Here is a 118065-nt window from a genome sequence, read left to right as displayed (position 1 = left end):
GAAAAAGAACCTAGAGACGTAAGACGCTACATATGCAGGGTGAGTCAGAAATATGGTTTAAAATATTTGAAGACGTGATTTTAGACCTAAAAATAAGAAAGAAATGTTATATAAAGGAAGGTCCGGAAACGCCTCCATTACTGAGTAATGGCTGGGCGAAAGATTCTGCTTTGTTTTCAGTTTACCTGGTGAAATGTAGTGATTCTGAAATCTTTTATTCTTACTTTTTAACTCAAATAAGGTGGATTATATGGAAACCACCTGAAAAATCAAATAAAACCACTCTAGAGGTTGTAGTGGGAACCAGTTTTTGAGAAAAAGTATAAAATTTGCCAAAAATCTAATAACAAAAATACCGTCTTAAAATGTTTGATGTCCAATAACATTGTCAAATGACCAATAAACAAATTGTTTTTCCTAATACAGATTGTAGAGAATTTAAATTCTGAAAACAACCATAATAAGCAAAGTTAGCTAAATGTGTAAAAAAAAGTTATGAAATTGATTCCTCACGTATTACACTACACAGGAAACTTTTGCTGTTTGATATAAGGAATGAGTATCTGATCGGTAACAGCTGGTAATAATTAGTCATTTAAACAACAGCTGTTTATACATTTTTAAATAATAAATAATCAGCTGGGCATTTTATTATTAAATAACATTTGTCACCCCATTGTTGAACAAAAACAACAAACTGTAAAGATACTGTGTGTTTGTGTTAAGTATTTTAACCAGTTATTTTCATTCATTTTACTAGTGATTTTGTGTTGAGTGTTTCATTTATTAAAAATGGAAGGTAATATTCATGTGTATTCAAACTCATCAATTATTAGAATTATCAGGACATGCATTTAATGTATGGTTTGGGATGCTGCAATAATACTGCAGCAAGATGTCTGTATCAAGATAACTTTCCTAGCCGCAGATGTCCAAGAGCAAGATGTTTTGCCACTATTCATCAACGCCTATCTGAAACAGGTTCTTTGAAGTCTTCGGAGCATAGTAATGCAGGCATCGCCCGATCATGTAGGACTGTTAAATTAGAAGAGTTGGTTCTTAATGAAATTTCTGATTATCCTGAAAAGAACACTAGAGAATTGTCACTACAGTTCAATGTCAGCCAATCTAGTATTCAGAGAATACTACACGAGTATCAGTTAAACCCATACCACTTCCCAGCATGTTCAAACTCTTTTGCCACAAGACTACGCTCCCCGTGTTGATTTTTTGTCGATGGCTTCTGGGAAAATATGCTGATCCTAAACATTTTAAATACAATTTTGTTTACCGATGAGGCTCACTTCACAAGAACAGCTATCATTAACTTCCATAACAACCACACTTGGGCAGACAGAAATCCTTATGCTATCAAACCTAATCGCCCACAGCATCAGTTTTCAGTAAATGTTTGGGCTGGAATCTTAACAAATCATTTAGTCATATTCGTGCATCCTCCCAGGCTTAATGGCTTGTTGTACTTGAACTTTTTAAGAGAAGAATCTAGCTAACCTGCTTGATGATGTACCTCTGCATTTGCGCCAAAAACATGAGGTTTATACATGACGGGACACCTGCGCACTACTCTCTGGGCTGTTCATCGACACCTAAATGAGAGTTTCACAAACCAATGGATAGGCCGAGGTGGAGCAGTTCATGGCCAGCAAGATCACCGGACTTAAATCCTTTGGACCTTTGGGGACGTTTAATAACATTAGTTTACTCTTTCCCAATAGATACCATTGAAGAACTCCGATTAAACATGTCTAAAGGAATAGAAAACCATTAAGCAGACACCTGGAGTTTTTTGAACGGGTCCGAAACTCGACGAGAAGACGCCTGAACGCGTGCATTTTTGAGCATCATCTTTAATCTTCCGGCGATTTTACATATCTTTATTATATTTAAAAATAAAATTTTTGAACTAAAAATATGTTATTAGTGTTTTTACCAGCTGTTACCAATCAAATACTCATTCCTTATTATGAAAACAGCAAATGTTTCCTGTGTAGTGTTAATGCGTGAGGAGTCAATTTCATAACTTTTTTTTACACATTTAGCTAACTTTGCTTATTATTGTGGTTTTCAGAATTAAATTCTCTACAATCTGTATTAGTAAAAAAAATTGTTTAATGGTCATTTACCAATGTTATTGGACATCAAACATTTAAGACGGTATTTTTGTTTATTAGATTTTTGGCAAATTTTATATTTTTTTCTTAAAAACTGTTCACACTAGAACCTCTAGAGTGGTTTTATTTCATTTTTCAGGTGATATTCCCTATAAATCCACCTATTTTAGTTAAAAAGTAAGAACAAAACATTTCAGAATCACTAAATTTCACCAGGTGAACTGAAAACAAAGCAGAATCTTTCGCCAATCATTACTCAGTATTGGAGCGTTTCCGGACCTATCTTTATATAACGTTTTTTTTCTTGTTTTTAGCTCTACAATCACGTCTTAAAATATTTTACCATATTTCTGACTCACTCTGTATAATCTAGGTCTCGGTCCAAAGAAGAAACTTTATTGACTTTGCGCTTAAAAGAGCACAAATAATGCATAATGTTTAATTATTTTTACTTTTACCTTGTTAGTAACCATAATGACTACAAGAACATTACAGAATAAATAAATTTGTGAATAAACTGAATAGAATCTTTTGAAATTTGCGATAATTTACCAACAAATATGATGAAGTGACTTTGTTGGATTGACCACTAAGACTCGTCACGATCTGTCATGTCCTTCTATATTCCGTTATCTACGGTTATCTCATAGTTAGTTTACTACTAACCTAACATTTTAATACAAACAACTTAATATTTTAAAATTATAAGTATTACAAATTAAATTTCTAAAACAGTTCTCCTACACAAATTATAAGATATTGAATTTCATTATTAAAACCCAGTTAGTAATAGAAACCAAATAATGGCATATATCGGCTAAACTGTAAAGTATTCGAAGATATCGGTATAACCCGGTAATCGCTAATCTAGCTCCTAAATACTATATCAGTACTTTTTTCTGGACATATAAAAAGGGAGTTTAGCGAAATAGCAAAATGTTCTCTAAAATAGTGCATAGATTTTTAACGCTACAAATTTAATGAAAGACAGAATCTAATAAGTAACTAAATTATGGTTCCAACGACGCAAACGATTGCATGTTGAAGTTAAATAATGTAGTTAAAATTGTCATACAGTTTAGTATAAGGGCTCAATGTTTTCTAAACCTAAGATTGATCAGATATGTAAATTTGGAATAATATACTTGAAATGAATACAACGAAGCAATTAATTAAAATTAAATTATTCTGAAATTGTTTAACATTTGCAGTATCGCTTAAGTAAGTATATGACCCATAAATAATCAATTAGATTTCCATCATTCATAAAAGATACATTTTAATTAGAACATTTTAGAAATAATCTTACGCTATTCTAGGTAGTGTATTTCGCAAAGTCTTGAGGCTTGAGTCTTGTGAGGTAGGATTGTCAGTGAAATCTGTGTTAACGCTTCAATTAGCCAGGCAATTCCTGTTAAAACTGATGTAAAAGTATGCTTTAAGATTCGCCTTTTCGCCAGCTCCCTTTTTATTTTTTGTATCCATTTATAAAGATGTTATCAAAGCCATCACGTATAATAATAAAAAAATTGTTACAAAGAATGAATGACTAAGTCGTGATAAGCTGTTACAAAACTGGGTTATCTTCTTTAGATCAAACTTCTACTTTGATTCCTTTATGTTATTGAGTGTTAATCAAAGACTGTTGTTTTAGAGGGTGTATGACAGTCAGTGCAAAATCCAATACCACCTCCATTATCTGCTGCTACTGCACCCCTTTGACGGCGGACCCTCCTCGATGCCTGCGCTTAATGTCCTCCCCTGCACTGCACCCCACACGTGCCTCACTCCTGAGTCTGGGGAGCATATTGATTTGCCGACAATGCAAGAGGTGGAGAGCCTGGCATCTCTAGGGGTCCACTCGGGTATTTTATTCATATTCCGGCTTTCCTAATAAACTAACTCACTTGATTCAATGCCTGAATCATTTGTGACTAAATGTTTTAAAGAACGGCTTTATGGGATGAAATTACCGCTGAATATTATTCTCAACCTGGTACACTATCGTGGTTATTATCATAAGGGCTACAAGGACAAAGATGCTTGAAATCGAGACTAACATCTAGGTTTTCCTGATCAAACCGTGTAGAAGGATTGCTTACACAATTATATTTTTGTCATGTTTCGGTCTCACCGTGGTGAGACATCTATGTTGACAATGATAACGTTCCTAAACGCATACGTTTAAGAACTAAAACACTTTAAATCGTTTCGTTAATACCTATAGTCTGTTTTCAATATCCAACCCTAAAGGTTTTGGTATATTGTACTCGTTCATTGACAATCTCTACATGGTTATCCTACGAATAACGTGCGAACGAGGCTTCCTACTAAAATCCGGCATGCACGACCATACTAGTATCTCTTGTAATGTCGATGTAATATGCGAACTTTTATCAAACTTGGCAATATTGACATTGTATCGCAGTTTGATTTTAAGTATAGACAAAGTTTTCAAACCACAAAGACATTTGGTATTCTGACCCGAAAAGTTATAAATATTTCCATAGAATATTACTGATCCAGAGAACACTTATAGACTGACTGCAACAGCTAGGGATGGAAAGAAGGTTGTTATTTACAAAATACAAAGAAGTCACAATTTTTTAAAAATTGTATTGTTTTGATGCTTTATAGCTTACAGCTTCATTTGCAATGAAATATTATGAGTAATTAGAATTAGGAGATCATTTATACCATTTAAGTTATGAAGGGCACATATCACCTTTACTTTTATAGGAACAAAGGACAAATGTTTTTGAAGCTACAGTACATTGATTTCCATCATTATTACTCATTAATATCTATGTGAGGCAATAGTGAAAGATTTTTGTACCTAGTTATGAGAATTCGTTTTAAAAGAACCTCCTAATACAAGTTTGTAAGGGGAGAGAAATGAACTAAAGTATCCACTAATATTTATTTCATTTTCGCTTTTCGACTACTACGCTGGTTTTATTCATACGTACATAAAGATTTGACTGAAGGGAATCACTATAAGAGATCCGAGTCTGGATTCGTGATTGATTGTATCTCAATGTATCTCATATTACAAGCCTTTGGTATAAAGTCTTGTAATTTCAATAGAAACAAAAGAATACTTTTGTCATATAGCTCATGTGTTATTTAAAGTCAAAATATCCGTTTGAAAGCACTACACTCTCAGCTCTAGTGAATGTGTTTTTTTCAGACCGTGTGAAAAACATTGTTCAGAAGTAGTATTTTAGTATACATATACTGTACGACGTAAATTGTATATTCTAACGTTTAATTATTTGTATACTAAAGGTCATGATGAATGGAAAGGACATGACACACGTAATATATTACTGAAGAATATATTATATAGTATATTGAATAAAGTTGTTAACCTGAAATAATGGATTCACATCTCACATATGATCAATGATTACTTCTCAGCTGTCAACGTAAACACTATGGCAACTAAGTAGGGTTAACACTATCCGAGAAATATGGTCGCGTTGTTTAAATTCTAGTGTTGATTCGTCCATAACCTAATTCCACTAACATAACAGAAAAACAGAATCCAAAACCGTAAGTTGTCATGTTATTGATTTTTTATGTAATTATAGTTTTATTAATTTATTTGTAGTTGACTTTATAAATTATTTATTGCATCACATATAAAAATTACAATGTATATATGCTATACAATACTACATGAGTTTGACTACTTCCTGGTTTAGTTGAACAAAATAATAAACTGAGATTACTTTCATTGGTAATTAAAACTATTCCCCCGGAAGACAGTTAATAAACGTGGAAATGTTGATAGGTTTTATTGACAGTTTAGGACAAAATTCAGTGGTTAACAATTTCTGCCCACACGACCAGGCAATATGTTTTTTATATCAGCCGGCTCGCTGAGACAATTCTTACGCGCGTGAACTTTTCTTCTAATATTAGTTTGTATTTAAGCAAGCAATATCGAAAACTTCATACATAAGGTAAAAAGGGATAAAGTTCGTGAAAGTGTTCTTTACACTATTCTCTACAATTAGTTCTGCAATAAGTAAATTCTTTAAATATTAATAAATAAATAAATTACTCTATTTTAGAAATAAGCACATTTAATAACGTACTTCTTACACTACCTTTACATCATAGTTGTTTGGTGTAAAGAGAATTATGTAGCCTAAAGTGAGAGATAGTGATTCCAAATATTTCTGGAGTTTGTATTTTTGTTCCTTACTTTTTACTGGAAGTAAACGTATTTATAGGTAATATTCATTTACATACTTAACTAATTTAACCAGTCACTCGAAACGTATACGTCAACAAAAGAGAAGATATTGTTGCAAAACTCGAAGTGATCTACTTTTTGTAACTTAAGTATAACAAAGTACTTTTACTTACACCGTTGCTGAATGCTGATTACGTTTACTCTGCAGGCTTTTTGTTGGATGTATTATAAATTGATTGTATTATCATTGTAAATAAGTAAAGCAGGCTTTTACAGCAGGTTCATTTCTTTGATGTTTAGGTATTTAATGTTAAAAGATTACAATAGTTTTAGTGTGCATTGTTGAGACTGAATATTATAACACTTTCATTTTTGTGCAACTGTTACATCCAGATCCGGGTTATTTCCTGCTGTTATTCCCAATTAGTCAGCCTATATACAATTAGTGCATCCTCAGCGCAACGCAGCACGGTAGGGGGGGGGCGAAGGCTACAGTTACCGAGATATGAGAGCTGCCTTGTTACCTAGCCAAGGCCGGGTTGTATAACACATCCTTGTCTGGACCAACTCATGGGTGAAGTAGCCATGAGGCGATGGGGGAGGCAGGATCCTATTTAGAATTAAAGGACCCTTGGCCTGAAAGTGTAGTGAGCGCTGTCGCTACTGTACATCCTGCGTGAACTACTTGGGGATCTCAGGGGACATAGTAAAAGATGAGTTCTTCGAGGGAAAACGTTGTAATTATTAGAGAGTAACTTCCTTCAATTACAAAAATCATACTTAGATAAATAGTTAGCGCATTCAAGCCCTAAAATGTGATTAAGCATTGATAAAAGTGTTTTTATCCCAGTTGCCACAGATTCTTCATTTCATGGACAAATACAAACACAACGTTAAAAGAAAATATGTGTGCCCATAAACTAGTTTTACTGTAAGTTTAAAGTTTCTAACAATCGTGCAGCTGTATGCTTCTCATTTATTATATTATGGCCATAACACAAGTGAAGTTTTCTGTACTGATTGGAGTATATTTATTGGAAGAAGGCCCACGTTTTTGTTTTATTGGTTGGCAGAATCCTTCAATAGAGTTACGGTATGTATCATTAAAAATAGGTATAAGAATTTTGTGCTACACTTTTAATTTAGGGACTTGTTCATTAGTCTGTATTTAGACGTGCTTGACGCGGTAACTATGTCTTGGAATCACAAACACAAGTTAGATTTTCTGTAACAAATTTTACAGTTTAAATGTGAATGTGAAATTGGGATGTGAACTTTTACTGTACTGATTCTTATACTCAGCTTGTGAATTTGTCAAGTGTTATTTGCTTAGCTCTCAGGAGAACCTTCTTGATTTTAAATCTACTGGTCGGAAGCTATGACTAATGAAAACTTAATTAGGTCTATTGAAGAGTGGGCGCCTTACTAAAAATTGGTTAAATACTTATTATTTAATAAACCTTGATAAAAATTGATTGTCTTAATGGAAAGTAATAGACTCGTTATTTATGAATAATCCAACTCATAACCTATGATGTGTTATTAAATTAATACGCATAACAACTTCAAAATGTTGTCAAATTACGCCTAGAATAATTATGAACCGAGAGTTAAAATAGATGGGTTGTAACTAAGGCATCAACATTACTCGCAGCCATCATTATGTCTTCTGTCAAAACAAAATCACTCCCCTACTTATTCTTCAATTTTAAACCATTTCCCCCCGGATATAAAAGCTGTGAAACGGATGCATTAAATAGCTTTCGCCTCGTGTTGATGTCGTAGTTGGAGTGGACATGGTTCTGGCAGCTGGTGCGTCAAGGATCATTATTCTGGGTAACGTTGTGTGAAAGAAGAGGGTGGTCAGTTCTCTTGGTGGGGAACATTACATGGTGATGTTCCTGGTACAAGGCCAGGTGCCGTTATTGATTGGGTGGTCTCTTATGTTGAAAGTATTTCTTACACATTACACTTCACTTTGCGATAGTAATAATATTGCTCATAACCAATAGGATTTTACACTATATTTTTATTTTAACATGTACACATTTTAGCTTGACAAGAAATTGTAGTTGTATCCCTTTATTTGAATATTGAAGAAAATCAGAGATAAATACATTGGTAATAATACTAACAGTGTCAAATTTCGAGAAAGGACTAGTTCAGATTCTGAAACAAAACTTAACTTCCCTCCAATCTGACCTCCAGCAGTCGCAACTTGCCATTGGTTATACTGGACTAGTCGAGTTGTTGACATTTATCAGCTGATTGTCCACAGCCGGTTGGCAACACTGGAGGTCTCTGTTGTGGGCTGGTTGGTAGCACGTCAGCTGGGCAAGGCTGTACAGAAAGGCTGTAGAAAGTCACAGAAACCAGATAAATCCGGTTAGTCAGCTGTTGGCAACTAGCGCGATAGTCGACTCCCGGCTCCGACATTGCACAAGTATTGCGCACAATATCTCTCCACCGTGCGCACTTTCCGATATCGCGAAATGCTACCAGTTCGTGGGCTACGCCTTACACGGTCCAATGCCAGCACGGACGAGTGACCGTCTCTGTCCCTGATAAACACTAGTATCCTGGTAACCTAGTCCTAGTGATACACCTCTTGTCCTTCTTCCTGCTAACTGTATTAGTACAAATGTAATACAGTTTAAATTAGGCCTACAGTATAATATAGACCGGAGGACTATACAAAAATAAATACTATAGTAACATCACTCTGCAAATAAAGCAAGTGAATCTCGCGAAGATTCTGAAGAACATTACACGCTACACTCAATGTGGATACAGCATTGAAATGCACAGCCGCCACATAACTAACACTTTACACTATATAGTTGACTTGACAACAGGTTTAGAGAGACCCTGTAACATAAACGCATTACCTATGTATTTGTATTGTATCAAACTTAACTAGTAAGTAGTAGGTATATTGTATAGAAATGTTCTTATTCCAATCACATAACACTGACTGGTGAATACGATGACTGCCGTAATTTTTCATTTCTCCTTGGATCAGTTGGTTTGGCAGTCTCTTGAAATTTCAAGATGGCGACCATTCGCATTCATACAAAATTTCTCTTTTAAATATTTTACAAAATAATGTTACTTTTAGAAAGTTTCATCATTTGCAACAAACTCAACACTTTTTTATATTATATTTTTATACATATTATAATTTTTTTGTTGGCATCCAGTGTCTTAAAGCAATAACGTAGCTAGGAAAAACTGGGGGGGGGGTTCCATACAATTCATATTTTTCCATAGTGTGCAGAGAGTAAGGCCCCATTTTGTCCCTTAAAAAGTTCTTTACCCGTTTCTTTGTTCAGATCGATCTTTAAACAGTACATGTCAGTAGTACTGAATTATTTAAATAATAATAGTTTACTGAAAATTTGGGAAGGGGGGCTGGGCCCCTTTGGACTCCCTCGCTGGTTACGCCATTGTCTTAAAAGTGATAATAAATAAGTTAATTGACCTCGTAGAACAAAATGGAAAGGCGTCTTAAGATTTTCCGTTCGGTTACAGCTTCTGATTTAGGTATGGGATTTTTTTTAACTCTTAAAGCCAGGTGGTTGCCGTATAACGTTTTGGGAAGCATATTGGGACATAACAATAACATCGAATCGGTACAAGGAAACATTGATGTAGATGGGACTTGGCTTTGGAAAGTGGTGGGGGTGGGGGTGAGAGTATAAATATTATTGAAGAACATACCATGCCAAATACGTAATTTGACATACGTAATCTAAATTAGAATGAATTAGATATGTTTTATTAATAGTAAAACATTTAACTGCTGTACTTTGAAATAAGTTGGGATAGTGTTAGAAAAATATATTTTAGAGCTGTCTATCCACCTCACTCATCCCCCCGCAATTGTTACATCACTGCAAGGAGGTGAATACGTTTACAGAGATAATTTCTAAATCGTTGCACAATCCTCATATTTAGAAACCACTATGTGCTTATTGCTATTTAAATTTTTTAGATGCTGGTGTTTCTACATGTTTCAAATTGTACGAGTATATTAAAATGGTGACTAATAAAGAATCACTACATCATCAATTGTGTCCAGATCTGTACACAATTTTGTACCCATCTACAGTTAGAAATTTCGAGACGACAGCCACTTACGAAATCAACCTTTCTTCAGGCTGTGCCAGAAATGCTATTGCTATATTTTCAGATTGAATGTTGGAGTGTTTTTATTATAGATCCAAATTCCCTAGCACACAAACTTAAACCGATAGCATTATTTAATTTTGCCACTTATTTTGACTTACTCTTCGGGTCAACTACCAATTTAAATTTAATTTCAATCTGTACAATATTCAAAATTACCAACACATCCATCTGAATATACGAATATATGGATGTAATTGATTGTTGCTAACCGCGGCATTCTGTCGCCACAGTTCACTGCCGGCCAAGGTTGACGGTGCCCTACAAGGAAACTTGATTCTAACTTGAACCCCAGCATCCGCGTGCATGCCGTTAACCGCTCTGCCCCTGACTCACCCGCCGTCTTGGCGGGAAGCGATTCTGTCACAGACGCTTGTGGTAGCCAGGGCTTTGTTCTTTACAGTTGCTTCTCTGGGATATTACTCCTAGTTAAAATTTTATGTATATAGAGTTATTTTACAATTATTTCCTAGAAAAAGGATACAAATTTATGGAAACAACCGTCACTTGAACGATGCCTTGTAATAGAATATATAGGATTGTGTAGACTGTAGATAAAAAATAATTTCCAACAATATTAGAAATCCGATATTGAGGCTCAACTAAGTCTTCTTAATTCCATGTTATATTATTTTACCATTGTTGCAGAAGAAATTGTTCTTTCTGAGCAAAGATGGTAATTGAAAGTGCCATATAAAGCGGCGGATCTTAGTCAATCTTGACAAATGAGTTATCAATAGATTAATGTCATAAAACGCCAAAAAGTAATTATTCTTGTAAAATTATAACACAGTTAGCCTTTTTGTATGTTCCACTAAATAGTCTTTAAATGAACCGGTTTTTAATTTTGGAAAATATTGATTTGTTTTGAAATTTTCCCACTTGTTATAAAGCTGTTGGAAAAACTTCAGAAATGTATGTATAATGGTTTCTGCGTGCAAATACACGAAAAACAAAAATATTGCATATATGAATAACTGCAGACTTTCGGACGATATCAATATATTAGATTTGATTTTTACCCAGAACCAGTGCCTTAAAATATTAGTAAGACGTTTTCAATTCAAACACTCTGTATAGTGAGCATACGTATTTATTTTGGTTTTGTTATACGAAAGCTAGTAAGAATATTTTATCTAGAATTTCAGTGGCAGTGGAAAGCAAAACAACCGAATAAAGTACTCTCTTTTAATTATAAAATATGTCTACTTTGGAAATAGAAACTTAATTAATAAAGTTAGATATATAAACTAAATTAATAATAACTTTGTTGTAGAAGGAAGCCATTTTTCTGTTCGTTTTGTCTGCTCAACATAAACTAATTTCCAAGAACATAAATGTAAAAAACAGTAAAAATGGTGGGAATTGAAAACTTTTCATGGGAAAGTTGCTGGCGCACACAATGCCAATCCTTTTTAATTCCATCAACTCCTTACACGTGGAGTTGTGGGCGAATTATCTAAACCTTCTCAGGTCTATTGGGCATTTTTATTGAATGCAGATTATAAATTACAATAGCCTACTACTTCACACATTTATCTTAAATATTGTATAAGGATGAGTTTGTGTTGTTAAAAGTATAAGAAGACGACCATAGAAGTTTAGTTAGAAACAATAGAGCGAAAGGCATCATCCGTGATGAAATATAATTATGTAAGCCAGTCCTTCACTCGAGGTCTGCAAACCAATTAATTTGGATGACCCTGAGGTCTTAACGGCTTCTGTTCTTTCTTTTGGACGAGTCCCGATCGCTGAGTACAGTCGATGCCTTGTGAGAAGGGCACAGACGGGTGTGACGTCAGCAACGGTCCAGACGCACGATAGACACGAAGAGGTCGTCCCTGTCCCTGAATGACGCAAGTTGCAGCATCGAGCTGAGCAGACTGTCGGGTTATACATATAGCGTCTGTAGATAATCTTGAGGAACTGGGTTGTGGTGAACCTTCACGACTTTCTGCGGTCTGTGAGACCAGGGGAAGTTCCATTGAAGACTCACCTGTACAGTTAAATTAGTTGCGCTTTGACTTGGTTAGAAGTCACATTTAGTTACATTTTGGCGGTGTACGAGTATTGAATTGGATCTATCAATTGCAATCTATTTACTGTGTAGCTGGGTTAAATTCCTAAGTACCTTACCACTCCCAAAGAGAAACCGGATAAGTGGATGCCTCTTAATTCGTTACATTAAGCGTAAACTCTAGCCAAGTGGTAAAGTGGAAGCGGTACTATTGGAAGTGGAGCTTTCACGTCTCTGCGATTATTCCCCTGCCAAGTCGTCTCCCTGGTAGCGTGTCAGACTGAGAAACCGAAGGATCATCAGTTAGGTCCTGTCGCTGTGCTGGGGCATCGATACTTTCTCTAGAAACAAGCTAAAGACATTGGAACAAGCAAGGAAAAAAATATTGTTCAAGTTCACAAGCACTTAATTTGCATTCAGCTTGAGGACTACACTCCTGTGAGGCAAGACTATGCGACAATAGATCCTGGTTGATACAGGAAAGTGCTGCAGTAGGGCAGTAAACACGGGTATTGAGATGTGATAATTGGTAGTTCGCTTAGCTCGGAGTCGCGTGACGTCACATCACGACTGTCACAGTCACGGTTGGCCTCCCATCGCGTGAGTCAGCTCTCCTTTCGTCCGTCGCACCGCGCCGCGCCGCTTCGGTCCTTCCAGTAACTGGATAGGTCCTAGGCTTTTGCTGGCTGATGCGATCAACGTGTGAAAGGAGACACCTAATTTTTTTGGGACTGTATAACCAAACAAGTTTGTGGATAAATGTTTCCGTTCTGATTTCGGATGTATTCCTTCCACATATTCTATGGAAGATATAGCCTACGTATACTGCATAAACAGGATGTAACAAAAAGGTTGGGCTGGATACGTATTTTCAAATTTTATGTGTGATTTTAAGCCAAAACTGAAGAAAATATTTTCCGTATTTCCACTTCGTTTAGCCGTTAGCCGCCATTTTGTATTTTTACATTAACAAATTATTATCTCTAAAACTTGTAAAGCTAAAGAAACAAAATTTAATTTAATAGGTAAGATGGAAATTATTAAAAATAATTGTGTTATTTTCTTTAATATTAACTAAATGGTGTCTGTTCAAAATTTATTGTTATAGTCAAATAACAAAAAATCCAGTATAGTTATAAAAATTGTACTTGATACCAACTATTTGGAGAATTTTATTGCAACTCCAACGGTACTAGTTTCAACGGAATCCGTCAAGGCATAAGCGAGCATGACCACTTTAAGGTACGCTTGCACAAGTAAAGCCAGAAGCAACAAACAATTTGTCTCCTGATAGGCATTAGCTATACTACATCAATATTATTGATAATTTACAAGGTACCAACTATTTGGAAAATGTTATTACAATTCGAACAGTACTTATTTCAACGAAGTCCGTCAATGCATAACCTAGCTCGACCACTTTAAAGATAGCTACTCTTGTAGAAGAAGCTAGGAGCAACAAACAAACTGATAACAAACTCTCAACTATCAGTTTGGCGCTCCTTGCTTGAGCAAGCATATATTTAAAAATGGTCGTGCTCGCTTATGCCTTGACGGATTCCGTTGAAACTAGTACCGTTGAAATTACAATAACGTTATCTAAATAGTTTGTGTATAGTTCATTTCTTATAGCTATACTGTTTTTTTTGTTATTTACCTTTAAAAAGTTTCAACAAACGCCATTTTGTTAATATTGAATAAAATAAGACAATTATTTCTTTTTATTTTCCTTTCACCTATTCAAAACTACGAATCAAATTTGGTTTCTTTAACTTTATTAGTTTTAGAGATAGTAAGTAATTTGTTAATAAAAAACAAAAATGGCGGCTTTCGGCTAAACGAAGTGGAAATTGGAAAAACGTTATTATTTATTTTTAGTTTAGAATCACACAGAGAATTTGAAAATACATAGCCAGCCCAACCTTTTTGTTACATTATGTTTATTGTGATGAGGTGGTAAAACTGTTTAGGTACTCTGCACATAATCCATCTTAAAAACCTGCCATGTATCTTAATTAACTCTCTTAACTAACCTTACATTGTATGGCAAAGTAGTTAAATACTTATCAATCAACTCTCTACTAAATTCCTTAGATTTGCTTTTGATTAATTCGGCTGAGATAACTGCTTAATACTCGAATTATTTGCCCTCATTCCAATTGAAAGACGTTTTATAAAATTTGTTGTGTCCATTCTCAGCGAAAATACTTAAAAGGTAAACTAAGTAATTTAGTAGAGTTGATTGATAAGAATAAAAATTTGTATATACATTAAAATCGTAGAATATAAGATTAGTACTAAGAGTGAACCCTGAGAAATAACAAAGTATGATTTTGTCATCACGATTATTCAGATTACGCGTGTATACATTATATTGAGTCAGTTATCTCAGTGACACTTAGTTTTGGAGCTAATGTCTGCTAATTGTAATAATTGATCATTATGGAAAGGAGGTAAACTGAGTGGCGGTACCAGCCGCCGAGTTTGAAAATGCAACGGTTCTTGTGCCAGAGTGGGAAGTGTGTGGGCCCGCGCGCCAATCCTCTGTTAGTCTTTAGTTCTGCGGAGTGGACGGAGTGCAAAATTTCTCGCGAATCTTTTGCCGAATTGCGCCATTGTTGGATACCTTTGGAGTACGATTGGTAAATTACACTATTCTATTTTAGTGAAGTATTGGCTTTTGTCTGCAAATTCGGGATAAATAACTTGTTAAATCTCTTATAAATCTGAATATTTAAAATAAAAATTGTGTGTATTATATATATATGACTTATTTAAATTGGTTTCTAGCTTATTAGTTTTTTGTTACGAATTTTAGTGTGTTATCACTACCTGCCTTATGCACAGAACATTTATTGACGTATTATACTTGCTCTTAAATATGACGTTTATTGTTATATGAAAGTTATTGACTGAGTTATTGTCCAATCGAGATACCGGAAAAATTTCATCTCTGTCTGTCTGTATGTACTATATCTCCAAAACGAAATGACCTATAGCATAAAGGTTTGAAATTTAGCATAAAGCATAATTTAATTTGGAGAAACATTGAGTTTGATGATGGAGGCTGAGCGTTGTCGAATCTTTTTACATTGGTCTTATGGGTAACTATGATGACAATGAGAAAATAACAGCACTAATAAATTTGTAAACCAATTGAGTACAACCATGTGAGATCTTAACATGTAGCATATTAACACATGTGACACATTTAGCCTACTCATCTCAACTCCTTTTGATGATTATGTATAGAATATTTATTATTCATAGAGTAAAAAAGAAAAAAAAACAATATAGAGTGGAAAATCAACCTTAAAAGTTGGTGACAAAATGTTTGTGTTGTAGTAGTACCTTCCCTAGCTCACCGGAGCTTTTATTATTTTAACACTGCTATGAAACCGAACTCAGTAGTAAAAATGTGATTGTATCATATGGCTAGATATGTCGAGAAAGATTTCGCCAATTAGCTTTAAATTTCTATGTAGACTCCATTTCTACATAAACATAAACAAGAATGATGTCTATGATGGTGATTGTCTAAAAATGGCGTTTGGATGAGCGTCTTGAAAGCCTATTACTCAGTAGGTTGACATACTTTTGTTAAGGATGTACTTGTTCTGTATGATTATCTACATGTAACTCCTTTGTAAACGTTATGCAGTACAGTGTACTCGTATGTACAAGCTTCCGAGCTCTGTATACTTTTATTCTCCTATGTTTAGGTCTTCAGTCTACGAATTGTATCAGTTCTTCTCTCTCATCACTGCAACACGGATCACTCCAAAAGATAGTTTCGTTACAACTGTTGTGTAATTCATTAATTTTTGTGCTTCTTACAATACGTAAGCCTACTGGATTGATGTGCTCGCTCGCTTTTTTCTCGCCTAACATATAATAACTCTGTTTTCACTCAGCCACAATGTCAACCATACCAGTTGAGAGGCGAAGCTCTAAACCATTTTGGAACATAAATGTATATTTATATGTTATTCCAATATTCGTACTAAGTTCATACAAAATTTTGTTTCAGTTGGCTCAGAAGATATTTCTATAAAGGACACACAAACAAGTCCAAACTTTCAAGTTTATAATATTATTAGAATTTTTGAAACATGATAGAGTAACGAAATACAGCAAACTTTATTTGAAACTTAATTTTAAATTTATCCACTGATGTATATATCAAATATCTTTTATACTTCGGTTCGGCTTCTTATTTCTGTGACTGGGCTCTCAGTCTTTTAAACTATCGCAACATCAACTTCTAAGTTGGTTAATTCTATAAATCATATGTAAGATTGCACGATTACGTATAATATAAGTAACGATTTTATTTATAAAGTATGTGAATTATCACACTTATTTTAAAAGTAAAACATTTAGACAAGTATTTTTTATCTATCTACTTTTTAGGTTTTAGCGTTTGGTTTATATCTGCAGTGTCATCCCTCTCCCGTAAATTCGAGTTTAGCGTTTCCCTCTTTACTGCAGTAGGCGCTGCTGAACTCGATCGTTCCTACACTTAAAAAATTACAATTGTGTAATGAGTTTTGTTGAGACAGGTACAAACGTTTATCTCTATTACTTGGTTCATGAGTGTTTTTGAGATCGGTGTGTACAGTTACTCTACCACCACACCTTGTCAAATGGCGTCTCCAATCACAGTTTCATAAATCTAACTAACTCGTAGCTTTCAATGAATGTGGAAAGAAACCGAGCCACTGCTGACACACGTCACAGATATCACAAACTGACGTCATCACCTCCAGCGGTGTCTCACTCTTAGGAGGAAGTGGGTCACATCTGAGTGTTTGACAGTGGCTGGGTGAATGGGGGAGCGCGCGCCACTCAAAACACGCACAATTAACGAGCGCAATTACGAGACACGAGAGACGGTCGCGTCTAAAGAGCGGCCAAGCCTTGCGAAAGCGCAGCGCGCGGTCGTGCGTTATTCTGGGACTGGGACGCGCTACGGAACAGGCACGTTTTGATCTGGTATTGATTTGTCCTGATAGCTAATGGCATTGTTGTTCGGTACTTGACATCCACGACTCGAGTGTTTGTGAAATAAAAACGTCGTGGAGTTGCCTTACTCGTGTTGCGAAATATTTTGGAGTGGGTGATGGGAGTTTACATACAATTATTGAACATTTGAGAATGGCATAAGCAAAGCCATGTCACTAAACCAACAGAGTTAACCTAAATATATATTATATAACTTAGTAAATCCCCAGAAATAGGCTAAATTTAAAATTTCGGCTGTGATATTTTCGTAAGAACAGAAAAGTCATAGCATCCTGAAGGGTTAATAAAGAAAGATTGTGTAAATAAACCACAATTTAAAAAACAAGTGTGATAAGAGTGTGTGTCTGTGTAAGAGTTTGTGTGTGATATCTTTGTTTAATAGGCCATTCATTATATCGCTTACCCTAAGTTGAAGAAAATTTAATATGTTCACATGTTCATTTACTCGTACATTTTGAACATACAAGTACACACAATGTGTGGAACCTTTTTAATCCAATAAACTCTGAAATCGTTCAGAATTTTAAAAGCCCAATAGTTATATTTACATTTAATTTATAAGCTACCTTTTTGTTTGAAATATATTTCGTCCAGTGTGGTTCGGATGGGTCTTGAAACAAGTTCTAAACCAGTATCAGTAAAACTGAATAAATGGTATAATTTTTCTGTCTATTCTACAAGATGATATGAATAAAATTCTTGAAAATATTTAGGAGTTGTGTGTAGACAGTTTTTGGAATGTTATAAATACATTAGAAATACTTGTTTCGATATAAAGAATAATTTGCGCATCTATCATGATATAGAGTAGGCCTATATCTGTCGAAAACTGACACCCTTTAAACCAAACAACCAGTCAATACTGGTCTTTGACAACTACTACAATAATGTAAAACCTTGTCATTACAGTGATGATTAATAATATTTATTATAACTTTGTGGTTTTATTATTACTATTTTTAGCTGTTCTTAATTTTTCTCTGTAAATAAAATGAAAATCTTCATATTATTTAAATAATTTAAACATTACTTGTACGGTATAAAGTGCAAATTGTTAGAAGGTCTGTACAAAAATACAAACTTATTGAAAGTGTACGTAAAGATTATTATTGCTATATGGCAGCAGCGTCACATAAAAGGGCAGCCCAATCTATGCCAATAAATCTCCGAACTAGCAATATACATCAACATGATGAGCTTTCAATAATTGCTTAAATTCCGAAACTGCAATATTTTCAGTTCAGGCGGAAATTGCCTTTTGAAAGTACAATTTAAGATACAGTTACATCCTGTTTTATCATTATTGCAGCGATTGTTGCACTTGTATATGTGTCTACGCCCTCCGATACACGTGATCTGGGGAGATACGTCAAGCCGCTGTCACTGCGTCGAAATGTAGATTAAAATAATTCCTTCACACGTCAAATTTGACAACATTGTTATCATTTGATGGCACATTTTATCTGCAAATTGTACATATAAACCGTTCTGTATCTTCGAAACAGACACTCTTCTATCTGTATCGGTTTCGATAGTGGAGCGGCCCTCCCTACATTGACCAACAGGACAGCCAAGGCTAGGTTACAACAGGACCATTGTCGTGAGGGAGCGCGAACTGTAGAGTGTTGAGTGTTGAGTGTAGAGTGGCTAGCGAGAGCGCAGCGACCAGTGTGTTGTGCTACGCTACAGTACAGCTACAGTCAGTACGCTGTAGGAGCTGTAACTGTGAGTGCTAACCGTGCAGTGTTGTGCGTGCGTGCGGGTGGCGTAGAAGCACAGTGCGCGGCTGGATACGCTTCCTTTGTTACTTCATGTGTGAGTATTGAATGTCCAAAAATTGTTAGCAAAGTTTTACTTACGCGTAATGACAGTGTTACTTTTACTGTTGTGTAATGTTTTGTTTTGACCAGTTTACTAACTGTTTCCTGAGTTTTTTCCGTTTCTGTCAGAAGCGTAGTTTAATTAGAAAATGAACAATAAAGTTCGATCATATTTATTAAAAACTTGTTGGCGGAGCTTATTTGTGTAACGGATTTTTGTTAGTTCACAATTGTTGCTTTTATTTATTTTCTGCTCAAATCCTCTCTCACCTTCATATCAGATCTGAAAATTTCTAGATAAAAAATAAATCACAGTAAGTATTATTTAGTCGATAAAAAATCTTAAACCGGATGATATTGTGCCTCCTTACCCTACAGTTAATTTTTTTTAAATTCATTATGTTTTAACTGTCTTAAAGAAAAATACAGAAGGCTGAAATAATAGACAGCAATTAGCAGACGCTACCAATGTTTCTAAAGTTATATCAAAATTCCATATTAATATTAAGTGTACCAAAATCAATAATTTTACCGCAAAACAAATGATTGAATACTGAAAGAATGCAAATAAGTAAATATAGATGGTTAAAAATAATTTCGCTTAAATTTATATTTAATAATATATTTCTTAAACTACACCAACAGTCAAATGCACAAAGAACAGATAATTAAATTAGATTTTTTAATGGTTTTTAACTTTTTGGTTGCTATTACATTAGTGTTGATAGCAAAGATTTATGAAAGTGTTTATTAAAACAACACCTTATTGCAAATCACTCTCTAAAGCTAACTACTAGGTACACCCCCCTCCACTCGATTTATAAACTCCCTACCAAGATGAAATTACATTTTATTTTGAAATGTATGTAATAAAAATAACCTTAAAACATCCAATTATGTATTTGATGAAGAATAGCCTATATTATTTTAGGACCCGAAAATCTAAAACTGAAACACTAGAAAACGTCGAATGATCGAAATACAACATATTGATCAAACAACCTCCCCAGTCCTGATTTTCTAACAGCACATCATAATGATAAAATTCAGGGAAGGGCCTTTAAAACTACCCATATCCAACAATTCTAAGATGGATAATACATCGTATATCGATCTACTGCCAGCTGAGTAATTAGAGATACAAGACGATGCGACATTGTCAAAAAACAAAACGAAATCATTTTTAATACTAATTAATTTACTACAGTTAACTGATAATTTTAATTGAGTTATTTTATAGACAATGAATGTAAGAAAATGGGGTGAGATATACTAGGCACTGTGACGACTGATAGTACCAATCTCGAGGTACATACTCGTATGAGTTGTAAAGATGTCGGCAGTAGAAACTCTAGATAACTCTAGCACTGATCCAGATAAGTGAGATGATAACATTTTAGTTAAGTTCTGCTAAAGTACTGTTTGATTCATATTTTAGTAAAACACTTTTGTCTGGATTTAAATAATCGGAGTAAGAAGAGCGGTCTCTAATCGTAGTGGCAACTCTAATTAACCCACATTATTCTGCTGGTACATATATAGGACATCCTGGTATCGCGTCTTTAGTTATGGTAACAATACTATACAGGTAGGTATGAGGTAATGGCCTACCTAGAGGTAAATGACCTTGTTGTGTTTAGGCAAAACAAGAAAGATTTTTTAAATTTCATAATCATTGTTGTAGCCGGATGGTTTCAGCATATGACTGTGGCTTTAGATCGCTTGCCATCACAGGCTGGAGTCGAGTTTCTCCATCGGTTCCCTAAGGGTTTTTATACAGTCGGATAGTTTAAACCAGTGTAAAGCTCTTCTGAAGCGCCTACCGGTGTCGAATACGTTTTATTCCGTCGAAGAGATCATGGCTGACTGCTGGGAGAATCAGAATGAAAATTTAAATAAAAATTAATTAGTTAGAGCCCCGAGTGTCATGTTGAATGAATGTTGGCGTGGATGGGCAAGAGGTGTATGTTTGAATGAGTAATGTAAGTATGAATGTGTATAGTAGGGAGTTTAATTAATAAAATAAAACTGACTTTTGCAATGCAATGTTTTATTGTCAAAATTAAATAAAAGAATTATTATTATTATTCTTTCGAAAGAGGTGATCGGTTTCACCCTACGAAAGCAATAAGTAATGTAAATGTAACGCACTCGCTATCTGCCAAATATTCCTGGTCTGAGTTTTAGAATGTCAAAAGTTGACAGGCTGGTGGTAGCGGTAACTGGTGGTAGTGGGGGAAGGAGTGAGGAACTGGTAGTGACGTAGCGCTGTAACTCGCCTCGAGCCTCGCTGTCTGTCAAAATGATGCGGAGCCAAAAATTAATTATGAGGTGGAAACAGTGAGGTGAAAGGGAGAGGAAGGATCGGCGATCCGATGGCATGGCATGTGTTCAATGGACCTCTGTCGGCCACAAGTCGCAGCTCCAGGCGTGCCATAATAGCTCATTTCACAACGCCGATTACCTTCTATCATTGTGTTGTATAATGCCGAGAAGCGGATAATGCGCTGAGTGCCAGACCTGCCCGCTCTTCCTGGCTAATAAATTCATTGGACCTACAATCTTTGATGGCGCTAAGTCACTGCCTCCAGGAGCTCAACTTGTGTAATGTGGTCCCTCGGGCTTCTAATACAAGTGGATTTTAGATTTCAATAGTATGATCACATTCCGCTACATGGTTGAGGAATTTGTTAATGCCAATGACAAAATACTTCCTCAATTTAGTGTACGGAAAATCCATCCATTAGGAAAGCTATCATAATTGTTTCCAGATAAAGAATAGTCTGTCCTTCATTTCGTAATGCTTGTAGATACCCATAATGGACTTTTTAAGTCAACGTAATCTTAAAAATTCGGTTTAAAATGTTTAAAACGAATAAATCCTAACATTAAATTGAGGTTAAGTGGTAGAGAGGACTTTATAGTCCTAACTTCGTCTCTAACAAAGAAATTTGTCATTTCATTTCATTTTGTCATTTATTGGATCTGAAGCACCGATGGTACGAACGTATACAACCTTCAGCTATGTTATATGGTATGAATTTAATTGCGTTATCTATCACAAACAATGATTAAATGAAAAAGGTCCATTTAATTCGTACAGTCTCGTGGCGAGTTCTGCGGAACAAGATTCTACAGGGCCTGTCCACGTCACTTGTTTCACGTAAGCAAATAAAACGTGTACCAACGCTTGTCATAACCATTATTTGTCGTCTTTCTCTGTTTATAGTTTACTCGTTGTTATCTGTTACTCGAAACAATATCTAAATGACAAAGTATTCTTAATTAAACCATTACCAATTCCTTTGCTAATTGAAAACGTTTGTAGAATATTAGAGTTTGTAAGCAAGAAACTATATTTCATTGAATTAAGCCGTACTTGATGTGTTGTAGTCCACTGAATAACTAATTATAATAAATCGATACAACAGAGTACTATCTCAGAATCCGTCAGAACGTAACGTAACGAATGTCGTACCAACCAATCCAATAAAGTAACTTCGTTACTTGTTTTAGTACGGTGTTATAATAATATGATAAAATGCCATTTGATTATACCCAGATTGATTATAAATTTGTTTACCCTCCAATTTGCTCGTTACCATCATGTTTAATCTTAAGGCAAATTTAAAAATGTTAGAATGTTGTAGGTATCTTTAATTGTGACCTCTTCACCCCAAAATCAATAGAGTTCCTCCTTGGGTCAAGAAGAACAAATGTACCAAATTTTAATACTCTAGATATTTCGATCAAGACATACTTCACGGGGGGACAGACAACAACAGGATTTAAGAAGGCCTCGTTAGGGCCTAATGTATAACTCATCAAAGTGTGCATTATAATAAATATTGTATGATGTATAATGACCTCAGCGTTTTGGTAAGGCTGTCATTGTCCAACCGGAAGGTCATGGATTCGATTCTCTAGAAGGTCTTAAAAACTTTCAAATGGGCTTGGAACGTTTTCCATAAACACGTTTAATATACAGACTTCAAATACAGCTGTTGTATAGAAAAGACCCTTAAAAAAATACAAAATATTAGTAAAATCACAACATTTAGAATTTCTGCAATGTTCTTTCCTCTTTTAGATAATATGAAAGTATTTCTACACTTTTTTGTTTGACACAATAAGCAATGTACTAACTTAGGAACAATATTTCCAATTCGTAATTATTTCCCAAACTCAGTTGGTACCACTGACGCAGTCAGAACAAGAGCTTTCCGTGCCGAGGTCCAGCCTTACGTAAGGACACTGTGCGCGTAGATTGAACACACGGACCGTGATGGCATCCGACTACAGATTCGGCACGCACTCCACTCATATACTACTTTCTAAACAGGGAAACAAGACGAGGACGGCCCTCTTGTATTTCCGCGGGTGACAACCTGTTGCCTTCGTGGTCAACTGAGATATGTCAAAAAGTTTAACGCTGGCCCTTCTGTCAAATCCTTGAAATCTTGGGAGTTAACAATGAAGGTAACAAGTTAGGCAACTAGATCTTTCTTCATGATAGGAGGATCTAATAATTGCGTGTAAGTTCCAACTACAAAAACTTCATTATCTTTATAAACGGTGTTTTCAAAGTGCTTTAATTGCAATGGATAATCGTATATGTAATTTGATAAAATCTCGTACTATAGAGCTCCTTCACAACTGTATATCTTCTCTCGTGGAAAGCTCCTCTTAAAAACAGATCGATTAGATCTCATAATATTAAATGCTTTTTGTGTTATATAACATTAAAGCTATTGTAATTTACACACATACATCAACGTAGACTCAATGGGTGCATGTGGTACATCAAGGTGGACGGTATTATTTGTGCCCAAGCTGTTCTGTTCATTGAAACAAATAAATAAAGCATGTCATACATCTCACCAAAGTATGATCAGGTTAAGATGGAGTGACCAAACTGCAATGGGTTATTTTGTCGTAAATTTCAAGGGTACAGTTCTTTTAATGCAACCTCCCTAGAGACAGCCCCTATCAAATTTCTGACCACTCTAGTCAACCTGTTCGAATTTTCGATCTGCTTTATTGAGTGCATAGACGATAAATATTTTATGTAATATAGTCAGATTTGAAGTAATGTACATTGCATGTAGGGGATTTTGAGCAAAACTGTACATAGTATTATCGAAATTTAATTTGGTTTGCTCCACAAGAGTATGTATTAAATGTTTTTCGGGAATTTCATATGCATAAACATTGCTATAACATAAATAAATAACGTCTTATTTTGAAGCTTTTTTCAACATATAGTTGTTAAAAAAATCGTCATACAAAATATACATATATACTCCAAGTGTCAAGGCTAAGACTAAACAAAATATATTTCTACACAAATTACACTTTAAAATAGTCATGCTGCAAATGCACCCTAAGTTTATTTTTAAAAGAGGCATGACCGAGAGTGCTTTGAATTGTTATGGGATTTCATTGCAAATCTGGGGAGAAATATAAGAAAAAGTATTTCTTCCCACCTCGAGTCTAACCTTGGATACCTCTAGCATGTTGCCCTGTCGTGGGCAACGTTCTCTAATCTCCGAACGAGTCTGCAGCATGTTCTTCAAATAAGGTGGTGTACAAGACAGCAAAGACCAGAAATTAACTTGCTGCACTAGAAAATGTATTAACATAGAGCACGTGGCCGTAGCGGGTAATGGCACTTCTTATTGTCTTTGTGCATTTTATAATGAATAGTTATGGGTTTGGCCGTGAACACAATGCAATGTGTGAAAGAAAGGTAGAAGGATAATTTGCAAGACAAACGAGCGACAGGTTACACGCTGGTGGTTGGTGTAATAGTCGTCCAAGGCCGAGGGGGCTGCTACTACTGCTGCCGTACTGTACCGTAACTGCTGTACCAAAGTCAGCTAGCTGCATGGAAATGCATTCTGTTTCAACGCTCTACCCCCCCCCCCCATAAGCTATTAATGTTTTGTTTGTAAAGTTCACTTCTACTTTCAAAAAGTTCACACGAAGGAGAGCCAATGGAGATGTTATAGACTGGATTTTAAAACATTGAATAATTAGATCATACACGAGTACTGTAAGCACAGGAGTTTTGCTGACATATATATATTTCTGTGAGATAACTGCCTCGCTGCTAAACATGAACGGTGTTAAAAAATGAATTAATGATTCTTTATTAAGGATCCGACAGGTTAAAATTATATCATTGTCTGTGTAATAACTATTGTCAGAGAGGTCCTAGAGATTTGAAACGCCGTAGAAGGTATCTATTGGTTCAAGGAAGCGCTCAACTACAATTTTAAGTTCAAAAGATCAAAGGACAGTCCATCTGTCTATTTGTCCGTCTAAGAAAAATTCGTTCGTTATGTTCTTTTGGGTCCTTAGGAACTCTTTGTACTGGTTGATTTAGCTACGATAGTATTTGCGATTTAATTATTAATAAACGGATATTAAAATTCGTCAGGTGGTGATAAACTGATAAACCTCAATACATACTTTGTCCAAGCAACCTGATATTCAAATTAATCAACCACAAAATATAATTTGACCAAGCAATCAGATATTCAAATTGATCAGGTGTTAATAAACTGATACACCTCAATCGTTGTACAAGCATTAAATAATATTGAGGTATATGATGTATTTTAGTCCTCTTGCCACATTTACTGATTATAGTATAACATTGCAAGTACATAATAAAATTAGTTTCACATTCAACTAATTGTTTATTGGAGATGCGTTCCTTTAAGTATTTGGTACTGTTCTACAGTATCGCTCTGCTGTACGATTCCTTGAGTGAATAAAAAAAATATAAGGAGTCACGAAAAGTACATTTAAATTGTATAAAACAACTTTTAGTGTGTTAGAGAAGTTATATATCTCCGTATTTGGGCCATTTGGGATATTACCAATGTCCAGTCTAGCTGTTTCCATTACAATGTGAATTGCAATGGCTGAGTAAAAATTGTGTACATTTACTTAGCTATCTTGTAAATTTATATATTTGTAAATAAACCTTGAGAAAGAATCTATCTCAATTTTATTCATTCAGAAATTTGCACCAAAAATGGAAGCGACGCGTTTCGAACTAAGGAAGTGAAGAAGCATTTATTGGGAATGGGTAAGAATTATAATAAAAACTATCAATTCATGACTGCCCGATAGCAAAGGTTTACTGGCTTTTGTTTGTTTCAAAGAAAGCGGTTCACTTTCAATTATAACAAACTGTATTTTACTGTTTTACAGATACATACACGTCATACATAAATACGTACAAGTATACAGGTGAACGTATAACTTTGTGTGAAGTCTAAAATACAAACAATGGACTTTTATTGATTTATATTCAATAAAATGTTTAATGATTGATTGAATGGAAATGCCAAGGAAAACCTTCTACGAAGTAATGTGTTTGTTCATTTATCGCTTCACGGCTATTCGCTTTGTCGATATGTCACGTTCCAAGATGTTTGCTTTTGATCACAGTTCTTATCTTGAGTATTTGGAGAACTGATAAAATCGACTGTTTCTTGTGCGCGTCACGACCAAGTTAAGACGCAGTTGACAGTAAAGGACGGGCAGTGCGCGTTGAGCACATCTGACATTGAGATAACCACTTCGCAATTCCTAGCAACAACAGTGGAGGCCGCATGCTAGGCGAGAACTCTCCAGTACAAGGCCGAACCTCATTTATTTAGTTCCAGTATCATTTAATTCGCTTTAAATCTTCTGTTAACGTTTCTCTGTGGTGATGTAAAGGATTTTGTACAGAAATGCAATGCAATAATTCTCAGTAAGATTATTTTTCTGGAATTTATAATTTTATCCAGGTTTGGCTTTTTGTATTTAATAAGAGACCTCCACACGGGGTTTTCTTGTTCTCAGCACAAGAAGCTGGGAATTGTTTCATTTCACTCACTCGTGAGGCCTCCGGAGGATATTCAGAATTGGTAAGGTTGGGAGTAGGGGCTGTCTCCTGTTGAGATCCACGAGGAGGGATAACGGGCACTACAGAATATCTGTCATATAACTTTGGAAGGGTAGGACAGGTCTGTACCAGCCTCTCCAGTCAAAACGGGCATGGTGTGCCGCTCTTGGATACCCATAGAGTTGCCCAGATTTAAGTGACAAGTATTTGGTTTTGCTTTTCCTGTACCCATTGGAGGTTCAACTGGAAGGTATAAATTAGCCAGAAGTGAACCCTCCTAAGGAAACCCCACATAGTTAGTCACAAGCTATTAATAACTGAAATAAATCACTACCAATTTTATTAAAATAAGATACCATCATTAACATTTGTTTTCAACGAAACGTCTTAAATACGTGTATAAAGAAAATGTACATTTTAAATTAATTAATGGTGCCTTACAACTATTTAGTAGCACACGTACATTTTTATTTATACGTTTTAGGTAAATTTCGTAGAAATATGCCTATGGCAATCGCCCTCATGACTGCAATCTCTTTGTTGTTAAAAGAGAAACAAGAAATATTCAATTATGATTATGATAATTCCTTAAAAGAACATCAGAGGCTGCTTCACGGGACATTCCTGTCTCGCTGTGCTTGTGTGCGCTCTGTTTTCGTTTTTGAAAGTATACATTTATAGCCTAGGAATGAAATCATTATCATCTCTCTCATCACTGCAACACGGCCCACTGCATAAAGTGGGTTTCTTAGCCATCGAAAAATTGCAGTTATTGCGTGATGTATTAATTGTTATGTACTGACTTGCTGTACTCCTTCGTTTTATGTAAATTTCCTAAAAATCTTCCTATTGCAATCGTCCTTATGACGAAATTATTTGGGGTTTTTCCAATCATGACCTCCGGAATCCAAATCCACCATAAGCTAAAAGTGTATATGTATGTATGTAATTATAATATAAATGTGTGTATGTATGGGTTTATGTAATATACCACGATAACTGCCGTAGTTTTTCAAATATTCGAACTAAACTTGGGATAAAGATAGTACTTGCACATTGCAATAAGTTCTGTAATCAGTCTTAACCAATATCAACTTTAAAGATGGCGTCAATTGGCATTTCAACAAAAATCGTATATTGACTATTAACATAGGCCCAAGAAAATGTATTAAAAGAATAGATAATTATAAACAACTTGTATTTTTTCACTTTTTTATATCCCTTAAGGTTTCAAGGTAGCAGCCATTCAGAGTTTAGAAAAGGAATGGTTACATACAAATTATTATGTAGTACAGGGAAACAAAAAGCGTTTTAGAATTCTGAAGCCATTTACAATAATGTATGTCGTTACTTGTTTTTGTTATCTCGTAAGATTTTCAGATAACGACGTACTAAGTCTTAAGTAGTATACAACATTGTGAGAATAATTGTGAACACAATAAGTAGCTAGTTCGTAATAGATTCAGACTAAACATGGACTTGGTCGAGTTTGTTAGCCAGTCTTAACCAGTAAAACGTTTCAAGACAGCGGTCATTCGCATTTGGGAAAATATTTAGCGAGGGTAATTCATAACGTAAATAATAGTAGACACTTCATGAAATTGTCAAGCAATTTGAAGCACCCTTTAATATTACTTTTTTATGATTATAAGTTTCAAGATGGTGGCAGTTTATAGTTATGGAGGTATACAATTGAACCGTTATAAGTGAATATGTTTAGAAACATAATTTCGGATTAATCGTAACTAAATCAAGTTCACGTTTTTACAAAGAAATATAAATGGTTATGGCAATTTTTGTATTGCGAGACTTCAATATTATGGAGTTTCTAAGTGGTTGAAGTGTTACGATCATATTAACATGGCAAAATTGAGAGTTTCTATATCCCGTAAGTGTTGTGCAAATTACACACCGCAACTAAAACGGCATCTTCGGTTTGACATTTAGAGATGATGGCTAAATGTGAAATTTACCGGGGGATATTGAAAACCGTAAACACGTAAGATGAACGTTAAAAAGCGCTTCTTTAGTGGTAAAATACTTTTCTGCAGAACGGTGCATAGTTCATGCCACACTAAGACTCCACTGCGATAGACATCGTAAAGAATATTATATGGAACGATCACACTTGTATCCAAGTTATGATCTGTTGAGAACAATAATTGTGTAAATGTCACGAATCTGTAACTGTATAAGAACGGGGCTATTGTAACTGTAGAGTAAGAGCCATGGCGTGTCGCGTGACTGAGTAGGGGCGGTGCTCTGGCAGACAAATGGCTAATGTCATATTGCCCTTTGTCCGCCTACTCCATGCTAGTTACAGAACGCCGCGGCCGCTCGTAGTTACGAGTATATAATGTCATAAAAGTATTACAACACGAACTTGAATATTAATTCTTTGTTTGAAGGTTATTTTTGACGATGGAACGATTGTGAAGGAAACAGGATTTTTCCGGACATTTGCCATCGTTCAGTGAAACAAGAAAACAGTAACACTACGTTGAATATTAACATATCTGCGTTTTAAATCTGTATTACAACTCGCATTAAAGGAATTAAAATTAATTTAATTATAGGGTGTCATAGTTTAATATTTTAAAATTACAGTTAAATTGTCCTTTACTGAGTTGTTAGATAGGTTGATCATAAATAAAAATATGAAATAAAAGTGATCATGCTATGATTAACAATATAATTTTGCATTTTTAGCATCGGTAGTAACTGGCTGTATATTGATGGATGATCTTCTTCCTTCATTGTCCCAAGTTGTGATAAGCAGTCCCTCTTACATAGCTGTTACAGGTACGAGCTCTCGTAGTAATCATTTATCCAGCAATGAAAGTTTTCGTGGCTTCCTCATACAAAATTAGCCGTGATTTTCCTAGCTTCTGAGATATGAAATAAATCATATAAAGTTCGGCAGTACACTTTTAGGAGTGTCTTATTAGTGCTTTGCTTCGTGTATATCCGTTTTCAAAATACAGCAGTATTATATTATTGGTTTGGTGGGAAACGATGTCGATAGTGGCAAATAGGCAACATTCTATTCCAGGAGCTGAGAAGAACCAATTTGTACTGTATAAGCACACAACATGAAATCGATAGAGTAGTTTGCCCTAGGAAAAAAGAAATCGATCGCTAGAGAGGTACCAAACGGGTTACAAGTACGAAACTATATTTCAATAAACTAATTAGGTTATAAAGAATCAAATTCGGTTTGTTAAAATTAATTTCCTGTCTAAGGTATTTCCAGTATTATTGTGGTGTTTGCCTTGTGCTCTGATCAAGAAAATGTATCAACGAAAACCAATTTCGATCACAAAGCGTCTTATTTCGGCTCTTTTCATTTACCTTCGATAACCAAACTCGATTACCTTATGTGCAGACATTTACGGCTTTTTGAGGTGGTTTTTATAACAACGTTTAATAGTATTTTCATTGTATTAGATAGTTTATTGATCATTGGTGTAATCTAAATTTGAAATTAGGCAATAACTTCTTCTATGCAATCTGCATTACATTACTGATCAAGCACGTTACAATAATTTTAAATGTAAACAAATGTTTCTGCCTCTTTGATGAATTTCACCTGAAAGTATTAACAGCTGTTTAAGGGTGCGCCTGAATTAGCACCCCCTGGACATAGCACCCCTCGCTACTGACGTCATTTTGACGTCACGAAAGGGGGTGCTAAATCAAGCACAGTGGCCGTGTCCAGGCCCTGAATAAGCACCCCCTTCGAATACGGGGGTACCTAATTCAGCGCCTTGACCGTGTTCATGTGCTGATTTAAGCACCCCCTTCGAATAGGGGGTCCTAATTCAGCGCCTTGACCGTGTTCATGTGCTGATTTAGCACCCCCCCTTGAATCTGGGGGCTGCTAAATCAGCGCCGTATTGATGAGATGAATAATTACCCAAAAGAATAGAATAATAAACGTTTAACCATATTGTGATTTATTTCTCAATAAAATAAAATAAAATTATATATATAAATATATATATAATAATTTAAATATATTGCAATGAGTATATTTACTGCATTGCTGTGGTTTACTTAATATTTCAAAAACAAACAGTTCATTACCAATTGTAAAAATAGTATGCATCAAATATACTTTAAGTAAAAACTAGGTTATAGGCATTCAAATACAGGTTTATTTTAAAAGTAAATTTAATTTGAAATCATGGTACGAACAATGCAGAGGAACTGATACTGCTTAAATCCGGCATGTGTAATAAATATACATGGTCATAGATTATATCAACTTATTAACCACTTTAAAAACAATTATTTATTTATTTCAATTTTTTCGAATACCAATCAAAAGCGGGAAAATTCAGAACCGTAAAGTTTGTAAATTTTGCGACGGCTAAGAGCCAATTATTTTTTTTAAGGACGCATCATAAACTGAATTATACTATTTAAACTGAATAGTAATAATTCAAATACACTTGACAAACAATTTAAATATTATTTTATATCTACAAGAATCAATATCATTTCAGTTATATCCATATCAGTTTAGTTCAAAATATAATAATAAAAAAAAAACGTTGAAAACAATGTTAAAACGCGTAGCAATAAATATACTACCGTATTTTTCAAAAGCGTTATTGCTTAGGTCAAAACATACATTTATATACTGAGTATTATGGATCTACATTGCTTAATTTCCCCTCTGTCGGTTAGTGTGCGTTTTTTTTTGTTGTTGTTAAAAATGGAATATCTTGGAAAATCTGAGAGGAAAATAATATTTAATCCTAACCAAGTCTTGGTCAAAATTTCATGGCGGCTAAAAATATATTATGATGTTATCTTTAATACTTTCAAAATAGTGGCTATTAAAATATTTTTAACCTTTTAACTTCTTAAAATCTGCAATTATTTTAAAATATTGCAAGAAAATGAATTTGATAGGGTTCTATCACAAAATCTAATGACCAAATATATAAAATATATGCACAGATTTTCTGTAACAAAACACTGTCGACATTGAGTTTCTCAGCGAGTAGGTCACAATACAAAAATCGAGTAAACGGCAGCTCTAGACTATCTTATGCCAATTGTGCTCACATCTTAGTCCCTTTATTTAAAGTACAGGAAATACATTAATATCTGTTGCCAAGCTACTTTTTTGTCTAATAAATTAAAAAACTACTAGAGATATTGCAAAATTTATCAACAATGAACGCCTTTATGAACAATGAAGGACAAAAAAACAAACGTCTTAATTAACAATAATAAACTGTTTGTATTTATCATAAAGCTTAAATTTATTCACAATATATGTAAAAAAAAAACTAAATAAAGTAACTAGGTTATCTGTTATATATTAAGAATAATAAACAACAAGAAAAATCGTACAGTAATATTCAGACAATAATGCTTTTATAGATGACAAAATCAAAGATAAGCGGTTTTTATTTGAAATACATCTGATTGTCGCTTGACTAAATTTTCGTAAATAAATATGTCCCTAAAAACAACAGATATTTAAATAAATTCATTAAAGATCTAATATATGATTCAATTCTATCCTTAGATAGGCCTGAAACATGAATTTAAAATGTTTTGCATAATAAATGACAAAAATAAAAAAATAGGGAGAAGATACTCTAAAGCTGATGTTAATTTATTTTCATATTTTGTTTGAAATATAATTTCAGTAATTGGATTTGTGATACAATCCACGATCAGATTTTATTCTTCTATAAACCTGCTGGATTTTAAGACATTCAAATTTAATCAGATTTAATGGCCGCCATTTCGAAAGTATTAATGAATATTTTTTATAACTGTCTTTATTACCAAAATATTTTATCCAAATTAGGTAGGATTTTGTTTATTCGTTTTAAGATATTAAAATCGAATTTGTCTATAAAAAACACACAGACTGACGGAATAGGAAACTAAGTACCAAAGATCTATTTTCATATTCTGAAATGCGTCTGCCATGACCTGAGCAGTTGCGGTATATAGACTTGTCCTAAGAATTACAGGACACTCTGTACATAAAATTATTATAGAGAGTGTTCCACAATCTCTACCAATATTTTCAGACATTATTCATGAACAAAAGACAAAAACAATCATATTCACCTTTCTAAAACTCAATACTTACGCTAATAGCCACAATTTTGTTTTGTTTTTGTCTTTTTTTACTTTACTATTTATATTTGATGGATTGTTTTAGGTTAAAATTTTGTATATACGTTTATAACCTTAAGGAAAATCAAAAATTTAAATTTCTTACAAGCTTTATTTTCAAAATAGTGATTTCTAAAAGATCTTTAAGCGTAAATATCTTAAAAGCGATATATGGTAAAAAAAGATCTAAATTATTACACAATTTAATAAAAAATCTAACGAAACCAAGTTTTAAAAATTGGTTGTGAAATAAGGGAGATAGTTTTGTTTTTTTAAAACCAATTACCAAACAATATCCACCTTTATTATATGACTGAATGTGGGCTGCAACAATCAGCTGTTTTGATTTTAGCTGCTCTAATCAAGTGATTTTAACATTACATATGCTGAACTGTGGTCATAATATTATTAATGATTTCTAAACAAAGTTTCTTTTGATTGAGACGTCAGAAAAAAAACACTCTAATACATGTTGATTACCTAGACCAAAAATTAAAAATGTCTTTGTAGTTTATTAAAATGTCTATTTAATATTTTGTTTTTAAATGGAAGACCTCAGACCTACTTTTGGCTTGTAAATTTATACGGAGTTTGTAGATATGCTGTATATATGTAGATATGTTTGTATATATTTGTGTATATGTTTGAATTACGTTGTTAAACGTAGATGCTTAAATGTACCAGTAAATATTGCTATTTGTTGCGTTGTTAAGTTTGTTTCTAACCGAGGTTTGAAGATTTTGTTCTACCCGGAAAATAAAACATTAAAAAACATAAAAGTTTACTGTATACAAAATGAAATATTATGTATATTTTTATAGTATTTTTTATTATTAATGAAGTAATATTTATGCTTCTATACATCTGTTTACTACCTAGTTTACAAATCAGTTATAAACAATTACAACGAATTGAAAATTAGAGTGTAACAAAATTCCTCTAACACTTTCCGATATAAATAGCCTTAAAATAAAAAGTACAGCTAAGCTGAAGTGTAATTTTAAAGTTTACCTTTTTATAGAACGCTTTATTAAAGACTTCACTGAGATTTTCACTCTTCTTTTTACAATATTGTAAGAATGTTCATCCTTAAGTTTGACACTTCCAGATACATGGGTTAGAAGTGCACGTCTGACTAATGTAACACACAATAGTTAAATATTCTTTAACTGCATACAAAAAGCGATGATTTTCAGTTTTTGTCCATACATCATTACCGTGTTCTACTTTATCTTTTCTCTTTACTCGTGTAAAATTATCCGTTACCTAGAGAGTATAATATGCCACACCTGTACACTCAAACATTGTTTTGATTTCTTCTTATATTTATTAGGAAATTTCATCAAACAAATTCACTATACATAATAAGTTATGTATTAATATAAGAATAACAACTGAGAATAACATCGATATTATTACTCAACCACTCGATACGGCCACATCAGTTTGAAAAGTAGGGTCGGTAGTGCACGGACGGGTTTCGTCAGCTTCGTCAAAATTATGTGTGGACCTACAGTCCTACAATCGATATTTGCAGGTTGATTTCACTCTGTATATTTCAAATTTTGGTAGATGGCCTATATATAACGAGCAACGATGTTAAGGCAAAAATAACGAGTTTTCAAGTTTTTAAAATGTTTACTTAGCTGATACCCGCCCCTTCCGTAACGGAATTTTTGTAGAATAACTGGTACGTCATAGACATCTCCTTCATGTCTTAAAAAAAAATGGCATAATACTGATGAAATAAATTATGGTCATTGGAAAATATTCCAATTTTAATTTCAATGCGACATTCCATGATTTTTTTGAACTGATGTTCTAAAAGTAATTAAAAATCACGATCCCTCCTTTCCTTAAGTACTGTAGGTAATAAAAGATTATGATCCACATTTGAAAATAGGGTTACTCATAAAAGGAGCAAAAAAACATGTATGTGAGAATATTTTACATGTGATAGATGATATCATTTAATATGAAAGTCCCATATGAATTCTATTATTCATTCTCGTAATATTACACTAATTACCATCGATACCGTTAGAAAAAAATAATATAATCGAGGGTATAATCCTTTACCAGAGGGATATATCTGCTAGAAGTAAGACGGACAGAAGTCGACCAAACATTTTTTTTACATTAACTAGTTAGGAAGAAACCTTTGCGGATTTAATATACTTCATTCTTAGCTACCAATGCCTCATCCATAAGTTTCTTTATCACAGTGTTAAGTTCATAAACTAATAATGTATCTTCAAGTTGTAGCCTCATGTGAAATGTATTTGATGTTTCTATATATTTCTTTAATCATGAAAAATAGTTAGGCATGATTCTATAGAGGATATTTTACACGTAAGCAATAGTAATACTTATGGGCGTAACCTTGAAATATTTTTGTGAGTACCATTCTACGGATTTTTTGTTTAGTGTTTAAGTCTATGTAGCTGTTCCATTGTGCAGATGATTCAATGTACGCCTAATAGTGCATAAGATAAAAAATTATAATCAAGTTTCTTACTGCAGATGGTTACGAGTAATTATTTAAGGGCAGGTACTGAAAAGTTATTTCTGTAATAAATGACAAGTCAAAAACTGTAATTTTCATACTTCATCTGTTTCATTCTATAAAACCTAATTTTGAAATGTAATTAAAATTAAATATGAAACAGAAATGCCGCAGAGAAAAAATTCTATACTGTGTGACAGTGAACTATTTTGCCTAAAATACGAGCCTAAATTGTTTATAAAATTATTTGTTGTAATTGTTTTTTAAATTTGAGTTAATTAAACTAAAAAAAGAAGATTCCATTTCCGTGAAGCTATTAAATTAAATAAATACTTTAATTATGGATTCATATACAAATAACATAGTTTTAATTATATGTAGAAACATGTTTCATTGAGTTTTCACGATTGGTTAAGCTTGAACTGTTAATGCTCAGTGAATACCCTTAACTGGACTATGAGTAGACTAGATCTTTCATTGGTATGGACGCCCAGTACTCAATACCTGTACAATAAAAATGACACAGCAAAGATACTAGACTAATTGTGTATAAAAACCATAATTACATTTTACCTTCCGTAATATCCCAAAAATCGACTCAGAATCGACGAGAATTTTATGTTTTTTTTAAAGATATATTAGCAGTGCGTTGCGTTAATTAAATTTACAAACATATTAACTGAAAGAATAAAACTGAAGTAGAATAAATGAAGGATATGATTTAATTTATTATTTTTTAATATGTGATTGCAAAACAATCGTAGATAGTAGCTTATAAGTGGCAGCGTCACAAAAATCCAGATAACAACTATTATATTTTATGATTGAATTGAATATGTAAAAGATAAATATCCTTTTTGCTGGTTGAATGCTAGGGGGTGCTAATTCAGTGACTGAGCCATGTCCATGCGCTGAATAAGCACCCCCTTGGAACAGGGGGGTGTTAATTCAGGGCCTCGACCATGTTCATGCGACGCGCTGATTTAGCACCCCCTTGTAGTCGGGGGGTGCTAATTCCGTGCCTGGTCCGTGTCCGTGCGCTGAATTAGCACCCCCCTGCCGTGACGTCAGAGCCCGAGGGGGGTGCTTATTCCAGGGGGTGCTAAAGCAGCGTCCCCCTGTTAAGTATCAGTTTACTTTGTATTACGTGTGGTAGCGCAGTCTGCCGGATCGAAGGTAAAACATTCCAAAATCAATAACAGTTTATAAATTAAATAAACAATTTAAATTGGACCACATTGTGAATCTAAACCATTCTCGAATTCCATTGAAAACACACACAAAATTTCATCAAAATCGGTCCAGTCGTTTAGGAGGAGTTCAGTCACATACACACGAACACAAGAAATATATACATAAAGATTATCGTCACCGACCCATATGGAGACCGATTAATACTCGTAAATAGGACGAAAGTGTCTATTATCAGCCTCGTTACCTAGTTATCACACAGTGATATAGCAGTTCATTATTTGCCTAACGATGACAGTCGGTTTTAAAGTGTTAAACGAAGAAGTATGTAATCTGAGAAAAATAACTGTCATATCGTACTATTTCAACATCCATCAAAATTAATACGGCTGACGATCGATTTCTTTCTTAGGAAAAAATGTCTCTACCCTCTCAAAGAAAAACTACTTGGTATGTTTGTGCAATGCAAATTGGCCCTCGACTTCTGGATTATTTCTATCTAAGCTATATGTCAGTACTCGATGCATGTTACAAAATGAACATATTCGGAAGCAAGTAACATATATAAATATCTCGTGAATTTTCAAATTATAATCTCGCATTGTCTTTCACCTTTCTTAGCTACTTTTTTTACTTCAACATTTATATTCCCTTAAAGCAGAAATCTTGTACACAGTGGAGATTTACAAGAAACCGGTATGAAGAAGTCGAGATAGTAGAACCATACACATAAAATGCTTGTTATAAACCAGTTTATTAGTCCACTCCATACTTATACTCGCAGTAGGACGGGTTCACATCCTGCTCTAACTGACATTTGAAAGTGTATTTTCTCAACATCAACTAGAGTTAGGCCAGGTTAAGACGTCACCTACTTACTGCAATATTTCCTGAGTAGAGAGGTTAATTAAGGTTCATCAATGAGGTTAACGTTTGATACGTTTTTTTATGGCAGGACGTCGGGTAAGTTTGTACAACTCAAGAATGAGCGCCATTCCTTTAACTTCTCGACAAGTGTTTAACGATACCAAGCGGCAGGTGTATGTTAAATGATTTTATTTTAACAACCAATATTTCTATTAAATTTAAGGTATCAATTTATTCTTATTATATGTGTGAAATGTAGGAAAACTGTGCTTATACAAAGCAAAATTGGCTGTCGGCTCCTTTACTATAATGTCGTGCTTATATATTTAAATATAAGCAGGAAACTTATGTATCATCAGAGTTAAGTTACACAAAATAAATTTTTTTAAAAGGCAAATAACAAACTTTTAGAATTTTTTTACTTTTTAAACATAGAATATTCGTATTTAGAGTAATTTTTATAATAAATAATGAGGCAACCACTTAATTTCACAATTCTGACGTAGAACAAGGGGGCCAAACTGTTTTGGAAACTTTCGCCTGCTATCAAGTAGTGCTGTCTGCACTACATTAAATGCGCCAGTAAACAAAAATTAATCAACGATCTTGTATGAGTCGGAGTTTTTGGAGTGATTGGATTTCATTTTGCTGCGATGCAATATAGGCGTGATTCAACTACATGACAACCTTTTTTATGATATAACAATAAATATATTCTATGTATTAATACTACGCAATAATTATCTGTATTTAAATAATTTCAAAATTGTGTATTGTATTTCAGAGAAACTGTCGTGTTTTTTGTGACGTAATCAAATATCTAAACCTGTGTGCACTAATTGACAGTAAAAAGTAATTTTAAGTTAGTTATGTCTTAAAAGGTATTAATTTTATTACTAATAATGGAACAATTACATCGCGTTGTTAATTTTAAAGAATTTAAATTTCATTAAACACTGATTTTTATGCAAACTAATTTATTAGTAATACATTGTAAGTATTGGTAACAAATTTGATATTTTCTTTGCGATAAGGTGCCACAGTATGTAGAGTACTGTAGTAGGGAGTTCCTCTACCAAAGTTTCGTCATAGCGTGCTGTGAACGTGTGGCTGGAGCGTCATCACAAGTGGTAACATAATACCACAGCCGCGCTGCACGCCACACATTGCTGGGAAAAGCCCCTGCAACAAATCGTCTCTTGTAATGCCGCCCGAAGCCGTACCGTGGCAACGCTAACTAACGCATGTTTGGCGTGTGACCCAGTTGTTATCATCAGTCGCTAGCTACACGGTGCAGAGCGGCTAGCGGCGCGTGGCGGCACTATCGGCTATTTCCGCTTACACTTACACTCACACTCGCCGCTCAATTGTACTTGTAAACGAAGCTAGTGTGGAAAGACACTGACTGGCTGGCCTGCCGCTGGCGTGACGCTTACCTCCATCGCTTCCCTCTTCCGGCTCGATAATTCAAACAAATCTGGAGGAGGGGGGAGCGTTTGGTTGATATCAGCGCTCTCTCAGTGAAAAGTTAGCCTTTTGAGCATATTTTGCTCATTTTCTGAAAATTCACAATATATGTGTCAAAAATTCTTTTATTTACATTTACTAGATTCAAATCTCATCTGACGTAAGTAATAATAATTACGATTGAGTACATTACATTGTTTATATACTTCTTCGCGAAATTCTCTCAGTCCTTGACGCCACAATTGAACAGACTCTAAGTCAATGCGTGTGCTTCTAACACATTATAAATAACACATTTCTCTTGCTATACATTCCCAATAACTAAATCCTAAGTTCTTTAATGAAGAATGAGAAAAAAACGATATTTTTATACCCACAAGGAAGGGTAGAAGGATAAAAGATTAGATAATGAGAGACCTATCTGATTGTCTTCAAGGTTGTGAAATAAGGCTGAGGTTGGCATTCATCACGACAGAATCGCGTTCCGATTTGTCACGCCTGAGTCCTGCGCAATTACAACAGATCCTGGTTGTTTGTTACAAGAAAACATCTTTCAAATTGATAACATTGCGATTTTAATCCACCTTTTTACTCTGGTTTTATAAAGAGATCAGAGACAGACGCTTTCATGAATATGGTTTGACAGAAGAGCTCTAACTGCTCGTAAAATGATCGGGAAATCATTGTCCAAGGCAATCCTGTGTCCCAAGCATTCAAAATCTGACAAAAATGACTCCAGTGCGAGAATATACCACATTGTCATAGTTCATATGGTATTTTTATGTTCCTTAAAACGTTTCCAAAGTCGTAATTGAAAAAGAATTAAAGATATTGAAGGCAACACGCGTAATCACTGAGTCACATATTCCAATATAGGGACAACGAAGGGATATACATACCTAGTCCTGTTGTATTTACTCTATATAGATTGTGACCATGCAAAAGTATATAAAACAGCAGATCTGCCACAGTGCGGACAGTTGAAAGAGCAGGATGTTAGAACTATTTTAGCGCATCTACACCAAACATCTCGGAAACATCTAAACCATCTGTGAAGGAAATTTCCTCTGCAAAGTCTCGTGTGCTATATGTGTAACTTCGGTTGATATTCCAGACAAAGCTTATACAAATAGCTTCAAACCAAGGATAAGAGCTTATACAAATAGCTTCAAACCAAGGATAAGTGCAGTATCAGCCAAGATTCTTTGTAGTAAAAGATGGGGTGATCCACAAAACCAGGCTCAAGTGTTCCTAGAGTTTGAAACAAAACTGCTTACTTGCTCAAAGAAGAATACTAGTATTCTCTTTATTTTACTACACCTGTCCCATAAAAACGAATGGAATTAGCTGTACAAGTGCAAGTGAAGGTAAAATTTGGCTTTCGTAGCATACGAGTATAAGTTACTCTTAGAATTGCTTAGAAACGCACATGTAGAGTGAACGTTTCAAATTTATTAGGTATCCGTGACCCCCTTCGTTCTTGGGGTCCAGTCCGGATGATTCACCTGTATGTCCCGCCTGATATCTCGAGCCGTCACCACTACAGGTTCTTCTGAGACATAACCAAGCTACTTCTGCCTCGCCCGGAGCGGCCGGTAGTCCGGTAGTCCCACGAGATCGTCACGCCCTAACCTAGGATCATGTGACACACTCGCACCTTGCCGTTCTCAAGCTACCGTCACGGCCCACTTGTCACGGACGGACGTGGTGACGTCACGCCGAGCTCCGTCACGTGCCCGATATGCCGTTTTTTCGGGCGTCTGTTTCCCAACAAGAAGTCGGCAGGCCCAATTTCAGGGCTTTCTCCCGGGAAGTTTTTCTTGTCGCGGTCTGTTTGCAGCGCAGGACATCAATGGATGGAAACCATTTTCGGGAATGAAGATTGTACCGTCACTATTCTATTAGTGATACACATTACAATCGATTGCTAACATAGTCACAAAGAGAAATGGTTGTAGTAATCGTTTTATGTTTCTTCGTAATTTATTGTAAGATCTTACTTCTATAGTTTCTACGCATGTAGGTATATGTGTGTAAGGTTGGCGACTCAGTTCTTACGGTATTATAAGACTACATAATCGTGTCGTTCGTATTGACCTTTTTCTCAACAATTAAAAATATTTATTAGTCTATTTATCATATACAAGACGTAATTGGTTGGTTCAGTGAATTTACAACTCTCAATATTTTACTTTATTACTCTATCAGCAATGCCCATTATATTTAAATCAAGCGATACGACAGTAGTCATGGAGTAAAGAAGGGTCACTCCATTCGCTAGGATTCTGTGACCCATGAAGATGTAGCCACGAGTTAAGTCTAACATAAGTGTTAAATTTCTCCGCGAAACGTCTACAGATTCCGGAGATGTATTTTCTATCATTTCCAGATAATGCCTGAAACGGTATCATTTAATGAAACAACATGGCGTAACGCCAGTCAAATATTAAGATTTAGAAGATATACTTTTGCCGATTAGCTTCTCGTATCTCCTTATATAATAACTTAATTTTGTTCTCTACGCGTACGTGCAGATAGCACAACTTTCTTTCTAGTGGTTATCTGTAGAAATATTAGGAGAAAATGACCAGAGGAGAGGTGAAAAACAAATATGAAAGAAAATAACGACCTTGACTCCCCGCCGCGACCTGAGCTCTGCAGTAGCATATAAACCTCGAAAACTAATTCCGAAAGTAATTTGCCTCATCTGGACCAGTGTTATTAAGGCCAATTTGTCTAAGTTCGGAGAAAACCTGGGTGACCACTTTCTCCTCGTCTCTGAGGTGAGTTTTTCGCTATTGACGGTGAAATTGATGCTCTCATCATTCTAATTTAAATATCGAAATGGCGCTGTGATTTACTGTGAATCCAACGTAGCTTCTCGTTCTCTACCAATACGGTAACATGGATTTTATTGTAGTTTTAATTGGATCAAACGGCTAATTTGATACATGAATTCTGAGTAGAAAATCTATAGGAAAGTTACGCTACCCTTAAAACAATAAAAAATTAAAATTTGTTGCTTTGTGTATAATATAGTTCTTTATGAAATCGACGTTCGCCATAAATATAGCCTACATTTAATAATTGTTCTAACATCTCGAATAATTAGTTTAAAGTTTATTATAAATTATAATTCGAAAGAATAACAGTTTCCCAGAAACTTGACATGGTTAATGATGAAAAAATAGAAGTGTAAGTTTAAAGGACATAATCAGGTATCAAAAACTAAGGACATAGAGTTAAGCACACACAAAAATATTTCTGTAAAATTGGTTTTTGTTTATTTTTAGCCTGCCCAAAGTTTTTTTGACACCTGAAGAAAATATATTTGAATCCTGGAAACGTAGCGTTCTAGGTTTGGAACATTATCAATGGGAAAATGTCTGAAAGCCTATTGCCATTTCAAAATTTATAAGAACTAAAAAAATACCGTTTTGGTTTCGCAACAATCCTTTTTCACAGATCTGTCTTAAAAAGGCTCCTCAAGGGTATTTATGAGATTCTATTTAGATCGGAAAAGAAACGGTCGTTCAATTTCCAACCAACACAACTTATCAACTCGTATTTCGAACGCAATATAGTGTAATCTTTTCTTAACGAATATTTTCTAAATCTTTAATAATTTATACATAAAATGTAATCTTTTCAGCGGATTCTAAACCGCCATATCGACAGATTATTTCTTCGACGCGATATGCCTATTTGAAACTGGTAATTTAGATTATTTACTTTCTCGCCATAAGTAATCGTATGAAAGAAAGTAGTACACTAGACATCACATGTTCAGGAGAATTCGTTAGTTATAGTAATGTTTGTTTAGATTCATAGATTTAAAAATAATATCGGGTCCCATTTAAGTAATTTGATAACTTTTCTATCAGTTTTTGTAGAATAATGGTTATATAATAAATTGGTACAAGTTTTGTCATTATACTTAACTATTGTATTGTTCTTAATTCATTGATTTCTCTCTTTATGTATACTAACATCTAATTGTATCCTGTGCTGAAACAATGTTTGCTATTTATATTATAAAATGAATACAGCTTCGTAAGTCATTAATACATTAATAGTTCCAATAATAAACCGCTTAATTTACTAAACAGGATCACATGTTGACACGAGTACACAAAGTGTACTCCTGATGATTTGTTTCAGTTTCAACTACACTTAATTTTTTCTGTGTTTGCACCAGTTGTCAAGTTTTACATTTTAGTTACTATTTTATTTTTGTTTCAGATAAATGAGTTTCATCCAGGCTTGGCCAAGTTTTTTCCGATTACGTATTTCACTGAACAGTAAGTCAAATGAACTGTTTATACATTTCTAAAATAAACTTTTGTCCAGTGGTTAAATTATACATTCATGATCAGCAAAAGTTAACGCAGTGACTTTGCTCACTCACTAGTTGTTTCAAGTATGGAAAACTAGACGCTAATCTTGACTTTGGCTCCACAAGAACAACTCTAAACCTCAAACATTTATACGTCCTTATTTTGATCGTAGAATTATGGAAGGTGTATCATTTTAAAGATGTAATTTATGTATATCCAAACGCTTTTTGTATTGTTTGATACTTTTGAAGTTTGTTAAATAAATGCCCAAAAATAAAATAAGGTCCTAAATAGGTTCGGTTTTAAATTTATCTTATGTGGTAACTCAAGGTCGCTTCACTAAACCTTATAATAAATAAAGCCCAACAGCGCAGCAGCACAAACTCTAAAACTGTCATTAAATCTTCCCATCTTCGGGGAGTTCTCTGCAATTTCTCATCGGCGAAGTTTCGCGTCGAGGTTAACGTGTTCTCTAGCAGATGTTTTTTATTTGTTATACACAATCGAATGGCATAGCCAAATATTTTTACTTACATGTCTAACCAGTGTAAATCACAATTCCCCTTAAAACCTCCTTATAATATTTTCGGATAGGTTTTTAAGGCTTATGAAACTTAAACAATATTAATGAATTACATTTTTTTAAACACTTTTTGTTCTTACTTATTACATAAGTCTATCCAGTCTTTATAGTTTTTGTTTGATCCCTCTACACGAAGTCATTCAAAATTCATCTCTGCCCATATACATAATGCTTGGACCATTGTCAAACACTATCAGTATAGGTAGACTATACATACAATATTAGACAAGGCTATTTTTTATTGTAATCCAGGGTAATCGCTTAAAATACCTTCAGACGAATAAAATTATTTCGTACAAAGCTACTTATAATTTGCTCCAAAATGTAACATTATTGCTTTTTGTAAAGTCTTTCGGTAAATTAAAAAAGAAATATTCCTTCCCGCTTAGTCTATAGAAAGGCAAATTTAACGTATTTCCGCTATCTCGAAATATCAAACTGCAATGCATTGTTAGTTTTAAAGGTTAATTTGAACAACCCTGATGATATTACGGCTCTAGATGTTGGCATGTCAATACACTAACACTTTCAAATATTTATAAACTTCTTCTGACACCTTACAAGACAAAACTCGTTAAAGTAGATAAAGTTGTTTCTAAAATGTTATGGTTTAGTAAGAATCGATCAGAAAGTATGACTGTACAAATATTTACTTAAATATTATAAAATGATGTCACCGTATATTTCCCAAACTTTTTACAGCTGCTATCTAGAATGTTTAGAAAAAAACAAACCCTTATAAATACTAGTATGATTGTAAATTATCTGCGCATATTTTGACATTTTTTCATTTGCTCTGCGTTGCCTCATTAGGCGTTATATTAGTCATGACTGAGCGAAAACCATTGCATTTCCAAACTTTGAATGAAACCTTACGAGATATCGATAAATGAGAAGTTTAAAAGTTTCTTTTTAACATACTTGTCCAAAACACTACACAACTATCACACTTTTGGTACCCATAAATGATCCTCACTGCTAGCTTCAATTGTTAGTTGATCGAGCAGTAGTAGTTCCCGCATATACCGTGGCAAGACAGTATGAAATGTCCAAAATAAATCAAGTCCTAAGCATCCATGTTCAAAGAATTTGAGCAGTATCTCAAGGAAAATCAAAATGAATAACACTTGAGAATTATGCTGTGTATAACGGTAATTGCGAATCACGCTGGATTTAGGATCCAACAAGTACGTGGATTCTGAATCAATAATAAGAACATGATCTGTCATCGCGGCATTTCCAACTACTGCTTATGTTGACGAAAATGAAAGATGATAACTGTTCTCTGTGTAAAGACAATTTATTGCCAAACCGACTAAAGAGGTTTGGCTGACTGAGCATTATCTGTAAGCTACACTAATATTTTTAGAATAGTGAAAAACGTGTTACATTGTTAATCAGATCACTACCGTCTATAAGAACTCGACATAAGCTGTGTTATATGACCTCAAATCACAGAGCACACCAGCCGCTCACTCCCCGTAATTTCTAACTTGTTTGCGCAAACAAGTTAACAAATTGTGTGGTTCTTGGTTTACCAGTACAAAATCTTGGTTGATTACAATTGAATCAAGTAAATGTTCTTTTAACATGTATGTGATAGTCAGAGAGAAACTTTAGTTTCACCCGTTTTCTCGTTGTTCCATGAAGAACATCAGTGTACGTAATTTATATTACGTGTTATATTAACTGTTTCTTCTTTATATATCTCTTTGATATATGATGCATATAAAAGTTCAATTTCAATTTTGTAATAAAAAAGGTGTGTATGGTGAAACAGTTATAGCTATAAAGTTGTGGATAATTTCAATAATCAGTTATAAGCTGTAAAAACAATCGAGCATGACAGGTCGTAGAAATGAACGTGTTGATGCCGTAAATTTTAACTGCCACTTACACTTCAGCCATTATTTTGTTCTTTACGTCAGAAATAATAAGGGAAACGTAGTTAGTCAACAAAGGAATCGATATAGGTCATAGAATCAGTTCACATTGCACAACAAGTAGCTCAGATACCCACGCTGCGTGACGTGCGGGGTTAATTACTTGTAATGCGTTATGTAAGCAGAGTTCGGAATTGGACATTTACAATATAGTTATTAGGACTATACAATTGTCTTGTGGTCATCTTTACAGTCTTTTTAATATTACAGTATAGAATAATATGCATAATGAAATTATTAGTATTGCCGCATTTAAATACTTTATATTATTTCTTAATGTTTTATCGTTAGTTTTAATAGGACTTTCATCCCACTAATATTATAAATGCGAAAGTTTGGATGTTTGGAGGTTTGTCCTCGAATCACGCTGAAACTGCTATACGGATTGTGCTGAAATTTAGAACAGGTATAGCTTTTGGTCTGAATTAACATTTAAAATGCTTTTTACCACCACATTCATTTCACCAAATAAAGTCGAATTCAAATTGAAAAATTAGTTTGTTTACATTTGAATGTTATGATAAGAACGAAACGTATTTTGACAGCTGTTGACTGCTATAGTTCGACAAACTTTCTGTAACATCTGTTTACATTTGAATTTTATCAATAATAAGTAAACAGTGCTTGATCGGTAGTGTAATGCAGATAGTAAATAAAACATTAATATATAAATCTTACTCCAGATTTCGCCAGTAACGAATTAAAATCATCTAATGCATTAAATAATGTTCTAAAACTACCCTTAATGAACAAAGTTATGAATGTTTTCACATAAGTTACTTTAAACTGGTGGGCTTCCTTGACATTATGATATTACATTTTAACAATGGCTTACGGAAAAACAGAGAAATTAATACTAACATACCTTAACGATTCATTCTTTCCCTGGCTACAGTCCAAAAACAAGTGTAACGCAAAACTTTAATAACGATTATTTTTTAATTTTGCATAACTTTAATAAGGATTTCCCCCTTATACCGAAAGTACATAAGAAGTAGGTAGGACTTCCCTCTAGGTCGTAATAGGCTTTTCAGTCCTAGCAAACTCAACTATGTCAACACGATTTTGACCAAAGTAGATTGCCGAGAACTAGATAATCGAACGTATATAAAATTTGATCGAGGCAATATGGGAAGCTAAACTGTGACATAGTAGGTAAGTGAATTTAAATGGTCTTAAGTAGGCACTATTTAACCGAAGTAGGCATCTCGGTCCTAAACTCTACTATAGTACTGGAAATATCTTAGACCTGAAATATATTACAAGGACTTGCTTCTTTTTGACCGAAGTAAGTTTCCGAGACCTGTGTGATCTGAGATTTGTGTTTTCTTGATCGGGATGACAAGGCAGATTGAGCTGTGACGTTATGTATATAATTAATTAGAACCAGAAATGCTCCTACATGTGCCAAACATGATATAATAATTAAGTTAAACTCTGATACTATTTAGCATGAACTTAAATAATATCTACCTGATGTATGCCTACTTACGTTATACAATTTGTTTAGGACTCCCATCATATTACATCATAATTGCTTTTACTAAGTAATATGAGGTCTTTGGTTCTAAGATTGCGTGCGAAGCCGCGGGTAACAGCTAGTAAGTTATAAGCCACACATTGTGGGAAGCGTTTTTATCGAATTTAATGTACAAAATCCTTACGTTAAATCTATCTAACGGAACTAATATTTTAAGAACTCTTTTCTGAATCTTGTATGAATTGTATAAACACATTTAATATATTAGGTAAATTATGTATAACGTACTTGGATTCGTATGATAATTAGCGTGTAGTTTAAGGTAAATTCGTACAACCCCAAATCAAATAAATGTTGGTCACTACTGTAAATAATATTTTTCCCACGAATAAAATATAGTTCATGTGCAACAATTTCAAGTTGTAACTGAATTACGTAATTCCAATTACGTAAACTGAACTACATTTGGTATCTACCTAGTTATATTGCGATTTATTTAACTGTTTTTGTATTATTTCAAAACTGTACTCCTCTCCCTCCAGATCACACACAATTCTTATTTGATTAAAAGTGATGTAAAACTTCCATCTGTTGTTGCTTCAAATAACCTTGTCACAAAAGTACATCGGTTTGAGTCATAAATGCACATTATTGTGTGGTGCGGTTTTGCAGTAGTGAAGCTGAACTGAGATTTGTTGGCAAGTTGGCAAGACTGACTGATCAGCTGACCTCATAACACCAGCTGACGGGGGCACTGACCTGAAGGTAATGGGAGTCGGAGAACCAGCGCGGTAACCTTGAAACTTTGATGGGGTTATCTAGTATAGAGATTTCACCAGAGCAATCATATTATGACCTACTCGTTGATACCACTACCATATTTGTTATTGTAACAATCATAGTAAACAAGAGGATGTATCTCTAATATATTAAAAGACCAACTTTATAGGTCCTGTATTTAAATGTAAAATAATTTAAATGATTGTGAGATAGTCAATAAAAATAAAACACAAATTGACGAAATTATGTTCTTTGCAATTTCGAATTGTCTACAAATTTATCAATCATTACGTTTTGGTCATTTAAATAATGGAGCATATTAAAAAACATAGGGTTATCTGTGTTCAATAAACCGATAAGCGATTATTTGTCGTTTAGTCGAAGATGATTAAAGGGCTCAATTAAATTGAGTTGAATGGCATAATACCTTTTTCCTGTGCAAAGGAATTCAAACAATTCGAATTTTAAACGTAAATATAGATTTAAAAAAATGAAGATAGCCGATTCTTCTTCCCGAATGTGTTTGAAATGAAACTGAATAGGCTGCAGAGTGCGAAACCAATTAAGGGTGCCTGATATCACCTTTGTTGTAAGCATCTGGCTTCCAAACACGATGGACTGAGTAGCATCGGGATGGTCGGATATGAGAACTTCTCCCAATAGCAATCACCTAACTCTGAATTGTTTCGAGTAATCTCGGTGTCCGTATAAAGGTGGCTGATGGAGTGACGTTAAATTTGTTTAATGTAGGGCAATGAGACGCAAGGAGTAGAGTGCAAAAATATAAATTTCCTCTTAGCAATCTTTCCAGTGATTTCAGGTAGAGATCCTCTGGTAAGGGCACACTATAACATCCTGATTGAATCCGCACGGAAAACATCAATTTGACAATAAATAGTGTTTTCAATATATTGTAACAAAACGAGCATTTTATTACAATAAAAGGAATTCGATCTTTTCAAGGTTTTCTTAAAGTTACCAAAACCAGTTTCACGCAAAGCCTTGCAGCCCCGTAGTTGTAAATTATGGGAATATTTATTTCCGTAGCCTTAGTACTTTTTCCCCATTCACCCTGGGAAAGGTTTCCGTACGTGCATTTGAAGATATTTCTTTTGTCAATTGTGTAGGAACATTGTTGATTGACAATTAGATGAAAGTAACAAGACATATCAAAATGTGTTTCTAGGTTGTAGGTGATAACGTTTTAACAAAGCAGCTGTCCATAAAAGACTTCATGAAGATAATTAGGTTGACTACAATAAGACATCAACTGATGGAACTTTTAAAACCATACGTCACCTAGATCTACACGTGTGTGTTCTTTGTGTGAATGCTCTAGTGTTTTATCTGTCTGAGCCCCACGTGGTAGTGCTTGTATCTAGTGATAAGTGATGTCAAGGCCGCGAGTGATAACAGCAAGACGTAATAACAATATTTATACGATCAGCTGTTGTCTCTACACGATGGATACTTTTCTGCAACCGAGTGATAATACTCTAAATACTTACTATTTTAATAAACACATTCTTAATAATTATTGATAAATTACACTTTATCCAAAAATATATACAATGTTCTATGAATAAAGTATGCATAATATTGCTTATAATTATCCATAACTTCATTTAAACACAATTTTAACTTTTTATTAGCAAAGTTCTAGGCAATATTTGACTGTTTCGATATGAAATAGATTTTTAAATGTTATATATAACTGTTTGCTATATCATCTAGTAATCGTGATGTGTTATTCACAGATAAATGTAGTACTTTTAAATTGTAAATTTCACACACAAAAATCGTAGAATAACTAACTTTAAGTAGGCAATGTATTATGCAGACATTTTTATGGTTTAAGATGACTAAACATTCTCTAGAATCTTGAAGTCCTTGCTATAAATTTAATCCTTCCGAAAGTAGATAGTACATAATAATTTACATGTATTGCGTGAAAATAATATTATTTTTATTATTTGACGCTATTTGTAAAAAAATGCAATGATATAGTGGTGTCCAGATTTCGCGATATAATTATATCCATTGTAGTTTTATGTTAACTAGATAAATAGATGTTATAAAAAAGGTTAGAGTCTATCTTAGAGTTTTAGTGTTTTCTAACAACAACACAAGAAGGCCAAACCACTTTACATGCAAGAAAGACGCGGCGCAGTTGGAGGAAGGGCGAGACAGCGAGTCTACACGCCCACTCATGCCTTCTGTAACGCAAACAAACATTCGGCCCAAGGTTTACAATCTTGTAGTCAGTCGACTCCACATTTCCTCGACTTGCAAAGTCTCTGACTATCTTAAAGTTCTTGGAAGGGCCGACGTTGTTTGACCTCGTATGAATCTAAAGTATAATATTTTCTGTTAAAAATTGTACAATTTCCCCATCTCAAAATTTAAAATTCTGCCACAAACTACTGTCTCCTTTACCCATTGCAAATGTTGTAAATGAGTAAGAACATCTTTTAAAATTTGATCTGTCGTGGCAAAATTGATTTCCCTGTTTGTATTTTACATTAATATAGTATTTTAGAATATTTGTCGCTATCTTGGTTAATTACGTTTCATGTGTTTATTTTAGCAAATCTCACATTGTAACCGAGCAGTATAAATAGAATACTGTATTTTGAATCCTGTAATAAAACTATTGAATTTTGACTTGGCAACAAGCACATTAATTAAAAAAAATTAGATGTACCGGTTTTAAGCCATATTGCTGAACAACTTTAGTTTCACATAACTACGTTCCATAATTTCCCATTCTTCAATGCACTTTTTTAGAGTTTTAGGGGTTTGTTTTTAAAACAAATGTTATAAAAGTTGACTATTACTGATATACATATTGTAATTTATTATTAAACGCCCGTAATTTTAAATCAAATATTAATAATAAAATAATTGTCGTGTGGTGTCTAAAGATAGGTATACAACAATTGCACGAAAGATATATAACTGTGTCTTCATATACGATTTATAAACAATCTGTATATGAAAAAGATTGAATACAAGAAAGATTTGAATTACAAACTCAATTCAAAGCACGGTTGTTGATATAATTAAATTACAAAAACTATATGGCCTATATGATTGCTCTCGCCTAGCGCCCATAACAGAAGAAGACACGAATTACGACTAGTTTACCAATCATGAATTAGAATTTGCCCGGTTAACATTCACCGGCTCTGTAGTCGGGAGTACTCGTATTTCAAATTCCCAAAATGCAAAAGTGCAACAACCTTCAATTGATGTTAAATGTATGTATGCAATAATAATTTTACGCATCTGAAATTACCAAACAAAAATCAAGAAATTCGTTTAATAATATACTGTAGATAGTTAGTATAATACAACAATAATAATAATATTAGTATATGTATCAATTAATTTTATTCAGTTTAACACGAAACAAACTTCAAATACAATATTATATTATTACAATTTTTGGGCCTCTTTATTAATGAGCCCTAAAAGAACGAAAAGTGTCATTTGCCTCCTACTGTAAATGTGTGTTCGCCTGGTGAGATCATGCATGGGTGGGTTCACTTTTGATACATGTGTTATGTATTATTGGAATAGAATGATTAAATCTTTTCGTTATGTGTATAGACTCTTCTAAAGTATTTACGCTGTAGGAAAATAGAGATGAAGATATTAAAATGTACCGGGGCAAATACTGTTCTCACACAACTAATATCGATTCGGATGTATCCATTTGTATCTCAATAGACCGTTGTGGAAATTCTCGTGTTATTGTATAACGAGTCTAGACGAGTTGACGGTAACTCTTGTACATCTTATTTCAACTGTTTCGTTCTTCAACCGTCCTTCCTGTGTAAGCAATGATATCTGAAAGTATAATATGCGATGAGTCACTGCTAGGCTGATATACAACAGTAGCTGATCTGTTATGCAAGTACAGCAACTAACTACTTGTGTAGTTACAAACAAACATTGTCTAGCTCAGTGATAGCGACACGACCCGGTGCAGCTGCAGGTGGCACCCGACCTGTGGGGGTGTCTACTCCCTGGTGAGGGTTGCTCCCGACAATTTCGGCAGGTGTCCTTTGGAATGGAGGGTGGTCAAGTGCGTGACATCAGCCCCTCGCGCAGTTGGTTAGGGGAGAACCGTTTACATACAAAACAGCCAATTTAGATTCTAATCGTTTAAACGCTTTGAGTGTTGATGTATATACTGCAATTGTTGTGTAGTTTAGACTACACCTAGCGGCGCCGGAGGGCTGGGCAATTTCAAACGATACCTTCAAGTCCCAGAGGTCCAGAGCTATTGGCTGACTACTTGCGGGCGACCACTGTCGCGTCCCGGAATATAATATATTTCATTAATGTTAGGACTACAAAATAAATAGAATATATTAAGCGTATGATTGTTTAGACAATTCCAATTTACAAATTGTTATGTTTACAAATTTATTACAAGTAGTAGTTTCACATATTTTTAACTTTTTGAATAATTTATTTTTTACTTTTTTACCAAAATTTGCCGCGCGATGAATTCTGCCACTCTGGGCTATAGCCCATTCTGCCCATATGTAAATCTAGTCCTAGGCTTTACCTGTAAAACTTCCACGTAAATAAAAGGTGTTCCTAAATTAAAAATTTTAAACCGTCAATAACAGTACGGAGAAGAGTTTTCTCCCAAAGGAATACGGCATTCTCTATTGTATTTAAAATCGGATTCAAACACATTTACAAAAATATGATCTATTTACACTTAAGAGCGATAAACCTCTCTATTTTTTGAATATTGTTCTATCTAGACTTGCAAGTTTTAGACTACGAATTAGCATTATCATTAACATTAACTCCTAGCCTACAACGGGATGTAACAGTAATTGTAGCACAAAGCAGCAGTCTGTTATACTCGCTTGACTTGCTGTAACAAGAGTGCCGTGGTGGTGTGCCGGTGTGGAGGAAGGAGGAAGCTAGTGTGTGTATGCAGAGAAGTGCACTAGCTGTAGGCCACTAATGAGATGACGCAACACGCAGACAGGGCCGCTGGCCGAGTGAAAGTACGGCCGGGGACGGGGACGTGGAAAGCGCGGCCGCACTCTGCTACATTTTGTAACCGCACATGCAATATGACCTCCAATTCATGCAGGAATCCCGAGTTACACAACGAGGTTTACGGCGGTGACGGTGATGGCTAGGGCCTTCAGGGCCTTTACCTACATACAGTTACTTGGGGGGGGGGGGGGGGGGTGACGCTTCACAGCATTTCGGGAGCACAGTAGCTCATACATTCGGATCTGCAGATTAGAGTAGGAAATGTATTCGTAAATTATTAGTTGAAATGACGTAAATGTTAGAACCACCAAAGGTTTAAAGAATCAGTACGACGAGACGGTTCTTCTGCAACGTACCTGTTTAACGTACCTGGAGATATTACTAGTAAATCACATGTTTACTTTCAAGTCTAACTCCAATATTGTTTAAACCGACACAATTACGATTATTTTGTACGATTTATTTACGCAACTTGATACTGATAATTAATGACCTAACAAGTCACTTTTAAATTCATGTGTGCGATAAATCTTGATAAGAGTCTTTGTGAAAACTTGAAACTTGTACATCCAAGATTCCAATAGACATAGATTTCCATTGGTCCAAGGAAGAACTCTATTGATTTTGGGGCCAAAAATTCAAAAAGAGGGAAAACCGGGATTGTCATTAATCTGGGGAAAATACGACATTCAATTTGTTAAAGATTTTGGTTATCTTCTGTCGATCCTTCGATACTCCGCTTTATTTCTTTTGAACTTGTGATATATTTACGGGCAATTTAACAACAGAAATACAAATGAATCGATAAATGTGTTACTAAGCCCTAAACTCGAGAACGACTGGACCAATTCGGACAATTCCTTATGTAAAATATTCGTTGAAATCCGAAGAGATATAAAGAGAAAGATATGAAAAGTTTCAGGAATATTTTAGAATTTAGAAAATGGTAATATTTATGTTTCATAATCCAAATTTAATTAACACTAAACAGGTTACATTTCAGCTAAAGTTTGTCAAAAGACTAAATATTTAAATGTTAGAACAGTGTTTGATCAGTAGTGTACTGGAGACCAAGTTAATATGTAACTTTTACTCCAGATTGCGCCAGTGATAGATTTAAGACAACTAATGCATTGGAAATACTATTTAGATACTGTAATAAAACCCATATTAATGAACAAGCTGAGAATGTTTTCACACAAGATACTCGAAACTGGTTGGCTTCCATGACAATGTGATATGCCATTCTTTTCCAGACTACAGCCTGAAAAACAACACGATTTATGTAACATTAAAACCGTGTAAATGATTACTTTGGAATGTTGCATTATTTTTTAAGGATTTTCCCTCATAACGCAGTTATCTGTTTTCTTGCCAGTAATAGGCTTTACAGCTCTGCAATGCATATTTTCTTCATCGAGAAAATGCAAACTAACCTATGGCACTGGATTTGTCTATGACCGAAAGTATTAGATAAAAGTTGGAAAAAGACCCTTTTTCTCCCAAGTAGGTTTTCGAGAGCTAGATGTGTATATAGTTTTCCTGATAACAAGAAAAACTTAATTGTGGCACCGTAAGCAAATTTAAATGACCGAAAGTAGACACTTTTTGAGTAGGCTTCTCAGTCTTATATATGTATAGGCCTATTTTATTCATCGGGACTACCAGTCAAACATAACTATTGAACTTGTAATATGTTAGACCAGAAGACGTATAAGACCACGTTAGACCAACTGTGCCGTCAGAAATACAATTACTTTGAATCAGAGATGCTCCTACACGTGGAAACCTTGATAAAAGTCAGCCTCTTAAAGTCTGGTCCTCGTAATCATGAACACTGAAATCAGATATACCTGAAGTTTGCTTACTTGTGTTTGAAAACATTCATAGGGCAATATAATATCACACCATAACTGTTTTACTGATATGGCTTACGGCTTCGATTTTGAAATTTGCGTGCGAAGCTGCGGACAACAGCTATTCAAAACAATAAAATTAATTTATTGCGTCTAGTCACCAATACGTAAATGGATTTTCAATTTTGATTATTACTTAAACATTCTATATCAATGAACTCGTATAAAAATATTTGATAATATCATTTCATCAGATCTTCTTCACCTGGGAATCAGAGGCTTAAAGACTCAATATCTAAATACAACATTATAACACTATTGTAGCACAATCAATTACGGTGCAGTGAGTATGCTCTGTAAAATGAGTTAGGAAGTAAGAATAGATTCCTCCACTCTGAAAATAACTCTTTGGTATTCATAGGTCTAATAGCGTGCTGCGAGATCGTTACAGCGCAAATAGACGATGAAAGAGTGCCCTTGAAAGGCCAAGTTCATGGGTGACGACGGTGACGCCCGGTACAGTGGGTGATTGATTGCATGTCACAACTTGTGGGTCCGCCCTCTTTTTGTTCCCGGATATTGATAACGTTCACTCGACCGTGTTGTATTAATTTTAAAAGACCATCGTTTCCGCTCTGTTATGAAAGAGGAACAACAACGAGACAAAGGAATGTTTAAAATCATTTACTTGCTTCATCCAATATACTGTATGTATATGATACAAGTTATTTGGTAGCCTACATCTCGTTTGTATAAATAGTACATTGATAACATCACTGCAGTCCAATGAAACGTGAGAGTATATGTGTCTAATGTTCGACATACGTGTATAATGTGTCTATTGCCAGCAACAAATTGCTAATTAATTACACATGGGATTACGAGAAAACACACTGTATTTATAAGTTTAATTGAATCTAGATTTAGTGATAAACTTTGTATTGATAGCTTGAATTGACAAATTTAATGATCCTATATCTACATTTTAATAGTGCGTATAGGGTTGTTACTATAAGTTGTGTGCTATGAGTGTTTACATGTTTTGTACTTTATGTTCATTTTAGGTAATTATACAGAAAAGTGACAATACTTTTCATTTTGAGACAAAATGTTGTTACATTCACCTAACAAGTGCGTCGATCTTGACTCTGTCTGTTGCTCTGGAATGTTGGGTGGACTCCAAGTTAACTTTCCATAAACGGGTCGGCGCTGGCGTGCAATTGTTTTGTTTTACAAGAGACACGCCCAAGTCTACTTAAAATAAATGTTCCCTTAACTAAATCAGTGAAGGGATTCAAGGATTGATCCAAAGATTGATTGAGCCTTCTGAATCAAATTGAACTCTTCTCACTCATTATTTCTTCTCGTATTATTTACGGTTGTTTGGTTACGAATGTATTTCATTGGGACTGTATTCAGTTTTTGTATTAAACATAATTTCATATTTGCAAATTGATGGTATGATTGGCACACAGCTCTGAAGTCCATAAGTGAAACCAGATGAACGACCAGAATGATGAGCCCCTCACTTACCATGTTCGTGTTCAGTATTTCACTCTCGAGACTGCTCTGGGTATAGTTGGGAATATACCTTCACCTCGTGACGCTCGAGCGTGACTTGTGCCGTGCACGTCGTGATGTACCTTTAAACACGTGACGAGTCCAAAGTTCAAGGACACCCGGCTGCTGAGCGAGCGAGCCAAGGTCGTGGGCAAATCTCCAGATCCAGCTGTAACCCTCCGTACGCTCTTTGTTTCCGGATCGCTATGAAAGATAGACTATAGTACGAATGTGAAACGAGACAGCTAGCTAAAACCGCGTACAAATCAAGCAGATATCGATCAAAAGCCAACCGAATCAAAGTTGATGAAGATCTCTCTACACTCTTGATTGCGTCTGCATCGATCAAATCACGTTCACGGGTTAACCCCAAACAACGATTTATCGATGACCTCTTTCCAATTGCCATCGGACACCTTGTGGTCGAAACCCGTTTGTGGATTCGGACCGTTATAACGTTCACATCAGCAACAACTTTTTGCTGGTAGTCATTCGATATGAATCCTTACGAAACATAGCATGTAAGCTACAGTTTATAATTACAATGGGTTTCCAATTAGAAACAATGCAATACGCTACATCTAGTGTCTAAATATTGAACTAAAAACTTAATAATTTAAGTTTATTTAAAACTCGAAGCCGAGGAAACTGTCGTTTGTAGGATATATCTCTGAAATTTTAGAGGAGGTATTATTTCATGATTGTACGTAAACTCTAAAAAGGTTTAATCCCACTAATATACCCTTGTTATATCTATCAAGATGTAACTAGTTTTAGGGATGATAATAGATCATTATGGGTGGCTAAGAATACATGATTACAATCATATTGTACAGGGCGTTCCCTCATTACACTAAACATAAGGTACTTCACATTGTGAACACTAAAATCCGGAACCCATTTATTGCCTTTCTCTGTAATAGATAGGTTTCTGCCTATTGCAATCATTCTCATGATGGAAATTCCGTAGGACCTTTTGCACTTTTAGTTTCCAAAAAAAACCAAAAACCACCACGTCCACAACCCGATTCATATGTGATTGTGCGGTATAAATGTAGGCTTGTGAACACAATTGTCGTAATTTATAATTGATTACTAAACCTACCTGGTACTTACCTGCACATACCTTTGATAAGTTTGTTAGCCAGTATCAATCGACAAAAGTGTCAATAAAGCTATTGTTCATATTCATGCAAAATTTGTATATCAACAATTCCATAAATGTAGACCAAAAATGGAACGTATTTTAAGAATAATTGAACCTTTTCGAATAACGTTGACACTTTTACAAAATTTGTATATTTGTCTGTGGTTACAATATAGTGATCTTTCGAGGTTTCAAAAAGGAATCGTTATTGCTAGCTATTAGGTGTAGTAATGCAAAACACCAAGTGGCTTCAGAATTATGATATACTACTATTTGTAACAAATTATGTCCCTTCAGATCGTTTAAATATCCCGTATAGTTTCCTATGGTTGCAATACATAGTTTTGATAATGATGCGACCACTAATATATTTATAGATGATAAGTATTTATATCTTTGAGGTTTCAGGATGGTGAAGTTTCCAAGGCTTTAAAACCCATAAAGAATTGTCATACATTTACTTTTTTTTTTTAATTTTGTCAAATAATATTGCATCTTCGGTTTGTTGTGGTTACTTTGAGGCGGACTTGAAAATTACTTTTCTTCCGACCGTGTCAAATGAGATATTTTCTAGATAAGTTTGATTTTTAACCCATAAACGGGTTATGCTTCAGAATTCTAGTAGTTTTATGTAATATCTGTCTTGGTTTACAACTCAATACTGAATATAAAACAGATAAAAAGTTTATATTAATTTTGATATCAAACTTCTTACAAATTTAAAATACAGAAAAACTCATTAAACAAAAAACAAAACAAGTAGTGAGCTAACTTATCTGTTACAAAAGATTGTTACTGTTTACAGGAAAAGTATCGGAGCAAATGCTTTGTTGGTTTGGATAAACATGTTGTGCAAAGCACTTTAGTCGGGCAGAAATAGATATCCGTTTTCCCTTTTTTGAATTCTTGCTATGAATTAAAACAAAATGGCACACATCAACTGAAAAAAATCATTGTAAAGGTTATTACTACTAATAACAGTATAATAAGAATGCAATTGTAGAATTAAGTAAAGAATAAAACCAAATACAAAATAAGGTAGAACAAATATTTTAATTTTTAATAAAGTTATAATTAAACAATGTAATAAATGGTAAAAAATGGAGATTATAGTTATTTTTAGAATATAAGTTATATTATAGTATGCAAAATAGTATATTATTCATAAAAGTATAAGTAAAAGACTTTGTTTAAAAATATTTATAACAAACATTACGATGTGTAAAACAAAGCCGATATGCGCTTTATGACGTTGCTAATTGCTTCTATTCAGGCACCAAAGTCCATCTCTCAGTGGGTTTGTTGTAGGATCGAGTTTGCGTTCAATGTTGACCTTGTTTACTAGCGCTCGTAGTGGCGTTTTCTGAAACTAACCTCTCAGAACACAGCTGGCTGTTGTAAATAAACAAAGCAGAGGATAGTCATAGAAGTGTCATTGTTGACGTTTGCTGTAAAGAGAAGAGATTTTCTGTGAGTTGACATTTTGTGTCTTTCCAATTTACATGTAAGTAAACTGATTTCAATTATTCACTGTGAGTTTCTTATAAGCTATGGCAATACTGTATTCATGATCTCTTTGTTGAAATGTTATGATACTGTTGAATTTTAGTACATTGGCATACTGTACACATAGTGAAAAATAGTTCGTTTTATTAATTCAATCAAAATATTTTACACTTATGTTCCTACTTTTACTATCATTCTTATACCTATATAACGCTGTTGTCAGAATTTATAGTTAATTATTGCCTGGTAAATGTTTTAATACAATTTCTTCATTCTAATATCGTCTTTTTTTACAATTTTCTTTTGAATGAATGACAGTGTCGTCTGCTTTTGACAACGGAGGTCAAGTATGTATTGAGAAAGTACATTAATCATAATTGATTGATCGAAAGAACGTTATCCAAATTAAAATCGGCAAGACTATATAGTATTAAAGAGGTGGAATTTTTCAATAAAAAGGGCCTTTAATAATGTCTAGAGAGTACAATATTTACTAGACTCTTTGGTTATATTGGGAGGAGAGTGGATGTTTGAAACATTTCTTTTGATTAAAAAGTTATCGTGTTTAATAGGGACCTATATTTAAAAATCTAAAAAAGTTAAAAATATCACATTCTTTGTAAATTTAAAATTGCAAACCTTACTATTTAATTAAAAATGAAAAATATTCTTTTTGTTTATCGTACCATAACTTTTATTCATTACAAACTTAACACAGAATTTAATATTTGTATATATCTTGAATATTAAAAATTTAAGGTAGCCTTTCAGAATAGTTGTAATTGTGTGGCATGGTCTAATTGTGGTATATAAATTCAGGTATTCCAAAGTGTCTCTCTTCCATAGAGTAATATTTTAACATCATCATAATTATTAGATTTTGATTTGAAGTTGTGTTTAGTATTGTTAAATGCCCTCCTCTTAAGCTGAGTTAATAGAAAACAACCAAAAACTTGAAATGGAAGGAGTAACTTACAACTTCAATTACATTTTTGATGACAAAAAACAGTAATTTACAAAAAAAAACGAATTTCTCAACATTGTATCTTAAACAAAGCAACACGGTTTTATTATTATTATTATTGTTTCACTCACGATATATATTGTAAGAATTGTACAAAACAGTTTCACCAATATTAAAAATTAAATAATAAGTATTAAAATATATTAGGTAATTTTTGTTATACTTTTTCGAGAAAAATAAATTCAGTTACCGTATGTTTTTAATATTATTCATCATATCCAGCCCTACTAATGAACTGGAGTTGTTTTATGGATATTAAAAAAGGTAAAAACCAAGCCTTTATAACGTTTTATTTGTTCAGACAACTAAGCATGGAGATATGAGATCTAGAGGCCTATATTACTAAGGAATTCAAGTGGGCATGATATAGGTCAAGTATTTTCAGCAAGGATTGAGTAAGATTCTGTTTGTGTGTCAAACTGATGTGATCCCAATTTAGCACCAGGCCTGGGTTCAGCAACTCTACACGGCCCAGTTTATCTTCCGCTACTGTTACTGTACTGTTGGAACTACTGTTAGATCTATTTTGTTGTCTACAACAGTAAAGTTTCACTAAAAATTTATTAGTATTTATTTACCTTGTCAACAACTGATAAGTGTATTACAAGAACGATCTATTAAAATAACTATTACTGATTTTATCAGAATTCTATTAACAGTAATATAAGTTATGATATGGTGGAAACTGGTATGAATTATTATTATAACACTTCATTTCACTTCACAGCCATTTCAGTTGTTGAATTTTGAATCACAATTTAATGTGTTGATTTGGCACTACACATTAATATTGAGGTGCATTTCTGGTTGACGTCAGATCATTCATCTGATCAGTACCACAAACAGTAATACTGCTTTGTTAGTTTACTTAGTGTTCTCTCCAACAATAAGTAGTATGGGAAATACGACATAATCCACCAACTTACCTTCCTCTGCATGTCTCTTACATCCTCCTACTTACAACTGTTGCCAGCTTTCTCGTACAAGCATTGCGGTACGTCATCTGTGGGTGTAGCCTATAATCTTGTATGAGCCAATCTCTGTCTTACAGGATCGTTCTAGATATTCAATCCAAGTGCCCACTTGTTGCAACAGGTGTCTTGCTTCAAGTGGATCTCCCACTTGAAGCCCATATTTAGCTAATCTGTTCAATTAGTGGTGGTTTTTATGTTAATTTGATTCCATTACTGAATATTTTGTGAAATTTTCTTAATTATTCTTTTGATGCTTGAAGTGTCTGTTAGAAGTTATACAGTAAGCACAGTATTTTATAGGTTTACAAACTCTCTTAGTAAATTTCTAAATATTATATTTAATTTCTGTGTAAAATCGATATATATATATATATATATATATATATATATATATATATATATATATAAACATAAACATATAAAAATAAACATTGAATCACAAAAAGTACTTGCTCCGCCGGGAGTCGAACCCGGATCTCTCACTTGCTGGGTGAATGTGCTACCATTACACCACAGAGAATATTACACCTCTTTCAAACATAAAGAAAACCAATCTCATATAATTAGACAAAATTTTCATGTATTTACATACTTATGTTTCACTGGATGACAATGAAAATATGAATGATTACCTGTGGAGGAAGACAGACAACAAAAATCTTTCATTTAGGTACCCGTGGTGTTAAAACCTGCAACCTCGTATCAATCTCAACACTTTGGGAAGAGAAATTTCTTTCTCTGAGGGAAATGCAACCTGTAAACAGGAAAAGGAAGACATACACAATGTAAGGCAAAGAAAGATGCCATATAAACATAACTGTTTCCATGTTTCCAAGTATAATATAGATGCACAACAATGACCCTGTAGCTAGTGAGGGAAGCTGTCATTCTGTGCAACCTCTTCAGCTCTAGTGGTTATTTTGTTTCACCTTCAGTAGTTTACAAGTACATGAACACTACTAAATAATGTGGTTAACTACAATGTACTATGATTTTAATTTGCTGTATTCATTTATTATTAAATTGAAATGATGTAGTTAACATATAATGAAAAGTATCTTCATTATGTTGCAGGATCCTAAGATGCCTTCACTACTAGAAGCTATCGAAAGGAAATATGGCAATGACGGAGAATGCTTTGATAAAGTGTTGCCGGTTATCGCCATCTATGTGCCACCGCCACGACAATGTCTGCCACCGTTGCTGGTGTTCAACGATTGTGACATAGACACGGCCGGGAACCCTGCGCAGCTGCAAGATAAGTGTGCACGCGTCCAGGAGCTGGACTTGGCCCAGAACTCCCTCACAGAGTGGTCCGAAGTGAGTGGACAAGAATGAATTTATAAGATCCCCTCCACTACAAAGAGGAATAAAACAAATTCATTTTATATGAATAATAAGGTGGCTTCTCTCCAATTTATAATCGATCATGTTCACTCATAATATGCTTGTTCAAAGGCATTGATATAAAAGATGATTAACTTTTAAGCCTACAAGGCCCAGTTATAGTCATTTAGCATTTAAACATACTTTTTTGTTTTGTTGGATCATGGTGTATATTGCTAATCAACCTACTAAAATCAAGGTATTTGGTGATCTGCTCAGTTACATAAGCTCATGAAATTTGTATGTACTTTGCATTATTGTTCAGCAATGACCAAAATCTGATTGATATACCTAAAGGTTCTGGGTGGAGGACATTTCTGTCTCTAAATGGCTCTGTGATTATTAAAAACAAACTCAAAACTTTAAATTACACACTATATTGGGTTTGATCTAAGACTATGTCCAGTAGAATATAAAATAGAATTGGAAAAATTCATTTGGAAGCTTTAGTTATTACTAAAAAACCCAAAACAAGGACTTAGGTGTAATTAAGTTGCATACTTTGCAGATATTGTGTATCCTGAAACAAATGCCCATGCTGAAGTTTGCCAACCTGAGTTTCAACATGCTGACAGACAGTTTACAAGGCAAACTTTGTGACAGCTTTCCTATGCTGACCAACTTAGTACTCAACAACACACAGATAGACTGGCCCAGTGTTAGACATTTACTCAACATTTTACCAAGGTTTGTTTTGTTTTTCAATTTAATACAATCTTTAATTGTGTACTCATTGTACTAATCAATACTCACTAAAATTCTTATTCCTGAAAATTTCATTGCTATTTTAATTTTTAAATAATATAAAACTTAGCTGCTAATAGTTGAAAATGTGTGTACAGAACTGACCATAACTAAGTGATAATTATTTATAGCCATTTGTTGTATAGGTAGGTGTTTGTTTCTCATTGTTAAAAACAGATTATCTCTTTTTTTCGCACCCATTTGTTTCACATTTTAGTTTGTTTACTATAATGCATCAAGCCGTTTATAAATGTAGAGTAATAATAGTTCAAATTGTTAAGTAATAAATGGAACTGTAATGACAAGTGTAAGAAAAATAAAATGTATGCAGATGAACTCAACTGAACTTAGACAAAGAGTGGTAGGAGCAGGACAATGACCGTTGGGAAATCAGATCGTGTCACACATGCACAGCACATGTAGTTACTGTGTTAGACAATAGACAGTAGAGGTTATATAAATAATATACATTAAATAACATCATTGTTGTAACAGTGTTAAAGTAATATTCTTCACTCTATCTTACTTTAAATAATTTTATTGAATATAATGATGTCTATCAGATATTTTTTTAGTTTTGTTTTGAATTTTGACTGGGAGTTGTGGTATATTATTTTATAATGTGTGTGCAACTAGTTTAGTAACATGTATCACACCATTGTCAGTAGTTTGAAGGACATATTGTGTCCTAAGTGCAGTCACAGGGCGTCATTACAAGACGACTTTGGCTAAGTTTGCACTATATGTAAAATTGTGTGTTAAACTTTTTTTGTGTAAACAATTTTCTATTCCTAAAGTGAAGCTTGCTTATTTTGAAATTGATCTTGTATTGTGGAGTAGTCACAGTCTAGACAGAGAGTGACTAGAGTCCAACTGAGTAGTCATTTCACATAAAACCAAAATAATTGTGCTAATTATTTCACATAAAATCAAGATTGTGTTAATGTTGGCCAATAGGTTATTTTAGAACGTTTTCCAGTAGTTTTATCATGATGGCGCTTAAGTCTACTTGTCAATGTATATATTACGTACAGAATGTTCTGTGAATACAAATATATCTTTACAAAGGTCTCTGTTTTTAACTGTTTACTTAGCATACATCCTTTCAGATATATTACCCTGTCTGTGTCTACTCTCATTAGTGTGACTCACTTACTAAGTGCTGCAAAGTAAAGAGTTAACTAATAGTTGAATAGTTTTAAAACATTTATTGAAATGTGTTTTTTACAATTCTTTTAGAATTTGTGTGTAAGTAAAGAATATTTTTTGTAACTATATATATTTTTCATCATATTTTATAAAATGTTACAGTTTAGAAGAGCTTCATCTGAGCCTCAATAATTTTAACCGAGTGGATTTAGACGATGAGCTGTCAGATGAGCCTTCTGTACGCCATAAAAACCTGAAAAAGCTTCACTTTACAGGTAATAAAAATGTGTATAAACTCTTAAGACTCAAGAGTAATACTACATTTATATTTTAGGCTAGGAAGTTATATATAACATTTTCTAGTGAAAGATTCTCAAACTTCAAACTCAAGGCTGACATTCGAATATGGCATGGATTATTTTTGGACATAGTTTTCTTAGTTTGCTAATGCCATAGAAATATTGTAGTGTACTATTTTAGAGTTTAAAGTGCACAGAGGATAGTAGAAGAAAACATATTACTTATGTAAATTATCTCAATACTTGTAAATTCAATACCAGGAAGAAATATTCTAAATATCAAACGCAATACAAATGATAATTTACTTGTAACTAGAATGTTATTGAAAAAAAATCAGTGATATCAACTTTTTTACTCTGGATACTTAAATAAAATATGTTATAAGAGTAATGTGTCATCACAGTTGAAAATGGATTATTTATCATCATTTGTTGAGTGGAATAAAATGCTAGTATTGTACATCTGCTAAAGCATTTCTCTATTTTACAACCATTTGTTAGATTTAATATTTGATACTGGACTTTTCATCAAATGGAATGAAGCTATTTATGAAAGTTGAATTACAGGCACAATATTATAAATGAAATAAAAATAAAAATTTCCATCATGAGCATTATTTAGTGATTTTTTTAAACTGGTTATTATGTACTACTTTGTTTTTAGGTACTAACATTTCATTCAAATCAAATTTAAACTCAGACTGAATTCAAATTAAGTGAACGGAACTAGAGTTACTCAGATTCATATGAAAATAAAGTAGTGGCTTATTAGATTTGTCTAATACATTTTTCTAAACTAAAAATGTTGAGTATGAATAGAGTTTAATTGTTTCTCTATACAATAGATTTATTAATTAATTAATTAGTATATATGAGATTTAGGCGAATAGACTTCATTTAACTATACAAACTTTTCTTTACTATTAATAAAAATGAACATAATTAGACAAGACTGAAAATAGTGTAAGCATTGATCTACCTTTGTTAGAGAACACTGTTCCTGTTAGACCAAACCTTGTCCTATTGTTTTGTCCCTCATGTTTCTCAATTTAAATTTCCGGATTCACACAACATTATACTTATGATATTTTACATTAGTACCTAGTGCATTTTATAAATCAACACATATATTAGTACAACAAATCTTTCTCTTCAAAAATACAGGGAAGTTTTGTTATTACAATTTCTACTTATAGTGAATATGATATTCCTGAATTGTTTTGTACTTTTGCTTGTCCAGTATAATTGCTATATAACACTTTTAGCCTTAGGTGTCTATGTTACTCTAAAATAAGTGGTAATATCATTATTCTGAGGCTTCATGTGAGGCTGAGAGTATAAAAAAAACAATACTATCACCCCCAACCATGGTAATTAACACGGCGTACTTTATCTAGTTCATTATAGTTATTTAATACTTTGATCCTAGACGTCTATGTTACTCTATAGGTAAGTGTTAATATCATTACCACGAACTTTCAAGTGGGGCTGAGAGTTTTAAAATATGAAAATGGTATATGTAATATGGATAATCTAAGATCTACAATTCTAGACTTTTCCTGACTGATTGATCCAACAGGTAATCCTGTGACGGAGTGGTGTGAAGTCTGCAAGTTAGGTCGAGCATTCCCTAACCTAGAGATGCTCGTAATGGCTGACTGTCCACTCTCGTCCCTGGATCCCAGCAGTCCCTGCTCTAGCCCGGAGCGGGTCCTCTACTCCCGGTCAGAGAGTGAATGTGAAGGCAGTCCTCGTCGCAACTCTCCTCACGATGCCTTCCGTCAACTCTGTGTACTTAACCTCAACGGCACTTTGCTTGGTTCGTGGGAGGATATTGAGAGGCTAGGCAGGTTCCCCGCTCTTCATTGCTTACGAATTCAGGGTTGTCCACTTTTTGAGGTGAGTATTTTATTACATTGAGCCTGGAACCCTAGTATTAATAGATAAGTACATGAAAAATGATGTTCCATTAAAATTAGGAAGGTTTATGTCATATTCATTTTGGAGGAAAGGGCATTAGCTTTACATACGAGTATCTGATTCTGAGAAATGGTGTTTTCTTGGTGTAGATTTCAAGGTTGAGTCTAGACCAAATATGATGAATCTATTGGACATTTACATATGAGAACAAGCTGTATTACAATTATGAGGCATCACGTTGATTAACCTTCTCAGTACGACAACATTTATTTCTTTTTTATATTTTAACATTTTTTATTACTTTGGGTTTTGTTTGTCTCCTTACAATATTTATTAAATGAATAAAATACTAACAAACTATTTTATACTTGTAAAAATTTACAAACTTTGAAACTTTTTAAAATTTGATCTAAGAAAATTAAAAACTTTTAAGGGTTTGGAATATTTTTGGTTTTAAAGTATACATGATTTTGAGTAAACTGGTTAAATTTTATTCCGTTTTGTTCACAAATATATTTACAGCCAAATATTTATTATTCGTTACAAATTGCCTGGTATTTTTATCTTGAACTTCATGACACTATATAAGTTACACAGTTTACTTTAAGTAACTTATGTGAAAAAGAGGTGTCTTTGAAGCTGGCTATTAAAATTTCAAGTATTTTTGTACAAAACTTATAATTATAGAAAAATATATATTTACAAAATCAACATTAGTTTTTTGTCACAAACAATAATTTTATTCTATTTCCACCTTTTAGAGTACTAATTGCTCTATAAACAGAACGATTCCGATTCTGTTCTTACTTTTCCAGTAAAACTTTCAGGGGGTCCTGTTTACTTATGTTACCACCCAAGAATTACTAAGACCTCTAAAACATGTATTGACAATATTTTAACAAGTGTTAATTATGTACATAATAATAATAATAATAATGTTATCAGAAATTCACCCAATACATAAAAAGGGTTCACGTAGTGAAATAAACAATTATAGACCAATTTCTCTTCTAAGTTCGATTTCAAAAATCTATGAAAAAATTATCCATAGCAGACTTTTTGACTTTTTAGAATCTAATAACAAATTATGTAAAGAGCAGTATGGTTTTAGAAAAAAATTTAGTACACAAGCAGCTCTGTTCTCTTTCGTAAACAGTACTATTGAAGCCTTGGATGAGTCAAGTTACACTGCAGGGGTTTTTTGTGACTTATCTAAGGCTTTTGATTGTGTAAACCATACACTGCTGACAAAGTTAAGGAGAATGGGTGCCAAAGGCACAGCTCTTAAATTATTAAATTCTTATTTATTTAACCGTAAACAGAGGACAGTTATTACTAATAGCTCAGGAAAATATTGTTCTAATTGGGCAGATGTAAAACATGGTGTACCCCAAGGGTCAATATTAGGCCCATTGTTATTCATTGTCTATGTCAATGATCTGCCAAATTACCTCCCTAAAGAAGTTTGTAGCCTCTTATTATATGCAGATGATACAACTGCTCTAATTAGATGAAAAATGTTAAGTGACTTAGAACTTGACACCAAAGCTGTCATTGACAAACTTCACAAAATTTTCCTTACTCACGGTCTGTTTTTAAATCGAGACAAGTCTAATACATTACGCTTTAAATTAAGACATGATCATTTTTGTAAAGGGTTTAGTAATAATACACATGTAGTAAAAATTTTAGGCATACATTTAGACACTATATTAAATTTTTCCGACCATATCAATATGTTAAATAAGAAACTTAATTCAACCAGGTATGCTTTGAGTATACTAGTTCGAATAACATCTTTGGAAGTTGGTTTAGCTGTATATTATGTCCATGTTTACTCGATGTTGAGTTATGGAATTACTTTGTGGGGTAATTATTGCTCAGATGTGCAAAAACTCTTTATTAGTCAAAAGTCAATTATTAGAATTGTTGCAATGACCCATGTAGGTCATTGCAACTCAAGAACAACATGTAAACCATTATTTAAAAAATGTAACATCCTTACTTTGCCATGTATATACATTTTTGAAATGCTTAAATTAGTAAATAAGAATCCTGATCAATTTAAAAAATACAAATTTAATCATAGATATCACACAAGAACTTGTAATTTGTTTCAATATCCGGCACATAAACTAAAAAAAATTGAAACTAGTCCTCTCTATCTAGGTTTGAAATTATATAATAATATTCCACAGGCATATAAAAAACTTCCCTTATCTACATTTACAAAAAATTAAAAGAAGCACTATGTCAAAAAACATATTATAGTGTAAATGAATTCTTTGAAGATAATTTATGATGAAAACAGATAGGTAGTAAAAATATATCTTTAAAAATATGTACAATGGGTTTAGCCTTGGATTTAATCAATGTTTTTTAATGTTTTATAGATCAATGTATCAAAAGTAATTTTTTATAAGTATGAAAGTAATGTTTTAGAATAAGTTTAGTTATGTAGTTTTTAATCATTGACTATGTACCAGTTTTTATTACATTTTGATACCAGAAAACATATTGTACAATAAATATTTGTCTATTGTCTATTGTCTATTGTTAGCCGTTTGAACTTTGTAAAAGAGTTTGGTCACCAAGCCACTTATCAGACAACTATTCTATAATCAATGTAGAATCTATTCTTGTCATAGGCCTATCAATGTTCAATGTATACAAAACATACAAGTTTACTATCATTCTAGATAAAATGTTAAAAACTATTTTTGTCCAAAATTTAACTGTTCACCATCCGGCCAAGTAGCGATACCGGGTACAGCATTTGATCGGCAGTATCAATGCTACCCATGCAGTCATTTTATTGATGTATTATAGTTGGTTTACTTGTGATAGAAACTTTATTTCCTTTTTCCTTAACTCACTGTTCATTAGAGGCAGTACTGTTAGTTGATCAAATAAAAACTAGTTTCTTCTAGCTTTTCTTTTGCCTAAAAGTAAGCATCAGCATTTCTTGCTTTCCAACAGTACTTCTTCTGGCCTTCACCCAACTTGGTTTTCATTTTTTGGAGGTATACCTTTTTGGTTTATTCGGGAATAGAAGTGAATTTCAGAATATAAATATTATGCTAATGGTATTGACATAAATTTTTTAGGTGAATTCCTCATTTCCCATTTCCAGCAACTATATGAGAACATTGTATGCCAATCCTTTTTCAATTTGAGCAACACTCTGCTTTGCTCCTTAATTACAAAAAGAGTTCAAGCAATAATGAATGACTGAATCACACATCCAATTATCAATTTTATTCATCATTTGTGGTGGTGTTTATTTAATAAATATTCAATTAGCTGTGTGTGATTTTTGCCCTTATAAGTTAAATTTACTTATTGGGTGTTTCAAATCGATTGTAAACTTTATTAGTATAATCAATCAGGGTTTGAAACTGACCAAGCACTCGGGTCATATCCTGGTTGTCCTGCAGTAGATAAATTTCTGCTCTCTGTCACATAGAAAAATTTTAGAATTGACTGAAACCTATTTGTTGTGACCATTTTGCCAAACCAAGAAATGTGTCGGTACATGGACTTTGACCAGTAACTAGCTATTGTTAGTGTCTTTATGGCACTCATGTTGATTATTACCACTGTAAAAGCTTTGATTTCAGTGATACTAACTGGCCTTCATTTGTTATTCTTGCTGTGAAGTCTAAACTGTTGTGATTCATGTCAATGAAATGTCTTGCATAGTTGTTGGTATTAGTTACCCACATGTCCAAAATTGACACGGTAAAATACCAGCCAAAGTATGAAATTGGAGAAGAGTTTCTGGGGTGATAGCGCTTAGGGCCTTGCGATTCACAGAATGTAATGCTAAGGTTATGACCACGGTCTTTATCTTCTTTAACATCTTTGTCTTGATCAAACTCACTTTCAAAATCATGATGATTTAGATCATGAGGTGGTGTTGGTCATGAATTTGAGCACTGCTGATTCTCTGATTGTAGTCTAGGCCTAACTGCAGGCGGCGAGTCTTTGCCAGATGAGGTTAGCACAGATCTGTTTACAGATGATGACAGCAATTTGAATGCCAGATCTACTGAGTATGTCAGGATTGAAAGTGGAATCAGTATTCAAATCACCATTAACACTACTTTCAGTAGAGCTATTTTCAGTATTCACATTACAAAATTCAGTTTCACTAAGAAACTCATCAACAGCTATAATAGGCTTACTAATTCGATTGTCAAATTCAACCGGTTGTATTTTCACTAATTGCTGAATGATTTATGTTTTTACAAAGCAAAACACACACTAACTATATAACACAAACTATATATAAAAAGTTAGATAGACAGCAATGGAAAGAGGCGGGCATAGTAACAAACATGAACTGATGTGCAATAGCCAATTTGTAGGAAACAGCTGTTTTGTTTTTTCAAAATAACAAAGGAATAAGTTTTTGGCAGAAGTTGAATAGTTCTTCATTAAAACCCATTATTGGATTTCATATCTATTAAATAGTATTTAACAATGGAAAACATTTAACCGAAGTTGGCATTTCCAGCAGTACTGCTGATATTCAATGAATCGGATGTTGTCACTAAGAGGGTTAATCAGAAAAAATGTCAAACTTTTGTTTATTCAAAAAGTATATAAAGATAATGCAAAAGCATTAAAAATTATATACGAGGGGGTACCCAAAAGTAACTGGAATTGTATTGCTGGCAGCCGGCAGCATGTAGTACACATTCCTGCCGCTAGGCGTGTGTCGCGCAACCCATTGCAAGCTCAGTGACCCCAGTTCCGTTGTCCTAGTACATTCTGTTCGTTCGTAGTGACTGTTTTCGCTAACCCTGTTTTGTTCTTGTTTCGTTTTTTGTCATGGCAAGTTTAAGTGAACAACGTGCAGCTGTGAAATTTTGTTTTTTTACTTGGTAAAAATGCTGCAGAAACTATTTTAATGTTGAATACAGCTTACAAAGATGATGCTATGGGGAAAACTCAGGTCTACGAGTGGTTCGCTCGATTTAAAAATGGCGACATGTCGATTGAAGACAAACCTCGTTCTAGACGTCCATCAACCTCTGGAACGGACGAAAATGTTGAGAAAATTCGTGAACTTGTGCTCACCGACCGTCGACAGACAATTGAGGAACTATCAGAGAGTAGTGGGTTAACTTGGAGCTCGGTTCAGCGAATTTTAACAGGAGATTTAGGACTGAAAAGGGTTGCTGCCAAATTTGTTCCTCGACTTCTGACTGACCATCAAAAGGCACATCGAGTTGAAACTTGCCGCCTTCTGAAAGAACATCTCGAAAATGATCCCGATTTTCTGGAAAAGGTAATTACTGGTGATGAGTCATGGTGCTATGGTTATGACCCAGAAACGAAGCAACAGTCAAGCCAATGGAAGTCGCCATCTTCACCTCGTCCAAAAAAATGTCGGCAAGTCAAATCAAACATCAAAACCATGTTGATTTGCTTTTTTGATGCTAAAGGCATTGTTCATTCTGAGTTTGTTCCTCCAGGTCAGACTGTCAACCAAACATTTTATTTGGAGATTTTAAGAAGATTGCGCAACAGTGTTCGCCAGAAAAGACCCGAATTGTGGCAGACTGGAGACTGGTTCTTCCACCACGACAACGCACCGGCACACACAGCCATCTCAGTTAGGCAATTTTTAGCCAAAAACGGCATGGTTCCGCTGCCCCACGCACCTTACTCGCCTGACCTGACCTCGCTCCATGCGACTTTTTTTTATTTCCACACATGAAAAGAGGCTTGAAAGGTCAACGATTTGACAGCGTTGAAGAGGTTAAGAAAAAAAACGAAGCTCGAGCTTGCAGCCATTTCTAAAGATGACTACAAAAAATGTTTTGATCAATGGAAATACCGTTGGGACAAGTGTATTAGTTGTAATGGAGATTATTTTGAAGGAGATAAGGTCGTATTGTAAAAAATTTGACAATATATAATTTTTATAAAATAATTCCGGTTTTTTTTTGGGTACCCCCTTGTATCTCTAAACAGAAATGGGAATACAACATTTAGAAGTATAGTGCTATTGGATACTAACATTTTTGTATCTAATGCTGCCAAATAATGCTGGTGGTCGTATCAAATGTCATGATGCTGCATACAAAATAGTGAAAATGTGATGCTGGTTGGGCTGCGGAAAAGGGACATTGAAATTGCCACTGATTAAGGATACTGTAGATACAGTATGTTTTGTAAAAGATGTGAACCTATGTCTCATTGACCATCATGGGATAAAGTAACATTCCTAGGGGAATTGTTTACATGCTGCAAAGTTGGTCCATTAACACGATTTTAGTGAATTTTTCCTTTGGTCTGATAAAGCAAACATTAGTAAAAGTACCTAACTTTACTATATTTGCGTTAGTTGCTCAAAAATTAATGTATTATAAATGGTTTAGTAGGCACATTGAAATGGCATGGCTATCTATCTTCCTAAAATATAACTTTTGCTTGTTCTCAGTGATATTTCCAGTATTTTAAAAATGGTAGTTGTCTTAATACTCTGACCAGTAGGGTTCAAAATTACTTGGTGACAGGCAAGTTTTTGTCAGCATGTAATCATACTATAAAATACTCTTATAAATACATACATAAAATAGGAACAAGCTCCAAAATATCAATAGAGATTTGAAAAAAACATCTCATATTCTGATTTTTTTGTTTCAACACTAGAAAATTTATATACAAAATTTAAAAAATTATCATTAGGTTGTATTGTGAATATTATTAATGGAGGTACCAAAACTATTGAAAGCTTATGTGCTTTTAAGAAATTTCTATGGACACTTAGAAATGGGTTTAATTATACATTAATAAACTATGTAGGCTTACAAAAAACACCACTATTATTCCAGGCAAGTTTAGTAATTTAATGTAATTTTGTTATTTGGACAATTTGCAAGTGCAATTTTAAATACATAATTGTTTAGTTTTCTTAAAAAGAATAATTCTGTGTAAACAGGAGTACACAGAACACGAACGACGGCAGCTGCTGATTGCTCGATTACCGAACATTCAGACACTGAATGGTGGTGGAGTGATACAACATGAGGAGAGGGAGGATGCAGAGAGAGCTTTCATTCGTTACTACATGGAGAAGCCAGAGAGTGATCGTCCTGACAGGTATTCTTCTGTATAAACTATCTGCTGGTTAAGTTTAGTTACAATTAGTAGCCATCACACAGACACTGAATGGTGGTGGAGTGATACAACATGAGGAGAGGGAGGATGCAGAGAGAGCTTTCATTCGTTACTACATGGAGAAGCCAGAGAGTGATCGTCCTGACAGGTATTCTTCTGTATAAACTATCTGCTGGTTAAGTTTAGTTACAATTAGTAGCCATCACACAGACACTGAATTGTGGTGGAGTGATACAACATGAGGAGAGGGAGGATGCAGAGAGAGCTTTCATTCGTTACTACATGGAGAAGCCAGAGAGTGATCGTCCTGACAGGTATTCTTCTGTATAAACTATCTGCTGGTTAAGTTTAGTTACAATTAGTAGCCATCACACAGACACTGAATGGTGGTGGAGTGATACAACATGAGGAGAGGGAGGATGCAGAGAGAGCTTTCATTCGTTACTACATGGAGAAGCCAGAGAGTGATCGTCCTGACAGGTATTCTTCTGTATAAACTATCTGCTGGTTAAGTTTAGTTACAATTAGTAGCCATCACACAGACACTGAATGGTGGTGGAGTGATACAACATGAGGAGAGGGAGGATGCAGAGAGAGCTTTCATTCGTTACTACATGGAGAAGCCAGAGAGTGATCGTCCTGACAGGTATTCTTCTGTATAAACTATCTGCTGGTTAAGTTTAGTTACAATTAGTAGCCATCACACAGACACTGAATGGTGGTGGAGTGATACAACATGAGGAGAGGGAGGATGCAGAGAGAGCTTTCATTCGTTACTACATGGAGAAGCCAGAGAGTGATCGTCCTGACAGGTATTCTTCTGTATAAACTATCTGCTGGTTAAGTTTAGTTACAATTAGTAGCCATCACACAGACACTGAATGGTGGTGGAGTGATACAACATGAGGAGAGGGAGGATGCAGAGAGAGCTTTCATTCGTTACTACATGGAGAAGCCAGAGAGTGATCGTCCTGACAGGTATTCTTCTGTACAAACTATCTGCTGGTTAAGTTTAGTTACAAACACCCATTACACAGATACCAAATGTGTAGTCATGATATAGCACAAAGAAGTAGTGGTGCTTTCATGAGTTAAACTATTTTTAAATAACAATTTTTACTGTGAATGCCGTAGTTAGTCCAATAAACCAATTAATCATCCATGTTTAATCGAGAGTTTAGTGCACTAGATGAAGATATTAGTGGGTATTTGTCCTGCGAGGTACTCTTACTTAGAAACTGTCTGCTGGCTATTTAAAAAATAGTTACAATTATCCAGACAGACATTGAATAAGATGGAACTTATACAACACTAAGATAGAAAAGGATGCACACAAAGATTTTTTAGGGTACTACTAGGGAAAGATCATATTGAGAGTGAATACTAACAGCCGTTCTAGTAGCTATTGAAGTTTGTGTGCAATTATCCAACCATCCAACAACCAGAAACTGAATGTTGAGATTGTGATATAGCATGTATATAGTGAGTTTGTATAGAGAGCTTTTATTCAGTACTACATGAAGAAGTCAGAGAATGATTGTATTATGAGGTATTATTACATAGAAACTGATTGCTGGCTATACAAGGTTAGTTATGATTATCCTGATTGCTTCTATTGTATTCTAGAACTATTTGAAATCATAGAAATATTTTTCTTTGCAACTTTGAGTGTTTATAAAGATTTGTTTCTTAGCATAATTCTCAAAGAGGTTTTCACAGATACAAACACTGGAAAACAATACTAAGCATATATCGATCCGAGGACACTGCCTTATGGAGAGTTTGACTTGCCTTAGTAGCCAAAAAATTATGTCAGTGATGTATGATAATAACAAATATTTAATAACCCTTTGGGATTGGGAGGTCTGAAATGTGGCCAAACCTTATTTCTTGCTCAGTTCGAATTTAGACACATGTGGTTGTCCTCTCAGCTCGCCGGGCCACACATAGTACCCGATTGTGTTCTGCGTCACCACTTGACATTTGCGTAACCATGTACATCACTTTTACTCAGATTTAAAAGGCAATATTAGATCTTCAGCTCTTTAAATGGCTGATTAAAATGAAATTCTCAAATAATTTACAAAGTTTTTTAGCTTCAAGATTGAAACTTAATCGGATTGGTTATTTTTATTTGCTTTTAAATAAACCAAGTGATACATTATTTAGTTATACATTGATCTCTTTTAAAAGTATTATTTTTAGAATTATAATAATAATAATAATAATTCTTTATTTTGTCAAAAACACAGAATATACATTTTGCATATACATCTTCATGCATAATAAAATACATACATACATTTACATAGTATAAATCAAAATAAATGTTCTTACATTAAGTAACTACATGTTCATTTTAAGATGCAAAAACAGTCTCAATAAAAGATAATATAACTTAAAAAAAAACTGTATTTAAGACAAGACAAAATAGGAACCCCATAGGTAAAACCAGTATTGGGATCTCCATCACTTAACTAAAACAAAAAAAAAATTATTATTATATTATTATTATTATTATTATATTCAATCCTTCATAATTAGGTCACTAATATCAACAGAATATAAACTCGTTTCCATATTGTTAGCTTTGTCTCCACCAAATGCACTAGTATTTTATCAATTTACTGTTGATCTTAAAGGGTTAACCCCTCAATAATTACACTCATGTAGCATTAGATAGGAATGGGAAAAATACAGTATTGGTTTATGGCTTACTTGCAAGTGAAAAGGGTTAAGTTTAATTATAATTACTAATATCCAGACATCAAATGGTATTACAATAAAAATAAAGAAAGGAACAGTGCAGAGAATACATGAAATGTTGATGATATGTTCATTATCTCCCTAATAGCATCACTAATTTAAATGAATGTTTGACATACATTAGTAGTTTGATATAAAATTAGTTTATTTCAAACTGATCTCCAATTTGCACCATTGGTTCGATATACATATGAACAATCAATATTTATAATTTAGTCAGTAATAACAATAAATTATAAAAGAAAGTAGGAGTATGCCAGACCATGCGGCCTACAACTAGTCTCTGACAGATATTCATGAATGCACTGATCCACAGGACAACATCCACAGTTGATCTTCCCTGTGGAATCTGTATTGCTGTTCTGATATTCCTCCAAAAATATCCATTTCTTGATGCAGCTGCAAAACTAGCAGTTGTTTCAATAATTTTCCTGACGTGCTCAGAGGCGACGTTATGATAAAGGTTATCCCTCCGGTTTTCCTATCTTTTGAATAATGACTATTCTTGCTGTCCTCCATTCTAATAGAAACTCTTCGTTCTTCATTACCTGATTCATTGGTAACCTTGTTTAGTACTTATGAGTAGATATAGCATTCTTACTTACTATGACCTTCTCTGTCCCATGAATTTAAATTTTATATTCATTTCTTTAAACAACGCGATCAATCAATCAAGATTTTAGTTGTGTTAGATTTCAAACTATTTATACCAAACCAGTCCTAAACCGTCATAAAGATTGTGTCTGCAGAAGTCTCTAAATTATCATTCACTGGTTGAGATGAAGTGATGGTCGTGCCAACCAGAAAAAAATACTACAGTCCATAAAGGCTGGTCTTGAATAAGTCAAACATTTCCTCTGTTAGACCATAGAACTTCAGCTTATTGAACTCATTGTTGCATGTCTAGAAATAAAGCCTCGTGCAAATGGTCAATTTGTTCTCAAGGTTATGCAGACAGACAGGCAGAAATAATATTTTCCACCTACTCAGTGATAGGTTTTGCTAATGTTCAGCTAATTCAAATTCTTTTATGCCATTAAAACCCTTTCAGGGCCAGGACCAAATATGAGATGTTGCAAAATTTTTTCACATATCATATCCCCTGTGACTAGTCAAAAGTGCCAGGCTAAAATTGGCGATTTTGCAGTCTCTAAGATTAAAATTTATAACTTTTCATAACAATTAGAGAATGACCTAAAAGTTACACCAAATTACTCGTATAGATGTATACTATCAACAAGAAATATATAGATGTAGTTTTAAGTAATTTAAAATTAAAAAAAAAAATAGTGTTTTAATAGATTACATAAAAATTTTTTAATTTTTTAATTTTTTTTGTAAATAACTAAAAAAGGAAAAATAATTTTACTGTGGGAAGCTATTTTATTATATTGTACATTTAGAAAGGAACAACCATACAAAATTTTGTGTTATTTCTCTCATAAATAAATTTTTTATGACACATTTTGTATAAATACGCATAATTGTACTTCGCAACAAGTGATAAAGCAACTGACTCTTACACTGCAAGAAACTTAAAATAAATATTCATATAATGGATTTACCGGTAAACAGATGATTGTAGGATCCATAAACAGTTTCAATACAGTTAAAAACACTATTTACCAAGAAATATTTACACAATTTTATTTGAAATTTACTTACACTTTTTCTATTTACAAATATGCTACTTACAATCCCGTGAGATCGCAAATTGTCAGTCATTGTAACTACTACACACAATAGCTAAGCACGTAACTACTAACACTACTAATATTTACAACCACAAAATAAAATAATAAAGGAGAATCCAGCATACAATAGTACGATTACACTAAAGCATAAAGAATTAACAACAATAGATCGAGTCAGCTGATAATGTCACGTGACAATTACGAAATAAAAATGCATAGACCTCCAAAATAAAAATGATATTCATATTAATTATCTACAAATATACCAGGGAATAAAAAAAACATAAAACTTTAATCATTTGACGTCGTATTTATTTAAAAAAACGACGAATATCAAGGCGGCAATATATTGCCGCCTGGCACTTTTCAGACACGATCTGTGGCGGCAATATATTGCCGCCTGGCCCGGAAAGGGTTAAAAATATAATGCAATAGACTGTGTCACAACTATCTAAGAATAAAATAAAATAAAATTCAAAATATATAATATACACATAAAATAGACATTCAAAACAAACATCAAAACACTTTAAATCCAAAATTTATTCATCAAATAACACATTAAAAAACTCATTAACATTATTAAAATGGTTTTCTAAAAGCTATTTATGCATAACCTTTATAAATCCATTTTTTTTACAAGATTGGCTGAGTAAGGATTATTATTAAGATAAGTTATAATTGTTGCATTTCAACATGGATTTAAGCTTATAGTATGGTTTTAGATATTGTAATTTGATCTTGTATAGTGGCCCTGAATATTACTAGATATAGCTTACTTAAATTAGATTTAACATGACACAACAAATTAAAATAGACAAATTTGTAACTATTTTCTTTTTAAAATAATGGCATATGGAGATCTATGCAACTTGTTGAAGTTAAAATTCGGACAACCCTTTTTTTCAATATAAGAATTTTATTTATACTCACACCACAGTCCAAGAACAAAATAACATATAACAGTGTACCATGAAAGAAAGCACAACAGTATTGCTACAGATAAACAGCCAAAGCAACTTGGTAAATATCTGGTAAGTATAAGCAAATAGATTAACTTTAATTATTTATTACAAACTACCTCAGTATGGGGCTCCCATAATCAAAATGAATTTCAAAAAGCTTTACACTTTAAACTTCATCAATTATATGTTTTCAGAAGCGATTGTTAATGGAAAGGTCTTACATTGAGTTTTCCTCAGACACTTAAAAAAGTTAGTGGCAGTGTACCAATTAATTGTTTTATTCATTGCTAAGCTATCCATGTCATTACTTAGCCTAACCTACTTTTGTCTGCTTTAAAGAAGGAAAAATCATCTGCAAACAATAGTTCTAACTCATATATTGTTAGGCAAATCATCAATAAACCAGTGGGTTATTTATTAAGAGAAGGGTATTAATACTTGCCTTAAACTTTTACAAGAGGTTAGAAAATAAGTAATATTGAATTTTTTATTTAATGATAGTTGAATTTAGTAAGAACTAATGCTTTCTAAATTAGGATAAGGATAAGGATCAGTGTGTTGCCTCAGAATTTTGTGTCAATTTTATAAAAATGGGATAGAAATTACTAGATATTTCCAGGTTGTCTATTATCCTCTTGTTATCTTCAAGAGTAGTTTAGTAAAGCCCTTCTGGAGTTTAAGATTTTATAGTCTTGTCAAAGAACATCCCAAACAGATCTGGATTTACTATCCTGATGTAATAATTATACATTGATAGTTTTCCACATTTTTAAAAATCACCTTGTACTTCAGATGTAGACAACCCCTTTCATGCTATTTTAGAAATAGTCGGCACTTGGTCCCGCTTGAGATTTTGACACCAACTGTAAAATCATATTTTAAAATTTATTATTTTTTTCAAAGTACATTTTTTAAATGAAAGATATATTGAAATTAAAAATTTAACTCCTAGATAGATTACTCAATGCTGTTGTTGTGATTTTAAACAAAGGTCTTCAGCCAATACAAGCAAATTTTGAGATAAAAACTGAAAACTCTCTTGTATGCTGAGATATTTATCAATGTTTTTAAAATTTTGAAACTACCAGGAATATTTTAATTGCAAGACTTTGTTATTGGCTCAAGAATTGATTTAGAGTTTGTGAGAAAGTTGGTTGCCATATTATATACACAAGTGATAGATGTTGGGTACAAAAGTACACTTCAGTAATGAATGTTGGAGAGTGAAAATGTAATGATATGGACTGATTGTTGCAAGATGTTATGGAAATTTCCCACCAATACTACTATATAATTAGGTTGATGATTTTTATTTTGTGATTCAATTCAGCTAATTTTCTGATATTTCTATCCAGAGCTCTGTAAAGAATAACAATGAAAGGTTCTGTAGAGTCTCAGGAAGTTAGTATCCGAATGTATAAGAAATGCACATGATTTTAATTTTAGGAATCTGCATTACTGATATGTCCTTTATAATTTAAATGGAAGCACCACCTTCATTTGTTTTATTAAAAACCTGAAGCCAATTTATAATTTTGATGAGTACTAAAGAGGAAATCATAATGAGTCTCAGTACATCTCACAAAGATAGATTGTCAATGGTATTTCTGGTGGAGTGTGAATGCAGGCCTTGAACTTGAGAGCTTTCTCTTCAATACTTCTGATATTATAGGACATAATTACAGCAGATTCATGATGTCACCTAGTACTGTCTGCACTCTGTTGCTGGCTAGTTGCATAACATGTGCTAAAACATTTACATTATTTTCTTCTAATGGATTTTTAAAGCTGCCAGTGTTAATAGTTTTGCCTCCAGAGGCAAAAGTGGGCAGCAAAAGATTAAATAATAAAGTAAAATCAGATCTTGGACACAATTTGTACTCTCAGTCACATACAAAATTAATATAGTAAGATGCAAGATGAATAAAAAATGAGAAAAGAGAAAAAGGAGCAAACATGTCAATTTTGTGTATGCACTAGAATCATCAGAAAATATTTAAAATTCAGAAGAAATAAGAACTCTGGAATATGATACAATCGTGGTAAAATTTGTACACAGACCAAACAAATAGATACCAAGCAAAATTTGAAAAAAACTAGTTTACAGTATGAATTAGTCTTTTGATAGAAAACACTTAAGTACTTATGCAATATAATGTTAGATCACTAAAAGAATGAGAGTACTAAGTACTGTGAAGGACCCTCTCCAAGGCTATTCATATTCTCATAGTTTTGGTTTGAAACTTAAAAATTACATACATATTAGCCCTTATGTAATAATATTCATAAGTAAAATCTACTGAAATCTATTCATATACATTCATCTCAACACCCTGAGTAATCGTAATATATATATATATATATATTTTCCATAAAAAATTCCCACTACCCTACTCTTATAATATTTCACTAGATTTTGCAAATAAAACCTAATGGTGATGGCAGGAAACATAGGTCACAATGTCAACAAAGGGGTCAGTTACACCATGCACAAAAATAATAATCTTAGCTCCATAGAGCTTGAATTCACAATTAAGTGATGTAGACAAGCAGTGACTGTAGAACAGAGTGACAGGATATTCAGGATGGGTAAGGATTGGGCTGCCTCCTGAGATTATATGGTACAGCCTCTGAGGAAAGATAGAGGCACTTTCTCAGCCATACCACCTTGGAAGAAGGGGAGGCTTTCTCTGTTTCAACATCTACCAGTCTGAGCGGGCAGGGAATGGTAATTCCTCACAGCTAGGCTTACAAAAACCTTTAATACTAAAGGAGGTTTACTCACTCAAACAGTCATCAACAGTAAACGAACCCTAAAAAAAACTTTATCCCATATCTCACAATTTAAAGTTAGTAAGGGCGGCTGGGTATCTGTTGGGTTGTTCCAATGTAACAATATGCACATCAGTTTTTGCTGTTTGTGAAAGTGATTAACAAAATTTCAACTTCAGACATCATATTGTGAAACATAGATTCTATACTTGTTTCATTTTTAGAATAATTAATTATATTTTCTAATTATATTGTAATTTAGTTCATTCGTTTAATGTTATGAAATTGTTGACAGATATTCTGATCTAGTCTCTATCCATGGGCGGTTAGAGCCTCTAGTCAACATTGATCTCTCCCCGGAGCGGAGAGTGAAGGTGGCTGTGACGTGTGGCCAGAATACAGAGCTGAAGAGCATCAATGTGTACCAGACTGTGCAGGAGCTGAAGCAAAAACTAGAGTCCTTCTCCAAGATCCCAGCGACCAAGATGCGGTTGTTTTATGTGGATCAGGATATGGCAAGTCTTGGTCCAGAGGAAATGAAGTTTCCCAACAAACAGATCTACAGCTATAATATCTGCAGTGGAGACGAGATCATTGTCGACTCCAAGATCTGAACTCCGGTCTGGCTGACCCTTGTTCTCCAAGTCTTGCACCAGCTCTGCGCCATGCCAGTCGCCAGAAATTCGGTGTCCAGAAGTCAATGATGACATCATCGTGATACATGACAGTCAACTCCTTACTAACAAACTAACATCGCCCGTCACTTAGTTTACGTTCTTGTAAAACATTCTGTTCTAGACATTAAACATGTGTTGACTTTATTGCACTTTTATTTTATGAGGGTTATAACATTTACTCATTTTTCTGCATGTAACAAGTTATAAAAGAGATAATTTAAAGTTTTAGACTCATAATATTAATTTTCAAATTGAATACAAAATACAACAAATATATTAAATTTAATGATTCTGTTAATAAATTACAATTTAAACTATTGATTGAATAAGTTTTAGTACAATTTTGAACATAAGGCAGCTAATTATTATTTAATGGCAATTGTACTCAGCCCCTTCCTACAGAGTGGTAATTAAAGATCCAGAATAAGTTTGGATGTTAAATGGGTTACTTTCTAATTAAAGAGTCTGAGAATAATTCTTTTGATATTTTGTTCTGAATTTCCATAAGTTTTGTGCAACTTAGTTTAAACGAATTAAATTAATGCCTTTAAACTATTGTCAGGCTTGTAGGGTTTCAAAATAGAATTGTTATTCATATAATATGAAATATCAGATATGGTTTTTATTAAATTAAATTTAGTTCATGCACTTGAGTCTGCATTAAACCAGAATGTAAAGTACCATTGATGTTTCATTAGTTATATAACTGAATCGCCTTCTGATGAACTTGTTGCTAGTCTATTCTGTTAGGTTACAAATAGTATATTTTCATACATGCTCCATTCATTGTATTACCTGTGCACTTACTTAATATGGCGTAATGTATGCCATGAATGTTGTGATAGTACATAGTTGTGATTGTGTTATTTACTCCTTTGTAAAATGTAGGGAGAGTGTGAATCATTGATTTGCTAAAATCAGATTAATGTTGTAGTATTAGTTTATAATATGTTCTTGTTGCAATTTGTACATTTATTATAATTTTAAGTATACTCCATAAAACAACTGCCGTGAATACTGATTAGTAAGATTCCTAATCTAAGGTTGTTTTAAACCCTTTTTGTCCTTTAAGGGCATTTTATTTATGTAGTATGTAAACGTAATGGCATAATAAATAATTTTATTACTACAGAAATGGTTATATTATTTTCCGTTTTAGATAATAATTTAGATTTACACTTGCAACCAGATAGTCTTAATTTTGTTCTTAGAAATAAATGTTATAATACAATTTATAAATCTAAAAGTGGTAGTCCAAAGTTTCCTGAATGACATGCTATTTTTGTCTTCATGAAGAGGTTTACACAAACTTTTAAGTACATATTATATCACTAAACCTTATAGATTATATTTTTGTAGTCACAAATTTTCTAATGATTACACTTCTATTTTATATACGTTTAGAAAGCCAATTGTTTAAAACTACCATAGCTTTACTTAAGAAACAATACCACTGAACTAACATTTTTAGCAAAATAAAGTGGTGAACCTGTGTCAAATAAAATTAGCGCAACACAAGTGCTGAAAAACACCACCTATCTACACATAGCAGAATCATGAGAAACAACACTGCCTAACTTCATCACTCTCCAAACATTCATCACTCTCCAGATCTCTGTTCACTGATCTCTGTTACTTGCATATGTCACTTTTGGCAATTTTAGCAGTTTTTATTCTAACACATTATCCTAAATTACCCTCGCATTTCTAGACGAAATCCGATTATATGGAGGCATTAATTAAACATGACCTAGCTTTATGAGTTATACTGTGCATGTCTTGAAGACGGCAAGGATGCCTAAGTAGAAACATTCTTTTAACAAGTTGTTCTAAGAATTGAATCTGTCTTTATTTACACCAAAAAAAGGATAAATATGGTTTGTGTACAAGCTATTAATATAAAAAAATGGAAGTGTGGCAGAAAAGGAGTTATTAGAGCTTAGAAGTTTAAAATTATTGGTAAGGAATTTGAAAGAAGCTAAAGAAAGAGTTTTTAATTAAAATTGTTGTGTTTTATCCAATATGTTTAAATAGAATTTTGAATTTAGCTCTAGTTCACGTTATCTGGTATCTAACGCTGCCATAAAAGGAAGATGAACTGGGGCAAAACTCAAAATTCAATTGAATCAACTCTTCCTACCATAACTACATTATGTCTCAGTAGTTAAGTTGGTAGTTGGTGGATTTCACATTCTTGGGCCCCTAGACCAGAAAAAACTTGCGGCCCTCCCCTCATAGCTTGTTTGTGAATCTGGTGAAATTTATTCAATCAAAATGTGACAAAAAAAGTGTAATCCTCATTAAAAATTAGTTTAGGTTATAGTTATATTTGAGGTTTAAAAATGAATATTATTTTTTATAAGAAATAAATTATGAGCAAATCATAAGTTTGTATGAGGGTGGTCTGATAAGTCTGGTAAAAATAAAACAAAATATTGTTTTAAAGGCAAAAACTCACTTTATCTCTCAACATAGTTTCCTTGCAAAGCTATACACTTAGTCTAGTTAAGTCCTACCCAGGAAGCTAAGTCTGGTGAATAGGATGGGTGAGGAACCAATTTGAATCCCAAGTCAAGCACTTTTGCCGTAGCGATAGCTACTGTGTGGGCTGGAGCATTGTCCTGATGAAGACAGTGGCTATCACCTTTCCAGCTGACAAAACAGTCTTTATCTTCTTTGGTGCACTCTTCGCCCATTGTTTGAACTGTTATTTGGTCTCTGGAGTGTAATGGTGGATCTGAGTGACTTCTTCTTATTCCTAAACTAGAAAATTTGACTTGGTGGGAAGACATTTTTGTCAAATGAGGAAGTGTCCATCGCTGTAACTGACTATTTTGCAGAGTTTGAAAAGCCTATTTTGCCGATGGATAGAAAGAATTGGAAACTTGCTATACCAAGTGTATATCCTTGCAAGGAGACTATGTTGAGAAAAAAGTGAGTTTTTGCCTTTAAAACAATATTTTATTCTATTTTTACAATAATTATCAAATCACTCTCATACGATCAATGAAAAGATGAGTTTGATTCTGTTGGCAATAAATAAGATACTAATGCCAATAAAACACCTGGTATTTTGGTAAAAGGAAACTACCATTATTTGCCAAAATAAAGCCAAAGGAGGAATCTTTTGAGGAGTTCTTCTCAAAACACATTGATTTTTATAAGGAATGTACAACCACCAGAAACTTGACCCATCAATCCTACAAGCAACAAACCTACACCCCTTCTTGAGTCAATAGAAACAAACTGTTTATTAGGCAACACTCAGCAGAGAAAAGTGACAACCCAACAATATGCCATCAAAACAAAACATAAGAGGTCTGATTTCAAAAATAAACCGGCTGAACCGTCTACTATGTGAAATATGTCCCAGCCTCTTATTCTTAATAGAACACAGTCTCAAGCAAAGTGATATTGAAAACACAAAACTTCAAGGATACACTCTCATAGCTGAATACTGCAGAAAATAACATAAATTGGGGGGAGTTGCTATTTATTGTAAGGACAGCTTAATAAACATTATAGAAGCCATTGACATAACTAACTACTGTGAAGAAAAACTACTCGAGGCTGCAATGGCTCACATAACAATCAGAGGAAAGCATCTCTACCTCCTAGCTGTTTACTGCCCTCCTGGAGTAAACATTCAAACTAGCTTGGGCACTCTATCATACAGGGTCCGGCAAAAAAAACCTCCCTGATTTCAATAGGCATTTGCAAAAAGAATAAGAAACATACAGAACAATTACTTATATTTGTAAATAGCCTATATGATGCCATTTTACATCACTTAGTACACTTTACTTCGTTTTGAAAATTATGTCCGATAAATGATGTCCCCCATTGTTAAGACATTCACAAAGTCTTTCCCTGAAGTTTTCCATAGTTTCTTCGTGTAACTTCCCTTGGAATGGCTGCCACTTCCTGCATAATGGCATCTTTTAGTTATTGCAGAGTTCTGGGACGATGTTTGTACACTTCAGCCTTTAGGTAGCCCCACAGAAAGAAATCACAAGGTGATAAGTAGGGTGACCTTGGGGGCCAGGAAATGTCTCCTCTTAAAGAAACAAGACGTCCAGGGAACAACTCTCTTAACATTTCCATGCACCACCGAGCAGTGTGAGCTGTGGCTCCGTCCTGTTGGAACCAAACTTCTTCTTCCTCATGGTCTAAAACAAACTGGTTGATTTTGGGTCGGAAAAATGTCTCTATCATGTGACAATAGCGATTGGCATTGACCGTTACTGTTTGTCCATCTTCTTCAAAAAAGTAAGGTCCCCACACACCAAATTTCACAATGGTGCACCAAACTGTGACTTTTGGGCTGTGAAGTGGTGGAGTTCCTTAGGATTTTATGCAGCCCAGTAGCGGAAATTCTGTTTGTTAACAGTTCCACACAAGTGGAAGTGGGCTTCATCAGAAGAAATGAAGTCAGCATCTGGGGGAATGTTTTGCAAAATGTCATCACATGCAGCCCTGCGAGTTTCATAATCTTCTTCAGACAACTTTTGGGCAACCATTATTTTGTAGGGATGCAGATGAAGTTCCTTATGCAGAATTCTCCTTATACTCCTTTCTGACAATCCCAGGGCAGCTGCATGTTTAACCGCCGAACGCTTTAGAGACTGTTGGATGGATGTTCTCACTTGCGCCACATTCTACAGTGTTATTGCAGTACGAGGTCGGCCCAGTTGGTTTTCTTTTTAGTGCTGACCCTGTTTGTCTAAAGTTTGACACCCACGGTCTAATCGTTTTCGCATCAGGAACACTATCACGTCGGCCAAGTTCGAATCGAATCCGAAACGCTCGTTGAGTAGAAATCACAGAACCGCCATTTTTAATAAACTCCTCCACAACAAACGCCCGGTGCTCACCGAGCCAAGCCATGGCGAACACTGAAAATGGCACATACACCGCTACGGAACAATACCTCCTCCACATCTCTACCCCCAGTACAACTCACGCAGTGGCTTGCTCAAACCGGGGAGGTTTTTTTTGCCGAACCCTGTATATCCTGGAATATATTCAAGCACATAATAAGTTGTTTATTATGACAGGAGACATAAATATAGACATATTAAAATCCAACCACTCCGAGCACATAATGCTTGACAACGAGCTGGCAACACAAAACATAAGAAGGCTCCCTTTACCACCAACTCGCATTACACCTGACATAAGTACTTCAATTGACTGTATAATACACTTATTCCAGAACATGACCTTAGTGCAACAATTTTACAAACTGGACTATCAGATCATACAGCTCAAATGTGCACTGTGTATTGTAGTAAACAATATACTAATACACAAACTCTACGGTGACAAATGGGAAGGAGAAACCTCAACAAGCTCAAGTCACTGCTTTCCATTAAAAACTGGGATACTGTCCACAATGCTGAAGATGCAGAGTCAACATTCAATATATTTGAAGGAGTACTGCGAACTGCCCTTGACATCGCTTGCCCTCAAAGGAAGAATAAAAGTAAGAGTAAACCAATTCTCTACTATGACCAAGAATCAGCCGAGATGAAAGCTGCCTATTAAAGAGCTCTAAACACCTATGAAATAACTGGAAAGGCGCAAGACAGAGAAACTATGGTAAATATGAAAAAGATGTACTACAATAAACTAAAAGCACTACAACAAAATGAAAATATCCGGAAAATAATGACATCTGACAACAAGTCCAAAGCTGTATGGAACCTAATAAATACAGAGAGCTATGCTAAACAACCTAGTAAAACCTGTCCTAAGCTAAACATTAACAATGCAGTGGTAGACAACCCTATTCAGGTAGCTGAACAACTAACACCTATTTTACTCAATAGTTGAACTGACGATACAGCAAAACAACCAACAATTGGGAGATTGCAGACTAGGAGAGAATCTAAACACCCCTTTAATACAACCATTTCATCTGACTCCCACAACATGGAAAGAAGTAAAACAAGTAATACACAGTCTAAAAAATAAATCATCCAGTGGTACAGATGAATACTCTTCAAAAACTGTAAAGCATTGTGCAGAAGAATTGACTCAACCTCTTACATCAATCATAAATAAATCGTTTACCCTAGGCCAATTTCCTACAAAACTTAAAATCTCCAAGGTATATCCCAAGCACAAAAAGGGGCTAACAACTGACCCCAAAAATTATAGACCCATATCATAAATCTCTACATTTTCAAAAAATATATAAAAATTGTATTGAAGAGGCTAATGACGCATCTTGCAAAACGCAGCCTTATTACCGACTGTCAACATGGCCTCCAAAAGGGAAAATCAACTTTATTTGCCATCATAAGCTTGGTTGAGTCCATAATCGACAGTATAGAAGAAGGACAATTTGTGACTGCATTATTTCTAAATTACAGCAAGGCCTTCAACTGTTTGGGACACAATCTTATCTCCAAAAGACTTGCAGCCTTCGGAGTAAGAGGCTTAAAAAAAGTGGTTTGACAGCTACCTAAAAGGAAGATCTTAAGTTGTGGAAATTAAGCATACAACATCTAACCTCACTAGCATATTCAGATCACACCCTAAACCAATTACTAGAGGAGTCCCACAGGGATCTGTACTAGGACCCATCCTGTTCATTCTGCTGACTAACGATCTCCCAGCCCTAATTGAAAACAACAGTACCAGCTGCATAATGTACGCAGATGATACAACTCTCCTTTTAAGAAATGGCTCAGCTGAAGAATTGTATAATAACTCTGTTCATTCTCTACAAAATGGCCATCGCCTACAGCAAATTAAATGACTTGGCGATAAATCCTGACAAAACTACACAAGTGCATGTTAACAAGAAAAAGTCCTACCTGCAAGCATCCCCAATATATCAGTGCTTAATTAGACTAAGTTTTTAGGTGTAACTCTAGACAGCGGCCTCACTTGGACAGATCACGCAAACAACATTTGCAGAAAGATCAGTACAGGTATCTACGTTGTTAAACGTATCAAATGGTTGACACTCTGGAAGCGGCAAAAGTAGCCTACTATGCATTAGTAGAGTTTCACATTAGATATAGCCTCATAATCTGGGGAACCTCGTTAGGGAACCTTAAGAGAGTGCTTGTACTACAAAAGAAGGCAGTCAGGACCCTTGCAAACCCTGAGCCGTTGCAAAGCTGCTGACAGGCCTACCAGACCCTAGGCATACTTACAGTACCTGCACTCTACATCTATGAAGCGATCTTACACGTCGACAAATTACGCCTGCAGACTCACATGGACGTTCAAAATTAACCCACACGCCATGCCTCAAGGCTTACCATTCCGCAACACAGAACAGCCCTCTTTGAAAAAAAAACCGTTATACATAGGCAGAAAATGTAAAAACCTCCTTCCAGACTTCCTCCGAAACCTGACAGGCGACAGACTGAAGAACTCGCTTAGAGAATTTCTGCTTAAGAATCCTGTCTACACTATAGAAGAGTTTCTGGAATCTGCAAATGCAAGAACTACCATGACCTTCAACATTTAAACACCAACTTTTAATTCACAACTATTATATTACAATTGTATTATAATCTGAAAAATTACTGTTGATCATGTAATAAAGATACTTTGACTTTGACTTTATAAAAGTTACAAGATAATGGAAAATGTGCAAGACATTTCCTTTATCGAAGGACATATTGATTCTATTTGAGTTTGTTTTCGATGATGGAAGGATTGTGAAGGTAACAGAATATTTCCAGATGTGCCATCGTTCAGTGATACACACCTAGATCATAGTTATGTGTTAGTTTAATTATTTGCCTGAGGAAGAGATCAGATTGCAAATCTCAAAATATAATGTTACTGATTTGTTGTATCACTGAATGATGGTAAATGTTTGGAAAAGTCCTGTTTTCTTCACAATGTTTTTGGTTTGTTTTGGCACCAGAAAGCGTGGCATAAACAATTGACCGTGTCTAAGACAACGCATCACAGTTGAAAAAAACTCATACATGCAAAACTCAGGTTACAGACAGGTGAATAAAAACTTGTACACCAATAGAGTGTAAATAGATTTGCTATAAATTTCATATGAATATTCTGACTTACATTGCTATGATATAAACGTGAGCTGGTACCATATGATAATGGTGGCATTTTAAAAAGAACGGAGTCGGTACCAGTGGTACAGACTTGCAGCTTCAGGGTTAAATAGGGATGAAGATTTTGTAGAGTGAAGAGTATAATTTATAAAAGTTATTGAAGATTAAAATTTTTTAATTACACTTTTTTAACTTAACATAACTGTTTTTTATTTTTTTTTTTAAGTGTCTTTAAGGTCAAAATGGTGAGGTTTGACCATGGAAATTTTCTCTCACCAAAGATGTCTTTTCTACGATTCTCTTGATATTGCATAAGGTAATAAACTACTGTGTTAACTGTAGATTAATGAAATTTAAGTTACCTGTTAAAAATACTGATATTACATAAATTTATTTGGATGGCACCCAGAAAAAAGTTAAAACAGGTCTTCATCTGCTGCTGCTGGCGGAAATTAAAAAAGCAACTGATAGTTTTTAGGAAACAGTTACTGATTGAACTTTTCTAAAAATGTAAAGGGAGGTTGGCACTAGCTGATCACATCAATGTTTTTTCTGGTACCTTTGCATCTGGTGTTGGGGAAAAGTGATAATTTTGAATTCAGTAATATGATTTCAAGTGAAATCAAATTGCTATTGGTGCGTAAATAAATTCCAAAACAGGTTAATAAAATGTACATGAGTTGTTGTAAATTCAAGCTACTATTGAAACAATAATTACAAGACACAAAAATGTTATTCAACAAAATATATGAGAACCCATTTCCGAGCAACAATACTGTTGACATTTGTCGACAATAAACAGCTGTTCCTTTAAATTACGCTAGGAACTCAGTTTACAGGACATCCATCCCCCTTCAAGGTTGAAACATCTTCATGTACTACAATATCAAACAGGTTTGATAACGAGTTCACCAAAATGGGTCTTCATTGACCTAGTGGGTTTTGTGGCTGTCAAAACTGGTGTAGGTAGGTTCCTTGTTCCTGATTATGCTGTTGGCGACTCTCAGCTGTTTGGTCAGTGACATGAATGGGAGTTAATGGCTGTGTTTCTGGTATAGTTCTTGCAGTGGTTCCAGGATAAGATTCTTGTTCTCCTGCTCCTGCTGTGGTATCACGCTATCAGGTATGTGGCTCAGATATGAAGGTGATATTAGGTAAAATCGGTTTCTCCATATTATATTCTTTGCAATGTCCACAATTTAAAATCTTGGGTTTAGTACTTTTATAGTATCACCATGACGCTTTAGATAGCCGGATCCACATCCATAAAGAATTGGGCATAAAGGTTTCATTCCATGACAAAACATAATCTTCCTTCTAGCGAGAACAATAATTATCTTATTTTCAGCCAGAAAATGAGTTGGTTCTTGAAGGGTAAGTTATCTCTTAACTTCCTGCCATACAACATTTTAACAGTACTAAATCCATTTTCCAAAGATGTGTTACAATACACAAGGAGTGCTATTTAAATATTTTTGTTGTTCTTCTTAATTAAATTATTTGCTACTTTCACAGCAGCTCCATTTGCCTGATGAAACTGTGGACTACCCGTAGTTTGTGAATTCTCATTTCTTGGCTAATTGGTGGATTCTGATGTTTCTATGATGTTGAACTGTGTATTAGCCTACTATCAGAGCAGACAAGTTGTGGGATACCATGTCATGAAAACACATTCAGTTATATCAGACGATCTCATTCTTTGAAAACGACTTCTAGAAATCTTGAATAATGATCAGACATCACAAGATATCGTTGTTTATCAACCTTGAATGGATCAAGTGTTTTCAGCATTACTCAGCAAAGTTCAGAAGGTATTACTAAACGCTTACCTCTAATTGAAATTTCATCTGCAGCTCTCAGTTCATTATGTACTGAATAAATCTTTTGAATTTCTTTAGACAGTTTTGATTCATTTTACCTCTCTTAACTTATTAGTATGTTGTTTTAATTATTTAAAAAAGAGGGTAATTTATTTAATAGTTAGCAACTCTTGTAACATTTTCATCAGTTGTTTGTATACCAACCAGACATACATGATATACAAACACATCTACATCCTCCTATAACTCATTGCCATCTTCAGATTAGGTTTTTCGAGATATGTGTCTGCAATGAAAGGATGTTTCTTAGGTGTATAGGCAATATCATAGTCATAAAATATTGTTAATTGCTGAAGTCTTTGTGACAAAATACAAGATTCTTTGTTTTAAAAATTTTGCAGCAGTGGCTTATGATTAAGTTTTAATTGTATAATGCTTTTCAGTTAAAATATTTTAGTCTATTACTTGCCCAAATCCTTGCTAATGTTTCTCCTTCAGTGTTATCATAGTTCTGTTCAGGGATTGTCAAAGTTCGAGAAATGTTTGTCTATAGGTTTTTTCCAAGTTCCCTCCTTGCAATAAAACAGCACCTAATCCTTGACTTGAGTTCATCACAGGATAGCCATGTATACTTATTTGGATCAGATATAATCAGGCAGGATGCTGAAGTGCGAAGTGATTTCAAGTAATCAAAAACAGATTGCTGAACTGGACCCTAATAAATGATTTTTTTGGAACTGACCAGACTGTTGATAGTCAACATTACCTCACTCCTGTTAGGAATGAATTTCACCACAAACATTACCATTCCACTCGTCTCTGTACCTCTTTCATATTAGATGGAGGTATTTTCATTATCACATTTATTTGCATCAGGAGCGATTTCATCTTCTGACAGTAGTAACTAATTCAGATAATAAACTCTTTGTTTACAAAACTTGGTTTTTGATTTTATGAGATTCATACCTGTTTCATGAATCTTTGTGAGGGCATTGCAAAAATTTTAATCACATAATGCCTTTATTTTACCCCAAACCAGCACGTGATCCATGTGGACTATATAATTTTTAGCTCCTTTAGGGCTCTTGGCATTCTTTTCTAAATTCTTCAGAGGCAGAAGTGATATCAAATGGAGATTTTGTAAACTTAAATCTCTCAAACGGATATTTTTGACAATCTTCTGTATGACTAAGCTACAAAAATCCATCATATGCATCTAGTATACTGAAATAGTTAACTCCAGTTAACTTGGACAGAGATAATTCTATTCTTGGGAATTGGATGAAACTGTTGCTTAATATTTTTGTTCAGTCTGGATAGGTTTGTCTTTATTGGCAGTATTGGCATTATAATTTGTAAGTGCGGTGATATTATCCTATAGTTCCTATTATAATCTAAATTATTCCATGATAAGTTAAGTCCATACTCATACTGAGTCAACGTAAGTCACCCAGTTTTACCTCTCACTCTGACAGACACAACCTCTCACTCACATATCACATGTACTTTTTATTTTACAATTGATTTTTATGAAACATAAGTGGGAATTGTATATAAGCACTTTGGCTGCTTATGGAATAAACTCTAAGGTTCTTCAGATCAGTCATAACTTCAGTGGGTCAAACAAAGTGAACCAGAACTGACGGAGCTGTGCAGGTCCAGGCCGGTCAGAAATTCATCTATATGTGAAATTGTGTGAATTAAAATGGTTAGATTAATGTGGGTATCAACGTATTCCGATACATTTAGTTTTCTTTTGTGTTTTCACAGAAGAACCACCTAATCATTCCAAACTAAAATGGACTACAAATGAACATACACAATTAATTTAGATCTTCTTAAGTCAAGAGTTCCAAAATGAATAGAAAGATTCGAAAGAAGTCGTTGAAGTTTATTTCATCAACAACTAGTACCTTTTTTTAAAAGTAGAACTCTAGTGTTTCTTACCTATTAATTGTGCTTTGTTAGTGTAAAAATCTCTATATTTAACGTTACAGTTTTTATCGAAATTATTGTTATATTAAAATTAAAATTGTCATTATAAGTCAATGACAAAAGCAGTTTGTTGTTGATATAAATTGAATGCTAAAGCCTGATTTCTTTACCGTTTTATAGAATGAATACCTAGAATAATTTTAAGCTTTAACTTTTGAGCTAAAGGTGGAGCCACATAGCTAAACAAATTTGAGTTTCATCATGCTAAAATTTCTCAGTGATTCATATAAAAAAGAATTTTTGTAAAAAATAACCACGAAAAGAGTAATTTATATTCCAAAACGATTACATGAATACACCTTCACATTTTAGCTGCAACGTGACACACAGTGTAGTTCTGACATTGCCAAAATTAACTTGAAGGAGTTTTATAATCTACCATTTTATATGTAATAAAGGACTACCTGGAAGAAAAGAAAAAGAAGAAGTTTTCCCTAGTCAGTTTCTAATTATAAATCTATAATTATTCTGAAGAAGTTCATTATAAAGGTGATATAAAGTTTCAATCATTAATAAACAGACATGAATTTATTATAAACTATTTGTTTACTTTAAATACAATAACTTAAAAAACCAGGAAATTTGGCATTACTGCCTGTTAAAAACACCCATTTCTTAATGTATATTAGGTAGTAAATAACTAAATAAGCATATACATGAAAATAAAACTTCACCATAATTTTTCTTTAAAACGTTTAAAGAAAGTTTCTATAGTATGTATCACAGTTATAGTTATAATGTCTAAAGATTTTGTCAATAGGAAACACTGGCTGGCTTTCCCGGAAGACCTTTTTTTAACTAGCCTAGCTGTATTGCGGAAACACTAATTTTGCTGAATTGTAATATAATATAGCAAGATATTGTTTGATATTTCATAATAAATGTCTACAATTTTACAAGATATCTAGCACTGGGAGCATGTTGCAGGACGGATATGTAAGTGAATAATAAGTAACAAAAATATGTTTTCTTTCGCGTTAGCTTTTGTCGATACATTTTCAAAATGATTATTGTTATATAAAGTATAAAAGATTTTCTATAATTGGCACTGGAAATGATCGCACAATGTGGCTTCGTTAAATAGTTATGATAACAAGAATGTTGCTTACAGACAAACTGATAAAAATTGTACTGGTTCGGCTATGGTTTCCTTTTCAAACAGCTGTTCAGATAAAGCTGTGCACTAAGCTCTGATGTGATAGGAGATATCGTCAACCAACAGCGGTATTGGTCAGCGTGGCAGTTATCATTAATTGATAAGCACTATGTATATTTTTAGTGTTGACTGAATTATTAGTTAATTATTAATATTAGGATCTGTGAATATGGCAGGATGGTGGATAATATATAGTTAAATAAAAATGCAATATTAAGGCATTGATGGCGAAATAAACGTGTAAAATTTCATTGACAAAACAAACGGCAAGGAAGGCAATGGAATAGATCATTATTGTTCATGATCATGTTCATTGTATTTAGTAATTAATTTATATTTAGTATTAACCAATATCTTAAATATTATATTTATATGCTCCTCTAAGCTGGTTGTGAAAATCCAATCTGTCACGTATTATCGAAGTATCGCATTTCCTAAAGTACAATCCTAAATTATTATAATAACCTAGACCAGTATGCTACCAGGGGTGAACCTAATATTTCTCTGTTAAACTCCGGCCTCCAAACAATGTTAATAATGGAGTAATTAACATGGGATTTTCTACAAACACAAAAAAGTGTATACTGCTGTAAGTTTTAAAAATATACAGCAAACAAAATTAAAAAAAAATTAAACTGATTTTTACCTGGAATTCAAGTTACAACCAATCAGCTAACACTGATTTGGTTAGTCAATTTGAGGATAAATGCCTGAGAAACACGTGTGTATTAGTAATCGGCTGTTTCGAATGTAGCAAAAATCAACTTTCCTAAATAAGAGTTTTGGCTATGGGTGGATAGCCTGTCTGTTTTGCGATTCAGTAACTATACAGTAAGTGTTCAGGTGATGCAGTTTATAGTATTTTGATATCTTATTGTGTATTGCTGGTGAAAGTGGATGAATTTGATAGAATTCATTATAATGGCTATATTTTAGAAATTATTTTACAAGAAACATGGATTTTAAGTAAAAGTTAAAATTAAACTACATAAAAACATTCATGTATTTACGAGGTTGAATTTTCGCGTATAGAAATTAATTGACATTGGCTAGTACTTTTTCCTTTGTCGTGGTTTGAACTACATTTGTATTAAAATATAAATTCAGTATTTTATAATAACTTTTGAGCGCACTTTTTCTTAAGTACCTCTTTTTTTAGCAAGATTGTAATGGACTGTAGAGATAGACCTGAATTTTGTTTCAGAATTTTGTTAAAAACCTGCTCATATATTTTTATAGACAATTCAAGCATACCACTTGTGTAACAGTTGTTGGATCTCTTCGTTATGAAATATCTGCTTGTGTTTTTTACACAACGACATCTGCAGACAAAATAGTTGTTGTACATTAGACGTACAATTAATCTATCTTGTTTTGATTTACTTTACTGGCGAATCCAACGAAACATGACTTAGTTATTTTATTCATAAATAATTAACACTAAAGTTTGTTTGCTATAATAAAGTGTAGACAAGATCAAATATTCAGGACATGCTAATATTTGTCTTATAAAACACATCGTTCCAGAAAATTAAGCACATTTTTACATTGATGACATTAAATAAATTTAGAGGGTTTCAAAACGTATTACAATAACATCAAAAAGGTTTTTAAGAATACGCAGAAAATAATAAAAACTTCATTAAAAATCAACTTTCATTAAATAAGTGTAAATATGCTTAAAACCGTTTTAGAAACACGAAAATATACAGTTGAATTTATAATCACATGCACAAAATACCGTAAAACAGTTAATTGAGGCTAAGATTCCACGATTCTAGTCGCACGGAAAGGACGTGGGCTACGTATTACGAGTACGAGGCAAGGCGCTGCACCGCAGTTACAAGTCTCTCGTCAATATTCAATACGATACGGAGGGCACAACGATCCCCACAGGCGCTCACTCCAATCACAATCACTTTACGATACCTATAACACATACAGCGAGCTTAGAGGAAACATTTACGCTCGCGAACCATTCCTATAATTGCCAATTGCTGGCTGTAAACTATTTTTGTTTACGGGTGTATTCACTCTAAGTGAGAGGAGTTGTATGTTCGTCCATTCCGATTACGATTCTGATTCTGTTCATTTGCACTGAGACAGTTTCACGTCCTGCGTGGGAGTCTTATTGTGAGAGGAGTAGTACGTTCGTCAATTCTAGGTACGATTCTAATCCTGTTAATTTGCTCTGAGACAGTTTCACATCCTGCACGGGAGTCTTATTGTGAGAGGAGTAGTACGTTCGTCAATTCTAGGTACGATTCTAATCCTGTTAATTTGCTCTGAGACAGTTTCACATCATCGCCATATTCTTGTTGTGTGAGTATTCTTAAGTTTATCCATTTCGTTTATTTATTACAGGACTTATTACGGACTTACATGAATCATTATGGCTGTCCATTCTTATTATATTTATTTGCTCTGAGACATTTTCACGTTCTGTGCGATAGTCCTTTGTTTTGAGAGAGAAGTTGTATGTTCATACGTTCTGTCTAAGTTTCCGATTCTGTTTATTTGCCCTGGGTAGTTTTACGTCTTAATCAGGGGTCATAGTTAGAGGTAGCAGGTAGCAGTCATTTAAAAAGCCTGTTTTGTTTGGACTTCATAAATAGTATAAGAACGTAGCTAGGAAAAAATGGTGGGGGGCGGATCCAGACAATATTTTCCTGTAGTGGACAGAGAGTAAGGCCTCTTTTTATTCCTTAAAAGGCTAGTTTGCATCATCGCTTAAGTGACTGGAGTATTTGATCTAATAATAAAAGGTACACTTAAACATTATGCACAGTGAATTAGACTGGACAATTCACAGTCAATTTTCATTGCTCAAGACTTGAAGTACCAAGAAACAATTTCTTTGCTGATGATACATCGCTTTTATAATCTAATAATGGTATAAACCTCCAAAATCACTGGCTCTGCTAGCCTATGGTGAAACCAGGCAGTGTCGCAATGCAGTCGCCGCGCCGCCCAGGCCGACCGGAGATGCCGTCCATCTGGAGTCGCGAGTCTCTTGTAAATCACCGTTGTCTCATTAAAGAACCAGGTCGTCGCGAATGTGCTACAGCAAGAGGTTAATTTCGGCAAATCTCCCCTTGCCAGCATTCTCCTAAATAATTATTGTAAAACATTACATAATTAACGAAATATAAGACCCTTTCATGGCACGGTCGGCCGTAAATTGTGCGTGAAATAACACCACAACACGCCATAAACAGTGAGTTAGAAGGCTGCCAGCCGAGGTTCTGCTCTGTATCAGATTTCAGTGAGCATTCCCGAATTTCAGCTGCAACAGTGTTCTGATGCACCGCTCCGAGAGATCCGTCCTGTCTACTGTGTTAGTCCTGCGTGATTCCCCGCCAAGGAACTGTTTTCTCTGGCGTAAAAAAGTCACGAGAAAAGAACGTGATATATGTTTAAAGTGATACATATATTTATTAGCTTAAAGCTAAGCACTATGTAATACACGTTTGGTTAATTATTATAAAACCATATAAAACCCATCGACATTTGCCTGTGCCTATTTCCATCATTTGAACGAAATTGTTGCTTAGCTTGTAGATAACTTGACTAGTTGTCCTCTTTCAGAGAACTAAAATTTACAATTTCTTTAAATCTTATACTCTTCCTCTGAGCTAAAATAGATGAAGCATGGAGAAACGTAGTAGGCTATAATGTAAATTAGTTCGAAATCTTCATCATAGTTGATATCTGTAAAATTTTCTGACTGTTCAGCTTATTTTATTCTATTAAATAACCTAAAAGTTTTAAAGAGGCCAAGAATGACAGCCGTATGGTAGTGATTGTTGTCTGAACTTAGTAATTGGGAAGCAGTAGAAAAATACAGATGGCGCTCTGACAGGCAATGTCTTATCTTCTGCACTTTTTGTATTGGTTCTTACATTTGTGTGAGTTAAATAAAAAAAAAGATAAATGTGAAACATTATTTTAGTATTTCACATTAAATACACCGATATTAGAAGACAAAAATTCACTATAATTTTTAAATTATATACTTTGGGATATACAGAGTGAGTTTTATGTCCTGGCACACCTGGATATAATTTAAACGGCCCGAGATATCTATGTGAAACCTTGACCCTACCTATTATAACATATTTTTTTTAATTTTTCAAGTTGTTGAAAGTTTTGCCCCCCTTTTCTAAGGGAGCAAAGGGGGGCAACTAAAAATTTTCAAATACAAACCCCTATCATGTGACCCCTCATTTTAAAGGGAATAAAAAAAGAAATCCAATAATGCAAACTAGAGGTCTCTACGTTTATTTTAACAGATTTTATGACAAATTTACAATTGAGTAAAGGGGGGCAACTAAACATTTTCAAATACAAACCCCTATCATGTCTCAAGTTTTTACACAAGTCTAGCACACTGTCAAACAGCCGAAGGTGAACAGTTTGAACACCTGCTACATTAAAACAGGTAACTGTTTTTAGAATTTGCGTTAGTGTTGACTCATGTTACGATAAACAAAACAAGATAGTTACTGATTTTATTATTCACATGATAGGGGTTTGTATTTAAAAATGTTTAGTTTTTACCCCCTTTACTCAATGTAAATTTGTCATAAAATCTGTTAAAATAAACGTAGAGACCTCTAGTTTGCATTATTGGATTTCTTATTTTATTCCCTTTAAAATGAGGGATCACATGATAGGAGTTTGTATTTGAAAATTTTTAGTTGCCTCCCCTTTACCCCCCCTTTAGAAAATGGACCAAAATACTCGTCTGGCGAATTTAAAGTACCTTTCTGTATGGGTGATATAAGTAGGTTAGGTCAATTAAAATCTGAAAAAATCAAAGACTTGATTAGCAGCAAAGTTTACAGTTTTAGACAACTTGTCTACTCCGCCACTATTAATTGACATTGTACGTACTGAAGTAGTATCTAAATAAATAGAAGCTTCTATCCGATCTTACCAAGAACACTGTCGTATGAAATGCTGACATTCTACACCAAGTGATCGTGATCTTTCTTAAAAGCACATAGATGAGGTTTCAACTTAACAAGAACACTGTCCTACGAAATGCTGGCTTTCTGCGCCAAGTGATCGTGATCTTTCTTATCACCACAGATATGAGGTTTCAACTTACCAAGAACACTGCCCTTTGGGATGGCCAGATTCTGCGACAAGTGATCGTGCATGACGTATCTTCCACTATCAGTCTGCAAGGAACGATGAAGTAGTCAAGTGACAAGTGACAGACGATACTTGTGACCCGGAGGTAGAGTTGTCATACCACATCATATTTTCCAAAACTCACTCTCACACAGGGAGCTATTTCCTTGTCAACAGTGATTTATTAGTCATCTACGGCGACCGGCGCAACTGTGGTGTCGGCGTCCCCTGATTGATGGCTGACGTCTGCCAGGCCTCACTTGCCTTTCACTTCATAACGAAAGGGATTTACTCATTTATGTTAAATAAATACAGCTCATTCCTATTTGGTGTTGTTGCGTTGTTATCTATGACCATGATTCATATATCTGTTCAAAATTCGATGAAACGATTTCAGAATATCTCTAGTGAGCGTAAGTGGTATATAAAGATATGGTATGCAACTTGAAAGTAAATATTTGAGTAGTGTAAAAAGCATGCTATTCAGTGTTTTCCAGACAAAGTTTTTCTACGATGGATGATTAGAAAGGATAATTAGGATTTCTGACATTTGCCATTGTTATAACATGTTACAAATGTAAACCAGTACGTTTGGAGGATTGAAACCATCTCCTTCTTCAAGTGTCAAAAAATGAAGTTAAAATAATAATACACGTAATATAGATAAAAATTAAAGACTAAAGTGAGTGGTGATGAGCTCAAAAAGGTTTTAATTTGACAACAGAATAAGTTATACGTCAAAAAACTAAGCACAAATCTGACCTTCTCTGCTGCATCAGATGTGTTGTGTAGTACTCTTTGTTCTGTACAGTGATATAGAATATCATTCCATTGGTTCATCATATTTGAGTTCGTTCTCACCAGTCTGGACTTTCAGATATATGCATGGCTTTTGACATATAACTTATAACGATGAGAAATGTCCCAAAATCATATTATCCCTTCAAGGGTAAGAATGTATATAAGGGAACACAGGGTTTTTAAAGAAATACTTGAAACGACTTAAATGAAACAGCTGCTTGTTGGTTAAACTAATAGATAATAGGTATTGCGATACAGCAGGAATTAAAGTTGTAAGAAATCTATATATGACGCATAATTAAATTGTATTAAGTAAACATAAAACGTTATACTGATCATATAAATTAAAGGGTACAATAAACACTCACTTTTATGGGACATAGTCAAGAGCAATTTCACTCATTTAAAGTTAAATGTTGAAAAAGCAAGAAAAGTACTTTATTAAAAGTTTTCAAAACATACAATTTTTGTTTCCAATACCAGAAAGATGCAGAGGATGAAGTTGTAATTTAAATATATGGATAGAAACTTAATACTCATGTTTGAGGAAGGATCGCAGATAATCATATTATTTATTTACAAGAATATAAACATGTTTCTTTCCTCCGCATTCTGCTACAGATAAAGAAATCACAACAGATGTATCTATAAGTTGACTAGGGACAAAAATTCTTGACAGTTTGTTTAACAAGCCCCACATAAACGAAAGTGCCGCCGACATCGGTAATGATGATTAGGTCTGCAGAGGACACGTTAGGTCGACACTCTGGGTGGTCTTGATATCTATGTCCGCTGCACATAATTAGGCTTGAATTGGCTTTAATAGCGCGGCTCTGTTTAAAAATTACATCGATTCATTGAATTAGCTCTATAAACAAAAACAGTCATTAGGATCCGTTGGTCGTTCGAGATAACGAGCTTCTGGTTTCACTTCGCGTTTCATCGAATGTGTAGTTAATTCTCTGGTTTTATTCACGCTGAACTGTATTTTGAACGGTTAGCTGTCGGTTGTTATCTCGCATTAGCTTAGACACATTAGCATGATAGCTTTGCTGTTAGGACTTCATCTGAGTACCCAACATTAAGCTTGATAACTCACAAGAAAAATAAGAACCCTGTTAATAAAACGAATTTTGTAAAATTTCAAAACAATTTTCATCTATGAATTCATTTTATTTTTGTATAACATGTTTACAGTTTATTAAAAAATCGGTTTTTAAAAAGGAACACGAAAGAAATTAATTTTAAAATGTTAATTAAAATTAATAAATTAAAAAATTACGTCCTAAATTAGATCAAATCTCATGACATAAACCACTAAATAACTCAAAGCTCCATTGGTAAACCGATGGAATACAATTCTAAATTAAATGGATTAATCCATTAGTTCAGGTGTGTAATGTGACACTCGTAAAAATAGCAGAGGGATTGATGGAAGTCATTAATGCATTTATGGAGTGAGTCGATAACTTATTTATAATGGTCTTGGAGAGTCGTAAGAGGCTAACTTGGTCTTTCTGTGACACCTTCAAACCCCATGTAAATGCTAGATCGAAGGAAAATGGTTGAACATCCGATGGATGTAGTAAATAAATTCAAAGAATGTTCAATTTCGGTGGCTGATAGCATAGGCTATGTAAAATTACATCTGACGACTTATCTCTTGATATGGCAAGTCTTTGAGAGACACACAAGTAAAAATGTGAAGAGGCAATGAGGGGCCATATATAAATTATAGAATTCACATCGGAGGTTTTAAAGAAATGTGCCACATTCTTCACCTGTCCTTTGTTTCACATTATAAATAAATAATTTGTCAGGGTTATTTTTCCTAAAGGCTTGAAACTGTCGATCGTTTGTCCGAGAAAAAAAGCCAAGCCTCAGGCATATGAAATTATAGACCAATTTCTTTGATCCTACCTTTGCAAAGAAATGATAAATCTTGTAGACTGAATTACCAGTTCCTTTCTAAAAATATTTGTACTTAATTGTCAGTTTGGATTATTTTAAGAAGGGTTATTCCACACCTCATGACATCAGTGAGGTGATTGAGGCGAGCCTGAATAGGTTAGATGGCTTGCGCTGTGTCGCTGTCTAAGGTATTCGATTGCATGAGTCATTTAGTTCTTTTTAGAAAATTAGTAAAGAAATTCCTTAAGACTCAAAGTTGGGTTCTTTACTTTTGTCCGTTTATGTAAATGATATTCCGACCAACATTGACTCCAATATGGTTTGTTATGCCGCCGACTCAACATCTATATCCTAGCTACTGAACTAAAAGATCTGCAGACATCTATAAGTGGCGCAGTGCAGTCCGGTGCAGTGGCAGTCACTGCAAACTACCAATCCATTGAGTGACAAGGTTAAATTCGGTTTTAAGTGATTCACTTAGCTTTAATTTTGTAAGAAACTGTCTATGTACTGTAACTGATATATAAAAAGGTCGTATGAATAATGTACAGACTAGTGATGCATTTAAGACCAATATTTCTAATCTAGTCCCTGAAAGAAAGAAAACTCCCTTTTTGGAATTGAGTAAGACTAGATTCATTGAGCGGCAAAACGCCATCAATACATTTTCGAAATTCATTCCAGCTATATTAACCATTCTTAAAGAGTTGTCTTAACATTTTTGTTTATTCAGTATTAACCCTGAATTAAATAAAGAGTTTCATACAATAAACTGTTGCATATAAGTAGTGTTTAGCCATTACATATATATTTTTAATTTCTAAAGAGGGAGGAAACACGGCCGTACCCTCTCTTTTCTGTTGGTTATAACACCTCCTACTCCTATTATGGCTCCCCCACCCCGAAATTATTTTTGGCTACGCCACTGGACGTTTCGTTGGGAGGTGATATAGATGAGCTTCTGGGGGGGGAGGTACTGAACCGCATAATAAAGTATCTTTTAAACGTGTTATGTTTATATTTCGTGTTGTTATTTTTATTTAAGACATGTAGACAATTTCAATGCTTAAGTAAGCTATGCAGTGACCAATCCCATGTAACAAATGTTATTGACGATATACAAATCATTCTGTTCTTCTGTTGTTGCTGTTGTTTAATATAATATATTAATTATATTCTACTGTACCTGACGTTATTATTATTATTATTATAACATCAGTGTAATGAGGTCCCAGCATTACTATGATCCAATACTTAATTATATGGGATCGAATAAAATTTAGAGGTTAACCTAATTAATCAACAACTTTCTTGAAACAAGAAGTGAGTGTAAAATTCAAATTTCATTAAAAAAAAGTCAGTTTTTTGTGCCGTAAAGGCTATTATTTAATAGAAAAGTATTTATAAGACTTGTCCTAGCTTGGTTTTCTTACTATGCTACCTAGCTCTTTCATAGAATATAATAGTCTATTTTAACCCGTTCTAACGTTATGATGAATTAATTTGTATATTTGGTCATTGTACAACTATGTTCAATACAATGTTTTGTCTGAGCAATAAATGATTTGACTTTGACATGAAGAACTTAGAATCGGGTTATTTATATTATTCATGGCTATACGATATTGCAATAGCCTCTCTTCCATCAATGAAATAGTTGTACTCATATCCAATACTATAAAGAAGTACTATGTTTTGATTAAGGTTTCGCAGTAAAAAGCCATGTCAAGATGACACCACCAGTGACTGCCACACACGTCGTGCCATAACATGCTAAACAGATTGGACAGGGTTGTATGGCTCGGGCAGTCATATCAAAGGCTTCAATTTCGTACAATTACGAGATCCAAGGTTCGAGCTCTGATCCTCGACTTTATTGTCAGTTGTCGCGCACATGCGCAGACCAGCCATTTTCGCTCAATTAGTTTTCTTGTAACTCATGGCAAATCCGAAAGTATTATCTAGTTTCTTGCCTTTTTTCCGAGCGTTACCGATGCTATTACTTGAGGAGTGGAAACATTTAATTTCTGCTGTCTGCTCGCAAGATATGTCGAACATCTCGGAAACCTATGACCTGAGGATTGAAATTTTGTGTGAAGCTTCATTTCTACAAAGGGAACATCGAGTTTCATGATGGTGCATGGCATCTCTAACTTTCAAACAAATCCCATTAAAGTTAGAGATAATTCTTCTATTGGTTTTATGGATACCAACGATGACAATAAGAAAATCCGATAATACCCAGATTTGTAAACAAGCAAATATAAAAAACAAATTGAGCAATGCAGTTGAAATATTTTGCATATGAATTTACTTTTACATAGCAGGACCGTGTGTAATGATGTTATCCCTGGGCATATAGATTATATTTGGCTGAGATTTTGTGTAGTAAGGCACCTAGAGAAAGATTTCATCTGCATAATTTAAATGTTGTGTGAATCTTCATATTTACAAAGGGAACATCGAGTTTCATGATGGTGCATGGCATCTCTAACTTTCAAACTTCTTCTATTGGTTTTATGGATACCAACGATAACAATTAGACAATCGGATAATACCCAGAATTGTAAACAAACAAATATAAAAAACAAATTGAGCAACGGAGTTGAAATTTTGCATATGACTTTAACATAGCAGGACGGTGTGTAATAATGATATCCCTGGGCATATCGATGATATTTGGCTGAGATTTTGTGTATTGAGGCATCTAGAGAAAGATTTCATCTGCATAATTTAAATGTTGTGTGAATCTTCATTTCTACAAAGGGAACATCGAGTTTCATGATGGTGCATGGCATCTCTAACTTTCAAACTTCTTCTATTGGTTTTATGGATACCAACGATAACAATTAGACAATCGGATAATACCCAGATTTGTAAACAAACAAATATAAAAAACAAATTGAGCAACGGAGTTGAAATTTTGCATATGACTTTAACATAGCAGGACCGTGTGTAATAATGATATCCCTGGGCATATCGATGATATTTGGCTGAGATTTTGTGTATTGAGGCATCTAGAGAACGATTTCATCTGCATAATTTAAATGTTGTATGAAGATTAATTTCTATATAGAAAAGAGTGAGTTCGATGATGATGCATGTTTATCCATAGAATATATCTGAGCGTCATTGAAGCATATCACTAAATATGCTGTTTTTGGACCTGGAGGATATATTTGATTGTGTAGAATTCAAGAATGTGACTGTTTAAATTATTTACTGAAAACTATTATACCTCTACACATTATTATATTACATGCTTACTAGGTATGAATGGTTTTAAAACACAGATATAATATAGCGAATTGAGAAACCACTGTTTTAAACGGAAACATATAATTGGATAAACAGATTTAAATATTCAATTATACTTTAATCTATATTTCCTCTCTTCATCATGAACGATAGCAAAAAGGGTTAAAGTGGGAGCCTTTGCGTTCGCCACTTCAGTGTACAGCATCCTGGCCCGGAGAGTGAGTTTCAATAGATCTATATTTACCATTTTCAAATTCGATATAGAGGCAGTATATGAGGAGTCTTACACCAAATTTTCACCCCCTAAGTTAACTCATTCAAAAATTATCTTGCACTGTAAAGGGCACACACTAAAATAGAAATCTATTTTCGTCGTCAATTGTCGAGACCGACTCCGCTACAAGCTCAGCCAATTAAAAATTATTGGATAATATGAGTACGTTTAAGCACTCAACTCTAGATTCTGCAATCAATAAGTTTATTGTACCATATCCTTGTATATACTTTGTAGGCAAGTAAACACAAACCGAGTTTACTTGCATCAAAAAACCATGCAAATAAAGGAAATTGTTTACACAGCAGATCTGTTTACAGTGCTTTAAGGGAACTACCCTAGAGATTTACACTCAAATTAGTAGATACGTTAGTGTAGTATTCAGATCTCAGCTGTGTTCTAAATTCCAAAGTCTTACTAAGTTAGTATAAAATCAATAAAATATTTGTGTTTTACCGACATACATAAAAGTGAGTTACTAGACACTTTGAAACTATCATTCACAAGGTCATGCTTCGTTCAATCCATTTTAATCAGTAATCCCAGTCAACACAACACAGTAAATGTCTCTTTGCCATTCAGCGTGATATGACGATGACATCGCAGGCTAAGGATTGTAAAACCTAATCTAACAAAGAAACTTCATTACATTTGTTGTCAAGTTATTGCAAATGTCATATGATTAACCCCCAAAACATACTCTATTAGTTTAGTCTATATCTTTTCTTGTTCCCAACGTGATTACCAATAAAATCATTGTTACCAGGGGACTTCCGTAACAGACAGAAACCGGGACTCCTAATGGACACATGTTTACCATTTTCAATACTGATGAATAGGTACTTTATAACGTACTTACTTATACTATTTCTATAGTACTTTATAACGAAATTTCAACACACTAGGCGGCGTCCTCGTTTGGCAGTTATCGTGCACACTGATATACAAAATCCGATATCGTCATCAGCAAATAAAGGTAGCAACAATACAACAACAACGATGCCAGCCAGCTTCCATCCTTTAGGTCTAAAGAACGATTTTATCAAACATATGGAATTGATTGCTGAAGGAAATAATTACGAAGGAAGTAAACTACGCACTGTAAGTAAGTAAGCTCGACGGCAACTTGTACTAGTGAGAAAGTCACCTCGGTGTTCGTTCATGAAACACGTACAGCGTACAGTACACCACGGGACTGCTAAGTGGCACGCGCACAAGCACATTGCTGGGCGCGTACGTAGCCGCGATATTTCATGAGACTCTATTTGCAATCAGTCGGGCCATTGAATCAGCTGCAGGCAGCCCGTGTCCGGGCTGAGCATGATTGGAACATTCCTTGGCCTTGCACAGATACTACACATGCGAGTTCCTTCAGTCCCTTGCAGGGAACATTACCAGATTACTGCAGTGCCGAGTTTCATCAAAGTATGACAGACTAGTTTTAAATTCAGACAAACTTCTACATGTACGATTACTTGTGGGTTATTTCATTTTTAAGTTATAGATCTCAAGTCATGCAAATATCAAACCATATTTCCAATGTAATGTAAATGAGTTATGGATTTCTGCAGGAATCTATTCCCATACCTAATGTGTTCCTCTTCTATGTCAATGACAGGATCATCACTACGGCACGGAACAGTTGTGTAATATGCTGATAACATGACTCATTGTTCCAATGAAATTCCAGAATCGGTTTTAGAACAAAGAGTAGTTGTTACAATCACCAGTTATGTCCAAAGTTTTGCAACCTCAATACTCAATGAAAAGTAATTCTTCAAATTCAATTTTTCTTAACGATTGGTAAATGTGGAGTGTGCCTTGCTATCATGTTGGATAAACCCATTCTAGATGTGGTATACTTTATGTTTGACAATAATACCGACATTTGCGTCCTTTACGATAACGTTGGATCGTCTACAACTACTGACTATAGGAGCGCGCGAAGTGTTTCCTAGGCCGTGACTGTCGGCACAACTCATATCCCGTCAATCAAACCCGTACTAAACCCTGACAACACCGCAGCGTTGGGCATAACAGTTAACTTCAAGGCGGCATCTTTGATGTCTGTGAACTTACGTAGTTATAAGCTAGTGAGAACTGGCCATGTGCGCAAACTAAAACGGGTTAGTTACAATGTTATCATTCTTATGATTGTACTGGAGGGGATGTTGTTTCTAACGGACTTGTTACAAGAGATAAGAAATAAATGTACAAAACCGCCATCATTTCATGTTATCGCCCAAAGGTTATAGATCTAAACTAGTTTTATCGTTTCGCCAGAAATCCTCATTTAAAGAAGTCTTTATTCAAATAAGGACTTCTGACACAACATTAAAAATGTTATGTAATGCAGACATATCGTATAAAAAAATAAGAAATACGGATAGTAATCTTCTTCAAACAATTTCTTACAAATTCTAATCTTATAGTATCTTGTTAAGAGTGCAGGGTGGAAATAAAGCAAAATCACTCTTCTCTTAGCCTGCTCAAAAATGAACAAAATCCTTACGGGTAGTATTATTTATATCATTCAAGATTTTTTTGAAATAATTTTTTATTTTGCATATTTGTTCCAAAAGGCACAATTGAGTTGCGGAGAGTACGTTGCTTCATTGACCTGTGGAGTAACTTCTCGTCTCAGAAAAAGTAATTAAGAGATTATGCCTATTATATTCTTAACTGTGGGGCTATATTTTATGACAATGTATCACATAACTCGTACAAGTAAGACGGGTGCCGCAATCAACACTTTAAAAATATAACTTAATAACCCGTTGACAAGTTTAATTTTGCATTACAAAATTGCAAGGTTTAATAATGTTTATGGTCTGAATTGTGTACATCTATAAACTGAGCAGGTAATGTTTATAAAATATGTATTTATCAGTTACTAATATTTTAAACATAACTTAGAGGTAGCAACTGAACTTGAAATATACGTGACGGCTTTGAAGAAAGGCTTCTTTTTAAGAAATATGAAATGTCTGCGTTTAAAAATATTGGATTGGCATGTGTTCTTTATTATGATAGACCACAAAGCGACAATAGTAATTTGAACATGCGTTTTGCATATGCTGGAATCAAAAGTTAAATATAAGCAATGAAAAAGAATCAAATTGAATCTTTTGCTATAGACCTTATACATAAATTTAAAAGGAACAGTGTTTTTAAATGGTAAAGTTTAAGAAATGTGCAACAAACACCTTTACAATATCAGGAACAATGTTTGAAGTTTAACCTAAGAACCTTTTGACGCGTAGAGAACATAAAACAAATCAATTAACTGAACACTCTAACAGCTTTGAGACGGATCCCCGGACGTTATCGTGGAGACAAATGTTAACTGCTGTTTATTGGAGGCGAGATGGGCAATAAAAGAGTCATCTCGTAGCCAATGAACTGAGGGTGTTGGTTTTTGAAACACCCAGAGACTGATAAGATCTGACGGGTGTGGCTGCAAATGCGTGGGCCTGCCTCGACCCTACTCTCTGAGCGGAGTGAGTATACCGTACATTATAGGCGTGTTTACATACAGTACTGTTGTTATAGTCTAGTACCTCTGCGTATTGTTATGGTGAGATTGTATCATGTAGCGGGAAAACTGAAGATTGTAGGAATGTTTCTAGGTGTGGCTATTGGCGCGAACTAAGAATATTTTTAGCTATTAATAGGTATAAGACTTGGCTTTAAAGGAGCAATCTGCTTGAGGTTTAAAAAATCAGTCTTCTGTACGACATACAACAAATTATTGATTTACTATGAGGTGTACAAGATTATTCCTCTCCATAAGTTTTATAAAATACCACATTAATTTCTCAGTAAGAAATACAATACCACTCCTCTGCATGAGGCACAAAACATTTCTCCACTATTATTTTAAAAAATCATTCTTCTGAATGACATATAAAACATAATTTCCTTTAATGAGATATAAAATGTCAATTCTCTACATGAAATATGAAACATCATTCCTGTGAATGAGATATAGATCACCATTCTTCTGAATGACCTTCTTTGTTCGGAAGATACAAATCAACATTTTTCTGTATGATGTATAAAACATCATTACTATAAGTTATAGTGGTTATTATATATAATAGTTCAGTTCAGATCAGATCACATCAATGTTGCAGATATAGTAAAATTTAATCTATTTGATAGTTTATTTTGTAAGTATATCTGTAAATCTCATATGACTGATAATAAGTTAAACAAATGTCGATGATAAAAACTGGGCTGAAATAAAACGAAGCTGCTACAAACAAACGATTTCCACTTATTATATACAGCACTTAACAACATGTTGAAAATTAGTTTCAGCATATTTGTTCAGTACCTTTCATTAATTTTGACCCCATTGTTTCCAATAAAGATATTAGGTAAAGAGCATTTTTTTAAAGTTTCTTTTAGACAATATATCAAGTTATTTTCTAGAAACTGTCCTTAGTGGCGATACATGTGTACGTATGTTACAGTCTCTAAAAGGATGTGATGAGGCAAGATAGTACTTGATAATCACAATATTCATTGGCAGTAATCTAAGTCTCCCTGGTTGTCTTACACAAGCGAAACTTACATCAATGAAGATGAGACCTCAGTGATGACACGAGCTGCGAAAAGTCAACATTCGCATGCAGATACCGACGGTAATGACAGTTATCTGTACTAACCCGGTGACTGTCAATTCGTCAATGTGTCTGACCCCTGTGGTTGACCCTGAGCACACGATACGAGTATATGCGTAGGCAGATAACTGTTATAAGGCACTGGGGCTGACGGCTCGCGGTAATCCATCCCAAGGTTTCGCCTATTACGGTTGTGTTATTGCACTGAGGCTAAGCCGTTCCAAGAAAATCACGTCTAATTGTCTGATTATTTAAACCTAATGTGTGAGTATACGGTTTGAAATGGTTTCTTTCCATTTGTGTGAGAAGGCAGAGACTGTGAGTTCATTTATTCAAAAGCCTTGCCTGGAGGCACAAAGGTTATTTATCGATGATATGTCAATGACAAACTACGAGTTCTTTAAAGTTATACTATCCTTGCGAGCAATAAATTAACCAGATATCGGTGGAGATTCAGGAAAAACCTTAAATGTGTGTTTGAGAGCCTCTTCATCTGAGACATCTCAGCTTAACTTACCAATGAACTGCGTCATAATAGCATAAGATATGTCTTTACCCACACCACATGTCACTCAACAGGCTTCACTGAGATAGCATGCACATTTTCATGTCCTTATTACGTTGCACGTGTTACTGTGTCACTTGATAAAGTTTTATATGTACTCAGTTTGTTTAAAAATCAGATTATTCTACTCGTCGCCATCATAGTTGTCATCAATAGCAAGGCTGTGCATACAATTTCAAGTCTATAGCTACATGTGTCACTATGTTAAATGTTAAAAAGCCATATCGTTATAATTCAGTTTGTTTATAAATTTATTTGTTTTGCGATGTTCGTGTTGCCATCATGATTACCTATAACATCGATATACAAATTTCACTAACGCTCAATCAAATCCTTAGAGTGACATGCACCATCATCGACCTTAGTGTGCTATATAGAAATGTGTCCTGAAAAATTCCATAGAGATATTGTGCGGACAGTCAGAAATGATCTTCCACCCTCTCGAGTAACAGGCTTTGCTAACGCTCAGCCAAAAATAAAACCGAAAATTGTTGTACTCAATAAAAACAAACATTTACTTAGAACAACTTTAGCTATAAAATTAATTTAGAGCTTATTTATATTCAAATAATTATACAATATGTTCAGTAGGAATATCTTATAATTTGAATTGAGTATAGTATTATCATAATTTCTTTTCGTATTGTAATTATACTGTTAATTTGATTCTCTACCTCAAAAACATTTCAGATCAGCACTGCCTGATGTAACGTAAAAGCTCTGCTATGGTAGAATCTGTTTTCACGTTAGAAAAATCATCTTACAACTGACAGTTGCTGACATGACAGATAATTCGGGAATATACGTAGTTAATTTAAATTTTGCAAAAGTTTCAAAGAATGGAATAATATATGCATTGTAAATGATTATTATAGTAGATACAGTAATGTTACAACACGCTATCATCACAGTAGGGTTAGAAAAGTCAAATATAATGTCATAAATTGAAATCTGAGACTGTTTACATAAACTCCACAAAATTACGGTTGTCTATCACGGGATATCATGTCTCGACAAATAAATGCGGGTTAAACAGGGCCATAAATATTCTATTTTGGATCGACGACAGGTGTTTAAATTACTGCTGCGGGTGGTCGAGTGACCTATTATGGAAATGCTATTGAAGATTAAATTACAAAAGCGTGCTAATATAATTAGATTTGCTCAATTTTAGGACAAGAGCTTGGTGTTGCCCCAAGTCAAATTAATTTGGATAATCCTTGATTATTCATAATTGATAATCCTTTGTTACCGGTTCAAGAGCAGTTTTATTAAAGAGTACATTAACCGGTTTATTAGCAATGACGAAATAACGATCCCTAACTCGTATCATGTTTATAGTTTACAGACGGTTGATATAAAGGTCACAATGGTATTGCAATGACTGAAACTCTACTCAAGTCAAGAAAATCAAGAACCAAGAATATTTTTTTCCAAAGATGAGATGTTCTAACACAAAATTATATCCCAAGAGTAAATAAATGTACGATGGATAGACAACACTGAGCTTATAGGTGAGCTAGGTATTGATAATTTAATGATGTTGCTGACCTTGATCTAGGAGAATGTGTTTTATTTGTTTTCTGTAAATCCACAAAGTGAAGGCTCTCTAGAAATGGTAAAGATGATTTTGGATTGGCTAAGATTATGAGGTTTATAAAAGATTGAAGATAAACAAAGAAATAATGACATTAATCCATAAAATTCAAGAGAGAAATGCCGCAGGCGAGGGAACTCTTCAGGTTTTAACTAGTAATCTATTTTTATAGGACACTTATTTTTTGTGTAGGTCAAAACATATACCTCGTAAATATTTATGTTGCAAAAGTAAATAAAGTTTAACATATCAATATTTGCTTTCTTGTACCTGTTTGTTAACGTTGTGCCCACACAACTAAGCTCAATTAATTGGAATGAAAGGTGTATTTATAATAGCAAAGCCCTCGTTCATTACTTCAATCACTCATCACTGATTGTCCTACTTTTCAGTAGTTTATAGAGATGCACATTGGAATAGGGTGGTATAATAAAGCTATCCAACCATTAAGATTGCCTGATAGCAGCTATAGCCACCCCCATCCACCAAGAGCCTCGTTTATCCTTTGCACTGCCAACTCAACGTCTGGCAGCTAGCGTTTACATTCTCGTAAAGACTTCGAGGTCATATACAAGGCGATAAATCCTTGTCTTGCAAACATACTTGTTAGAGAGCATTAAAATTGTAATTTCTGTAGGTGGTATATTAAATGTCATATCTAAGTTGGTGAACTTGTTTATGTTCATTTAGGACACGAAATTGAAAAACCTATAATTGCATTTAGTCCTAAAAGGACCTATGTGCTCGCTTCCGGAATGACAGTATAGTCAGGATGGGTAAGGTTGGAGTGGGGGCCTTTTCATGAGAAGGGATTGTGGGATATATATATATATATATATATATATATTTCAAATTGGGAGAAGGGAAGACAAGCTCTGTCCCAGCCTCTCTGGTAAAAGATGGCGAGAGACAATGCTGTCTCTCGTATGCACCATGTCCATGAAACAACCTTTCACACTAAGAGGGTGCCACCCTCCACCCCCAATATCTCGATACTTGCGGATAGAGATGTGCTGCTTCTGGACATTAATGTGGTTGCCCATTTGTAAGTGGTACATCAGTTTTTGATGTACCTAGTGTAGGTTCAACTGAAAGACTTAAACGAACTAGAAGTGAATGCTAAGGGGGAGGGGGGTAATTTAAAAAGCTATGCAAAGGATATAAATCACGATTTAGTGGATATAAATTTGTATAGCACTAGGACTCGCTGAAAAAAAATACATTTTGGAAGTGAATTTTCTTTAGGAAACGTTGGTCAGTTTAGTAGAATGTTGTTAATTTTCAAGTTTGGCTATACGAACGTTGGTATCGTTGGTAAGACATTAGCCACATTAGCCATAATTTTGTATTTTAGTAACTAGTGATAGTTGAAAATAATGAGTCTTGTTTATTATAATATACATCATTCAGATTATGTAGGCCATTTTACTATATGTAACAAAATATATGTTTTATTTCATTGATGGTTTTTCGTGTGAAAATTGAGGACGTTTATGGACTCCCTTTTATTGTTCAGTATTCAGTAGGACTACCTTCACATGAAATTGAAGTAAATTTATCAATGGCATTTCAGTTGATTTGAATATTCATCTTTCACCTTTAAATTAAAAGCGGGTAAAGCTACTGATATTAGTTTTATGCATTTACAAAAAATAATTATGTGTTTTAATAATTCAACTGAAGTAAGCTAGGAGAGATACTTCACGTTATTTATTAACAGCATGTTATACAAAATGTCTTAGAGCATAATGAAGATCCTTATCTGTTTTGAGAAAACTGTACTATTAGTTTTCAATACTATTAAAAATGAATAGTGGGACAGTATCACATGAGCACATGAGGGAATGTCAGTATAACACAACTGGTATACAGACTTATAATTGTGTTATAATAAAATTATCTTTGACATATGGTAACAAAATAATATATTGCTATATTATTGCTACTTTTACTTATTAGTTAGTTTAGTCGAGATAAAATATCCCCGTATATAATTTGTTTTAAAATATAAATAAAACCATACATTGGTAAATAAAAATATTTTAAAATAAAAAATATGATTAAAATGGAATAAACGAAGTATTCTTCTATTGAATAATATGAAACTGATATATTGGCTTAAACGAATATCAAAGCAGGGTAAATTGGCAACAATTTGTAATCTCATTATAATTCAAGACAAGTCCCAAACCGAGGACTCCTGGCGGGCAGCGCGTGCCGGTGCTGCATTCTACAGCGCGGCGTCCCGGTCGACAATTAGTGGAGACTGCTCATCAGTTAGTGACTAAAAAGGTAACCGAGAATTATCTGCATCCTGACTGAATGTGCACTCCTCACTTTAATTCTTCCACGAATCACTTGTTAGTTTCGCAACGATTTAAACCTGTCTCTCTTGTCTGACCTACTCAAGCCAGTACTTCTTGTGTCGTTTGTTGCTGTTTCACACCATTCAGACACTTCGGACATGTAGTATTTTGTAAAGTAATAAAGTACTGTTGAATCTAATTGAATAATCACACTGTGAACTAGGCAGCTAAATTAATTTAGGTTAATAAATTACCGCATGCAACCCATCTGAATTCATCGTTGCTGCTAGGAAAATATATCCCAAATATGATTTAATCAACCTACAGACCATCTCGCTTAGAACTGGAAACGTATTATTTATTATTATTGCAATCAAAGTTGTAGCAATGTCTTTACTTTCATTAGAAAAACATAAATACTATTGTTGTAAAAAAACACAACATTTTCGGCAATTTAATGAAATAATTGAAATATAACGTGTATTTTTTTTTCATTTAAAGTTAAAAATACAAGTGAAACACACTATTAATATACTAGAAATAAAGTTGGAAATTATTATCATCACATTACTTGTAAGCAACGCTTTTCAAGGACGAGATCAGAATTCATGATGGCACTTCTGGCTAAGTTTTTACCGATTTGGCCAATTATGTACAGTGATATTAAGAATGCAATCACTTAAATAACAATACAATGTAAGGAATATAAAATAAAATCCAATTCGAGGTTTCTCTAATACGACAGTTTATATGCAAATGCCATGTAGTATGAAAACATGTGGTGTTAAATTGTTACGATATTAATACCATGAATGTAAAAGTCTTGCATTATTTCGAGCTGCAATATTCGTACTACGGAGTGGGGACCAAAAGATTGGCGGAAACCCAAAACCAACCACCGCAGATAACGGTAACAGGCTAGAAGTGGGTGCCGGGAAGTACAAAGGAGCCGCCGCGGTACTTGACTATTCCGCCTGGGGCTGCGGTAGCCAGGTCACGTGGTCTAGTTGCGAAAATGGCGTGACCTCAGGACGATGTGACACGGAGACTGCGTGATGGCTGTACAGGTAATTCGTATGCGATAATTGGCGGCTTAGCCATTATCATAGACAAGCATGTAGATTACATAATAAGTACACTCGCCATGAAGGTATATGCTATGTTGGAAAGGTCATAAAATAAAAAAATAACGGAAGAGGTGGAAATGTAACGTTCTTAGACATCTTTAGTCACGTTCAAGAGGTTCAATCACCTCTCATGCAAACTAAATAAACATAAACTTGATTATATTTCATGCATTTCGTTCCCTCCCCCAGAATTTTTCAAGTTCTTTGGTTGAGTATTAGAATCTTCGTAAAATAGAACAA

General features: G+C 34.1%; 1 protein-coding gene across 5 annotated transcripts; it reads left to right on the top strand.

The window, feature by feature from the left end:
- Positions 1–5605: 5605 nt before the first annotated feature.
- LOC124357318 (tubulin-specific chaperone cofactor E-like protein) lies at positions 5606–84331 on the top strand. Of its 5 annotated transcripts, none has more exons than XM_046808997.1 (8): positions 5606–5687; positions 43716–43774; positions 62769–63014; positions 63589–63767; positions 65136–65248; positions 66852–67171; positions 74148–74308; positions 82819–84331. In XM_046808997.1, the coding sequence occupies exons 3-8, from the start codon at positions 62778–62780 to the stop codon at positions 83135–83137; spliced, it is 1329 nt and encodes a 442-aa protein (XP_046664953.1). In that variant the 5' UTR covers positions 5606–5687; positions 43716–43774; positions 62769–62777; the 3' UTR covers positions 83138–84331. The 5 variants fall into 5 exon arrangements, with proteins under 5 accessions (XP_046664953.1, XP_046664954.1, XP_046664952.1 ...); XM_046808998.1 differs by lacking the exon at positions 5606–5687 and adding an exon at positions 15165–15183; XM_046808996.1 differs by lacking the exon at positions 5606–5687 and adding an exon at positions 19109–19381.
- The last annotated feature ends 33734 nt before the right edge of the window (positions 84332–118065 follow it).

Source organism: Homalodisca vitripennis, chromosome 3 (genome assembly GCF_021130785.1).
Source record: "Homalodisca vitripennis isolate AUS2020 chromosome 3, UT_GWSS_2.1, whole genome shotgun sequence".
NCBI lineage: Eukaryota > Metazoa > Arthropoda > Insecta > Hemiptera > Cicadellidae > Homalodisca > Homalodisca vitripennis.
Note: the sequence above shows the minus strand (reverse complement) of the source record. Positions and strands in the feature narration are given on the sequence as shown.

Bases quoted from the DNA above. Each gene is read 5' to 3' on its own strand.
- LOC124357318 (XM_046808997.1), top strand. From the start codon at position 62,778: ATGCCTTCACTACTAGAAGCTATCGAAAGGAAATATGGCAATGACGGA. The intron at 65,249-66,851 runs GTAATAAAAATG...TTGATCCAACAG, and splicing joins GAAAAAGCTTCACTTTACAG to GTAATCCTGTGACGGAGTGG. The intron at 67,172-74,147 runs GTGAGTATTTTA...CTGTGTAAACAG, and splicing joins AGGGTTGTCCACTTTTTGAG to GAGTACACAGAACACGAACG.